At 39.0% G+C, this 144,179-nt stretch overlaps 6 protein-coding genes across 7 annotated transcripts in view; 3 read left to right on the forward strand and 3 right to left on the reverse strand.

Moving 5' to 3' along the window:
• Positions 1-11,905: 11,905 nt before the first annotated feature.
• Positions 11,906-40,697, reverse strand: LOC310909783 (putative RNA-binding protein 46; the record flags this gene model as incomplete). Its single annotated transcript, XM_083861964.1, has 7 exons — positions 11,906-11,996; positions 12,711-12,770; positions 16,810-17,592; positions 18,577-19,044; positions 22,643-22,804; positions 39,731-39,818; positions 40,155-40,697. The coding sequence occupies 7 exons, from the start codon at positions 40,695-40,697 to the stop codon at positions 11,971-11,973; spliced, it is 2,130 nt and encodes a 709-aa protein (XP_083718090.1). The 3' UTR covers positions 11,906-11,970.
• Positions 40,698-46,406: 5,709 nt separating this feature from the next.
• On the reverse strand, positions 46,407-100,859 carry LOC310909353 (uncharacterized protein; the record flags this gene model as incomplete). The annotated part of the gene is made up of 20 exons (XM_083861081.1): positions 46,407-46,484; positions 47,362-47,452; positions 52,350-52,473; positions 53,997-54,080; positions 58,804-58,921; positions 65,144-65,195; positions 66,200-66,239; positions 77,096-77,195; positions 80,368-80,479; positions 81,886-81,992; positions 82,264-82,328; positions 84,569-84,765; positions 93,427-93,504; positions 94,658-94,701; positions 96,031-96,130; positions 97,284-97,372; positions 98,823-98,953; positions 99,849-99,918; positions 100,194-100,294; positions 100,517-100,859. The coding sequence occupies 20 exons, from the start codon at positions 100,857-100,859 to the stop codon at positions 46,410-46,412; spliced, it is 2,121 nt and encodes a 706-aa protein (XP_083717207.1). The 3' UTR covers positions 46,407-46,409.
• An 8,722-nt stretch (positions 100,860-109,581) lies between these two features.
• Positions 109,582-114,863, forward strand: FGG (fibrinogen gamma chain). Of its 2 annotated transcripts, none has more exons than XM_083861101.1 (10): positions 109,582-109,737; positions 109,829-109,873; positions 110,305-110,488; positions 110,593-110,686; positions 111,640-111,770; positions 112,407-112,540; positions 112,675-112,859; positions 113,499-113,776; positions 114,110-114,279; positions 114,651-114,863. In XM_083861101.1, the coding sequence occupies exons 1-10, from the start codon at positions 109,663-109,665 to the stop codon at positions 114,663-114,665; spliced, it is 1,311 nt and encodes a 436-aa protein (XP_083717227.1). In that variant the 5' UTR covers positions 109,582-109,662; the 3' UTR covers positions 114,666-114,863. The 2 variants fall into 2 exon arrangements, with proteins under 2 accessions (XP_083717227.1, XP_083717228.1); XM_083861102.1 differs by having other exon boundaries at positions 109,659-109,737; positions 110,310-110,488.
• A 4,223-nt stretch (positions 114,864-119,086) lies between these two features.
• On the forward strand, positions 119,087-125,725 carry FGA (fibrinogen alpha chain). Its single transcript, XM_083862283.1, has 6 exons — positions 119,087-119,158; positions 120,951-121,079; positions 121,943-122,126; positions 122,417-122,562; positions 123,488-124,526; positions 124,887-125,725. Exons 1-6 carry the CDS (start codon positions 119,108-119,110, stop codon positions 125,594-125,596), a joined length of 2,259 nt encoding a protein of 752 aa, XP_083718409.1. The 5' UTR covers positions 119,087-119,107; the 3' UTR covers positions 125,597-125,725.
• Positions 125,726-127,463: 1,738 nt separating this feature from the next.
• FGB (fibrinogen beta chain) lies at positions 127,464-134,375 on the reverse strand. The gene is made up of 8 exons (XM_083862384.1): positions 134,234-134,375; positions 132,447-132,668; positions 131,494-131,677; positions 130,685-130,912; positions 129,958-130,071; positions 129,295-129,417; positions 128,822-129,107; positions 127,464-127,953 (listed from the first exon to the last, which is right to left on the reverse strand). The coding sequence occupies exons 1-8, from the start codon at positions 134,306-134,308 to the stop codon at positions 127,725-127,727; spliced, it is 1,461 nt and encodes a 486-aa protein (XP_083718510.1). The 5' UTR covers positions 134,309-134,375; the 3' UTR covers positions 127,464-127,724.
• A 5,268-nt stretch (positions 134,376-139,643) lies between these two features.
• Positions 139,644-144,179, forward strand: part of PLRG1 (pleiotropic regulator 1) — a 14,404-nt gene continuing 9,868 nt past the window's right edge. Inside the window, exons 1-6 of the mRNA XM_083861663.1 lie at positions 139,644-139,713; positions 141,188-141,294; positions 141,518-141,660; positions 142,748-142,801; positions 143,505-143,598; positions 143,998-144,088. Of these exons, the coding sequence (XP_083717789.1) occupies positions 139,705-139,713; positions 141,188-141,294; positions 141,518-141,660; positions 142,748-142,801; positions 143,505-143,598; positions 143,998-144,088 (498 nt within the window). The 5' untranslated portion in view covers positions 139,644-139,704. The remainder of the gene's footprint in view (positions 139,714-141,187; positions 141,295-141,517; positions 141,661-142,747; positions 142,802-143,504; positions 143,599-143,997; positions 144,089-144,179) is intronic.

The following is a 144,179-nucleotide window of genomic DNA, read 5'->3' on the forward strand; positions in this document are numbered from 1 at the left end:
TGAAATCCTTCCCTGAGACACAATAATGTCTTCCTCCATCTTTTAGCCTATTTCAATTACCTATATGATCTGAGATTATGCAAATGTAGTATCAGAGAAACACCTCCACAGTGGCAATATTACTGAGACTATAGACACTTCCATTAGTAAACATGGCTGTCACCACTGGGATGGTTCCATCAGGTTGGCAGGATCTTTTCCAATTCCCTTAACGAGTTAGAGGGGAGTGTCTGGAGATAGAGAAGTACTGCAGGATGGATCCTGCCACAGGAAGCAATCTTATTCCCCTTTCCCTGTTGTTTCCACCTCATGAGTGAACTCCTCCATGCTGTAGTAGTGGCTGTCTTCTTCCATAACTGGATGGACTTCAAGCCTGAGGGGAGGGGACTGAGAAATACAACAGCTTGAGTAAGTCTTTGGTAACCTATTTACAGCAGACTACACATTTAGTAGGTAAATTATTAAGGGCACAGAGCTACAACTAGCCAAGATTATTTACATCTAAAGGCTGAATTTGCAGTATCTGTGCTAAAACCTATCAATCAAACCCTTTTGGCTTGGGTAAGTATTCCTGATGAAATCTGAGGGGCAAGAGACACAGGAGATGGTGGTGATGCTGTAGGGCTATCCCTTGGGAGTTGCTTCCTGCCCCTGACTAGAATAAGCTGGCAATCTGAGTACAATGGTGTCTTGTTTTTCACATCCCAGGCTACTGCAAAATTATAATTCATCTGTTGGGCTCAATTAAGTCTGATATTTAGAATGGCTTTTTTTGTTGTTGTTTTCTTGGTCAGATGAAACTCTTAGCCAAAGAGTTAGAATTACTACTTTTCATATTAATCTTTTAAAAGTTCATTTTCTATGCCTTTGTGTTGAGACATTGGTTCAAAGCAACTGCAGTGTAATAAGTTGTTCCTGCTGGAAAGCAGCCAGGGGAGTTATTCAAAATGTAGTGAGAACTGATAGAATCTGTCTGCCTTAGTGCCTTGAAAGGCAGTCTTAATCTCTTTTAAAACTGGAAGTTAACCAAATACCTACTAAGACATAAATTTAAAAAATTCCAGCTAATTTTTTATAGTAGATTTAAGAACATATATTGTATTTTAGAAAGTATTCTAAATAGTACTTTAGAATATATAAGATTGCATTTTAGAAGACATTTAGTAAACACTGAATACTGTGTCTGTTGCACTGTCACATATATCTGAGCACCACAAGTATAAGAAACCTTCAGCATACTCAGAAAAAGAACTTTAAAAAACTAGCCTAAACAGCAAAAAAACAAAACTAGAAGCGCAAATAAAAAATGAACATAAACTCTAAAATACTATGTTCCCTTGAAAACATGCCAAGAAAGCCAAAGCACACATGGGAGAGATAAAGGTAAAAAAGTGAACATCAAAAAACCACTACCATGACCTGAAAACCACCACCACTAAAAACTAACCATGCCTAGAAAAGCGTAGAGTAATTACCATACCAAGCACAGATGAGTTGAGTCAAAAAATTAATATGTATTAAAAAAACCCACAAAATGTCATGCATATGTAAAACCTCCAAAAAATAATAAAGAGAACAAGTTCCCTAGTGAGTATGCATGTCTTTAATAAAATTATTCCCCACGCATCTCAACATCAATAAATACATACAGCTCTAACAACTACTATTAGTTGTGGAGTTCTTTCTGCAGTGTTTCACCTACCTTTTGAGCATTCATTGTGCACTTGTGAGGTTTTTCATATTTATTATCCCCTGGGGTTCCTACTAAGGCAGGTATTTCCATGGAGCTGGCAATGGCAGCATCCTCAGACCCCCTTCTCTGTGCCCTGGGTTTTACCTGTGTAGGTCAGGATATTGCTGGCACAGTTCTGTCCCTTGGCTTATGCCACTAAACTTGTCTTCAACAGAAAAAAAAAAAAATAATAAATAACTAAAAAATCTTCGAAGCCTTGCTTCTATGCCCTTTGCCTGGATATTTCAGAGTATGGAAATATAAGCATATATCTGAGGTTTATTATTTTATATCTGAGGTTTATTATTATTTATTATTATGAGGTTTATTATTGTGCACATTTTTCAGCACATTTTATCCTGATTGAAACTAGAAGATGGGCTTTTCCCCTGTCAGGCTTGCACTCACGTTTTTCTCAGATGTTATTTAAACATTTGACATTGAATTTTGGCTCTGGAAATGTTCTACTGCACGCAGGCTCTGGTCCATCACAGACAAACAAAGCCATGGCAGACTCGAGACTGATTTTTGTCATCCTGTAGGTTTAGTGAATGATAGGCATTCACTTGCTAAAATGGATGAATTAGTTGCAGAACAGGAGCTTTGTTCAGTGAAAATCTATTCTGAAATGTTGTCACAGTGAGTGTCTTTGATTATGATAGTATAAGTACTTTGTGGAAAAAAAAAAAATCATGTTCACATGAGAGTCTGGATAAAAGTAGCCAACATTAAAAAAAAATAGATATCTTTCATTTCATAAAGCTATATGTTAATTCAATAATAAGAACTTTCATCGTCTCCCTAATTTAAATTACCATTTGTCATCCTGTCTTTGTTGGTTGATATGAGCAATGACTGTTACATATTGCTCTCAGTCTGGTACCTTGCACATACAAGGATTCATTAGGATACCATGTTTCATCTCTCATATATCTGCTGCTTTTAGTCCTGTCACTGAGCTCAGCTACCTTCAAAGCCCAGCTTGAGCTACTGGCTTTTTTCTCATTGTTTCCATCAGGATTTTTTGATAGGAATAGTGTGGTCATATCAGAAATACAGTTTAATGGTAACAAGGTTTTGAAAGCTATGGTGATTGAAACTAGAAGATGGGCTTTTCCCCTGTCAGGCTTGCACTCACATTCTTCCCAGCTGAGGTCTAATGTGCTTTTTTGGCACAAGTCAGCACTAGTTCCAAAAAACAATCCAGTAGAAATTTCTGGAAGAACCTAAAACAGAAGCAAGCAACCCTATTTTCTTGAGGTTTTTTTTTCTTTTTTCCATGTCATAAGATAATTGCTCAAGATTTTAGGATCTGATTCAGATAAGACTTAAGAACTGGTTTCATGTTTTGATGGGATATGTAAGAAATCAGTGTCTTCATTTTGCTCTCCAAAATTTTGACGTGTATCTACTGAAAAGAATAGTTGTAGAATTATCTCTTTATTTCTTACAAATTAGTGCTTAGCCAAATATTCATACTTAGTTTTCATAATCTTTTCTCTAGTCCCTCTAGAAATACAATTCCTTTGACACTTTTCTCTAAGCTATATATGAATGTCTTTGTTTTGGATTATTTTTCCTCAGAGGTAACATTTTTCATATTTTCAAGGCATCGTGTTACTGTCTGTCCTGCAACCTTAAATTTTTTCTCATTGATGACTGGAACATTTCCAGGTTGAGGAAACTTTGTAGCCCTAAAAATGCATCTATTTTCTCATTTAAGTCAGGATTTTAGATATGTGTTACAAATAAATGTACCAAATATTTCTAGTTTGGGTTTGTGTTTGCTTTAAATCTTGCTTGTTTACAACCTTTTTGGTTCTCCACTGCTCAGCAGAACAATTACAGAAGCTGATCTACCTTGAGTGCTGGCAAGGGCTTTGCAGGCCCTCTGTTATCTCTTTCAGCAGAGGTTCTGGAATTATCCCCACTCCTTGACACCCTGTCTTTCCTGCAGTCAGATATTTGAAACCTCTCTCCCCCTTTCTCTGAACTCTGCTGCATCCAGGACTGTGCTTAGCCAGGTCTGGGTAGGCTAATGCCTCTGGGCATCAGGAAGCATCAGGCATGTCCAAGAAGACTAAAAAGAAGCTTAAAAAGAATGAAAATGCAGAGGCAAGAAGAATCATGTTTTAATGTGTATTGAATTCTCAATTGTACATTAGAAATAAAATCCGACTCTGACTAATTGGACATAATGCAGGAATGGATGTGAAATAGCATGGAGATATAGAGTGTTGCTGCTCTCGCCGGGGCTAAGCAAGGGACCAGCAGAGGCATTTACATTGTGGTGGGGACAGCTCAGGCAGGTGAAGCCCTGCAGGATTAGAAGGGAAGTTTGCAGAGAAGGAAAGGAAATCACCACTAAGCTTCCCCTCTTCCATAACCAGAAAAGATCTTGCCCTACTCTTCTAGCCCTGCATCTCTTTTTGAAAAGCTTCAATTGACTACTGCTTATATAAAACTAAATGGCCAGTTCTTCCTGTTACAAATTCTTTAAAGTTTGACAGCCCTTCATCAAACTGGTTCTCTGGAGAAGGGATTTCTGTTGTGCAGCAAGAGCTTTTTAGTGAGAGCAGCTAACCTGAACATTGTGGAAAACTGTGCATCCTGGGTTAGGGAATGCAGCCAGGGACTGTTAGCAGTGAACTGGACTTGCATGATCTGTGTCTTTCTGCTTAAAATCTCATTTCAGAAAGCTGTTCTTCACTTTGAGGATTTTTACTCAATATACCTGTCACCTGGAGACCAGTTTAACAATGAACTTTCATGTACTTCCTCTATAATTTGATTCTAACTCCTTGCAATCCCCTACTTAATTTTCAGTAAAGACTTTGGCTGCCTTTGAGCTGAGTTTGTTTTATACATTCCTCCATCCATCCCTTGTATCTTCCAGAACTGGCCAGATAATGAACACTAAAAGTTCATCAGGTGCTTAATCAATTTTGTTTGTACATTTAAAATAGTCCTACAGACACTGTACTGCCACAGTACCTCTTTATAACACACACTAATACAAAATATCTGCAAAGATCATGTGGGACAATTTTTCCACTTGCCAAACACTTAAGAGAATTGGTAGATGCATTAAACTCTCCATTTGTAAACCAACATCTGTAAAAGATTACTCACCATGAAAAGAACAAGATTGCATCTGATATTTTGCAGAAATTTGTAATGTAAGCTTCCAACAGCACTTTGTTGCAGGCTCTCAAGAATATGAGAAAACATAACAAGCGACAGGCACAGCAGAACTGGCAGGGGGGCCATGTGCTAGTAATGCTGAATTCATATTCAAAGTGATATTCTGGTACCTTATCTCAAAAGCACTCTTAGAGATGGACATAGTCTGTTTGAATTAGTCTGGAAACACATGAGAGAATATTTTGATATGAAACAGTGTAATTAAGAGAAGTTGGCACTGATTTGAGTTAAAGATTCAGAATAAATATGCTTGAGGACTGTGCTGGGGTTTGGTTTTCTTTTTAAAGAAAAAAATGTCACTTGACAAGGAAAAACTATCAAAGAGTTTTCACTTAAATACAGTAGTAGACAAGCCTATTGTGAAAGAATAATTATCAAGGTTAGGCTGGATGGGATCAGGAGCAACCTGATCTAAGTGATGTTCCTACTCATTACAGGGCAGGGTGGACTAGATGACCTTTAAAAGGTCCCTTCTGACCCCAAGTATTCAATGAATTGATGACACAGAAAAATATCTGAGGGAGGAAAAATGCTGAGAAAGAGACACAACATTATTAATAGCAATGAGGAGAGGAGAATTTAGAGACAGCTGATGAGAAAGGCTGTTTGAGATTTCAGCTTGTTGAACTGTCTTGGAAATCAGGCCAGAAAGAGAAAATGTGCAATATAGTGAAAAAGCTGATCATAGTTCAATTTCAGAAGATGCAATATATCCAAGTCTTATCTACACTGATACTTGGATTGTTTGGGTAGGATATTCTCATTTATAGTCAAACATCTGCTTATCCTAGTGTTATGAATCCTAATAATCCAACAGGTTTTCAAATGTTATGAAATAGTTATCCATGTAATGCAATTAAAAATGCCTACTGGTACTCAAGATCTTTATCCCTACTCTTCTCACAATCTCTGCAACTCTCTCCCATGCAACATAATTAAACTGCCTTTTTTTTTTTAATTAACTGTTAATCTATCAAGAATATGAGTAAACTTTAATTGAAGTGTAATTTTAAAAACTTTTCCCAAAAATCATTCATAAAGTTTTTAACACCATACTGACATGAAGTTTTCTTTAGTTATGTTGGTTGTCCTCTTTAGGCTGCTAGTACATATATTTTTCCTTCACTAGATGCCTCTCCTATCTCTTCTGACTCCTGTTTGACAAACAGTACACTAGGATATGAAGACATAAAAAAAGAAATCTTTCCACTCTGGTTGGCAAAAAAAAAAAAAAAAAAAAAAAAGGTTTTAAATTACTGTAGCTTGTAATAATGAAATAATGAGGCTGTTAAAACCTCGTGGGGTGTTCGATTGGGTTGTCCCTCTGAAGACTTTCCCTATCCATACTTGTCTGACATCTCTATCTCAGTGGGTTCCTGAAAACTTAGAGAATAGCTTAGAAAAAATGAAATAATACCTTATACGGGAGAATAACTTTATTTCATTACAAAATACTGGTATATCATGCAGTTGAAATGTATTTAACAAGCACAAATTCAGCATGAAATGGAACAACATATTTTTCTGCCAGAGAATTCTAGGATAGGACAGCAAAATTCAGCAGACTCTCTACTGCAGCAGGAATCTTTTGCTCACCTTACACCAGCTCTAAAAGCAGCCATGCCTGCTTGATTTTATCAGGGTTTGTAATATGGGTGAATAACACTGGAAGCTGAGCTTCCCGAAGACTGTAGCATTAACCCGTTGAGCAGCTGTGTACAGAAGCATTTGAGGGTTCACTAAAATGCCTGCCCTAAGTGGTAGAGCATGCACTACACCTTCCTTACTCCCTAGCATTAGAAGAGCTTAAATAAGAATTCTTTACACAAATGACAATATTTGAGCTCCTAAAGAATTCCTCTTCTGCATTAGGATGAAAATATTTCATATTCTTAGACCTTTTATACAAGTATTTGTCCAGGTGACTTTCTCAGCCAGAGAGACATATTGTCCTTTGAATGCCTATATCCACATTTATCCTAGGAAATATTCTCTGAATGCTGGAGAAATCAAGTATTTTTGCAGTAAAGTACTGTGCCTGTTTAAAGTTAGGACACCCTGATGCAATTTATATTGCAAGAGTCAACTCCTTGTGGACTGATGCTTTTCTGGAAGATAGGCTTTCATTGGCTGTTAATGGGCTTGCTCCTGGGCCATATGTGAAATGGGATGATGTATTTGGATTGCTGGACAAAACTCAGTGATGTAAATGCTTCTTCTGGCATTAATCTACTGCTTCCATAGCTTAGATTCTTGACTAGGATGAATGGATAAAATAGATATGATTTCATGGTAGCTGAAAACTGTATGATTTTTTTAAGGAAAAATACGTTGTGAAAGTTTCATCAAAATATGCACCTTAAAGAATATTCAGGTAGTTTTCTCTCATGAATGTTGCTTTAGATAGCAGAGAGAAGCTTTTAGAGGATGGGAGGGGTTGCCTTTTTTATATTTTTGTCTAGTTTAAAGAAAAAATCTAACCTTTTCATCAGTGTTCCTATGATCATTGTTTTCACCCTAAGACATTGAAAGCTGCTCAGCACCCCTCCTTAAAAAGCTAGTGCTACAAACCAGCTGTTAACCATTTTCTCACTTACCTTTATCTCTGGCATAAAACCAGCACATTAAAAATCAAACATTTTGGATTCCATGAACAATATGACCTTCAGTTTTCAGGAAGAGATAACAGGTATTTGGCACTTAGACTTTTTTTGTGTGGCCCTCCAAATCTGTTGTCATCCTGTAGGGATCCTGAGTTGCTGTTTTTTGCTTGTACACAAGCTCTTCTTCACTACTTCTGAAGCATCTCCTCCTCAATCAGAACTACTTAATTCATGAAAGATTGATTGTGACAGCTTCCTGCTCCCAGGCCAGATACAGTTCCACAAGAGATGCTATTCTTCCTTAATTATGCTGAAGTTGCCAATGCTAAATTAGGTACCTACAAACAACATAGTGCTCCTCATCATGTAAGAAAACAAAAAAAAAAAGGGCAAATAGGGAAGAGTCAAAGGTCTCTTCCTTCATGTGTCTGAATCCAACCTCCTACTCTTGTCTTCCCTAGGAATGTGTTGCTAATACTAAATTCAGCCTGTGAAAAGGTATTGGGAAATAGGAAGAACTGTTCTTCCCTTCCCTTGCTGTCAAATCTGTAGAACAGACAGAAAGGCCAGGCTGCTGCAGGGACTAGTATTTGCATGAATTTTGTTTTCATATACTAGCAAATAAATACTTCCCTCTGCAGGAAGCTTTCCATAGCAGCCACAGCTTCTGGCAGTGTAGAAAAAAATAGTCAAAGCCTGAAGTGGGATCTTCAAGCAATACAAAAGATTTTCTTTCCATTCCCATGAACAGCTATTTGCATTCTAGAATTCTAAAAATTTGACCTTGTTTGACAGTGGTTGCATTGTTAAATGATGCTCCATGGTAGTTGTGCAGCAGCTCTGTTTTTGGAAAAGACCTGTTCCATTCCTGATAGCAGGTGCAATCCTGGCGGCTTGAGCACTGCTTTCATGGCGACATGGGCCTGGCTCCTGAGGAGGTTAAGGGTTACTCATGCAGTGTGTGATTAAGCCATTTTACTCTTTCTCTTAAAGCTTAGCCCCAGACAACTTGGAACGATTTCTAGCCATGGGGGCTCCTTGTTAGTATGGAGAACTGGGTGGTAGAGAAAGGAGCTTTCAATGTCTGCTTCAAGCCTTCCCTTTCTTCTGGCTGTCTGGGGCCTGCCCAGGCTCTAACTGCAGGAAAGCTCTATTTAAGACTGCTGCATCATTACCTGTTTTCTTTCCTCTGGTCGTCCACTAAACAGTGTGAAGAGATGATAAACTGATCATTCTTTGTTATAAACAGCAACTGCTGTAAAGAAATTTGCTTAAAGAGAGGACTTAGAACTCTGGCTTCTTGGGGATTGCTTTTACTTCAAGAGTGTGCATTAAACCCAGTATCTTCCAGGTGAGTTGATCTTTAATGCTCTTTCATATTTAATAGAAATTTCCATTAATTTACTAACTCTTGTTCATTGTTATATAGGATGCTAACTTTGAGTGACAAGTAGTCTTCGTTCCCCGATCCCAATTTACTGTTTCTTTCCCATGAAAACATGTGGTAGTAATAATACTAGAGGGATAAAGGAAAAAAAAAAAGGCAAATATATGAAAATGGTAACTGTAAGAATAAGGATTTCTTTTTCTTACTTAGGGCAAGTTTTTGACACAGTGGGTGTAGTTCAAACTAACAGAACTTTGCTTCACTAAAGTCAGTGACCTCTACTTTCAAAGGGAGATTTAGTTTCTACATCAGTTACAGAACAGGGTCATAGACCAACTTACTTTTTACATTATACAAAAGTAATTAGAAAAAAAACCCAAAACATCAACAAAACAAAACAAAAAAGCAACACTGGGTTCTGTCACAATCTTTTTTGAAGAAATATATGGTGGTTTATTTTCTAAAGGTTAATAAGCTCCAGTGAGGTTTTTATAAGCATGAAAAGTGTTTGCAATTTGGCACACTGATTAGAGATTTCTAATGATGTATTCTGAATAAACTGCAAAAAGCCTGAATTACAGCAACAGCAGGGTACTGCTGCTTCAGCTGCTTATTCCTTACACTACTGTTCTTAGCTGTAGAACAAAGACAAACTCTGCCTGTATTTGGCTGGCATCAGCCTAGTACTCACTACACTCAAATATTTAATAATGGTTTAGCAGTCACACATGTTGAGAATACTGAAAATAATTGCCAAGATACATGCTCATGTTAATAATGATGGGATTTGCTAGTTTGTAGCAAAACGGGGGGGGGGGGTGTGTCTCAGTTGGAAATCTGATCAAGGATGTTACACACCTGAAAAATGCAATCCCCTGGCTTTCTACAGTACCGGCACTACCTCCTTTTGTCTCCTGAGGAGGTACTTCTGTTTGCAGCCCTTTTTCTAGTATTCACTGTAATACGATGCAATCTTAAGGGAACTGTGCACAATTAGCTAACAATACCAATGTTACCTAGGTTTGCTTGGTCCAGATTTCCAACAGAAATGCAAAAAACTAAGTCTTCATCAAGACACTTGAAAAATAAAATGAAGCTTATTTCAGCAGTCTGTAGACTAGAATTCTCAGGCTGCCAGGAAAATACTTTTAAATTACCAAGCCCCTGTCTCAGCAGCATTATACTGTATCATTCTGTCTCAAACACTGATTTTTGTCTTGGACTTAGAACCCACTTGGTTTAAACATGGATTAAACGAGTTCTCTGTTCCCCTTACACCTGAGTTTTCTAGGAAATCCTAACCTTTTAACAACTTTCACATGCAATAAAAGCTAATCAACGAACTTGCTTTTCAAGAATTACTTTTCTTTTTTCCAATCTTCACTCAGCCAGTTAATTACCCTTCCTTTTGTTCAGTAAAGCACTGGAGCCTCTGGCCAAAGCTTGTTATTATAGAAAGTGAAGTGAATCCTCCAGAGTAAGGTTGTGAAGGTGCTGTGTCTAAAATAATAATTTATTTCTCTTTTACACACACCAAATATGAACAGCATAAATTTAATATAAATGTTAATTGGTGTACAGAAGTCAAACACATTATTTCAACATTAGAAATTGCAACATGTAAAAGAATTATTATGTAGCTAATACCAAATAAAATGAAACTGCTATAACTGCACCTAAATTAACAGCAAAAAGGACAATTTAATATGGTGATGAAATACACTGAACTGAAATACATATTGGACCACAACAGTTGATTGCTTTTAAGAAAAATTATTCAACTTGAAATCTTTCCATTGCATTGTTTTCTGTCTACATAATATTCCTTTCTGACAAACAATTTTCAGATACAACAGCTTACAAACAATAGTTGCATAGGTGAGGCCCTTAGATATTTTAACCACCTGGCCCATTCCTTGTAAATGAACTGAAACTATGTATAAAATTCCATAAATAAGAAGTTATTCGTTTCAGATTGTTAAAAAGGTAAAAAAAAAGGTTGTTATTCTTTTGTCATTCAATAAATAAAGCACTTGACCAAGAAATGCAAAATAGTCACAATAAAAATAAAGATGGCTCACTTAAAATGAATTACATGTATCTAATTTTGAAAATCAAAAACTATTTTCAGTTTAATGCTCAACAACGTTTTTTAAGAAGAACGTGGCCTGATTAGAAAGTGAGCAAGCTGCTGTTCCACATGGCTACCACAGGCAAGCACAGGTGCTAGTTTCAAGGGAGAGCCTGGACAAAAGTAAAGCCTCTATGAATATGAAAGCACATGTGTGTCCCAACAAAGAGGCGCTAACAACAGGAAAAACAACCGACTGAGTTGCACATAAAAATACATGTATAATCTGCATCTGTCAAGATTTTCTTTTGCCTGTTTTTGCCTCCAAGAATTACTAAGGTATTGAACCTCAGTGTTATGACTACAGCAATGTAGCCTGATGGTACACTGATGTAAAGTCCTTCAAAATACCAGGTTTCCATTGATGTACTGCTATATCAGAAGCAAAGATTTTATTGGACATATTCTTACTATAAAATTTTGCATCAAGTTAATGGAAGCAAACTTGAGGATGGTATTGATGTTTCATATTGTGCATGTTTATGTATGAAAAGGCAAGGGTGCCAGAATGGTGTTTATTGTTTTGTTGGTGGGTTTTCTTAACATTTGTTTAAGATTTATTACACACAATAGAAGGTGTAAAGATTCTGTGTGAAAATATAAGAGTAGGAATTGTGGCAAATTGTTTCAACACTAAATATAAATTACTGCTGTATAGACTATCACAGGTAATAAAAATCTTTTAAACAAATTATCTTTTAAAACCCAAATTTAATTAAACTAACCAAAACAATTTAACATTCAATTTCACTAATCTTTAAATCGAAATGCTTAATACACATGCATTGAAGAATTATTCATCAATAAACATGGAATGTGAATTTCCAGTAATTTTGTATCAGCGGGGTGTTCTTTTTCCTTTCATGACAAGATCCAAAGCAATAAATTCCAAACTTCTCTTCTTCAGGGAAATTCAAACCAAGTAGGGTGTACAGTTCACTGTAGAAAGAGAAAGGGAAGGGGGATGAAAGAGTTTGATTTCAGCAAACATACTGCATTATCCATTTCAAGATGTTAACTTAACTGTTAAGTTCTTAAGACAATGGTGTAATTAAAGCATCTAATGCTGTGTTCTTCCCTTTCCTCTGCAGCATTAACACTACCTCAAAATAATTAAGAAACTGTTTAGTCAACTGCGCAAATGGATTTTTTTCCTAAGAGCCTTACAGTTTTAAGAGACCCCCATTCTTTGGTACTGAACACATTTTCTCATATATATAATCACACAATTTTAACTGAATTTCAAAATAATAACCCTTTGTTTCACTTTCACTGAATGCAAAATATTAATGCAGACAACTTTCAGGTGCATATTAGATCATTGTTAGATTATTAGATAATTAGATCATTGGAAAGGCAAATAATTAATAACTGCCTGAAAAATGACTGTCATTTTAGGTGTGACCTGTAACCTTCCTTTGTGCTGCACAACCAACAAAAACATCAGACTGTGTGATCCATTCAGCACGTACAGTGCAGTAGAGGTATGGTCTCCTTTAGAAAAAAGCAACAGAGAACCTCTACAAGCCTTCTTAGAGCTCTGTCTGTGGGGAAAGCACAACTTCTCTAACAAACAGTACAAACAGTGCAGCTAAGACAATGTTTTTGAGAGGGCAAAAATGAACAATGAACAATCCTGAGAGGCTTACTCACCTTTACTATCCCACCATGCTGCATTCAGAGACAGCAATGTTATATATGCTTGCTCAGGGGCTGCAAGAAAAACCATTACGTGTAACTCATCTAATAAATATTTCAGACTTCTAAATTCATACTGCTAAAAAACTTCTTATACATTCAGAGCCTTTCTAAAGATCACTAAAACCCCCCAAACCATGAATTACCACTTATCATCTCTATTTTCTAAACAATGGCAGCAACTTCTGTATTTTTTCAAACATCTTACAATTTGTGGGTGTTAATTGTTCCAAGTGCAATATAATTAATTTTGATAAAGCAAACCAAGGCAATGTTTAAGTAAAGCAAATTCCTACAACAAAACATGAAAACCATCTCACTTGACCTTTAGTTTTGATGTCCAAAATCTAAAAGAGCAATCTGCAGATACATTTGTTCTGAGACACAGATGCTAAATACAGACTCTTGAACTAGGTTTAAAAGTTTTATCTGTGACTTATAAATTGCTGCTGCATGCAGTATTCAAGATGTTTAAACAAGTGAATTCATAGTAATAAGATACAATGTCCACCTATTTAAGGACCATTTACTATAAAACTTATATGTGGGGAACTGGAAGGAAACTATTATTTATGTGTTATAGTTAGTTATTAAAAGGCTTCTTCTTGAAGATTTAACAGTATATTTTTCTTATAAATACTTTAAAATATTCCCTTCTGCCTAGAAAAATAATTTCATAAAACGTGTCTCAGGGAGATGTAACATGAAATACCACATGTGAAATGCAAATACCCTATAGTGGAATACCTGTTTAAAACCTGGCAGATCTCTGAAACAGGAAACTTTACTGAAACTTCTCTCATTTTCCCCCATCACCTCTAAGCTGAACTCAGTAGGGAGAGAATTTCCCAGGACTCAGCCTTTGCTGTAACAGTGTTATCTTAAGGACTAGAAATAGGTTCTGACATGTTCTGGTATTTCCTTAAACCAGTGGAATTCCACCAGAAACAAGTGAAAACAAACCAACCAACCAACCGTTTTCAAAAGAAGGCTCTGCTTTTCCAGGCTTCAGATGTTTATTCTTACTAAAGAAAGGGAGGTGGGAGTTCTCCAACAATTCCCATCTATGCAATTTCACATTTTCCTCTGTCTGTACTTTGAAGACGTGTGGATGAGCCAGTTTGATTGCATAAGCTATAAACCTGTGTTACCAATGCAAAGGACCCAAATCATAACAACACCTCCAATTTTGGGATTGACTCTGCACTCAGATTGCCCTGGACCACAGGTGGAACATCAAGAGTGTGCAAAGTACACAACTACAGTCTCAGAACTGAAGCTGCCTCACATTTAGCCAGCCTCCAGCACAGGCAGGAGTAAGAAGCCTTACATGTTTTTCCAACTGGATGCCACATTTAACAGCCAAGCACCATTTTGCAATTGACATTAAGGTGTTGTGTAACTTCTAAGGCACAGACTTATTTGTGCTGAAATGCAATTCAAATTAATGGTAGCAGTATTAATTCTTATACAGGACATTCAGGTTTCCCTATTCCGTTCCCTATCCTCCTGCTCTTCCCTGACAACATTCACCTGAAATTTCAACAGGCAGCTCGGCTCCCTTCTCACAAATGGACACCCAGACATGGCATTTTCACACCTTTAGCCAAGCCTGAATGTTTTCACTCCCTTGATCTGCTGGAAATTTATCTAGTAACATTAAAATATTTCTCAATTAATCTTTCCCTGACAGCATACTTCTGTGTTTTCTAAGAACCATCACTTTCAAAATATTCAGGTGACACCAAGTGGTTAGTTGTTGTACTGCTGCCTGCTCAGGACTGCTGTGTACCAGTACTATATAAACTTGTGTAAAAACCAAGTATTCTGTAATGTGTGAAGAAATACAAAAAAAGGAAAAAAGGCAGAATGCCTTGAGATTATTAATCAAAGCAGCCTTTTCTCATTTACTTACCTTAGACTAGTTATATGCTTTAAAAAGAAAAAAACAGCAGAACTCAACCTGTACACATCATCAAAAATTAAGCGACCAAAAAAAATAGGTTCCTGTAAGAGAAGTTACTTACCAGAAAGAATTAGTCCCTATGTCACCTTTGTACACTCATGTTTATAGGAAGTTTGTTCCAACAAACACACTCAGACTTTTCTCAAATCACTGCTAATTATCAAAAAAAAAACAAAAAAAAAAACCAAAAAAAAACCCAGACAGACCCCCAAACCCCAAAGAAAAACCACAGCCCATACATCCATCAGCAGCACCAGCTTTACTCAACACGTCAAGCCACACAACACCTCCATGAGAAGGAAGGATTCTGTCACATCTAGCAACTCTTCTTTACCTGTAGATATTTCTTTCAACACAGAATATACATTAAACTGGAACAGAAACAACTTCTTTAGATTAGACAGGGAAAAGAAATTGTACTTTTAGACTCCTTGGGGCTATGTTTCAGCATCACAACAATGCCAGCATCAAAAAGTGGGTTTTTAATCAATATGAAAGATGTGTATCTTTCAAGCCAGCCTTGTATGTTTGCTTCAAATCAGGGCTCTGTATGCTCTTTGCAGGCCCAAATCCTCACAAACCAGAATGCACAGTGGCCATGAAAAGAAAAAAAAAAAGTGTTATTCAAAGATAAAAAGACAGCATTACTAGCACTAGGCCATTAGGCAGACAGCTGTCAAAAAACAAACCTGGTGTTTCGGAATTCTGCTAAATACCAATTCACATTAACTGTGATTACATGGCACAATCAAATGCTAAAAAGCTTTAGAACACTATTAATTTAAATCCACTTTAAAACCTTTTCCCTATAGCACTTGTAATTATAACTGAGAAGACAAAAATCTCAACGTACTTTCTTCATTTTTTTTCAGTCTTCATTCAGGATTTGCCCACAGCTGTGAATAATCACTCTTAATCTAACTTTAATTATTCCCTTGATTCTTTCCCAGAGAAGTACAGGAGAGAAAATAACTTTAGGTAATGAAAGAAGCAGGTATATATGGTCAAGCACAAGACCTGCAACTGTCTTTATTCTTCTTTTTAAGGAGAGCCTCACACCACTGTTTTGAGCTTAGTACCATTTTATCTTTTGTGTTCAGGATTACATGGATTATAAAGGTGTGCCCCTAATTTTCCTAGCCAGAAAAATATGGAAATAGACACTCAACTAGTCAAATGCTTTGTGTACAAAACCAGACACAGATACTTAGCCATTTATTATTCAAAATCACTTTGGCCATCTGAAAGCACCACCTCCTGAAGCACCGCTGAAGTGGAGACAATGTATAAGGCTTTGTGCTTCAGAGGTTCTTCCTCTAAGACCTTCTGGCCAGGCCAAATCCAAACCACAGGAGAAGAAAGAACACGAGCAAGGAGAAAAAGCTCGTTTACATTTTAGTCATGCACTGCAAAAAGTCATCATGGTCAAGCCTGAAATAAGTCTGCTATGAACTCATCCAAAGGAGAAATCTCACCATCTCAAGAGACCTGCAGAACAAGTGCTAAGTAGCAGTATCAGGAAGAGAAGAATGGCAACACTGCTATAAGAGTGTACTGCAACCACTTTTCCAATTTACCAAAAACCAGAACAAGTGAGGGAAAGAACTCAACCAACAAAAAAAAAAAAAAAAAAAAAAAAAAAAAAAAAAAAAAAAAAAAAAATCCCAACGTCCCCATCCTCCCCCACCCCAATTTTATAATATAAAAACTTTCCTCTTCTAGTAGTTGTATTCTGATGTTAAAAACTGCAACATGTATAAAGGAAATGCTAGAACACAGACTTTCAAATAGATTTCCAGCACCATAATCCTCTCAGAGGACCTCAAACCTAATCTACTTACCTGTCATCTAATTCTTCCTTATACATCACTCCAGTAGATAAATGTAAGCAAAAATGATCCTGGCATTGGACTGACTTTGATATTTACAGTGTTTCCTCAGTACTCTTATCTAATGGTCAGACTCAATTTCTGCAGACTACTTTATAGAAAATACACACATGCACCAAGATATGTATACCAAGAACAATTTAAAAGTAACTTTTCTAGCTTCAGTTCTTCATATATAATCAAAAATGTTTATGCTTACCTAGATGTAAAAGTGTGAACTGTGCTGCCAATTCCTTTGCATCTTCTACTGTTGTACAGAGTTTTTCTGGCATGAAGTAACTCTGGGAATCATCTGCAATACTAGAAATAAGCACCTTGTACACCAAGAGTACCTTCCCATCCTGACTCGTGGTTGAATACAAGCAGTATTCTGGTGGTGCCCAGCTATTTTTATGGCAAAAATAATCCAGATGCATTACTGCAGAACTGAAGTGACTCAGCTTTAAAGAATACATGCTAATTGGAGTAAGCTTTATTCCTGGAAAAATGGGGTACGTACTTCTTTCCACTTCAGGGGGGGCTGGACTGTGCTGACCATTAAGACGAACTGAAAGACTTGCTGGTTTCCCCAAGGGTTTTTGAGTACCATCTTCTTTGTTAGGAAACCCTAAAAGATTTTCAGAACTGGGACTTATCTGACCATTAAAATGTTGCTTCCAAGAACTTTCTTTGTTAACTGGCTTTGCCAGCGTTACCTCAATACTGGCTCCATCAATGCACTTTCCATTCATTACGGACATAGCAGCAACTGCATCTTCACGGTGGAAAAAATGAACAAAAGCATAGTCCCTCAACTTCTTTACACGTTCAACCACTCCTGGTTTGAACTTGTTGAATTCAGCTTTAATTTTGTCCTCTGTAGTAGATATCATTAGATTTCTCACGTACAATACTTTAACTCTCTGCATAGTTTCTTCATCAACTACTTTCTCAGGATCTGCCCAGTCTACTTGAATAGTATGACCCCAGGGCTGGAACGTTCCTACAGCAAAGAAGAATTATATAATAAGAAACATGCAATGGAAAGCAGAATCATTCTTATCACCTAGCTCTACAAAAAGGAAACGTGATGCACACCACAAGAAACTGGGTTTTGTTGCCTGCATCTACTTAAGTTATTTAAAATTGTTAAAGTAAATGAGACTCTGTAAAAATGACAAGTGTTCAGTCACCTTTGGGTTCATTAAGCACCGTAAGCTGTCAAAACAAAGACTTTGTGACATGCACATATACACAGACACAAAAGGAGACTGAAAGTAATGTATTTAACTTATTACCACTTTTAAAAGCATGGGCAACACCTGGAAATAGCAATCTAAATGTCTATCTCTAGCACAACCCTTACTCTATGTTGCAGCAGATGCCAGAACCAAAACTAAAAGAAATTACAGAACTCAACCTGCTTTGTTACTCATGACAACCCATCGTACACTTTTGCTTATTTATTTTCTTCATTTTTCAAAATTATTTTCTAGTAAAATACTAAAGACCTACCTTTTGGTATCTTTTAAATATGAAACATTCACATATTCCCCAGTGATGAAAATAACATCACTCATGACAACCCACAGAAAATACAGGGTACATTCAAGGCATTATCCTTTCTAAGCTCACTTTTAAGAGAATTTGAGTGCAAAGCCTTGTGCATGTAAATGAAAACTGAATGGGTGGCCATGCAAATACATATTGGTGTAAATAGCTAAATTACATAAAACTGATGTCTATTTTTTAATTGTCAGAACTACTTAAAATACAGCTTCTTTAAAAACAAGTTAAAAAACCCACAACAACAGAATATAAAAAAAATAAAATCATCCTTAGGCAAAAGGCAACACTGCAGTTTTGTTTTTTAAGTCTCAAAACATCTTAAAGAATAAAAAACAGGGATGATCCACCATCTCAGCTCCTCGCAATATGGAAACAGATCCTCCCCATAAAAATTAAGTTTAATTACAAACAGTTTTACCTGGGATTAGTCGTCTTCTAGCCATTGCAGCTGCTCTGTGAGATTCATATTCTACAAAGGCAAAGCCACGATTCTTAGTTTTGTCAGTGGCATTTGGATAGACAATGACATCCACCACTCCTTCTGTAACTTTTTTCATTTCATTCAGGATTTCTTCTTTCTTCTTATCTTTAGGAATTGCTCCAATAAACAGTCTGCAGTTGTCCAAGCTTACGCAGACACCGATAAACTTCCCTGGACGAATTTCATAATTATTAAGAATCTTGATAGCCAGCTGGGCTTCCTCTTTAGTGGTGTACATCACAAAAGCATAGCCTCGGTTCTCACCACTGAATTCCATCATCAGTCTGAGCTCATAGATCTTCCCAGCTCTCTCGAAAACAGGAACTAGTTCATCTTCATACATATCACGAGGAATCTTACCCACAAAAACTTCACATCCACGAGGTGGTGGAGGACCTTCCCAACCTTGAAATAAATTGTCCAACAGCAATCTTAGTACAAATGCACGTTTCCCTCACACACAGTTCAAATGTTGCAGTTATTTTATTTTTGGTCTCAACTGAAAGCTAGTACATTCTCACCTATTGCATCTTATTTCTTTTATGTTTAAACAAAAATAAAAATAATTTTAAAAAAGCCAGAAACACCCTTTGCATTTCTGTACACCGAACCTGTTTATCAAAAACACTGACAGGTTTACCAAGAGTCTCTATGCCAATCATTTTATGCCCCTTACAATTTTATTTCAGTTATTAATAAAACTGATATACCTAAGAAAGATACCTAGGTAAGAATTTCAGTTTTATTTTCTACTACAATGCTTTAAAGTTACAAAATGTTTCTCTGCAATTCTTGGCCGTATTTTTATAAATTTTGTTAAGGGTCCCCAGTGCAGCACATTTTTTTTCTTCCTTGATATCATTCAAAAAGTCCAAACATTTTGCTTCCACCTTCATTCATCCAATAAAACAAGACTCCCTAAGGAAAGTAGATACAGAGCCAAACTTTCTGCAACAGCCAAAAAGATGCAACATTTTTACTCTAAAAACAGACCAGAGTTTTCACAAGCAGTAGTGGATGGTAGGAAAAAAAAGAAGGAAAAAAAAAATCCACAGAACAAGTCAGTCTTTGGTTGACATCTGAAAGCTGCAGAACATCTATGCTTCTCTCCTTAAGCCAAGGACATTCAAACATTCTTTTCTATCTCTGCCATATATACTGCAAGATGCGTTCAACAGATAATGGAAAGCTGCTGTATTTATGCATTTTAACATTATTTTGTTATGGTCTTCAAATATGGCACTCCATTTTCCCAAAATAATAATAATAAAAATTTTAAAAATGTTTGTTTGGGTTTGTTTCTTTTTGAAAATTAGACAAACAACTCAGGTAGAATGTTCAAAGGCAGACACTCAAGTCATAACTAAAAGCTTATTCTTAAGTTTTTGACAAGAAAGGTTTTCTACAGGAGAAAAAGCAACGAGTACAAAATGGCAGAAAAAAAACAACGCAAAACTTAGTAAACGTTAGTATGAAATGACAAAGCATAACAAGGCAAGGTGAAAAGATAATTACTCTTGACAAGTAAAGACAAAAAGATAATTAAATAATGTACTTTGGTCTGAAGTTCAGAATAAATGGTATTTAGATGATTTTGTAATTAGCACTTTTTTCTTAATGTATTGTCAGAGAGCCTGTAATTTACTTGTGAAAAAAATTAACAGCATTGAGAGATTTTTGCCTTCTCACAGAATCAGTTTTCATCTATAAACTGTACAGAAAGAACTACATGGCACACAGGGAAGCTAAGGAGGCATCAGAATTGACATGCATTTGGAGTCACACTGCCATGACTTTACCAGGAAAAAGCTTGCCTCTGTTCCGTTCAGCATTCCACATTTTTATCATTTTCACCTTTATAAACATCTCTGACCACTTCAGCTGAGGTCTGACTGGACATAGCAGCTAACAACATTTGCAGGGTAGTTCTGCCATCACTCACATCGTGCCAAGGCCTTCCCATGTAAAAACAATAAACCAACTGTATACTATTTAGGAGCTCCAAAGACAAAGGCAACTGCACACCTCAATCGAGAAAAAATTGAGCAGGAGTCATGAAATTAAATAACCTTTATTTATTTATTAACTAGACAAACTTTTACCGTCTTTCTCAGCCCAGTAACTGCTTGAACAGTGATTCTCAGTAAGTAAAAGCCATCTACCACAAAAAAAAACCCCAAAAAACTTCTAATTTTAAAGCTTCATAGTAACTCAGCAGTAAAACACATTACTGCCAGCTGGAATCAGCCTCTGACTTAAAGAAAACTGGTCTTTGCCACATTTGCCAAGGTGGGACATGTACTTAGCAGAGCAAACATGGAAAATTAGTCAAAATCATTCCACAAGTAACTGACCAGATTGGGTACTTGATTAATTGCTGGACAATAGAAAACGAGACTCCTATTTTTGCAGCTATTTCTGCAGTTCAATCAACATCAGTGATAATCCTCCCACTGTTAGTGTCCATGCCATCTTCAACTTCCATGTCATTCTAATGGCTCACATGCCTAGTAACATCACTGACCCCACTGCTTAGATGGCAGCAGACATAAAACTATGAAAATTCACTTTCATCTTTTTTCTTTAAACACTCTACAGACACGTTTTTCACAAGTGGCATACACTAAACAAGAACTGTGCCAGATAAAAACCTGTAATTTTTAGGGCAATTCTCAGCCACATCTGCAGAGAACAGAGCTGGCACTGAGACTATCCTTTGACAGAAACAAAAGCTTATACAAATCACATCTGAAGCAAAATTCACAGTGATACCCTTCATTTAAAAAGATATTGTAATTTCCTACAAGTCATCTCAAACATTTAAGTCTCATCTGGCTTAGAGCCATTTATAGCAACTTAGGGTAACTTCCAGCCTAAAAAAAAAAAAGTATTTTCAATGTTCTATGAAAATACATGAAGATTTGAAGGAAAGATATATACCTGATGTCAATCAACAGACTGATGGAAGAGACACCTTGTCAAACCTATCTAGTTTCAGAAAATATTAATAAAACTAGCTTTGCTAAACAAACACACTTAATACCATCTAATGTTCTAACTAAAATAAATTATTCCGTAAAAGATGTACAATAATTTAAGAAAAAGCTGAAGTTAGTAATGCCCTGCAGTTCTTTCTCCAGTGCCATTTTTAAAACAGTTTCACAGGGTTTCCTTTTGCTATTTTACATAGGCTTAGGGAAAGTACAGACAAAATTTAAGACAGAAAAAATTCCAGAGAAATAATTTTGATGCAGCTCTAACTTCAACTACATCTAGCAATATGTAAATAAAGCTCATGCTTATGAGCATAACTTATAAAGCCAGAGGATCACAGACCACAAGTGAGAATGAAGGGAAAGAGCAGCACAAAGAATATTCCTTCTTTCTGTCTAAGTGCATAATCTGATTCAGAAAGAAGAGTTACTGTATTCCATGTCATACAACAGGGCTTAGTAGCAAAATTCTTGTACACTGCTGATGCCAACAACACTGGAAAATTATTCCAAATAAAAGAAATATTTTATCATCAACTCTGAAAACAAAATGAGTTAATCTTCACTGGTGCTCTCACAGAGAACAAAAGTTTATTTAAAAAAAAAAAAAAAAATGCTTTGGCCGATGCAAGTGTAAGGGGTAAGAGAAGACACGAGCTAGGTTATGCCACTACCACCAACTTGTTTTTCCCTTCTGTGTCCCTAAGGGTGTTCTTAGCCATATGGAACACACTTGGCTTTGTGACCTCCACATTTGTTCTGCTACCTGTCAATTTTAGGTGGTTTTAAAGCTGTGACTTTTTAAGTCCACCAAAAGCAAATGTTCAACACAGTGTAGCTCAAGAGATCTTAATTTGCTGGAAACTGTAAAACACAGCAGGACCCTCCCCATATGTGTTGTGCTTCTTACACTGTTTCCTTAGGCTTCTACTAGTGGTCGTTGTCAAGATACACAACATAAAGTTACACCAATTTTCAGTCTCAAAAGAAATCTCAAAAGAAACGCTTACCTGGTGGAGGACCACCAAATTTTCTCTGCCCATTTTGCTGAACCATGCTGTATCCAGTCTTCTCCATCAGGGCAAGTAAAGCAGCCCCATTTTGAGCACCCCTTCGGATTTTGCTGCATCCATTAGCCGCAGCTTTATTCTCCTCGTGCATATCTGCGACAGCTTGAACAGAACATCGTAAATATTCTCATTCAGCAAATTTTAAGTTGTTACATGCAGACAGAAACTACTCAGGCTATACTGGCCTATTTTCTGCAACTTTTTGCAAAATTGTATTTTAGTACTAAAATACTGAAGAAACACCTTAAGTCCATGCCCAGTTATTATAAAGAACTCAAAGAATGCATGAACATTAATAATTTAATTAATACCAATATAAAATAAAATTAGGCAGAACTGTCTGGCAAAACTAAGGGTTTGGAATAATCCCACCTCTGGGATCCCGATTTTCATGGCTTTATCCATGTTCACAATTTCAAAAACTAAACTTTATCAATATGGTTGCTGCTGCCCTAGCTCCTATTTCTCTGGCATGCCAAGATCTCAAAAAAAATCTCAAGATGCTTCTTTCATGGCTTCCTTTTCCTTCTCCAACTCATTTATTCTTTTCCCAATATTTTCTGCCCTAAGGTCTACTTAGGCAAGCAATCTTTTTTCATCGCTTCAATCCTTTGTCCAAATGCCATGTCCAAGTGCTGTGCCACTTCTTCTCAAGAAACGCTGCCCAAAAAGTCATCACCAGAAAAATAAAGGTGCCCCTTATATTTTCAGCTTTGTCTTCAGGCTTAGACTCCAAAGACAATGTCCTGAGACATCACCAGTTAAGTTTTTATAAGAAGAACATTTTAAAACAGCTTAAAGATCACACGAGCATTTCTTGACAACCCACTATTAGTTGCTGAACAAAACAGAAGCTTTAAAATATATTATAGACTAAATTTATGGAGTGATGAAGTGCCTGTTCCCCTACTACATTTATGGATGTTATGCAATGATATTATTATCCAGAGGTGGGGCTTATTCTCCCACTCCTGCCCCAGCTTTGTCATTTCAAATGTACTTTGAATCAATGTAATTACTGTTTCTAAGCCCATTTTTCTCCACAACAGCCTATACATGACTTTCTAACAGACTCCACAAATCCTTTAATTAGAATACTGTTAAGAGTAATTTTTCTCACTTTAGGGAAAAGACTTTTGGTGGAGGTGTTTTTTTGTTTTGTTGGGTTTTTTTGTCTTTTCATCAACCCAGTATTCATTTTGGGACAGGAATCCATGCAAGCAACCACTCTTGAGAAGTTTAAATTACATGTGTCACAAGGCACTTAAAAAAGACAAATATTTAACAAAACTCCTGGCTTCATCAAAAGGAGATTCCGGAAAAGCGGGGCAGAGCACAAAAGAAAAAAAAAAAAAAAAAAAAAAAAAAAAAAAAAAAAAAAAAAAAGCGCCTGTCAGGCATGAGCAGTAATAGTGCGGCTCCCATCTGCTAGAAATGGTGTCCCATCTCCTTTCAGCAAGTTATTACACTTACTGTGCTGCACAACCTACCAGCCGCACAGAGATCCTCTAATTAGGAAATCTTTTGACAGCTTCAAGCCAAACAAAGTATAGAGATGACAACGCAGCTGGAGCGAGGGAGGGGCAAACCGGTTTTCCCTTTGTCCCGGTGAGTTTAAACACCGGGGCAGAAGGTCGTTACCTGCACGGGCAGCAGGCGGACACCAGACGGGCACCGCGGGCGGCCCTGAGGAGCTACGAGAGGCCCATGCAGGCAAGTAATGCTCCCCGAGCACAAACGCCACAGACGCTAAGAGGGACGACTGCATGTGGGGACAGTAAAGCAAGAGAATAAACTCAAGACCCCCCGGAATCTCCCTGCGCTTCTCCCGCCGACTCGCACATCAAGGCCCCTTTCTTTCTCCACACCGCTTCATCCCTCATAGCGCTGCCTCGGCTTTTCCCCACGGCACGGCGAGGACCCCGAACGCACCACTATCCCCAGGCAGGCGAGGCCACGGCATGACTCCCCGCTGTTCCGTCGGGAGCCGGACGCCACCGAGCGGTGCCCAGCCGCCGGCGCTCTCAGCGCCTCATGCGCCCGGCCGGCCCCGCGGCCACAGCTTTCCCTCGCTCTCAACCCGCCCGGCCAATCAGCGGGCGCGGAGGGCGGGCGCGGACACAATTGACAGGCCGTGCTGGCCAATCGCGGCGGGGTGAGCGTGCCCGGCACGCGAGCCCCCTTTAAAGCGGGCGACGGTTGGGTGAGGGACGTGCCCGGCGCGCGCGCGGCGCGGCTGCCGCTGGAGCCGTTGGGGCGGGCGCGCGCTGCTCCTGCCCTCAGGGCGGGCGCGCGGCGCTGCCTGAGCCCTCAGGCGCTCCTTGAGCCCTCCGTTCCTAACTGCTGCCAGCTCCTTCACCGCTTTCACAACCTAGCTGCTGTATTTTTTGCATCCTTAGGCTTTTATCTCCTCCGAAATGGCATATTTGGGCTTTTGGGATGTGCTCTGGCGTGTACTCGAGCTTTAAGGGAGTGTTTAGTTCCTTGTGGAGGACTGCGTTGGCCTGTAATATAAAAGGGAAATATCACTGAATCAATGACGTTGGAAAAGACCTCTGAAAAAGTCACATCCAGCCTACAACCCAACACCATCATGTCCACTAGACTGTGGCACTGAGTGCTGCCTCCTGTCTTACACAGCGATGGTGACTTGACCACCTCCCCAGGCAGTCCATTCCAATATTTAATCATCCCTTCTGTAAGGGAATCCTTCCTAATGTCCGACACAAACCTCCCCTGGGTGCAACTCAAGGCTACGTCCTCTTGTCCTGTCGCTGGTTGTCTGGGAGAAGATATGTCTAGTTTCAATCCCTGTTAATATTTCAGTCTCTTAGAAATGAACCCCAGAGGCTTCACAACAACTACATCCACTTGCCAAACGAGTTGGGTTGGAGTTCTGTCACCATTCCCATCACAGGGAGCCCATCCTTAGGGCTCATGTAGCAAGGCACATATTGGATGTATCAGGGTTAATAGGGAATGTGGGATTAGCTTGCAAGTTCTTCAAGTTGTTATCATAATGTTGAGGCCTGTTTCCCCCATCTAGCAAATTAAAGTCTTTCAAAACCAGTATACATTCACCAAAAACTCCTCCCTCTCCCTTTTCCTCAGGTTTACATGCTCAACTGCACTTATTACTAAAGCAGAAAATCCCTGAAATTTTACCTTCAGGACATGCAAATTCATCTTTATTATGAATATGTTCCAGAGCTTTTAGTAATCTCACTTTAAGTCTGTACTTCCACAGAATTGCCACATCGTCATTTTAGACATTTGGTCATTTGAGTTTGCTTATTTTTCAAAAAGAATGCAGGTTGTGCTTTTATTAATAATGGCACGTTACAGTCATCGTGTAATTTACAGATAATATGTCTCCATTTTAAAGTTTTGAATGGCCAGCATACCAAAGTTATTGCCTTCAAAATTAAATTTCATCACCTTTTCATTTCAGGTGGTGCCTGTTTGATTTTTTTTTTCCTTCACATCTAAATCAGCCACGAAGCCTCTCCTAGGAATCAGTTTGGGGTATATTAAGTCAAATAAAGTTTGTGACATTTTGACTGCAGCTGTGTGTTCCTGTTGCATTAGAGACTACTCACTCCCTGGTAGAAAACTCCATGTGCATCTGTTGTTACCGGTGGTGGGAAATACTGAAGGAATGCAGGCAATCTCTTTTAAATGGAGAAAAAAAAAACCCAAAAAACAAACAAACCACTCAAACCCACAATTCCTCAGCATTTCTTTTGTATTTCATGTGAGTGACACCTTACTGGATAGGTTGCCATGTACAGCCATTCCTGGAGTATAGCAGAAAGTCTCAAGGAAAACATATAAATTTGCAATCAGGTTTTTCACTTTATGGCATGCATAAAAGATAATACAAAAATGACCAAAAAGTAATCAGTGTTTATAATCTCTTATTAAACATCAAAGGCAAACAGAGGAGCTAAACACCCCTGCCTTTCTAAAAGAAATTAATGATCCTTTTCTTCCTTTGTTCCCTCCATGTGCTAATTGGGTATCAGAGTTCTCAGTGCACCCTTGCCCACAGGTGTAAGCTGCTTTTCTTTGATAATTTGACTATTCACTATAATTAGGCTTTACTAAGAACAACTGTTTATAACCTGTATTTTTCTTCGATTTTGCTGTGACTCATAATAAAATCTGAGCTGAATATTTGATTTTTTTTCCTAGTAAGATATGATTTACAGAGGAATGTAATATTTTTTTTAATTAAATTAAGAACCATATTGGATAACTTCAGGACTTCGGAAGAGATCTTACACACCTGAAAGTGTTTACACTCTGAAAGTTTTATTCGCTTGTTTTTCATGAACTTTTATGAAAGAATGGGGAAAAAGAACCTGGCCCAAAACATGTTTTGGTATTTATCACAGCTTTTTTTTTTTTTTTTTTTTTTGCTCTATTGAATCAGTACCTTAGGACATAGCTGTTTAACTGTCAAACCTGATAAACAGAAACTTATTTTAGGATTATTTTACAAGAATTACAGCATAATTTACTAAAAAGCATTTGGCACCAATTCCAGTTAGAAAATTACCTTAAATTGCAAATAATATTCTATTTGCCCTAAAGCTTTATACAGTTCCTATTAACATTGAGTCAGTTTCCTCACTAATGTCTAGTTGAAACTCTCACAAATCTGATGGATGAGGAATGAGGACAGTGTCTTGCCAAGATTATGACATAGATTCCTTTGGCTAGATTTGAAAATGTGAAAGAGGTCTTTTTCTTACACATTTTATTTTATAGCACTGCACCAGACAGTGCTTTTCCTTCTAAGTTATTTTAGGTAGCTGTAACACAGAAGCCCTTGATATTTAACTTCTGTTTTATTGGAATGCTAGCAAGTCCCACCATATATATTCCTGGAGTGGGCTATTACTGCAGTTGTAATCTACTTTAATAGAAGCATTAGGGGTTTTTAGTAAATTTTACTATGGCCTGCAGGAGGAAAAGAGGGTATGTAGTATTTCTCTGCACTCTGACAGGTTTGATATGTAGGTAGTAGAAATACTTTAAAAGGAAGCAGACATCCTTTGAAGTTTAGACAAAGGTCTCTGTAGAAAACCTAGTCATAATATGATTGTAAATCTAATTATAGTTAGCTGTCTGGAAAGACTTAATTTCAGTCAATCAGCCCATTTTATTTTGGGTTTCACTTTATCAAGCACTGCAATGCTTTTTTATTGGGATCGTCCTAACAAGGCATCTTAGTGCCTAAAGGGTCTTTTTTCTTGAAAACCACAGTTTGTTCTCGTTCAGCTTTCTGCCTTAAAAAGTTGGAATCTTTTTAAATTATAAAACTACAAGATCTAATATTGCTGAAATGAGCATTTTGGGGAACAGAATATTAATTGTAGAAAAAACATAATACAGACTTCCTTTTTTGTTAAACCACTTTGAGACACATGCCACATAATTTTAACATGCAATGTTAAAAGATATGCAATGAAGATGAAAAAATGGATCCTGGAGCAAGTTCTGTCTCCATTTCAATGAGTACAAATGTCAACAATTGCACTGATGTAACTTGAATTAAATCAACTTTAAGCCAGTATTTCCGAGTGTGGAGTGATGTAAAATGTGCACTAACAAAGTGTATAAAATGTCTTTTCTTGGTTTTCCCCCCATTACATCCAGAACTATTGCTTTCTGTTCTTTCTAAAAACCTGGGCCCTTCATGACAAAGCCATGCCTTTTATCACTGAGCAAAATGGCAGTTTTCTGGCAGTATAACTAAGCCTGAGAGGGAAGAAGCAGAAGGGAACTTCTGAAAAAGTAACACCACAGAGGGTTGGTGGAAGAAGTGGTGAATGTCAGGAAAGAGAAGTGAGGAAAGGAGAGGAAGGAGGAAAGGGCCAAGGGAGACATAGACAATCCTGTCCTACACCACTGCAGTCTTTTGATGTTCAGCCATCACAGAATGCTTTCCCGTCTGCTTTTTAGGCAGATGTTTCAAAAGCATTCTGAAACAGAGATATATCCTCTTCACATCAGTGGAGGAGGAATTGAAGAGGATTGACAAGAAAATGGCTACTGCTGCAACAAGCCTGAAACCAGAGTTTTCTTCACAGAAAGACGTGACACACAAAGAAAATAAAGCAGACTTCCTTCCTCACAACGTTGCTGTCTCAGTCCTCACAGAAGGGCTTGGAAAGATCAGACACAGTCTCTGCTCAGTTTTTTATTTCTCTGCAAATATTGCCAAAAATATTTGAATTTATGGTAGTTTCTGTGAAAATCTTAGAACATATCTCAGCATTGAAACCAAATAGGTGTTAAACTGTAAATTCTTTGGTTGTACCGGATCTGACCTAGACATTAAGTGGAAGTTTACTGGGAAGTCTGAAGACTTTTATATCACATTAGCTTTTGAATATTAAATAATTCTGGAAATAAATTACATTGAGTACAGCAGTGGACAACAAGATTTCATTCTACTTTTCCTAAATTTAAATATTTAAAATACCTTTTGAGGAATTTGAAAAGTGAAAAGAATCCAGTCTTTCTTTAGGTTGCTCATACTTGGCTTTGAATTCCTGCTTATACTGAGAATCCTAAAAGGCATCGATCCAGTTCACATCCTCTTAATTTGCAATCCAGTTGCAGTAAGCTGCTAGCTAGCTTTTAAGTCAAGAAACTCTGGACTGTCAATACCAATTGTAAGTGACCAATGTACAGTGCTTCTGTGTAATTTTCTTTATTAGGGATATAGTGGTCTGCTTGGAGACACAATTAAGAAAGCCTGAAGCAATGTTGCCTGTAATTTTGGGTGTTTCATTTATATATACACACACATTTTTGTATATTTGTCACTTATACACACATAGAATCCCACAATTTCTCTTAAAGGTTTCTTATGTATTAAGAAAAGCTAACAGAATGGTTTTTAAATGTTTTTCTGTATCTAGATGTTGTCTTTCCTATGAAGCCTAGTAACAAAACCAGAACCGTGGTGAAAAACTAAACTAAGAATCACTAATTACATCATGGGCAACTATATACTATAGTAATAACTGTAGTACTAACTATAACAGCAGTGTTATGCAGCTTAACTGTTCATTCTGTTTCTGGTTAGATGTTACAGCAGTGAAACAGGAATTCAAAATCAACATTTCAAGACCTACTGAGCAGTTATATCGACTTAGTAAATACCTGAATTACTTGTTCTTTAAATGCATTTTGGGTTTTGTGGTTTTTTTTTTTTTTTTTTTTTTTTTTTTTTTTTTTTTTTTTTTTTTAATTTAAATTTAAATTCCATGGTTAACTTCACAATTTGCTAGAGACGGTGCATTTTCCTGACTCTAAGAGAGCCACTAGGTGGGAGTATGTTATCTTAAAAGGCGCCTGGTTAGCCACGGCAGCTGACATTTTGGAGGAGCTCCACTCCTCTCTTTTCCTGGCAGCCAGGAGATGCTGCAACTCTCTTCACACCATGTCGAGTTGGTGGTGATCGATTTGGGATTTTTCGACGCTCTTCTCCACACTGAACCACTGGGGAGACACTGCCTCACTGCACTTCTGGCCCAGGAAGACGTGCGCTGCGTCAAGCAAAGGCAAAGACTTGATAGAATCACATGTGGGTCCCTTCCAACTCAGGAAGGGATCATTGATTCCAACTCCTGGCCCTGCACAGGACACTCCAAGAGTCACACCCTGTGCTTGAGAGCATTGTCCAAATGTTTCTTGAACTCTGTCGGGATTGGGGCTGTGACCACTTCCCTGGGGAGCCTGTTCCAGTGCCCAGCCACCCTCTGAGAAGAACCTTTTCCTAATAGCCAGTCTAAACCTCCCCTGACACAGCTTCAGGCCTTTCCCTCAGGTCCTGTCACTGGTCACCACAGAGGAGAGATCAGTGTCTGCCCCTCCTTGTCCACTCACAATGAAGCTGAGATCACAATGAGGTCTCCCCTCAGTCTCTTCCCTAGGCCAAACTAAGTGACCTCAGTTGCTCCTCATGCACCTTCCCCTCCACACTCTTCACCATCTTCCTGACCCTTCTTTAGTCACTCTCTAATAAGACAAGTGCCACCCTTCAAGAAGTTTATCTCATGTTCAGACAAGGAACACAAGCTAATTACGTAGGAAGCCCCGAGGGCCCAGGTGAAAAAAGACTCAGAAAATTACCTTTCTAACATAAAAGCTAAGAATAACTTTTTTTTTTAAGGCTTGTTAAAATATATTAAAAAGCCAGGCATTTGCCAGAGAGGGAACTGGAAGGAGATTAAGAAAGAATATATAGGGAAAAAAGAAAAAAAAAAGTTGTAGCAATATTCAGCACAAAAGTGATAGAGCAGTTTTCAAAGTAAGCTATATTTTTTAAAAAGGAACAGAGCCTCACATTAGTCCTAAAATGAGAATACAATAAAAGGCATTTTAGCACAGATGAGTAAATTCCAAGTAATGACTGAAAGATGTGTGTGTTCAGCTCTAAAGATCCAGGATGATGCTGTTGGACTGGGAAGTGTAATGTGTAGTAAATTTTGGAGGGAAGCCATGATACTGGAAAGATGGTGCCAAATGAGCTGTTTCCCAAAGTACAACTTTGTGGAAACAGCAAAAACCTCTGATTTTCACATCAGGAATATCTGAGCTGTAAGGCCATAAGTGGAAAAAAAGTAATGCAAATTATTATTTATTGTTCCTTGTAGTACAAGAAGGGGAGGGACAGCTAATGTAAGGAAAACAATTTTTTTAAAAGTGCTTTTTCATATATCATAATTTATCTTGCCATAGAGCCTGTCAAAGGTCAGGCTGACAAACTAAAAATGGAGTAAGATAAGTTCACGCAGTATTAAATGTGATGAAATGAATGCTCTAAAGCTGGAAGTTTGCAAATTGTAAACTTCTGAGAATATGTCAAGAATCCATTTGCACCTGTACCCTGTCCTCAAGTTTTCACTGTTGCTCATCAGTGGAGAATGATACTTTGCTAAACTGACTGTCAGATATTGCCAAGGTCATTCCCTCTTTCCTCTGATGGTAAAAATTTGGCACTCATCTATAAGCTCAAGGTGCTCAAAGGTAGTAAGGTTGTTAACAGTGTTTGGTTATCCTGCTGCAGCTCTGGATTGAGAGTCCCGTTTTCCTAAATAATAATGGGAGTAGCTTTGTTCACAGAAAATATCTCAGAAGCCACCTCAAGGGTGCATTACCTAGGCCAACAAAAAAATTGGTAGAAACAATGGTGGCAGTGCAAAACCATTTGTAGATAGCTTCCTGAAAAGATTTGAAAAACTACAAAGAAAAAAAAAAAGCTGCAGAGTTTTTTTACATGTAGGATTCTTTGTATCATAATTCTGTGTAAAGTTCATTATTACTGAGGGTTCATTTCTGAACATCATTATTAAATTTTCACAGGTACAAGATTTTTGAGAAGTCAGAAAATGGATGGCAATATTTCATATTTAATTTTGCTCTCTGTGAAGACAAAGCTATTGTTGGTTTTAGCTGGAAGAAACATAACCCAGTGATGCTGTTGCAATAAAGAAGCCTGGAGTACTCCTTAATTATAGATGTAATAGTATAACTTTTAACTGTGCAGTCCTAATTATGCAACTTTTTTAAAAGGAATTTCTCTTACTATTTATTTAATTAAGGTCAAGTGTTTTTTATATAAATAGATACCTGGCTCTCACCCCATATTCCCTTCCTGCTCAGTTATACACTGAGCTCACAATTAGTGTAACAAATCCACTGTCTTTCCCATAAGAACAGACTGTTGTTGCAAGCACAGATTTTTATTTAATTGCAGCATTCAGTACTGTCTGTTAGAGAGCTTTTAATGCAAATTCCCCAAAATAAAAAATGCAAACTAAAAAATTACTGAAGGGAAAGTAACTTCTATAACTGGTTTGGGTGGATATTTTCAGCTTGCTAGTAAAAATCTCTTTGCAAGTCATAAAAACCTCATTATAATTTTGCAACACATTCATGACTATGCATCAGCTCTACTGCTTGTGCAGTTCCCAGTGCTTTAACAGTATTAGTTACTGGAATTGCTCAGACATCAGAAATAGAAACACTCTGTTCCTTGCTGGAATTTCAGTTCATCGGCCAAGCAGAATTACTGCTTTCTCCACGCAAGTTTTTGAAAAGACATTATTCCGAGCCTACACCCTGTCTGTCAATACATGATGAAATTGTCATTCTAAAATAGTTACTTGTAGAGTGGAGTGGTTCTTTCTTGCTTACAGTGCAACCAAACCTACTTGCTGACGGAAATTGGGAGTAGTAACTAAAAGAATACAAACATCTGTCTTTACCACGCAATCATCCATGATAAATGGCTGATGTACTGGATGAAGAAATGTTATCTTTACCTATTTGTCAAGGCCATGTCCTAGTTTATTAGGAGGAGCTGAGGTTTGTCTACATCCCAAGGTTGATGAAAAGATGAGTAATGGGATGTGGTAACATGACTGGGGATATCACGGGCTACATCTTCATGTATACTTCAGGGTAACCTTACACACTTGACACTCTGAGATGATTTGCAGCCCTAAGTGAGACCTTCAGGCTCCTCTTCCAAAATTTGAAATACCTTGGAAGGGACTCCTGAGATACTGTCAGAGCTGCAACCTCTATAATTCAGCCATGAATAAAATGAGGCTTGGGATGGAATTGAAACAGTCTCGAGTGTATCTGCACGATGCAGGTCTCTTGCTTCAGATGAGCAGGTATGACTGCAATACAGGACAGGGTCATGAGATGTTGTCTGTTCAGGCTCCAAAAGAGACAGAGCTGGTACAGATGGTGCTGAACTGAACAGCTGCCTCCCCCTAGGGCTAAATGCACTGCTCCATTTTTCACAGCCATACTGTTTCTGGTTCTGGAGGCAACCAAGTCATCCTTGGCTCCAGGCTAGTTACAAAGTGCAGAATCACATCATTTAGACACTAAATGAAGTGCTTGAAACCAGGTGCCTCCCTTCTCCTGAATATTCACTTGGAGCTACCTACAATCCCGTCTGCAAATATAAATGGCAAAAGTTACTCTGTTTAATATCTAACTCTAGTATTTCCTGCAGGAGTGTGGCAAACTCCTCATTTTCTTCACATCCACATCTCTTCATGTGAGATTTATTAATTACTAACTTTTCCCTACTGTGTGGGAGTAGCAGACCCACCCCTCCATCTGTTTATGTGTAGTACTAAATGGAAACGTGAGGGTACTTTCTGCAAAACTGCAAGGAACACGGGTGCAAATCTAAGTTAGGTCTCATCCTATGCACAAACAGAAGATAAGGTGGCTTGGCAAGTTTAGCAGAGCACAACCTTTCATTTTAATGTATTCTTAACCACATACTATAGTAGGCCTTCTTAGCCTCACAGAACTCTGGTTTCACAGGCACAGAAAATGCCTTCTGGGGAGGAACATGTATTTTATTTTTGGGGTATGTCCAATGCAAAAAACCCTACAACCTTATGCAAATATAACCAGGTCCTGGAGGAAGCCAGAAATCAGAGAGATTATTATTGTCCTGGTTATAGAAATGGGAAAGAGTTAAAAAGGCAACACTGTAGCCAATAGCTTGGGAGGTACAGCAAGTTATCTGCTTTAACTAAGAGGATTTGTTATAATGAAAGCAACAGTGCAGTAAGGAAGCAGACCTCTGATCAAACCTAATAGTCTCTCTTATTTCTACCTGAAAATTTTATTAATGACTTCCACAAATTTCCCAGTCTTTGCAGTTTCTGATTGCATCTAGAGATCTGTTTCCCATTCTGAACATCACTGAGGCCAATAGACCATGAGAAGTGACACCCTCCTTTGGAGATCCCAAACAGAGCCTGTTCCAACACAGAGTGGACAGAGAGGCATTTTGCCCTTCTAACTCAAAGCCACAGGAGTTGCCTGACTGGATTAAAAAAAAAAAAAAAAAAAAAAAAAAATCACTGTCCTAACCATGAGACTAAAACCAGAAAACCAGAAAAGGTGAGCTGTAGCAACTCCATAGCCTTATCCAAAGTCTCATGAACTCCTAGAGGATGGACTAAGAAGATCCTAGGAACAGGCCTTCCAAATCCCCAGAAATGCTGTAACCATCACATTTTTTTCCACTCTTTGTAAATTGATATTGCTGTTTCCATTCAAAGTGGTGCTCAGTCAGGAAGGCGCTCAAGGGTTTGGGTAACAAATGGGGATGTCTACCTTAAAATTCTGGCCAGGGTTATCAGCTAAACAAAGTCACAGAATAGGTTTGCACATTTGTACATGGTCCATGTTTGCATGATTCCAGTTGCAGCACCTGGCAACTGGTGGCTTGGTTCAAGGCAGGCCAGGGTGGGCTACATTGAGCCATTAGAGATGAAACAGTGGGGTAGTTCAGCTAGACACACGAGTCACAGTGCACCACCACATAGTCAGAAGATGGACCACCACCTATTTGATTTACTAGGTTAGATTGCAGCCTGTGGCATTGATGGCATACTTCAATTTAAGGGAAGGCAAGATAATCCTTTGAATCTCGCTGCTAACATGCAACCCCCACTGCAAGCCTCCTAAACTCCAGCTGGGCACAGGAAGGCAGACACAATAATGTGCCCTGCATACCCAACTAAGTAGCATAAGTAGCATCTGAGTCTTCAGGCACACACTGCTGCATTCACTGGCTAGTCCTCTACCACACTTAATATGCCCTGTCCTTGCAAGTAAAATAAACCTGCATTATCTGCCTGTCACATTCCCACTGCTTTGTTCAGACCGAGCACCAAGTTGTAGGTGTTGTGATGTAGTTGTAGGGGACTGTGCAGCTGATTTGCTCCAAATCACACTATCACAGAGCAGCCACTGACAGTTTTGCACAATATAGAAAAGGCAACTTCTGAAAAAAAGCCACATAGCTAAACAAAGTTTTCTTATAAACGGGGGAAACATAAAAAAGTTACAGAAAATCTTAGAGAAAGTTTTCTGCCCTGTGAGACACAGAAACAGTAACTTCAAATCCCCAGTTGTGTGACAGACAGAACTGTGTTACTGCAATCAATGAAATTCTGACTTAAGCCTCCTAAAGGTCTCTCCACTTGCCCCTGTCTCCCATAGTCTCTGGACACTCAGGACCATATCCTAAATGTTCTCTTGACTTCAGAACTGAAGCTACGTCACAGAACACACACCAGAATAATTTTTTTTAAGAAATTATGCCAAAAAAAAGCCTTCAAATACTTTTAGTGTTCCATTCCTACAGCAGAGGACATTGTTTATTCTACCAGCACAATGCTCTGAAAGATTTTTGTAAGGCTGACAAAGAACTGGAATGCATTACACCAAAGAGCCTCAAGACTACTAAGCTCTTCTATCTTCACTTCCCATCAGAAAGCTCATTCATGACAGTTAAGTGCTCAGATGAATCAGGTCCACAGCTATTACAAAGCATAATGAGGAAATGCTCCGAGTCACCCGAGAACTTTAATTTCAGTGAATAAAAGGAGATGCTAACTAATGACTGTCTAACACAGTTCTCTATCATCCAGTGGTGTGTGATGCCTTATTTAATGTGAGAACATGCAACAAATAATACAGCACCATGTAATTTCTAGAGATCACAGTTCTAATTTCATCTTGCTGCCGTATGCATTCTAAAACTTGTCTGGACGATGTCAAGTCACACACAAGTTTAATTCTCTCTTCCCTACCCCCTCAGACTTTAACAAGTATTACTATGATTTTGCTTTCATTAAAAGCCTCAACGGTATTTATATGTAGCATTCTCCTTTAGCACAGGAGAATGCAGAGTGAAATCCAGCAGCAGATGACTGTTCACAGCAGAATGAGTAATCACTTGTGTTCCAAGCTAAAATAAATGCAAACATAACATCAGAAAGCACACTGTTCTAATGTCTTCATTTAGTAACTTACCTTTTTTGTTAATTCCTTTTAAACAAGGATTTTCTAAAAGCATTTTGAACCTTACTCATTTTATTTTTGTTTTCCTTGGAAAGCCTGAAGTGAAACATCTATCCTTTAAATTTGATGTCTTCACTACTTGCCTTTTCCAGTGGCATGGGGTGATGGTTATACTCCTTCATGACGTATTCTGGTTTAACCACACAGCTTTTCAAAACAGCCCCCACTAAATTGAGCTGTGGCTCTGGATTTACACTCTCCATCACCATCACTTACAGTTACCGATGAACAATTTCACTTCTAAGCACACACATTTCCCCAACAGCTGAATTGCTCCACAGTTTTCTGTTTTTCTTATTACAACTAGCTCCTTCATTTCAATGGCATCACAGTTGAGCTCAAGTCTGAAATGCAATGCTCCAGCTAGTGCTTATTTTTACTCGAGTAATTACAGAAGAAAAAGTTGACACTGACATTTACCAAAATATTGCAGAGCACAAACACCACCCGCTGAGCTGAACATGAAAATTCATGCCTGCTAGTCTTGTTTTTCTCCTCAGAGTATGACTGATTTGACTCATGCCTGACTTTAACAAAATTTCCAGATCTTTGCTAGACCTGTAGTTGGTAGGAAAAATGCCTAAATATGCAGCTGAATTTCTGCTCCTATGCCCACATAATTACTCGTCTTTGATAAAAGGATACAGCAAGTCATTCTAGACCATTCCATAGCAAATTTTAAGTTTAAAACTTTATATACTGAAAGAAAACTCTCTACTAATATATCTGAAAGAAAACTGTGCAAGGAACTGCTTTCATTTGTTTTGTAGACACCTATGAAAATCCCAATTTAGTCAATCAGGATGCTTTTTGCTCAACAGTGTTAGCAGTGCAGGAGCACTGGTCCTTTGATACTGAAGCTAGAGCACAAACATTTTCTCTGCCTTCCAAGAGTCCCACGTGTGATTCGGTTACTGGTCATGACCCCGTTGTTTATTGTATATGTGGATCATAAGAATTACTGGAATTCTTATAAATCCCAATTAAATAAAGGGTAAAAGAAAAGCCCACCTGTAATCAGACACCATGTAACTGCATGTTAATGGCCTGTTCAGTGCCCTACTGGGATACCTTAGAGTAATACTACAGCATTATACTCAATTTCAAGAGGTCAGTAGACATTTTTAAATGAATAAAATCTATTTATATAATTACAGTTATGACTACAGCTCATGCCTTATTCACAGCAAGTAAAAAAACCACACTGGAGTTTATGTAAATATTACTAATGCATACACTACAAAAAAGTAACTCATGTTAATTAAAAAACACCTTAATTTCAAAAGTTTACCAGAAACAGTTACATGAAGCATTGCAATCTTTCAAAGCAGAAATTGTTTACAAGGATCCAGCAGTAATTAATATCCAGCTGCTCAGAGCTGGGCTGCCAGTTGAACATGTAGTGAAAGCTGGGCTGAAATCCCTTCTTATTTGATGGCAGCAGGAGTCATGCTGCTCTTTCCTGTGAGCTGGAATTTCACCCCAGTCTTTCCATTCTTTGTCGGTTATGATGGAGCAGCCAGAAGATGACAGAAAGTAGCCAAGTAGACTCTCAGTTCTAAAAATCCAACCTTCAAGGTCTAGGGGATAGGAGGAGGTCTAGGAGGAGGGGGTTTATAGCACAGTTAAAAGGAGTCTTTCTAAAAATGGGCAAATAGCCATTTCAGCAGCAGAGCTGATGGCAGGACACTGCACACCATTAATAGAAGTAAATCTGAGGTTGAGTCCTTGGTGAAGACACCATCATATTAGCCTTCAACTAGAAAGGAAGGCAAGCACAACATGTGAACAAGTAAGCACATGTATACACAAGGCATTCCAGGAGCTGAACAATTTCTCTGCATACAAAAAAGACCTTGCTAAGGAAAAAAATAGCCAAGGCTTTTAGCATTTAAATGATTGCCTACATGAACTTGATTTCAAATCCAACTGTATACATTCTTGATAAACTGAAAGGCCTCAGCATTGAAGATAAAACATTTCTAGCACCAGCTACTGGCTGAAAGTGAATACTTACAAGAGATGAGTATAGGAAGACATGTTGTCTTTCACTGAGAAAGTGTTTTAAGGCAATATCCAAAATCACAATATAGCCACCACAGAAACTGCTCCAATGATCTCTGGTACTTTACAGCACCTATGCAGGTTCCACACCTGAGGAGTGGTAGGAACTAAATTTGTGTCTGTAATCCTCCTCCCTGCTGGGAATGCTGGAAATGTCCCAACATCTGTGCATTGCTAGATGACATAAAGCAAGCAAATTTCTTCCTATTTGCTCCTAAATCCCTCTGTAGCCATTTATATTAGCCATATTAGCCACTATCACTGGCAAGGAAATTGGTGAGGAATTGCCATCTTTCCTTATCACTAACCCAATTAAAAAGCTGTTCAATAAGGTAGCAAGTGTTTACACAGTTAATACAAATGACAGATTCCTGAACATTTCCCAAAAAGGAAACAACTTTAACTGGTCTGGCCAGATCAGATGTGCTCCTGCAACACCCAGCTCAGGGTTGGTTTTCCTTTTTTTCTCTCTCAAAAAAGAGGAAATTTACTAGCATTTCCACCAAGGAGTATTTTAGGAACGGAGACAGTAATTTCTGAATATACACTATATCTATAAAACGGAGAGGTAAGGAGTTTGTTCTCCATTTCCATCACTTTGTGGAACTCCATCACCCATTTTTATTAATAGTTATGGCACCCAGGTATGCAGCTAAGAAACTGAAGAACACGAAGGATGTTATTAGAATCATTTTGGCTAAAGACAAGGAGCAGAACTGCATCGCAACCCTACTTTTTCCATGATTTAAAGGTGTGTTAAAATATACCAAGATTTTCAGGAAATCTGTTATTTAGCTTACACAGTAAGCTATGCCTTGTGCACTGTGTTTCTAGACAAAGTTGCATTTTAAAATGCTGCACAAAGTTAAGAAACTTTACATGGTGCCAGTGAGTAACGTGTGCTTTCATAAATACAGTAGTATACATCCTATATACAGACACTGCATGGAAGCCTCCAGGAGGGCTGTCAGCCGGCCATCCACAGGAAGAAGGGAATGAAGATGGTGGGGAGTGTGGTGGAGGGTGCCACACCGAGGCACACTATTGACGCTAGTCCCACAAGCACCGACGCGAGCACGCTCCTCTGGTCCCGAATTATCATCTTCAGAGTCTCACAGAACTGGAAAAACAAAAACAAACAAAAAGAACAAGTGCGAAAGATGAGATTTAAACAGGAAAAGTTTTGTCTGCAGAGCTGGCTCTGGGGACAGAGAGGTGCTGCCGCAGCTCTCGCACGGAGGGAAGAGCTGGGCTGGCACCGCATCACCCCCAGCATCACCCCCGGTACTGCCTGTGGCTCTGGATACAACCTGTAGCTTCACGGCATTTTAGAAGCGTGTTAATTGTTTGGCTTTCCTGGCCGCTCGGAGCCAGCCGGGGCCGGGCAGTGCCCGCTGCGGGAGAGCGGCCCCGGGGCCCGCGGGGGAAGGGCAGCGCCGCCCCGGCCGGGCCCTACCTTGTCGGTCTGGAAGCTGACGGCGGCTCCGTATCGGCAGTAGGTGACGAAGTGCTCGCAATTGTTCCAGAGCAGGCTGTAGGCCGTGGCGCCCACCAGCTTCTCCGCCCGGCGCGCCGACTCCTCGCTGCTCAGCACCTGGCCCTCGAAGAGCCGGTCCATGTGGTTGACCAGGATGCTGCCGCCGTAGGCGAAGTCCTCCACCGTGTCCACCCGCACGCTGGCCGCCCTGGCGATGACGCCCAGGATGAGCCGCTTGTTGGTCACCACCTGCTGGATCTGCCGGCTGTCGGCGGTGACGGAGGGCAGGATGTCGGGCATCAGGTGGGCCACGCGGTTCTCGCCCAGGTAGATGCCGAAGTGCACGAAGAGTGTGCGGGGCACCTCCAGCAGGTCTCCCCGCTTGAAGCAGCTGGTGTCGTAGTAGCCGGGCGCGGGCGGCGGCGTCTCCCCGCCGGAGCCCGCGGGCAGCGGCCGGATGTGGACGAGCAGCATCAGCTTCTCCAGCAGCAGCGACGCCGCCTGCGGCACCGGGTTCTTCATGCTCGGCGGGGAAACCCTCGGTGCCTCCGAGCCGCTCCTGGCCCCCGGCACGGCTTTTCTATGCTGCGGGCGGGGCGGGGCGGGCACCGGGGCCGGCCCACGGGTGAGGGGCGTGCGGGAACTCCCGCCCCGGGACCGGCCCGGCTGTCCCGGGGAGCGGCGGGCACCCCCAGCCCGCCCGGGGCCCTCGCTCCGGCCGCTCTGCCCTGCGGATGGCGCGGTGCCCGCAGCCCGGAGACACTGCCAGCTCCGCCCCGTCTGCCCAGGTGGAAGCGCACGAAAAAGTGCGGGCAAAGCCCTTCACCCGGCCCGGAGAAACCAGCCAGGGCTCTGGGGCCGCTCCGTGCGCCTTCCCCGCCGGTGGGACATGAGGGGCTCCCGCTTCCCGCCCTGGACAAGCGGAGACCCGACCGGATCGGGCGGGACAGGCGAGGGAGCGTCTGTCTGTCTTCCCTCAGAGAAAACAGGTCTCCGAGGGAGAGCGAGAAGTCGCATTTATAAATTAATTCCCCCCCAAAGGTCCGCCGGCTAAGGAGGAGTGGGAAACGGCGGAGCGGCATTCCCGTGCCTGCAGTTTCATGCTAATCCATTATGCAAATAGCGAAATCCTGGCAACGGAGCCCACAAAAGAGCAGCCCTGTCAGGCCAACAATGCCGCCGCGATGGAGGCTCGGAAGCTTCAGGAACCAAGCAGGCTTCCGCCCCCTCGGGATGGCGGGATGATGGATGGGACAGACATTCATCTTACCTGGGAGATGACGGGGCGCGGAGGGTGGCAGGGGAGGTGGCCGTGGCCGCAGCCTTTCCCCCAGTCCCCGCCGCCCTGGATCTTTGTTCGTGCCGCTGAGAAACGCGGGGCGGGCGGAGGGAGGGGGAAGGAGGAAGGGATACGCGTGGAAGAATGCTGGACAAGTCTGCTGGAGCATCTTTCTTTAAACCCTGCAGTCTCATGATGCCAAATACGAAACGGGAAAGCGGGAAGAGGAGGCTGGTGTGTAACAGCCTTGGCTGCTCTCCACAGGCAAACTGCGTTGAAACAGTAGCTTATTTTTCTCTCCTCAGTCACTTAAAACTCTGTGGAACAGGAATGAGGTCTCTAGACCACCCCAGAGCTGTGGGATCCCTTTGGTCACACCACCAAAAAAGAAAATGTTCGTTATCCCTTTTCTTCCCGTTAGCAAACAACTCTGGTATGATTCAAAAGCCAAAGGGGATGCAAAGGACCAAGCAGGTAAGAGCCTTCTACCACCGCAGCTTCAGGATCTTGTAAACCTGAAAGCTTATTGATGAACCAAAAGTAAGTTTTCTCACTTTCCCAATAAAGAAAATATTTCAGGGGAGGGGGTTACCTCACTACTCATCAACAAAAAACAATTGTTGGTAGCCTTCTGTTTCGTCCTGCTTGGAGCAGAGAGCAGCTTCCTGGGAAGTGAAGACTATCCTCACCTTGCTCCATCTGCAAAGAAAGAGGCCCTCAGAACCTCTTGTTCACTTGCTGGTTACAGGCCAGAGCCCCAGCACGACTAACAGAGTGATCAGGCCTTTGGGATTTCCTCTGGAGTCTCAGCCAAATTTTTATGCAACAGAGGCTTACCCCTCTCAAGTCCCCTACTTCACTTACAATAGAGAAAAATACTTTTTAGATGTAGCTTATGATGCTGATACAGGAACCCTGTGGATTAGCCACCAGCCACATGTAATTATATAATTAAACCAGTGTATTTTCAAATCCAGATGTTAAAAAATGAATTTCCAAGGTTTGAAGCTTTTTCTCTTAGTAAATAAAAATGGGGGGGGGGGGGGGGGGGGTGGCAGGAAGGAGCAAGGTCTCATTTTTAGTTAGTGCATTTTTTTAAATGGATGAGGGGGAAAAAATTATAACACTTCATCCTCAAAAAGTGTCTCATGCATTTCGTGATGGTCACAGCAGCTGGTCCAAAGCTGGAGCCACAGGTTGTCAGAGACTCCATAGGAAGTCCTGGCACAGAAAAGTTCCTTTCTCCCTCCTGTGTGGATAAATTCCTGCTATCTCAAGATTCCCCCTCTCCCCTGCCATAAAGCTGTCTAGGGAGTGTCTGAATGGTCTTTGCTGAAATAGGTGGTAGAGATGCTTCAGTCCTACAGTTCAGGTTCTTCCTTGTCCAAAGGAAGGTAGAGGACTTCAGCTGAAGTCCCTGGCAAATACAGACACTTCCCAATGGGATCTTTCATATGGACACACCCTTTGTTTGCTTTCTTCATGCCAGTTAGCTTTAATCCCAAAATCAGCAGGGTCCATTTCAAGTAAATCCGGAAAGAAAACCAGGATGAAACTGAAGAAGAGAAATTTCCATGAGAAGGAGACTCAAAGTCTTACTGCATGGTATGGTTTCAAAGCGGTAAGTTGAAAGGTGTGACACTTCTGCAGTGTAATTTCCTCATACCTGGGGCACTGAAAAGCTTCCTCTCTCCCTCTCCCCCAACCACTCACTCAGTCTCAAGCCCAGAAACCCTAATGAACGAGCCTGAAAGGCATTACAGAGCAGACGGGTCTGTGGAATCCACCCAGGTAATGTTTACTAATACCTTGCAATAGTCGTGAGCATTACTGTGTCCAAAGCACTTAATACAACATATCCTGAATGAAACCATTCAAATTCTTGAAAAGCAACCTGTAACCCAACATTTTCTGATTTCAAATCCAAGGGGCTGCATTTCTATTATTGTCAAACTTCCACAGTGCAATGTAAGGTACACTTACCATAATATTTCATCTGAAAGGGGTAGGAAAACATGTACTTTAGAGTGGAAAAACATCACTACTGAGATGCCGAAACTAAAAGTATGCATTGTGCATCAAACACTGGCACATCCTCTTGGCTGACTTTTGTATAATAGCTTTTGTACCTTTAGTACACAAATTTAAATGGGAAAATCACTTTGGAATATTAAATATAAACCCGAAAACACTGAGGAAGTATTTGTTTGGACTATTAACTGCTGTAGAATAATTTAATGATAAAAACCATGCTTTGAGAGTTAGGCTGAGATGCAGTAAGAAAGCTGTGAGAGGTAAGAATGCAGCCTTTGTTTAGTAGTGCAGATGAGCCAAAGTACAAAACCTTAAGTAAGAGGTGTAAGCCAGTTTCCATTACACTGAAACTCCTGCATTAGAAGGAACCTTATTTTATGCACTAGACATTACTATTTCCATCCTGCTCTCACAGCTAACGCAGTAGGGAAAAGGCAGGAAAAGCAGAGAATTGGAAGGGTATGTTCTTGCCTATATGAGGAACAGACCTGTTTTAACAAGCAGGCAAAATGAATTTTTTAACTGACTGAAGTTAAACCAATGCTGACTGCATACATGCTCACCTTTGTGTATAATTTATATTTTACCAAACCTCTCTCAATTACTCAAGCTTTACTTTCAGATCATTTGGGACTGCTGAAGCATAGTTTCATGAATTCAAAACACGTTAAGGCATTCAACATCTTTGGATAGAGATTTTTGGAGGGTGTAATTTGACAGGAAAGTATCTGAAAAGCAATGCCATTTGGTTTAAGCTAGTGTCTTCAAAGAAATAACAGACAGAAAACACATTGGTGAAGAATGGTTTAATAGCATCCAAAAGGGCTACTCCAGAGATAAAAAATAACACCTTTGTATTCCCATGTCCAATCCATCTGAACACTGTACCATTCCTTTCAGCAAATTACAGTTTCCATTACAGAGCTGTAAGTGACCAGCTCTCCAGCAAACAGTACAATTTACTTTTTTGGTTTTTGTACTAAACAAAGGCTAGGGACAGAACAGACAAAATCTGAACAAAGAAGGGAACCGGCATGACAATGCATCAAATTACAGGCAAGTGAAACAACCCCAACAAAAGAACATCAACTAAGGATCCCTCTCTTCCAGTAGAAGAAACCACATAAATGACTAAAACAAATTTATATTTTATAAATGTTCACTTTTATTCAGAAATTGCATATACATTTCCAGAGTCACTTAAGCAGCATACTGAGTGAACTGCAAATATTTATTGTAGCCTTTTTATCCTTGTAGGTTTGCTACTGATGTCTATCACTTTTTCTTTTTTACTTCCTATCAACAGGCTTCCAAATTATTAAGGAGAGTTTTCTAACAAACACTGACTGTAAACATAATAAAACCTGTGTCCCATTTTCCCTTTGAAGTTATTAACTTGGCTATTTTTCTGCAATAAAGTAATGACTCATTTTTTACAACCTGATGATCATGTTGTACACATGGATAGTACCTATGACTTGCTCAGGCAATAATTGTTTAGATGGATAAAGCATTCACTTATGATACCTTCAATTCAAATAAACAAAACCACAGAAAAGGTGGGAACAATCCATAGCATAGTCCTTATTAGCAAGCAAGCAAGAGGCTAGGAAGTCAGTAACAGTGATAGACAGCACTGGAAATTTAAGAACTAACATATAGGTTTGGTGACAATTAAAAAACTATTTTTTTCCATAATTTTGTCTGGTATTAGTAATGTCTCATTTTGTCAGTACTAAACAATTAATGCAATTGGCCCAAAATAAACAAGATTAATTTCTGAATATAAAGTGCCTGAACATGTGGAGTAATATTTTTATGGCTTCTGCAGAGAAAACAGTTATCAGAATTTCCACCTTGCTATTGTCCCAGGAAGTGCGATACAGATTTTTAAGTCTTTTCTTAATGAGCTGAAGAAGTTCAGAAGTATCCCAATGTGAACATGCTAATTATATTGTGGAAGAAGGGAGATGGAGAGGTGGTAACTCTGAGTCAGAAGAAAGAGAGTACACTGCATTCAACATGGTTTTCCTTCACAGCAGAAGACCCTTTTTCTGGGAAGGGCAATGCAAGTGACAGTCAAATAAACTTAACCCAGGCATGACTCTGCTGCACAAATCAAGGATTTAATAGCCCTGGAACAAAACCACCCAGCCCTGCTTCATCCCTGCAAGGACTGTACCACCACAAGGAGGAGTGAGCAGGCAGACTCCCCTTTCCTCATCTTCAAATTTATTACCACATTAAGATCTGCAATCTACTACTACTCAGTGCTTTCAACTCTAGTATTAATTAGTAAAAGATACTGGAAAATGTAATAACAAAGTCTGTCATTAACCAGACAAAGTGCTGGAAGTTTGGTGGATCACCACCAAAGGTCAGCATTTACGACCAGTCACTGTATAACAGTACCAATTATGACTTTCCTTTATTGCCCAGCAGGGAAAACTGTTCCCCAGTACCAGACAGTGCTGAGCTCCCAGCAGTGCAGAGCAGGTTACCCAGCCTCACTCACTGCACAGGACAGACACAGCTGACAGGACAGCAGTCCAGTTGATTTTCAAATAAAGGATGAGAGAAGGAAAAGAGAGATGGACCCAATAGGAGGTAATTTCCATCTTGAAACAATTATCTTGTCTCACAGTTAAATGTTACATTGCAATTTGATTATTTCTATTCTGTGGGAAATAAATTGATTCTTCACTGTATTATCTAGACAGGAAGTGCTATCAGGCACAGACAAAAATATTAGTTTGGTATTACTCAAAACATTTGTTAATCTGTGCCATAAAGGTAAGCCTCTGGGAAATAACTGTCAAGTTTCTATTCTTTAACCTTAAAAAAATCTTCAAGAAGCCAATTCTTGTTTATAACATATTTTTATACAACTTAGTGTTAAAAGCACATATATTAAACACCTGTTATTCTATCAGTGATTTTAAATCAGGAACATTTTTAATCTGGAAATCCAACAGCATCTGTCCAAGCGCTTTACCCTGTAAGAAAAAAACCCCAACATTTTATTTTACTATCTAAATATACTATCTTTTTAAAATAAGGCTTTTTAAAAAGGTTTCATATGAGTGTTTTTCCTATTATCACTGTGAGAATTCAGTCTAAGTTTCTTGAGTTTTCAAGCACTCAAATCTGAATAGACCGATTTATTTGGTACCTAGTGCTAAAATCAATTTATTTGGGGTTCAATTCTATCTATTCATACATAGCATTACCTTACTTTGTGAGCAGTCTTTTGACTACCCTGAGATTATTTGCACATGAGCATTTCTGAGCCTATGAGCACAGCTGTGTGACCCATGGCATTGCTCAGGATCTCATCTTCAGGTTTAGATTTAATATTCAGATTGTACACTTGCAAAATAAATTACTTCCAGATTCACATAACATCATCAACACCAAAGACCTCCTATCCATCTGTTTTTCATGTGTATATTATTTATCAGTATTTTAACTATTAAAGGCATAGGCTAAATGATGAGTTGTCCTACAGTGGGTGGTTCCTGTATATACTTGGAAATAATCAGATTTGTCCAGTAAGTCTGCATTTTTCAAAATGTGACAGCCTTTCCGATAAATTAATTTTGCAAGTGCATCAAAAAGCTGGTAGTCTTCAAATTAGTTATGCCCTTTATGATGCACTATCTTATTAGTACACTTATTTTTCACCAAATATTCTAAATCTACTTTCTACTTTCCTATGTTTGTTTTCAAACCTTAGAAAATTAAACAGACAATGTCTATCAACAGGAAATTAAAAGGAACTAGAGTCAAACCTCAAACCTCACAATTCCGAAAGCTGGTTATAAAGAGACCCATAAAAGATGACTACATTAAAATTATTGCCTTGATACATGCCTGTGGGTCACTTCTTAGAGATGCTATACCGCCACCACCAAGGGAATTCTTCAGAACAAAATTTAATCCATGGATTCCTGGCAACTCATATCTGTAAAATAAAAACTGCACATTATTTCTCAGGGGATTTTGGAAGAAATACCTGTGGAGAACATCAAGCAAAAACTGACATGCAAAATTTCCATGCTTTTGATCACATCCCACTGCTGAGTCAAGTCTAAAAGGTAACAAGATTAAGACAAGGCCCTACCTGCCTTCTTGTTCCTTCCTCTTACTCCAAATTAACAGCCCTTACAAGTTTTAAAGTTGGACCATAAAGTAATCATTCTCCTCTATTCAAAACTCATCCATTTCTAATAAGGTTGTTTCTAGAGTTCTTTCTTTCTATGAGTTTAAGTCCATATCTGTAACCCAGAGGTTCAAGATCCAATACGAACTCGGACAACATGATGGGCAAAAAAAAAGCATTTTTATTAGCTCCTAGTTGTGGTACTGAAAAATACAATCACTTAATTCCTGGAACTCACTTTTGCTAACAAATGCTGCCAGGTAATTGGAAAGACACCCTTCTCCATTACTGAGAAACATCTATGAGTCACTACATCAACTCTTCTGACTAACAGATAACTTTCAATTCAGAGCTTTCCTGGAGCCATGTACTTTGTTCAGATAAAATTTTATTTTAGTGTGACAGACCTATGTTTCTGTTCCATCACCCCTGTAAGCATTTTTCCATCCTTGCTTTTGACTGGTGCAGTTCCAATTTGGAAACTTCTGCAGCAGTTTGGCAAATGGCTCTGTGGTTTCCTATTATTTCAAATTCCATAAATAGTATATTTCCATTTGCCTCTCCTTGCAGTTTTTCAGTGTTTTGTCATCTTCCTTCTATTGTTGGTTTTCTTTGGTTTTGCTTTCTTCCAATATTTTCTTCACCTAAGTACCTGGTATCTTTGCTTTAATTCCATAGGAAAGGATTTAAATCAGAACATCATCAAGCCATGAGGAATTAACAGAGAAAGATGACATCCAATTCTCCCTCTGTCTCCAGATGTTTGACTGCTGCAATTTAAATCCTGCTTCCTCCAACATCACTTATTTTTCTTTAGTCACCTACTGATCTTCATCTGTTTGGGACAGATTCTTTAAACCTTTCCCCTAATATAGGTGTAGTATCTTGCAATGCTCTTATACTGCTGATTTTGTTACTTTGAGGTTTATCTCTTTCAGCTCCTTTAGAGCACTGCGAAAACCATGGCTGTTGCTGGTGCTCACAGCCCTGTCTGCCCTTTTATCTTGGGCATATGACCCAGATCTCTTATGGAGGGAGATGATTCTGCTGAGCAGTCTGGCAGTCACTTCAGTTCTTGTCCTAGAAAGCAAGTAGTCATGGAGTGTCCGTGCATCTGTCTCCCAGGCAAAAAGTTCCTTCTACTTTTTCATTACCACACTCTACTTTGTTATTAGTATTATTAGTTGTTATTAAGAAAAAAAATTGGTGTCAGGGTTCTGTTGCCCTTTCTTAAAAACTGGCTGACAGGCAACATTATCATGCTTAAAGGCATGAAAGTAGATTAATCCACCAGTGCTCTATTAGACAACACAAATATGAAGAATAAAGCAATCCTACAATAAATTACCAACTTAATTTACTAAATTTAACACCACAATCAACTACACAGCACAACCAGATGACCCTGCAAAATTTTCTAAAAAACTAAATAAAAATTTCCAATCACCACATACCATGAAAGCCAGAGATCTACCAAAGCAAAGCACTACACTATAAATTTTACTCTGAAAAGCTGGCAAAGATTTCCAGGCAGCAAAGAATTTCACAGCTAGAGATTGTCTCCTCAAGAACTAGACTGATGGAATATCAATTCCTAATATCGCATCTCTCAAAGTAAGTGTCATGAAAATCAATCAGGAAAAACAAATCAGGAGAGAAACTGAAGAGCATATAAAAGCAGAAACAAATAAGTGGAAGATTTTCATTTCACTTTTTGCTGTAATTTTTGCAGAGGAAATATGTAATACGAGCAATAGACCTTAATTTGGAACACTATAACATGGCACATTTATTTTATTTACTTTGAGAAAATATTTACAGTGGGATAATGTAGCTAAAATGAGGATTACAAAATAATATATGAAGACCAGCATCTTCACTATTTTAAGGCTTGTCTGAAGCATCTGAGCATCCAAAATAAATCCACACAGAAAATAAACTTGCACAATAAAAAGAAGAAAAACCACTATGACCATTATAATAGTCTTAAGCAGTAACAATACATTGACCAGAATGCTGGCAGGCATTTACTCAGCATAATTAGACAATTTAAGCTTAATTAACTGAGATCTAAAGGGAAAAAAAATCTAATTATACAATTTGATTAAATGTTTTAAGAGCTGCTTTTAAAAAACACAGAAAACAAAGAAACCCTTCAAAGAATACTCTATCTGTGACAGAAACCAGTAAGACAAGGAATATTCACTGTTCTAGCTGAATTCCTATGCTTATCCACAATGGGGTGCCTGCCTAACTACTTCATTTAAAGTACTGTCCCTAATATTCAGAAGTCAGGTTTCCTGGTGCATTTCCCATTAAAATGCATGCAAATAATAATGATATAAAATTATTTAGTGCATTTAAATAAAGGAAAATTCAGGATTCTTTTCATCACAGGAAAGCAGGAACCAAGTCCATAGGTTTATAGAAGTGTTTGCATATGAGATATACCATAGAAAGATACTTATTTTTCCTCTCCAATAAATGTATGTACAAAAACACCATCTAGAAGCATCAGCATCCACATTTCTTATTCTTCAGCTCTTGGTGAAAACATTGCATAGGAAGAAGTAACTTTTTTAATATTGCTGAGCATATTGACATGTTCTCAAAACATTACATATACCACATTTCAGAAGATGAAAGTAGCATAATCTCATAGGATAGTTTTACTGTCCTTCTTAGATGACTGACCTAGTAGCACTACACAAAAAGTTTCTTATTCTTTATCTTAAGATACTCAGATCTGTTACGAATGTACTCTAGCACTCTACCATGGGAAGCAAACACCTGGGGATTGAAAGACTATCTTCTACTGTTATTTTACCTGCAGATCAGGAAGTTTTTGTGTTTTGGTGTAAATTCCACCTTTTCTCTGTTTACTACACCTATTAAATGCCTCTAGTGAAAAAGCACAAAAGGCAACAGGTTAACAGAGACTGTTCTGCAGTGAGGTAGAGCCATGGTTGGTATGTTTATAGTAGCAAAACTAATACACAGTTTTTAACTGCTCACCATTTAAATAAAGGGAATGAAGGAAAATCAGACAGTAAGACAGCTCTTTTTTATGACAGTTAAAACTAAATAGTAAACAAGCAATTTAAAAAGAAACTACACAATCTGAAGCACATGAGCATAATCCTTATAATCCTAAATATTTCCACAAAAGGTTTTATTCTTTTTCCCCAGTAGCTTTCCAATTCTCTCACAGAGCTCCATTATCACGCCATTAAAGGAAGCCAAAACCACAAAAAGATAATCTAATTAATAAAATTAATTTGGCTTCATCCACACAGAGTAAATTTCTACTTTTATTTATGAACATAAATACTATTAAGGAATGACAATTAATCAATTTCTAGGAGTATTATTAGGAGGCATGACATTGTTTATTTCTTCCCTTCTCTGCTCTGTTTCCAAGGAAATTCACAATTTATTAGACACATAGATTTGTTAGCACTTACAAAACAGTGGGTGAGATCTGCACTGAGCTGCTTATGAAGACAAAACCAGCACTTACAATTCAAAGATCAGGGGTTAAAATAATTCCAAGCTCTCTCGGAGCTTTGAGGTTTCCCTTTCTGACTCAAGCTCTTTGAAAAACAAAAATACAGTTAACAGTTTACCCACTACCCATAGAAATACATACAGGATTTTGGCAAAATCTCCTTATGTACGGCATAACTGACTTTGTATCAAAACAATATTTTAGAAGACTCAATGGTTTGTAGCAGTATTCAGCTTTTACTTGTTTTCAAAGAGATAAAAATGTTTAAAATATGTTGACTATTTTACTGGACATCCTTAAGAGAGCAAGCTTCATTACCTCATGCTACAACAAGAACAGTGTATGTTCCATTCAGTCCCCAGGAAGAGCCCTAAGCATCAGCCATACCACAAAAATAAGAATATTACACATGTTGCCTGATGGCAGAGGATATTCTTTAGTAAATGGGTATCACATAAAAGTGTCCCGTTTAAGATGTTTTCTTTTTCAGATTTTAAGAGAAATTAGGTGTGTTTTTTCTTTAAATTCTGGCTTGGTATATACCATATGGTATATCTGTGGCACAAAAGTGGGTGAGAGTGGGGTACTAGAAGGAATACATTCTCTAAAGTGAGTGCATGACATAAATATTAAAATGCTTTGCAGAAACAGGTTCAGTATGAGACCCATTTCTGATGATCATCAGGTAAGTTTGGGCTCCAGACTACACTGGCTGTGCAAATGTCTTCCAGGTAGTGTTTCACAGATTTCTCTAACTCTCACTTTAGCAGGGGCTCAGGGGCTTCGGAAGCTCCAGTTACTAAAGTTCCTGCAGTTTCCAAATGGTTCAAAACCAGTGGAAACATAAATTTCTCAAAGGGCATTGGAAGCTATTTCTGGTTGGTAAAGACATTCTGTACTGGAACAAAACAAAGGAACAGCCCTAACACCACTATGCTAATTCTGAGAATTTAAATGCCTTCACTAAACGGATTCACGGCCTTTGTCCAGCTTCAAGAGAGGCCAAAGTTTATGTTCTTTCTCAGTGACTATGTTCAAGTTGTTATTTAAAAAGGCAAAGGAAGATAAATAAAGAAACCCTAAAGAAAATACAAATAAGTTTGCAATATTTATGTTAACATATTTTAAGATAACTTCTGATACCATCATGTATCTACCATACAGCTGTGGGCTGTGCAGCAAGCTACTCACCTTGTTACTAGTTCTTCTTCTGGTTTCTTATGCTCTAAAAGGTGTTGAAAGTAATTCTCCAGAGCTTGAGCAGTTAAAGTTTTCTTTAGGTATGGATAGTAGAGGGGATGCCGTGCTATCACACCTGTTAGGCATGAACTGACATTAGTTGAAATAGGAACTGTTAAAACCAGTTTGTGTTTATTCCTTTCAAAATCTTAAGTGGACATCCTCCACTTAACTGAAACTGTATATATGGATCCCCTTAATGAGCTCCTGGAAAACACAACAGTATGACAGCTCTCCCTCTGTCAGCAGAGATGTAGGGTGGAGCATGACACCAAAGAATGCTAAGTGACCACTAAGTGATCACTGGATTTTTTCTGCTGCAAACAGTCCCTGCCACTGAGAGACACCTAAAGAACAACAACATCACAACAAACAACCCACAGGCAATTCTCTTCCCTTAAATGCTTTGCAAGACTTAGTTATTTAAGTAATCACAATTAACCACAACAAGGCATGATCAGTGCCCAAAGGTTTGGTGCTTGCCCCACCTCTTGCACGGGATTCTGACGTAAGTGTGACAAATCACAATTACATTTTTATTGCTGTAAATATGCTTTATAAGCTTCAGCTAATTTTATGCTGAAGCTGAGGTTCCAGAGCAGGATCAGGAAAACAGCTTTGTGTCACAGTGGCCTTTCTATCTGGACTTAAATTAGAGGTCAAGTTTGTTGTTATTAAGTGTTGTTCTTCAGAAAAGCAGAAGTGGCTTTATATCTGAAGCAGTCTATTATGTATACATCATTCATGACTTGGCAATGCTACAGTGTAACAGTGGTCAATCATGGAGAAAGAGAAAAGGAAAAAGAAGAAAAACCCAACATTGCTTCATTCTTCAACCCCAAAAACTTTTCACAAACAAGGACAAGAAAACTATTCTCCTGAATACAAATGAACAAAATTCATCAGTTTTAGCATGACAGCTAATAGCAAATCAAATCCCAAACGCACCTTTAATTCATACTGAGCTTTGAACAGCACACGCTCTCATCTTCCAACAAGTAAGAGAGCCAATTGTTGCATGCAGAAGTAAGGAATAGAAGGAATTATTAAACAATGCAAGAAGCAGCACAATCAATGCAAAGAGACTGCATACTGAAATACACCATTTGCATTAGCAATATAATAAAAACATTCTTGTACGTATGAGAACAACTTTAGTGTTTCCTAACATAGTCAATGTTTTAGCCATAGATGTGTTACAAAATTATTGTATGAAAATATTATACGTGATCAGACAATCAAGCAATTATATTACATAACATACACACACAAAGGAGTAGTAACTGATGTGTAAAAGAAACCTTAAAAAGGCATTTCTTAATTTCTGGGAGCTCAACATTCCAACCCTAAACAGAAACTTTTTTAGTATGACATGCTAGTATTTTTTCTTAGTACCTCAGATAACCATAGCTGCTTATCAGAAGACTACAGATATTTCACTAGTAAAATCCATATTCAGTAAGTATTCTCTTTTGTTTCAGCACAACTATAAAAAAATAAAGGTCAAGTGATGTTTAAAAAATTTAAGACTAGCACTTGATATACAATTCTTACATGAAAATGTTACATCACTTCAGAAAGCAAAAGAAAGAAAAATACCTATGTTTGCAGAACTGCCTTTGTCTCCACTTCTAGTATAGGCAAGATCTTCTAAGCGGTAAGTATGTGGACCACTTGGCAGATCTGTACAAAATAAAAATTAGTTCATTTTAATGATGCTACGAATAATTGTGTATTTTAAACAAGTAACTGTCAGTTTAAGTGCATGCATTCTGCATTGTTTGCAATACTCTGAAAACATTTCCAATCCTTCTTCTCACAGGAGCACCTAGAGAAAAAGATTTGAGATTGGGGACCAAAATGAGGAAGTTGATCCATCCTGCTCCATCTCCCAAATCTCTTTTATTTTTTTACAGCCAATGCTCTACTAGGCATCCCCTCTTCCATCACCCTTCAATATGACTTCTATCTTGGCCTTAGCAACGCGGTACCTCTGAAGAAGGCACAGCAGCTGCTTGTCTTTTCTTGCCTAGACAGTAACTTTTGTCCCTTTAACACACAGATCTCTGCTTCCAGTGCAGGTGGAAAATACCTGCAGTTGCTACTGTCCTGATAATTCTGTAGCATCTGTTTAATCTGCTAATGCCTGCAGAAAACAGTAACAACTTGAATTCCTTTTCAATATGATGCATCTCTCACTTGCATTTGCACTATACAGCTTCTTATCCAGCTGCATAGAAGAAACCTAAGATTTCTTTTTCAAGTTACTCTTCTTGTAAATATCTTAGTATTATATAAGAAAATGTATGCTTTCTAGAAAGTCAATCTTGATTTTTTAACTTGGCTGAATACTGGATGTTGAAGGAACATGGAGGTTGCTGATTTCACCAAACAAATTTCATATGAAATATTTTTATCCATCTATGTATCAAAAAGCAAACCTACTCCTGTCCTAATCCAGAAATTCAGTATTGTGCAATTCACACAGTATATACCTGAGGTTTGATGGCTAAGTTACACAGTACAGACCTCTTGCAATTGTTGACTACTAAGAGTAGTAGGCTGTCACCATCTAGCTCCTGTTCTCTAAAGTGAGAGAGGAAGCAAGCACCCACTTTGCTACTGAGTTTGAGTTATTCACTGATCACATCACCATAACACAAACCTGAAGCATGGGCTATATCCAAGCTTTTATGCAGTGAGAATTGAGTAATTTTCAGTCAGTTTTGCTTCTGATCCAACTTTCCTATGGCCGTATTTCCTGGCCTCCTTGGCTTTTCAGTCTCACCATCAATAACAGACTGACATCCACATCCACTCCTGACTCACAGTAAACTTCTCATACCTCAGTCCTTCTCTCCTCTGTCCCCTTCCTGTCTTTTTTTTCATCCTTTTGGACACAGGTAAGTTCTCCCCCTGTCTCTGCTCCTTGGACACTAGTAGGGGGAATACGCAGAGCAGGGAAGCAACAGCCTTTCTGCTTTGTGGCAGCTTCTGGTGCAACTGCTCCTGATGGCAGCCAGAAGAAGAAATAAGTAAAAAATGTCTCAAATTTAAAGGAATTGAATATACAGGGTCTTGTACATCAATTCTGCTGGACTAACTTCATGTTGCAAGGCACAATGCAATTTGAAAATACATCAGTCTGTCCTTCTTGTACTATTATTGCTTCTGCTGAAAATACCAAACTATTTGGGTTTTCTTTTTCCTTTTTAAATTCTGTTTTAATTTTATGGAGTAGGAGACCCAGTATTCAAGATCTTACGGTCCAAATACTGTCTAGGGGCATCACTAAGAGCACAGTGCACCTACTATGCAGGCATGAGTAGACATATGTGCTCTGTGAACTGCATCAGGTAATCAGGTAAACTCAGCACTAGCCTCATCATCCTTACTTTCAACTCCTTCCTGCCCACAGAAAATGCTGACAGACATAAGCCAGGCTGACCTGGGTAAGACAGAAACTATGCCCAAATCCTACTTGCTGCAGTTTTCACTGATCCTGTCTGTGGCAGTGGCAGCTGGACAGATCCCCCAAGGCCATTTGGGTATGGGGTGAGAGATGTATTGGAGATCAAAAACGCCTTAGTATGACAGGACACATAATTTGTACAGTGTATCTGTCACTCACAAGAGGAGCTCTGCTGGCACACATCAGTGGCAGTAACAAAGGAAACAATAATAAAGAACTAGGAGCTTACCACAGCAACCTCTTCTACTGGCACACCTGGATCAGAAAATCTTCCCACAATCTACCCAAACAACAACTTATCAGCATTGAATTGCTTTAATTAAGACCTAAAGTTTTATAATATATATTTGGTCACTGTGAAAGGTGAGCTGAAAGAGTGATTATAGTTTAGTCTGGCACAATGGCTCCTCAGTGGCAGAAAGTCACATTAACATGAAATTTGAAGAGGATAAAGTATAAAATGAAAAAGAGGAACACAGGAAGTTTGTTTTGAGTTTGAAGCTCACTATCTTTTCCACATTCACTTGCAAGCAGAAATGTGCCATGAAGTGTGGCAGAAAATATTTAAGGGTGTATTTATTTAATTGGGGAGAATTATTTTTGATTAAACATCTCCACTGAGAATGGATCTGAAAGTCCAGCTAAAGCTCATTGCTCATTTTGGACAAGACTACCACACTTCATGCACTAAAGAAATCACATTAATTTTAATAATTTCATTCTATATACAGTTCAAGACAAAATGTAGTGCTTTTTCAATGGCTGAAAATTGACAATATCTAAATTGCATAAGCTGTAGAAATCTTTTCTCCATCAGACATTTTACACAGTCAGTTTCTGACAATCTCCCTTTAAACGAAACCAGTTCAAGTCAGTGTTCTGGTGTTCTCATTTATTATTACCCTAATTGATTTATCTTTCATGATCTGTTCATCAGGAAATTGTTTTCATTTAATAAACATCTTAAACAAATCTATGAAAGAATTCCCTTCAAAGCTAGGGAAAATGGTAAATTCAAATTCCACCCTTCCAGAAGCACATCTAGCAGCATATTTTAAATCCATTTTCACATATTTCTCTTATCTATTTAATGACAACAATCCCTCACACTTGAGATAACCATGAAACTAAGAAAAATACTTTCCTCCTTTTCTAAATGCTGACAGAAAATGCTTTAGCAGAAGCTATTCCTTTTACAGTCTAACCCATTTGTCTTTCTCATCCATGCTGTCCTACATTAAGCCACAGAAGTAGGTAAGTATTTAGTCACATACAGAAAACATTTCTATTTACAACCAAGGGCAAAAGTTTAGAGATCCTTCTCAGAGGAAACAACCAGAAAGGTTCTGCTGTCTCTCTAAAGGGGGGTTTTGCCTGAAAAAAGGCCTGAAGAATTTCAGTAGTTAAATGCTGGTGTCAGCCACCTCAGAAACTTTTCTCAAGTTATAAAAAGGCAGTAGGGAGTCCAATAGCTTTTTGCTTCTCCAATATTTAGCACTGTAGTCACCTTGGAAAAAAACCCCAAACCCAGGACCTTTGCTAACCCTTTCATTAAGCAGAACAATGACTTCCTATTCCTTAACGTGCCCAGTCTGATGGTGCAAATACCTCACTGCCCTCCTGAGAACTCCCAGGGAGCTGAGAAATGCTGGTGTAACATCAGATTTCCAACGGACATAAGAGCTGAAACCATACTTAAGAGTTTAACTTGTTTTTGCACAGCACAAATCATTGTATTGAAGAGATGTTTGAATAGATGAGGAAAATGAACACATGCATGGCAATCAGGCATCCACTATTAGTGGCTCTCAGATGGCAATAAACAGTCATGTGTGTATTGCAAAATGTCTCTATGTGATACAAACATTCCCTGCTAACTCGTATTAGTTGTTACTGTGTTCTGTTACTAGTTTTGAGAAACACTACTCACCTTTATGTGAAAGCCAGAGTAAATCTTAACATGTAAATGCCTTAACAGCATTAATTTTTTAAATATAAACAGACTTTAATACCTGAATTACTCTTTCACCATCATATTCTTTTTAGAAATTTTTCAAACTTGTAATTTTTAGGCAGAGTCAACCTGATTCAGATTTTCAAACACCTTTAAGTTAATTCTCTCAGTTCTCTGGTAAACAGAAGTAAAATAATAAAGACTGTTTGGACCAAAAGAGAATTATGGAACATGCTATACTTTAAGAAATAGTGTATATAGTTCAGCCATTAGAAATAACAGAGATTTTCAGGTGTTCAGCACTTTTAATAATTGCTTGTATGAGCAACTCTGATTTAACACTTCCTTTTCATTGCAGACATCCTGACGTGCTCCATTCAACTCACTGGTTAGCCCTTCTCAAGGTTCTTTTCTTTCTCTGAGAATTTGTTCAGACAAGTTTAGCAGCAACACAGGAATTATCATGCTGGATTATTAACCCAGTATGGTTTCTTTTAAAGTCACCAGTTCCAGGTTGATCCCTTTGTTGGTAATTTTGTGAAGGCTGACATATGGAACAGGAGTGAATTTTAATTATTTAAGTGCTGTAAGTCCACAAGTCATTCTGTTCGTCTGTCCTCTATTCTGAACACTATTTTGATGTAAGATAAACCAAACTATTCCCAGGACTCACCAAAAGTAAGATTACAGTATACTTTGAAACCACGTTTTAATTTCAAGCCAGCTTTATATGTTCTTCACTTGTGTTTAAGGCTTAGGAGTTTTTAATAAAAAAATTACTTCCACACTTGTTATAGTCTCAAATACATGTTATACGGCATGACACTAACACCGTTCAAGAGAAAACATCTTGTGTTTTGCAAAAACCATAAAAATGTATCACATAAGGAGGCAAAATGCATTTCATGGACAAAATCTAACACAATTTACCAGGGCGAGGATAGCAAATGATGCATTCACAAGTACAAAGATGAACATACCTTTCAATTCACTGCTAATCTTGGCACTGGGTAGATCTAATGAAACCACATCATCTGACGTAAATGTGAGATCCTCCTCAAATATCTCAACATGCTGCCCATTTAAAAATAGGTTGATCTGTAGAAAGAACACATATTTTCAAACAGTCAAATCACAAATCCACTGCAATGTGAATAAATAAAGCATATTCCTAATTAAGTACTGATCTAGTAGACTTCCAGTAATAGCTTTACAGATAAGGCTCTGGTGCTCCCTTTTAAAAGGTCACAATACAAAAACAATTCATTATAAACCTAAAAGAAATCTTTGTTTAGGGAAAAAAAATGTATTAAAAACCCCAGAGAAATGCTCCATCCAGTCTGGTATTTTTTAAAGAAGACAAATCTCTTTCCATCTCACTCTATATACTACAACACTGCACGGAATTCTGTGTCACAGTTAAATTCTAAAACTTGAACATTTCCATCTTTTCCACGATGCAACCCCCTTTTCTTCTTAATGTTGCTGTCTGTAATCAAGACAAACTTCTCTTTGCACTCTGTGTTCATCTTCAAATACATTTTGTGAAAGCTGCTAAAAAAATAGATCAAGACAGGAATTTTGGGCTTGACTGTTGCTCAGTAGCAACACTTAAGAGTAGACTCTAAGTCAAGGACCTTTCAGTTTCCCATGCTCAGCCAGCAAGCTCAGGGAGCTGGGAGGGAGCATGGCCAGGACAGCTGACCTGAACTGGCCAAAGAGCATCCTGCCCAGTATATAAATGGGGAGAGTGAGGAGTTGGCTGGGAGCTGCTGATCACTGCCAGAGGACAGGCTGGACATTGGGCAGTGGGTGGAAAGACACTCTATGGTGCATCACTTGTCTTTCTTGGGTTTTACTCCTCTCTTACTTTTTCATCACCTCCCTTCTTAATAATACCAACAACTGCCTTGTTTCAACTGTTAAACTGTTCTTATCTCAACTTGTGTGGTTTATTTTTTACCATTTTTCCAATTCTTCTCTGTATTCCAGGGGGGAGGGGGAGCTGAGAGAGTGGCTGAGTGGCATTTAGTTGCCAACTGGGAATAAACATTGACAGGCCTTTTTCATGCCCAACATGGGGCTTAATGTGTTGAGATAACAACAGATCTGACTAGAATATGATAGAACAAATTTCTTATAAGCATTCACTGTATTAGTTTAATAGCCACAGGTCACAATGACTTATTTGCTCTTAAAGTTGACATGTTTGTTCCTCAAGTTCAATTATGTACCGCCTTACTTGCAGTATGTGTTCTCTGTTATGATGTTTATCACCCATGGAAACTGGGCTGAGGTTATAAAGCTGTACTTTGTAACACTGGCTGATGATATGACATAATTGCTGGTTGTGAAACTAATCTGGTATTTGCACTCAGCATTGCTGTCACCCCTGTACTTGGGAGTCATCTATCATAAACTATTGCTAATTATACCTTTTACCTTTTCTCTTTGGAAACTCAGACCATGGAGGGGACACACTTTCCTTTCTCTTCCCCTTATCCTCCAGGCTAATTACAATAGATTTTGAGAATTTTTAATATCCTGGGATGCTCAACTTAGCATGTTCCTATCATTATGTCTCCACAGAATCAATTAGATTGGAAAAGACCTCTGAGATCATCAAGCCCAACCTATGATGCAACACCACCATGTCAACGAGACCTAAGAGCCACATTCAGTCTGTCCTTAAAAACCTCCAGGTATGGTGATTCCACCTCCTCTCAGATAGTTGTAGTGTGTGAACCTCCTTTTCCCCAGCCTAAACAACCACAGCTCCCTCAGTTGCTCCTCTTGAGACCTGTGCTCTAGACCCTTTACTAGCTTTGTCACCTTCTCTGGATGTGCTCCAGCACCTCGAAGTCCCTCCTAAACTGAGGGGCCCAGAACTGGACACATGACTCGAGATGTGGCCTCACCAGTGCTGAGTACAGGAGGATGATCACTACCCTGGGTCCTGCCAGCCACACTATTGCTGACACAGGCCAGGATGCCATTGGCCTTCCTGGCCACCTGGGCACACTGTTGGCTCACATCTTGTGAATGTGTCTTGTTTGAGGTTTAGGCAACTACTTAAGACTACTTCTCAGAGATCCACCCTGCAGAGAAAGACCTGGAGGTGATGACTGATGGAAAATTCAACATGACCCATCAGTGTATCAGCCCAGAAAGGCAATCAAATGTTGAGCTGCATCAAAAGGAGTGTGGCCAGCCAGTCACAGGAGGTGATTCTCCCCCTCTACTCTGCTCTTGTGACACCCTACCTGGAGCATTGTGTACAGTGCTGGTCCCCAAAACATGAAGGACATGGACCTGCTGAGCAAGTCCAGAGGAGACCATGGAATTCAGAAAAGGACTTGAGCACTTTCCCTACAAAGACAGACTGAGGGAGCTGGGGCTATTCAGCCTGGAGAAGCTTGTGTGGAGACCTCATAGCAAGTTACCAGTGTCTGAAGGGGCCTGCATGGAAGATGGAGAGGTACTCTTTGTTAGGAACTGTAGTGACAGGACAAGGGTAATGGGTACAAATTGAAAAAGGGGAAACTTAGGTTAGATATTAGGAGGAAATTTTTCACTGTGAGGGTGGTGAGACACTGGAACAAGCTGCCCAGAGAAGTTAGGGATGCCCCATTCCTGGAGGTACTCAAAGCCAGGCTGGTCAAGGCCTTGAACAACCTGGTGTAGTGGGAGGTATCCCTGCCCATGGCAGTGAAGGCTGGGACTAAATGATATTTAAGGTGTATTCCAACCCCTTAACATTTTATGATCATCTGATGTTTATGATCTGCCCTGAGGCTGGATCATTAAGAGTGGCAAGGTGCATGGGGTGGTACGGGCAAGTGCACAGGACTGCGCACAGCCTGCATTTTGGAACTTCACCCTTGAACAAGTGCAGAATCCAGAAAAACTAGTAAAATATTGGAAGAAGTATGCTGTCACCTTGGCAATTCCAGAGAGACACAAATCACTGCAATGTGCTGGCCCAGGCCTACCAAGCTCTGTTTGACACTATTCTTCTCAAGGGGAAAAGAAGGCCTTTGGATCTGATGATAAAACAAAAACCCTGCAGCTATTCCAATCCCAGTAACAGACGCTGCAGAGGAATGAGAGAACTAACCCCTCCTAATTATCAGTCATTCCTATACACAAGAAATGGACAGGAAAATCAGCTTGTAAAGGAGGATGAAGCAGGGCCATCACAAGAACAGGAGAAAGAGGCAGAACAAGATACCTATATTTGAATCAGATGTGGGATATGCAAAAATATTTCACGTGTCTTCCAGGTCAGCACATTATCACCTGGCTGCTATGATGCTGGGATAATGGAGCTAGTAGCCTGTAATTAAGAGGGTAGGGAAGTCAAGTAGCTATGATCACTTTGTACAGAAGGGGACATTGACAACTGGATTTGAAAAAGGGGCCTAAGTCCTCAGCCTCTGAAGATGACCCCTGTTAAGTCTGAAGGAAAGGTATCCCTTCAAGGAAAATGCTGTATGTCACTCAGATAAGAGGACCACAATGCAGGGAGGTATCCAGTTCTTGAAAGAATTAGCCATGCTAGAAATGATTTATTATGATCTGATTAGTGTACAGCTACCCACAGATCCAGATGAAGCCCAATTCCCATGACCCACAGGACAGCAATTTGTGTGAATCAACACTGTATCCCAACTGACTGGCAGTAATGACCCGGAGAGAAAAAGAGGCACCAGCCATGGATCAAGTGGCTCAACACCTCCAGTAATATGGGGGGGTGGGGGGGAAGTCTTGCTCCCTGATTTACGTATGGACCAGTATCTCAGCTTTTAACAGTAAGCATTCCTTTTGATCAAGAGGAAGGATGTAGAAAGTACACACACAGCAAGCTACCCTTCAGTTTTACCTGTGGGACCACTGACAGGACATGAGGAAGTGGGATGGAAGAGAGTGGCATCCATTTCATCTGTATTGGAGGACTCCCAGTATGAAAGATTCAGACACAATCAGGTTAAACTTCCAGAACAAAACAATACAACCGAACTTAGCTGCAGCAGTTATCAGTGCTCAGCTGTCACCAAATGCTAAATAACTCTACTCAGCACTTTCTTAAGATTGTCCTTAAAGAATAACTAACAGTGACTTGCCTTCAATAGGTTTGCTGCAATTTCTCCCTACATAAAAGTTTTAGGTTTCCTTCGAAGCACACACGGAAAGGAAGTACTATTTGAACTGTAAAACCACTGGTGATGTATGACAAAATCAGTACAATTGCATAAAAGCAGTGAAAACAACAATCAAGACATTGAATCCAAACTGACACCCAGAAAGGTGTTACCAAACACAAAAGAAAAGAACCCACTGTGGCAATGTTAACATAACTCATAATCTTCTTATGGAATTTTTTTAGTATTAGGTCAAATGTTGACCTAGAGCAACTAGACTTTTTGTAACTGAACTTCTAATTTAGAAAAATCAGTTAATTCATACCTTATTCATTCTGTAATCTTTTACTGGACAATAGTTTTTAAAACATGGCTAAAATTTTGAATCAAGGACTTGAATCACACCACATTTTAACCCTCAACATTACTGCAGGTCAGCAGTGATAGGACACACAGTATTTTGCTGACAGCATTATCAGTGCCCCTATCACATTAGTTACACAGAGCAAGGACTTTGATTTTCTGTACTGAAAAGAATAAATGAGACACTGTTTTGTTTCCTTGTTAAATTAGGTTACTGTTTAATCTCAACATCATTTTGCCAAGTCTGGAACACACTGCTAATTAAGTAAGCTAATACTGAATTTGAACAACATAGTGGTAGGCTAAACTTCCATAAAGATAATAATTTCACACTAAACTTGGCAAAGACAAGCCATTTGTATAAGGCAAAATGTAAGTGACAATAAAAGCAAGTACTTCAACTTTAGACAACAAGAAAGGTGTTTTTTTTTTTTAATTCTTTTCCATTGTGAAGTTTGCAATTAACATAGATTTAATAACTAAATGGCATCTTCTCTGTAAAGTTGTGAAATTAAAATATTTTCCTTTAATGAAGAATATTACTTAAAAGAATAGGGCTTGGTTGTGGTAAGCACTATATGAATTTTAAAGAACAAAACCAAAACAGTCCCTTTCTGATTAAGGTGTTTTGTTTGTTCCCCCTTGTCCAATTTTTCACTTGCTGCCTGTGCTCCCAAAGCTTCCCTGAGCCACCCTAAGCAGGAGCCTGTCACAATACCTGTGGCCTAACAAAGACCAACATTCCAGCTTTTGGCCACTTCCTTTGATGGTGGATGGTTGAGAAGGCCCTTACTGAGTATTAGGATGCCTTGGCATGGGAGAGATGCAGTAGTTACAAGTTACTTGAAAAAGAAGGGCATATATGCAGTTTTGTCTGCAGTTTCCAAAGGATAAATTCAGTATCTGATGGCACCCAGAAGAGCAGAGACAATGTTCATAAATCCAAACAACTTTACGGTTTTAGCAAAACCAGTTTCTTCAAGTTTATCTTGAAAACTTTGAACTAGACAGGGACACATGCATCACAGAAAAGAAGTAGCCTCTAGATGAACATCTTGCACTGTAATTTCTCCCCTAGGGCTGCCTAGACATCTGAACTGTCAATTCTTGGACTGAAAGAAACAACTGCTATGAACTGATTAGGGCCACAGAGTCACAGTCACCATGATAGCACAATAGTTACACAGGCTTTCATAAATTGACAGTTTTTGTAATACAGGCAAGAACAGAAATTACTGCTTCTATTTTTATAGATAAGGTATATGGAAGGAAAAAGCCCAACTCTCTATTAAGGTAAAACCTGTTGAATGAGAGGAAATTTAATGATTTTAGTATTTATTCCCAGTAGTATACACAAAATACACCATTCCCCAAACACTCAGAAGACATATCCAAGTTCACAAGATTAATGTTCCCACTCTCTAAACACCCAACTGCCTACTCTTTAAAGAGACTCCATTAACCTTCAAAGAAGTCTACAATTTTCTTAAGCACTCTTTGCAAATGCAGTAAAAATAATTCAAACCTACAATTCCAGGAACCTGAAAAGAGAAGCTCAGTTTTGATGTAAGATATTTCAAAATTAGCAGTAATTAAAATGGAAGGCTGGCAATTTCAACTGCTGCAAAACATTCTGGGTGAATAACATTAGTCTCTCAGGTCATTTTGTTGGTTTTTTTTTAATCTTTATTTTTTGAAGTCACCAGACTACTTTGCAGTTTTGTTACTGGAAGTCACCAAAAAATGCCAGAATCAGCAGGATTTTTCAAATACCCCCAAGAAAATGGAACTCAGACTTTTAAGCAGTAGATCTTACCTGAATATTGCTTTTGGGATAATAGAAGAAAAATGGCTTCAAAACTGGAGACCTAGACACACAAAACAACAAGCATAAATGTATTTACCTAGAAATTAATGAAACTGGCAGATTATACACCTTTGGACTATTCATACACCAAACGTTTGGGAAATAAAAACCATTCAACCATGACTAGCAATGGTTTTTCAGTCAAATTTGGAAAGCTCTCATGAGGAGTGTAAAAACTCCTTAAATTCCACTAAGAATATAAGATTTTGTTTAAAAACCTGAAGAAAATTTTACTGAGGGAAGGTAAAACAGGAAGCCAAAACAGGAACAAAAAATTCTTTACCAAGGATGTGCTTCTTGACACTGAAGTCTACTACACTGTCAGCAGCCCCACATTGATATCTAGGCCAGGTACACAGAGCTACTGGAAATACAGCCACAGCTGTAAAGTTTTAGATGAATAAGCATGAAAAGGTGAGGATATAAATCACCACCGTGATTTTAGCCATATCTAGAAAAAAACTTAGTCAAGGTCAGGTTTATTGCTTTTTTTTTTTTTTTTTTTAACATGCTCAACATTGCTATGTTTAGCTCAGTCATAAAATGGTTTCATACTAAAATTTTGTGAGATCTTCTGGTATTTGATCTTATGTTTCTAGGCGAAGTGAGCTCATACAGATGTAAATTTGGTGGGCCCATATTCCAAACTAACAGCTACAAGAGAAAATTGGTCCAGAAGTTTGCATCTATAAATGTGGTCAAGCTACTGCCTTGCTATGAAGTCACATTTCAAGTTTTCTCAACAGTTCATTAGGCAAAGATGTTTTTATGAGCTGATCAGAAACCTACATAACTCACATTTAATTCAAAAAAGAATTTTACTTTCTGCATGTATATTGTATAGCTCTCGCTATTATCTTGGTATCAGTTATTAAGCACAGAGTGACCTAGGAAGATTTAGATGCTTCTGTGGTTGCTGTCCCAAGCTGGGAAAGCTTGTGATGGTGACTGGTAGGAACATTGTCATCATACATTACAAGTTAATGATCAAGAGAGTTAACTCACACTTTGGGGCGCCCTCCAACAATTCCAGTGAGGCCAGGGGCTGGAAAAGGAAATTAAATTCACAAAAGAATGGTTAAAGCCTTCTTCAAAACATCAGAGCTTGCAGCTTATCATAACTTGAATTGATCTATTTTTAGTAAATGCAGGGAAATACCTAGAAAATTACATACATTCTCATAAATTAACAAAATTGAACATTTTATACAAGTTAAAGGGCAAAACATGTAACTATGCACATTTAAATTTTGTTAGAATTCAAAATGTGAACTAAATCTTTAGAATTTTCTTCCAAATACTTTGTATATGAATGCCAGTGAGGTAATAACATTCAACAGAAAAAGAACTTTGCTTTAGTTTTTTTGTCATTCTTGTTTTATGTACTTTTAAAGAGTGCAGAGAAACAATTGTGATGGACCATGTCTTCTCTTAATATTTGTTTAATATGACTTTGCTTGTTTAGATTAACTGTTTAATTTGAACCATTCCCTCTAGCCTTTAAATTAACTTTGCTTTTTTAAGGTGGTGGGTACTGCAGATCTCATTCCCTCACTGTGATACAGAGGCAATTCAGGGGATTAAGGCAGTACCATGAGCCCAGACCTGTGGTAAGTCAGCACTGTATTATCATGCTGCCAGGCTCTACTATCATTAAACCCATCTGCCCACCTCAGTATTTCTGAAAGAAACAGTTCTGCTCTCCTCATCCTGAGCTTAGCTTCTCTCCCTTCTGTCTGGCATGGACAGCAGGAAGACATGATGCATCAGAGCTCCAAACAGTATTGGAGAAGAAACTAACAGTAAAACGCACACATTACATCAGCCTAGGAATTAATTAACAACTGTGTTAACCAGTCCCTTGTAAAAATATGTGCTGTGGAAAGCTGCCCACATGGTCTACTTGGCCAAATTAATCCTCAAAAGGGCTAAAAAGGACTCCATGCTTTCAGCAGGTGTGAATTCCTGCAGTTCGTGCTCCAAGCAAACTAAAAGCCAGGTAACTGTGCTGTTGTGATACTAAAGCTAACAGTGATGAGCTCTACTCCACAGCAGGCTGTTCTAGCTCAGATACAGTGCCTTGTCAATGTGGACACATACCAGCAGCAGCAGAGGTTAAACAGCCTTGCTGTATTCCTGCTTATCAGAAATGACTTCCCCCAAAAATATCTATGACGTTTTATAGTACATGGAAAAAAAAAATCTTCAAAAGAAAGAGCATCACAAGTAACTACCTCCCTACTCACTACATACTGCTAAAAAATGTGGGGGTGGATTGAATACAAAAGAATCTCTTACATAAGTATTACACAATTTTAAATGATCCAGAGAGGTTTCAGCCCTATACATCTTACTTGTGCACTCATTCAAACAGAACTGCCACTCAGCAAAAAAACTAGCTGCAGTGATTTTACTGAATTATGTGGCTAGTTTGTTTATTTAGGTTGCTGGGAAGGAGGGTGGATATAGTAAGGTCATGTTGAAAATACAGGTCCATAAAGCCAGTTAAATTATCTATGGATTGTCATATGGGCCACTTCCTGCTAGGCAGCTGAACTGCTCATTAAGGACACCAGATTTTGCTCCAACATCAATTTCAACTTCCTGAAAGCTTTTAAAAAAAGCTCTTCATTCACTTGCTTTCACACAAGGGACGTTGACTACCACAACGAAGTAGTTCTCATCATACACAAGAAAACAATCTAGGTAAGAGCAACAATTGCTCACACCTTGAGGCTAAGATAACCTTCTTCTGCTGGTCTTTGAGAAGTTCATGAGCACAAGCTACTGTAACTGCAGATCTGTCTTTGGAGGTACTACAGCTATCCCTGCAAAGCTACACCAATATCCCAGCTGCAACACTATTGAGTTCTAGGCTATGATTATTGTTTATATGAATATAAATACTATGGAAGGAATTTTAAGTCCGATTTACTTTTATCTCTATGAAATTCCTAGTTAGGCTTCAAGAAGTTAAGACAAAGCAAATCTTAAATTACTGATTGTAAGCCACCAGTTTGTTAACAAACCAGTTTGTTAATTCTGTAAACAGTACAAGAGCACTACACCTCACCTCAACCCAGGGCTCAGATTTCTATCACATTTCTCCAGTAAACCAAAAGAAGGCAATGGAAGGTGCAGTACAACCAAGTAATAATGAACTTGCCACTGTGGCCAGATCTACTTTCTGCTAATTAAATTATGATCTTCTTGGATCAACCACTGTCCCAAGAAAACTTCTTATAAAACTTTATACTTTATGTACTTTATGCTTACATTGCATTCCTTGCTTAAGTATCTGTACAGATGCTCTCCCTCCCTTCCAGAAGGCTTATCTTTATCTACAATGACACAAACAATTTGTCATACTTGCAGAGAGTATCAATCAGGCTGTAGTCTCAAATCACTAAGATTCTCAGCTAAATTGAAGCTCTTGATCTACTTTCCCAGAAACTTCACATGACCATTTTTTGTCAGGGCTCCATTCCTTAGTGCCTTCAAGGAAGATAAACATTATCTCATCTGCTACCACTGAATCTCTTGAACAAGTTGCTTCACTTCAAGCTAATGAACTCACCGCCACTCTCAGCCAGCTTCTGTGCCTCAGAAGGGCATAAAACTGATGCACTGCAAAATGGAGTGATTACCTTTAGATAGGAGATCCTCCTTTCAATGTATTTATATCCTGTTCTTCTGTAGGTACGGTATTTGTTTGGTGTCAAACTGAATTGTCATGACACTTATTTTGATTCAAGTGTTTGATCCAAAAGCCTTCCATTTCCTCACAGTGGCTGGGGAACAGGCTGAGAACTACTGGGCACTTTAAACCAAGGAGCACTGGAGATTACACCACTGGGATTCCACTGTTAACTCCCAAATATATGACATGCTTGGAAAACTTCAGGCACTGAAGAATGGTAAATCTACTCCTTTCTAGGTGATTAAGCTCTAGTATGGGACTCTTCCTTCGGAAGCTGTGTTTAAAGGTTTAAATCTACACTGAATCTATTAAATAAATAAACAGTTAGTTAGAAAGTGCTTTTCTTTCATAATTCTTCATACAGTCTTATCCTGTCTTTTCATTTTATGACTCCTTCCTCTAGCCTACTTGAAGTCCTTTTCAGCCCAAGTATCTTACGAAAAACAAACCATCACCTTCTGTGTATACACATGTGAATAATTAATTATTTGTCAGGTTTTCTTCCTTTGTGTCCATGATTCTTCCAGCACACCTGCAGACTCCCAAATTTTGGGTCCAATGGCAAATTTCATCCAAATCTGAAGGATGGAGAAGAATCTCAAGAATACCAAAGTACACTAACACCCCATGACTGGTATTCCCCTATGAGCAGAGATGTAGGAACAGATATCCATGTAAATAACACAAGGTGAAGCCCAATCAGGACACACTACAACAGCATGACCATTTCTAGTTTCCCATGTATGTTTTATCTCTCCAGTTGCCTCTTGACCTCTTTTATTTTCTCACCCTGTAAAACCCATCTGTGGATGGACCTGCAAATACAAATTCTTCTAAAAATCAGGTATGATACACTGGCAAACATAGCAGGCTTCTGATAAATTTCATGAGCAGAGGTAGCAAGTAAACTAAAAACTATTTGGGAAAAGCAATGTTGCTCTCAGCTGGGGCAATTCAGGGAATTTCAATATGCAGAACCACCATGTTCTAATACATTATAATCTATGTCATATATACCACACCCTGTAAAATGCCCCACAGCAGAAAAAACCCTGGCTGGAACCTCTAATGAACCTATGTGATGCAAATTTCCAGCAAAACAAGCCTCATTCTTTTCAGCTCTCATTATTCCCCACTGGATTTACAGATGGTAGAAAAGCCTGATGGTTTGCATCCTTGTTCCCTCTATCCTACACCAATCCTCCTTGAATGGTCACACCTAATTTTAGATTATTGTTTCTTATTCTTTAATCTACCTTTGTCAAAAAAAACCCAAACCCTTTTGTACAATTCTGTATATTTTTCAACAGAATAAACCATTATGCAATATATGAAGGATGCTCAACTGCATGAGGCATTTTGTAAAATGTTTTGAAGTAAAAAAGCATGAAAGTGTTCCAACTACTTGAAATCTAAAAAGCTTTAAGCACTTTAATAAAACTTAAGGGTTTTTCTTGAAGTTTCAAAGAATTTCAAGATACATTGATGTCTCTTTCTGAAGAGCTTTCAGCTTTTGACCATTTTATTTCTAGTGATTGAATTAACTCAGCCAATAGGCTATTAATGTATTTACTGCATGTTTTAAGGAATGATACATGTTTTTATATACAAAACCAGACAAAGTAGTCCATTTGTCAAGGATCATTTTTTTAAGTGATCAAACTAGAGAAAACTGAAATCTCAGCTTTTATACTCAGCAGTTCTTAGAATATGTTTGAGCACCAGTACAAAATGCATAAAACCTTTTTTTACAGGGGTCAATTGCATGCTCTTAATTATTCCATCTATGTCCTCTGAAAACAGCAGATAGTTTATCTTCTGCAGTATTATTCTCAAAAAAATGGGGACTGCAGTGAACGGCTACAACAAGGACATTTCTAAAAGTATCTTCCAACACACTTAGGACATCAGTCAAAATATTTACATATACTCAAGCACTTTAAAATCTCAAGTTGTATTAACCAGCTGTCATCTTAGTGTCAAACTCCGGTCATTTTAATGTGAAATAAGGGTCAGCACATGATTTCAGCTATTAGTAAAGCATTTCTTAGCTACTGAACCTCCCGTCAAACTATAAATGCCAGATTCCCACAGTATGGCTCTTCTTGAGCCTCTTCTATTCTGCAGTTCATTCAGAATAAAGTATCTGAAGTAAAGAAGACAACAAAGATATTAAATCAACACAGATTATTTAAATTCTAACCATTTGGCTGACAGTACTGTACATAATGAAGATATTTTCACTGAGTAATAGAAACCAGGTCTGTGTTTGCTAGCTTTTATGAAGTGAGGGTGAACTTCTATGGACTGAACATTGCAGAACTGCACTGAACTCCCATAGGCTACTACAGATTTAAAAATCTGAGTCTGTGTGTCCACGATTCTCCACTGCCAAGCAAAGGAATCTCACTTTACAGAACAGGATAACAGCTGGGAAGACCCCACTATTAGGACCAAACAGTACAGACAGATTGAAAGTTTTTGGTTTTTTTTCAGGAAACCAACATGCAAAAAGCCATGCAAACTCATTGCTTGCTGTTAAAAAAAAAAAATCTGGCTATTATCAACTTTCAGACTATTGAGGAATAAACAGAAAGAATAACTTTATCAATTAAAGGGTTAAACTCAAGTATTAATTATAAAAAAATATTAAGAGATGGGATAAGAGGTGTTTGGCCTTTTCTTTTTTAATAGTATGTATCCCTTTAAGTTCATCAGAGCAGCATAATCCAAATAAAAACTGAGTAAGCGCTTGAACTTGTGAACTAAATACCATACTCAACAGAAGTTTACAGTAAGTGTTTTCCATTCCAAACAGAAAATAAATAACAAATCACTCTCTGACACAGCATGTCTATATACAGTAACTTCAAATTCTTCTCTGGGCTTAAGAGTCTCATCTGCAGTTTTAATAATACTTAAAAACAATTTCTATGGAAGTACGCTAATGTGTCCTGCTGGGCTTTCAACAAAAAACAATGGAAATTTAAAAAGCATTAGGAAGGAAAGTCAGGGAATAACTATGAAAATCTCAGTCATTGTTGACTATGGAAGCTTCTTAAAAAATGCAACATCTCAAAATTCTCTCCTGCAGGTCTAACTCCTTGCATATTGCGGAGCACAAACACACACAGGCTTCAGCCCATTTCAACATATAGACAGCATTCCTTCTTTTTATGCAGAGGATGCGATTTCATAAGAAATTGGGAATTTCACATCAACACAATGCCTTTAGATAGTTGTGCTACTGATACGGAGGGGAGGAGGGAGGACTCAGTGCACTCAAACTGATCAGAAGCTACACAATGCTCTCCTTTTATGAGACCCAAGTCTTATTATCCTTGACATATATAAATGCCCAAAAATTTTATCATATCCAAAAATCATAAGCTTCAAAGTAAGTCAGAAGTTATTAAATACTGACATTAAGACTCTAAATTTGCTAAAAGCATGTCTGATACTCAAGACCTAACAGCTAAAGATTTAAGTCTCTGAAGTGAAGCATTATGAAGATTCCCTCCTCAACAAATGTGATTTTTAATCACAAGAAGGAAAATGAGTTATTTTCATTTTACTGCTGTTCCCTGTGAATTCTGAAAATCCACAACTGAAAACTCCCTCACAAAAGGTTATCAGGCAAATAGGTAAAACATTTTGACTCAAGTGTTTTAAATTCAGCCTAAGCGAAAAACACCAAAACTAGGCTTTCAATACTGATTATTAAAGAAATTATTACCTATTTTAATTTGTAATTTTCATATTATGATATTGCCAAAATAAAACTACCAACCAACTCCAGCTGACAGCTCCACAAGTAGTGACTTGCAGGTTAAAACCATCTGATGAAACACCAGAAGTGACAGTGCTTCTGGATTTCACTACAAAAAATGCAGCAGAAGCTCTTGTGACTCTCCATCCTTATTCTGAATCATTAAATCTCTTTTCTCAATCTCTCTTTTCCTCTACCCCCCATTCCTAAATTTCAGCCAGCTTGGTCCCCCCTTAAATTTGATGGAGTTGCTCTTCAGTCTTTCTTACAGGGAAAGCAGAACCAAGGACTCTTGATTCACATTCTTTTGTGGTTATCCTTTCTTTCACTATCTCAGGAAACAATCTGTAAAGCAGATACAGTACTTTCCAATGCTACTAGATGTTAGAAAGCTTAGCTGATCATCTTTACATAGCTTGCTAAAGGTTCTTAGATGAAAGATGCTATATATTATTATCTGTACAACTACCTACACATCACTTAAGAGCAACAAGAGCCAGACTGCTACTGATGGGAAAGAAGCACATAGTTAAAAACAATACTCCTCAACACTAAATGCAGCTCAAGCAGAAGAGACAATATTTCCCTTTTTGTCTTTTTTTTTTTTTTTTCCAGTACAGATCTAAAAGTGCCCTTTTTTTAATAAAGGTCACTCTTAAATATCCAAAAATAACGGAATGAAGCATTTCAGTTTAGGTGACATCACCCTGCGAGTCAATAACTTCTTCTTCCTCCCTGGTGTCTATTATGAAAGATTTGTAACTTGTTCCTGCTTTTCCTCTGTTCTTCATTAAAAGGATATGCAGAACAAGAAAGAAGGGTTATTTGCAATGACTGTCATAGTCACTATCTCACCTCCTGGAAGTGAGCTAACATAGGAGGAGGACTAAGTCGGGAGGGGTGTGACCAAGCTAGCCATCTCCTGAGACACAGGACTTCATTGTTTAAAGGATTTTTTCATCAAAAAAAGCCACTCATGCTTAAAATCTCACTTGGTGTGTAACCCTACAACTACCGCCCTTTGGGCAGAACAAAGCCACGTGTAGTTACATCACACAGATCCACGTGTGAAGTACAGAGCCACATTTGATAGGCATGCTCTATCTGTATAAGAGACAGCAGCCATAGCTATATTTATTCAAAGCCCAGGGAGAAAAAGTGGTGCAGCACTGTACAGAATGGGACCTCAGGTGCTCACCGCCCAGAACACAGGGCACACAAGGCTCAGGTTCTCAGTTCTCTGCCTGCGGACACTGTGACCCTCCCACAAGGGTGACCACACTGCCATGGGGCATGCTCTGCCTCTCACTGAAGTGTGACACTCTGGAAAATTGTAATCATTTGCAAAAATGTCCCAGTGAAATGGAGGGGAGGGAAAAAGCTCAGGGAAAAGGGGGAGGGAAATAAACACCAGCTGCTGTTACTAGAGAATTCACCTAGGACAACTATCTCAACAGTCTTAGTTCTGGCTTCTGTTCCCAAGATCACTTACCCATCTCTACCCACCTACTGCCTGTGGAGATGCCTGTTTTAACACAATTAAGCATCAAGAATTCCTTGTTCTGCCCATCATAGCAAGGTCGTGAATTCTACACTACTGTCAGAAACTAATCATCTTTAAGCTGATGACGTTATTAATACACCACTAATTATTTTTTGGCAGTGTTGCAAAATTCTAAATCTCATTGAAGGAAGAAAATTAAAAACATTCTTCTTAATCACTGCTTTAAACATATTCCACATCAACAAGTAGCTTACTAAGCATTCAGTTCTCTGCTTATGTAAGAGTTTATGGGCACGGGCAGTAATACAGAAATTTACCACACAACAGCAACTGAAAGAAGTGAATGTATTAAGCAGTCCCAGTATATCTTCCACAAATTAAAAAAAAAAAGAAGAATGATTATGTGGTTGTTCAAGCACTTGGAAGCATGTCAGTAAACAGCCCTGATAGCCTTTGACAGCAGTAATAAAGTCATGGAGGCCAAAAATCTTTTTGCAGTTCTGTACCTGGCAAGGAAAAGTGCTATTAATCACCAGATACCTCAGATTATTCCAGAAATAGCCTTTCCCATTGCTGCTCATTAGCAACAGCCCTACGAATTGAAACAGATTCAGGTTTTTTGACAAGAACTTGTACAGGATGTTCTAAATTGCTTAAACTGTTCCTTTAGGAAACAAACCCAGCACCTCAACCACTGTCCACACAGACTGCCTAATCCTATTCCACATAGGAATGCATTTGTTTCATCACTGAAAGCCCTGAAAACAAGAACTGAAAGTTTGCCAGCCACCTCAAGGCACAGATGTGTTACAGTAACTCAATTTCAATTCTACACATACTCCACCCAACCCATCTAGAGCAGATTTTTCACTTTTTCATTCTACAAAGATCAGTGGTAAAAGGAGAAAATTGAACCCCTAATAAAACCAACACTTTCATACTACAAACGTGGTTCATATACACAGCAATTGCTTTATAAAAGAAGCACACATTAAGAATGGAGAGACAACCCTAGAGACAACCCATTAGTTTTGGATCTTGCAAATAAGCAATGATTTCAAAATACACTCAGCTTCCTTTAATTCAGAAGGATGTTTTCTAGGACATTGTCTATGCATGCATAGAATAAATAGTAAGAATAGATTTTTACTTTCTTAGTCTGCTATGGACAAATAACTATGAAAAAGAGAAACTACTTCAATTGTGATTCCCTAACTAGTTGCAGAAATGATAGTTTGGTCCAACTGAAAATACTATCCTTCACACATAAGGAAAACTCCAAGTCTTTAGAAGCAACTTACATCTATGGTAAATGCTGACCACTGATCAGCCTTCAGAATTGCAAAATTTTAAAGTATTATCTCAATGAATATTTACACTTAGTTCTAAATGATCATATTTATATTGTAGGGACAAAAGAAAAATAAAATGATGACCAAGCGCTGACCTTGTCTCTATAAATACAACTTTAAAGAAAAAAAAACCCAGCCTGCATTAAACTGTTCTCTGCAAATACTGTAAAAACTATAACACATAACACAGAACGCAAGAATGTGCACACTTCTACACAATTTTTAACCCACCGGAAAAAAATCAGTTCCTTAATTTTAAGGCAACACCTAACTATTCCTCCCTTAATCAGGATTTTAGATTTGCTATGGAACTTCAGAGTTTCAGGTTAAGCCTATGGAATTTAATTTTGAAGATCTAAGTAAATCCTAGATCTAGTCTTCATTAAGGTATGCAAAACCCACTGCAAAATATCTAAGCTCTAGTCCAGTCCTCAAATTAGGCTGTCAAAATTTAAATTAATTTAGAATGGATAATAGAAGTGGGATGAGTACTCATGATTTATGCACAAAACACATGAATGGGCTTAGAACTCAGATAGTTATAGTGGTGATACCTAAGGGACGTGGGAGTAGAACAGAAAAAAAAAATTGCTCAAAGTAATTAAACAGTAGGCCCACTAGAAAATTTAGAGAAACCAATGACATTTACAAAAAACAAATGTGCTTATTTTTGGAACAAACATTTGGCAAGTAGTAGATGCACAGATCATTTCACATTACATGACCTTTAAGCAAATACTTAAAAATATACCCTCAAAACTAAGATGGACTTAATTAAGTTCCAGTGGTTTGATTTTACCTCACACATCAGTTAAAACCTAAGTCTTGCAACAGTTGCAATACATGACAAAATCAAATGCTGAGGACAGAATAATTTGAGGTTAGACTTAATACTGCAGGATGAGAACTTAAGTTGGGTACTTAACACACGCTGTGAATTAAGATGCAGATTGTCAGCATCATCACTGCAGCATTCAATTTTTTAAATTACACCTGAACACGTTGATTACTTCTACAAACAGCTATACATTAAACAGTTAGAAGTACAGTAGCATCAATAAAAATCCTTTGCAGCAACACCAGATAATGAACTATGAAGAGAACCTTCAAAACTCTCAAACTGCATATCTCTTCATAAACTGCAGTGTTATAGTGGGACTCTGAGGTGTATTTCTGCCAGCTGAGTAACGCTTGGTGTTTACTGCCAATGAAGTCCAACAGCATTACTAAGTTTTAGGAGCATGGTAAAAAAGTAAATCACTGCTGCACATCAGTGACATGTAGGAAAACAGACAGATGAGGAAAAGGAGAAAAAAAAAAAAAAAACAACGGGAAGAACAGTAGCAGCAAGGGAAGAATAAAGAATCTAAAAGAAATACAATGGTGAACTTCCAGGACTTTCATTCTATCATTCTGATAATGTCTGTCACATTTCTACACCAAGCTCATATACCTTTAAAAATTATTATTTCACTATGAACAACATAAGGAAGCTTAACATGACTAAGTTTTTCGGTGCTAGTCATGCTCAGAGAATAAAAAGTAACTTTAAAATTCTTGGAAGATGAATAATTACCCATGCCAGTTCCAGCTGGTGCAATCTCTTTGGAGAAGATTTCTACAGCTTCTCTTTGTTTATGGTGTACAGCAAGCCAAAGAACAGCTTCCCGAGGACCCTGCTTCAGAAAGACTGCAATTAGATTAGCTTAGATGCAGAACATTGATTAAATTTACAAAACTGAAAAATAACTGCAGCACAGCATTCAGATCTAATCATTCCATGCCTTTTTATGCACTGTCACTATAATTTGCTGTTAACTTCTCATGATCTTTATTTTGGAATACTATGGAATCAACTATTGGGTATTTCAAGTCACTAGGGCACTGTGCCTTTTCTCCAGCATTCTCCAAGAATCAAGTGCTGTAACTAACAATACCAAACACTTGGTTTCACTGTCAGTGGAACTGGCAAACAAACTTTGGTCTTATTCTAATTGCACTTTCAGAGAGAAGAGCAGATACTCCCTCGAAAGGTAAACCAAATCAGTACTGTGCTCCCTACTCTAAACAAAACACCTGTCCTTGCAGATAAGCACTGTCTCTCACTTCAAATTTGATTTCCCCAAAAATTCTATTTCCAGCCACTGAAGGATCTACCATTGGAATCAATACATAAAAAATATGCAGCCATACAATAAAGCCAACAAATGCACAATTTTAACCTTCAGTGTTCTCAAAGCTATCACAAGATTCATTAAATTACTACAAATGGTCATCAACCGGAAACATTCTGGCAAAACAACATATTCATTCATTCACATCTGCTTCCTGGTTCTAAACTGTACCATATAATCAACATTCCATTTAAACTTCCATGTTTACCTCCTTGCCTGCAAATGCAAGATACAGTGGTCTATGAAAATAAGCTGAATCCTGTTTTGAGTGGATGAACCCAGTATTAAAACTGGGTCTATAGGCTGAAGCCATTAATTTTACAGTATCAGAATTAAAACAAAAAAAAACAAAACAGCAAAAAAAGGTCTTAATGTCTTGGACAAAGGGTTACCAGAAAACTAACAGAGCACATACAGTTTTTATGTAGCAAACTCAAGTGTCTGATGTACTATTAATAAATAGCTTTTACATGAAACATATCCCGGATTTCCAAACCACGAACTCACTGACTGAAGGAGTCACTGTCATAACTCCTTCCTCCCCAACAGAACAGGAGATACTAAAAATCAAACACCACTAAAAATACTCAGTGCTGATTCAGGTCCCTTTCTAGCTCACACTGGGCTGGTGCTGACAAAGCAAGCTATCAGAGCGACAAGCAGCAACCATGTCAATAGGCAGAGAAGTCTGAGAAAAAGAAATGTTTGCCACTCTCCTATTTTTCAAGGATATTTTGTGTTGTCAGGAACAGTCAATAGTCAGCAGCTCAGACTACAGTATACAAGCTTACCTAAGACTGGGAGACACTGTGATTTCACAATTGCAAAGGCTAACCATTGCACCAGTTTGACAGATGTGCATGGGAAGTAGTCCAGTCACACCATGGATTCCACACTGAGCTCTAGAGATTGTTCAACTTATCCTGTCTTGGTATTCACTTACTTGCTTCAAATTTAGGTGGTAGAACTTTCAAAGCACAAACTGTTTTCCTGATGTGTTCATATATTGTCTAGCATAGCACGGCTCTGGTGTTGACCACTATGATTTGTAACCCAAATAACCAGGTCTAATTTTGCATGGAAAGACAAGGTAGGAAAGAGTGTTTAAGGGATTACATTGTCCTTACCTGAAGCCCCAAGGAGTAAATGTTTTCCTTCGAATTCTATGACTTTGTATTTTAAATGGAAAAAAACAAGCTCCACTCCCCAGCCCTTTTTCTCAAGCTACCACGGCTGCTTTCCAGATGAAAGCTCCCCTGGCTAGTTTCTTCTAAAATGCTGGAGGAAGTATGAAGGGGAAAGGCAATAGAGTGATTTCCTGTATTCCAGCCTCAGCTCTCACATCCTGTTTCAGGCATGTATGAGAAGCACATACAGCGGCGATAACACTGTTTACTTTTAATCTAAGACCTGGGAACTGAGGCTGGAAATACAAAAAGTACTACAAATACTCTTTCATTTTAAAAAAAATCTTAAATGTACTATATGCAAGGAAAACTGAACAATTGGGAGGGAGTGCTTTTGCTCTCTTCATGGGAAGTGCAGTGCTCTTCTTCAACTCACTATTCGCTTTTGTACAATGAGACAGAAAGCCTCCTATGTAACAATTCAACTAAAGAATATATTACAATGTGTAATAAGGAGTTGGTACAAACAGAACAAAGAAATTTGAACATCTGGAACATCTGTTACTATGTTTCAGAATTTTGATTCTGCACTCTTAGTAAGACACTTAAAATTGCAAGTTTTATGGTCCTAAAATGAAAAAGAACACATTATAAAGCTCAGTCTTCAGGAAGCAACTCTTGCTGCTTTGCTGAAGGAAATTGAAACTCAAGCACTGAAATGAATAGCTGCAGATATAAACTGACCAACTTCTAAGAACACTCAATTTCATTAGTAACAAGTTCACCGTCCTCTACATCACATTCTCATTTCCTTTAGATACAAACTGTTGGCTATTAAATGTCGGCACTCGTAAGAACAAATTCAGAGTTGAGTTCTGCCACATGTACCGTAAGAGTTTTGCAAGATTGCCACTGACAAAGAAGAATTAAATGCTACTGTTTTGGAACAAACTAAATTGTCTAAATATTTAAACTGTGTCTAAGTGAGGATATGATTTACAGTCTTTTTCCTTGAAAAAGGACTTACTTTCTCTAGATTAGGAAACCAGACCATGGATATCACAGCTGCAGTGGTTATGGCCATCATTCATACTCTTACATATGCAGTCACAGTGAAGAATTACATAGCTGAAGATTATTTCTCAAGTAGTACTCACAGACAATTTTTAAGTTGTACAGGCAACATTAATGCTGAGATTTCCCAATTACAATATTTACAATGTGCTCTTTTAGCATTACATCTAATGCAATTTAAGTCTATGCCACAGAAGTTATTATAATAAGGTATTTCTTTAGAAGAATATCAGAACAGAGTACAACGACATTTTTGTAATATTTCATATCAGTGCTTCTGGAAGATTCAATATTGCAAAGACCTTGTCAGTGTTAATTTTATACATTAAGTAGTGACAGTGAGTTCTCTTCAACATGAAGGAGTGAAATTCCCAAGATGATAGTGACTTCCTTTAAAGTTGTGGAAAAGATAACAATATGGAAAGATTAAAAGAGGTCAGTAAAAGTTTAAGAACACTCCACCGCATACTTACACCATCTATACTCCTTCTAGCATGGGGTCCATATGTATCTTCAGACCCCAAAACCTGGATGTTAACTGCACTGTAATCTTCATACCCAAGCTGACTGAAAATAAGACGAGTCCTGCAACGAATGATATTTTTTTTTTTTATTAGTAAACTGTCTTGAAATGATTATCTGAAGTAGCCCTGTGTGGTCCACAGAGGTTAACTCTGTCATAGTTGTATGAAAGATTTTATCAGTTGAAAAACTGGAATTCTGTTAGGATATATATTCTGGTTGGTGGAACAGGCAACATTTTTTGCTTTGGTGGAACATTTTGAAGACACTGCTAATGTATCATTGTTGTCATAAATATAACTACAGCACTTTCCCCTGACTCAAGAGAGCACAATAAACAGGCTGAAATAATTTCTCCTGTCACAGAGACAGGAGCAGCACCACAATCTGTTTCAATCAGACAAAGATTACCATAGCCCAGCCTGAAATAATGTCCAAGAGCAAACATGAAATGGAAAACATACCATTCTACTTTTTTTTCCTGAAATAATGACTTAGCTTCCAGAAAAATGGCTTCTCAGAGGTTCTGAGTCTCCAAGTCTTTGTATTTATCACTTTCTTGATTTTCTCAATAGCTCTTGGACACAAGCTTTTGGTATTTGCAATTACACAGCCCCTATCAGCCTGCTCTCATCTGTTGTATCTCTTGAGGGAAGTCAGACAACTCCTCCTTCACCAGAGTGCTGCACACAGGCATGTGAACAACCACTCCAAGTTCACAGTAAACCTTGGATTTCTGACTTCCCAAGTGTTGTTTCTGCATGGGTCTACAACAGGATGGGGAGGAAGCTTTATACAATATATGGCACAAGGAAACAGATCTCTTAACTAGAAAGAGAACTTAACTGGAACTACTGGAGTAAACACTGAAAGATTCCCGATATGGAGTTATATTTAACAGGAACATACTGCCAAAATATACTGTCATGACAAGACAACTGAAAGTTTATCACTCTGCCCTGGAACTGTAACTCTGTTCGAGCAAAAAACAAACAAAAAAAAAAGATCACTGGGTCATATTTTAGAAGGTAGTAAAATAAGTGTTTCAAACACAAATTCAGTAAACTTTCTACATTTTGCATCAGTAAGACTTTTCATAAAAAAGTTCTGTGAAAGTTGCTGAAAACTAGTTTCACATGGGTCTATCTCTGGCATTTAATAAAATTTAATCTCAATCACAGCTTGTTCCTCACTAACTTGAGTTTCTCTCCAGTCATCTATTTTCAAATATATTTGGATACATATATCTCAATCTGTCAAATGTAACTGAAGTGCAGTTATATACTGAAAACGGGTTTATTGAAAATGCTACTTAAGTCTTGAAATGTCATCCCAATAGCAAAACTATAATAATCTAGGGCTTTTAAAAGGTTAGTAATGTTGCCATCATGTGTCACTGTTCTATTTTCATCACTTCTGGAAAGAAGAAAAAAGAAAGCCAGAACCCCTCCCAAGACTCAAATACCAACCTTTGCAGAATACTGTCTGCAGTGCGTTTTGCTTTTTGTACTGCCTTTGGGCCTCCCACTGGACAGACAGCAGTAGCTCTGAAGCCATCAAGATAAGTGCCATTTACCTAATGATAAAGGGATTATGAAGTTACATGGAATTCAGTACCGACAGGCTATAAATGCCCTCTGGCAATCATTATCTATACAAATATGCACGTTTTAAACAAAGCAACAGGTTTTTATGCATCAAATAAGGTTTGCCTTTCAAATTTTCCACCTCTTTCTTTTACTCTTGGGACAGAGAAGATGAGGATAGTGCTAAGTTTTAACATTTTCTCCAAAATTTAGGATTTTATAAATCAAAATATATTTTCACATCACAAAATGAGGCAATACCTTATAAAATGTTGAAGGAGGCAATCCTTTTGCTCCACAAACTTTCACTGCTCCACCATCAAAACCTATAGTGGTTAAGAATCAATATTTAAGCTTCCTCAATATAACTTCAAAGACATTCTTTTGTGATACATACTAATCAAATGCACTTAATTAAAAAGCAAATCTGTACTGCTGCAGAAGAGAGAACCTTCCAGAGAACAGTCCTTCCTGCCTCAGAAAGAACAGCAGCAAACTAGTGACTGAATTTATGACTTCCAGCAGCTTTCTAAAAGGGCGATTGAAACGTTTATTCATGCACTTAAAAAATACTTAACAAAGAAAGCAGCCTTAGGACATTAGACTCAATAGTTATTTTCCTCTTAATATCCAGTTACTGCACACACACACACAGAGCATACAATTTACTGCAGCTGGCTGGAGTGGACCTCACTTGGTGAAGAATCAGAAGAAGGTGAGAAACCAGTGAGAGCTATTGGCTGAGAGCTTAGTAAGCAAAGGCTAACTTAACTTTAGCTTGACAATAACAGAAACATTCTGAATGTATGTTCCAGGGTAACAACCATGTCCAGTATTAGGAATATTAATGCAAAAACAAATAGAGAAAATTGCTGTGATGGCATCGGGTTCAAGGTTGAGCTGGAGAAAATCAGTAGGTGCTACTGTTGACAATCAGCAGTGCAGGATTGGCACCTCATGTTTGAGAGACAGAATTATAGTGTAGTTCACCTGTGCCTAACCTGTGTTTGCAAATATTTAAGAAGCAGTTCAAAGCTTTACACAAACACTCTGAAAAGATCAGATCAGAATGGATCTAAGAAAGTAAATGTCACTAGTACAGTTTTTACACACCCCTCAAATAACATCATCACTCTCTCCCAAGACATGAGGTTAATTTAACTCTCTCAATACAGAACTATATCCCTTCATTCAGGGTGAAGATCTGCACGAGTTTTTATGTTCCAGGTGAAAGCACAATACAAAGAAAAAAATACCACAAAACCAAATGCATAACATCCACTGACAAAAAGAAAACAAGCACCTCCCAGCTCAAACACTGCAAGTAATCCAGCAGGACAATAAAACTGGCAACATAAACAGCAAACTTAGATAGCTTGCCTGTTTTTACTGGTGTACGTGTCAAAGCACTTTAAACTAAAATATTTAAGCAATCTGCCCATTTTCCATCTGTTATATTTCTAAGAGGACTAACTGAAAGTTCATGTGAAAGTTCATTTTAAGTTCAAACATGTCATATCAGGTCATTTGCAAGCTAAAAGTTCATAGGAAGGTTAAGGTTTCTTTTTTTAAAAAGAAAAGTCTAGGGGCTAAGAGCAGCAAGCTGGCCTTATCAGACTGCTGTTTGGTTATGTTGTATGAGCAGAAGATTCACTGTACCATGCTATGGTACTTTATTACTCAAGCAAAATATTTTTTATTTTACCATATTTTCAGTTTTATCCCACTAAATTTTTAATTTGAGATTTTGATTGTTCTAAGCTTTAGAGAGACACTTGGCATCCTGTCACAAGTAAGATCCATTAGAAGGAAAAAATATAATATAGATGCAGTAAAAAAAGCAAACTTTAGATGACTGTAGATTAATTTTTTTTCAAGCTGTCTTACTCAAATTACAGCTCTTCCAATCTGTTAAGCCTAGTGGTTTTTTGTTTTCCTTTTTGAAGCAAAATCCTCAACATACATTATATTCACCTTTAGTCTATAGGCTGTTAAGTGTTTTGAGGATTGCAAATGGGCTTTTTAAAAAAAGATTCTCTGGTGGAAATCCTGTACCTAATCATGCTTCTACTACTTATTATGATCCACCTAAATGTCTAAAAAAAAACACCATTAAGAAGTAGTACTTTGAAAGACACAGCCTTTCATTGTTACCAACACTCCAAATGCCCTAAGTAAAAAGATGTACAAAACAATTTTTGAGAAAAAGAATTAAGCTGCAGTTTAAAAAAAACCACTGAAATCACAGTGAAGCTGTCTCAATGTTGTTCACACTGAATACATAGTTTAAGGACTTGACAGGTGCAAGACATACATTAAAAAGTAAAGCAAAAGGAGTAGTGATTGAAAATATAAATTAGTCAGCCAGCAAGATAAGTAAGATTATGTTTAAAATTTTTAAAGCAATTTCTAGCAGAAGTCCTTGAAAGTATCAGTTTAATACAGCATGACTCTAAGGAACTGACTCAACAAGAAATATGCAGAGACTACAGGAAATTAAAGTAACTGCTTCTTTTTGGTAACATACTTCATTGACACAGATATCTTTACATGAAAGAGGACTAACCTGGAATTTCGGTGATGGAAACCTGGGAAAAGTCACATGTAACATCTGGTAAAAGATAGCGCTGAGGATTGCCCAATTCATACACCAACTGTTCAGCTACAGTGCCAAAAGAGATTAGTCCCCCTGTGTCTGGTGGTTTGGAAAGAATAAAGTCTCCTTCAGAGGAACATTCTACAATGGGAAAGCCTATGTTGTGCCTAGAATGTGAAAAACATTAAGAAAAAAAACCAAAACTATAAATACAAAGGAAAAGTGAAAAGAAATATTAACAACACACCAGAATTTTATAGTAATGGCCAATTAAGTAATACCTGTCAAGAATTATGATGTTATGATTTACCTGGTTGTTTCTACAGAAACAAACACTTAAAAAAAAAAAAAAAAAAAGCCCTGAACAAACTGCTCAACTGAAATAGTGCAAGTCTATTAGTAGTCTACTGTCTGGCAAACACAGATGTAACGAGTGACATACCACCAGCAAACATGGATGTAGGGAAGGGAATGGAGGAGGACACTTAACAGGAACAGTTCAAGTAAAAAGAAGCTGGAAGAGTTAGAGGACTATAATTAAAGATGTAAATTTGGAGTAAAACAAACAATGGTTGATTCCAGCCCTATTTGGCTACAGCAGCACACACAGCATGACAGTGAAGACATCTAAGTACATCTTGAACTCTGGATTTGTAAAAAGGCAGTCAAAGCAGGAAGAACAAAATATGCCGGGAACCTCAGGGATGAAGGGAAGTAGGAAACAGGAATCCTCACACATACAAAGGATAACTTCATATGTTAATAAATTATACACAGGAAAGTCATAATCTGAAAACAGATAGACATATGAAAGTTAAGATCTCCAGCACACAGAAGACAGAACTAATAGATAATTATAAGGCACAACAAAAAGAAAAGCAGTGAAATTATGGACATGTTCGTAAATTAAAATATTCTTCTTCCTCCTCACATTCTCACAAGCAAAATAAACAAAAAGTGATCAAATAACTCATAATAAGAGGCACATACTGGTCATTACAGCAGCAGGCCAGAATTTTCAGGATTATGTGGACAAGATCCAGGCATCTTCTTTTCTAGCTAAAAGGCTTTCATTTATTTACATAGAATTTGAGCAAAATTAAGAACTTTAAAAACTTTCCAGAAGTACTGAGAATGAAGAGTGCAAAGATTCTTCTAAAAAGGCTACCTGGCTCCCTTCCCTCTCAAAGGAAGTCTGAAATTTGTACAAGTGACCCACAGACATAAAATGGATACAAAAAGAGGAGTTAAAGAGATATAGTTCCTTGCAAAAGCTAAACAGTTCTAAAAAGGTCCTAATAATCAAAGGTGGTGAACTTTACCACACTCATTAAAGCCAATGACCTTCAGGTCTTTCATACAAACTGAAACCAGTCTATCCCTCAATTTAATTATTTTTGGGTGGTAGTGGTAACAATGTGCTGAACATACAACTGAACTGGTTATCAGCAAAGGTTACACGAACACAGTTTGTATAACATAAATCCACAAAGTCTGGAAGAAAGTAAGCAAAAATACCAGTGAACTCTTAAGGGACATTTGTAAAAGTTCATGGGAGTTTGAGCAGATTCCTTATCATCGAGAATATTCAAACATAACTCCATTATTTTAAAAAAGGATTAAGACACAAGATCTGTTACCAGAGATCAGCAACTTTTAACACTTATAACAGACAAACTTGAGAAGTATGGTAGCTGGTGGGCACCTGGAAAAACCCACATCAAATTAGTAAAGATAATACTTCATTTGACTGGTCTTTGAAACTATTTACAGCACTAAACACATATAAGAAACAAAAAAAAAACCCGCCTACCCTGGTGAATGCAAATAAATGAATGGAATCAAAAATTTTATATACAGGCTATTCTAGTGGGCAGGGAGGGGGTTGATGGGAAGAGGAGAGAGAAAAGATGGTAGTAGGAAGTATTTATTATCCAAAATTTTAAAGTGTGACATAGAAAAAAACAACACCCAAAAAACCCCCTCAGTTCTTGGTATGGTAACAGAGTAACATGTAATTATCCAGATTTTAGATGCAAGGAGACACACAGAGAAAGCGTCATGATTTGGCCAGTGTAACAGAGCAGGACCAGTGACTGAACAAGGCTAGAATTAAGAAGCTTTTGCCCTCTCAGTGCCATGTTTGTGAGCTTGACCCTACCAACTATCTGTCCTAAGGCAACAGCACCAAGTGCCCTGCTAGAGGCTCAATGTGGCTTGTTCAGATCACATACCCAGAAGAGGTGCCACTCCCAGGAAGACAGATCACCCAGAGCAGTCCATCTCCCTCCACTGACACCCAGTGTCCCTGCTGCACCCACTCTGATCTCAGTCATCAGCACATGTAACTCTTACAGTACTCCCCAGACATCTTTGTTTTGAAGGAAGAAGTAAACTTAAGACACTCAACTTCCTATTCTGAACCACTGAGTCTACTAACATTGATTCAGCTTCATTTCGCCCAACTTCCGCTCTCAAAACCCTCAAACCATTAAAAACCAAAACCTACATACAACAGGGAGACAAAGTGAGAAATTTCATCCCTAATACGGTCAAAATACGGCAAATATCATTCCCCTCTCAGAGTACACCATCACCCAATTAACTTTTCTGTATGGTCAGTTAGTTGCAGAAGATGTGTGTTTTCCAAAGTTATGCCAGCTCTGAAAGCTTCCCTCACTTTTTTAACAATTCATAGAGATGGAATGGTCTGGGTAAGAAGCCCCTGGACTCTACCTGTACTGCAACTGGATGACTGGGAAAATACAATACCCAGTACTGTCTTGTAGCAGATGGCAGTAATAACCCACATTAACATACACACACTTAAGACAATAATGCATTTTGTAAATTGCTAAAAGATATTATCTAAAATTATTTTTTACCTTGGAAATAAAACTGGTCTGTCACTCCCATAATATGGTCAAATGACAGCTACTTAAATCTGGCATAAAAAGCTCTTTAGCACCACCTGCCTGACTCAGGTGTACCACAGGTAGTATAGTCACACCATCACCTTGACCAGCACTTGCACTTTTAAAACAGTGACTCTTCACCTGATTCACCTGTAGGTTTTGCTAAATGACTACACACCATAGGGAACATGCCACCTTTAGGCTGCCCATAACCCATAGCCAAGCTGTATTTTTGTATAGTGTAGCAAGGGAGTAACCATAGAACTATGAACTTTAGCATCAACTTTGGTCATGGCATCCAAAGGTACCATGGCTCAATGGCATCCTTCATCAATAAAATAATTGCATCAGTTTAGTGACAAAATCCCTATGTAGGATGAGGCAGTAGCAAGCAATGGAAACAATTCCGAAAGGGAATTAATATAATTAATTCTAAGTAAATCATACAAATTAATAAAATATAGTACTAGAGATAAATATCAAGTACTATTTTTTAAAATATTAAAACAATTCTTTTAGCACAGGGTCAATATACACAAGTAATACACGTCAATTTGTGAGGGGAGGTGACAACTACTATACTTTAATCCAAAAGGTCCATTTGAGGTTGCTTGTTTGCTGCTTAGCAAGTAAATCTATTATACTATATTATATATAATTGTATATCTAATATACACATTAATAAACCAGAGCACTGAATGAGACCAAACTAAGATTAAGACCTCAGAAAAACCCTCCAAGCTGGGCCTACATGGGAGTTAACAATTAAAGCAGGTCTTAGTGAAGACCTACAGCACAGGAGTAACCAAGTTACAAAACTTGAAGCCATCATCTCATCAACCTACACTTAAAGCAATCAAGAATCTGAGTCCCCAGTCAAGTTCTCTGCCTGCCAAAAACTTACTCTTGGATTAATTTTTTTCCATGTAAAATGTTGTTTTTTCTTCAGCTTTGACTTTCGGAAATGTTAAGAGTTTATGGGCATGTCCCAGGTGATAAATTGAGCTGTCTAATCTCCTCCCTGTCTACTCTGGGACACTATTCAGAAACCTTTGAGGAGCCATCAAGATAAACTTCCTTCTTCTTTCGCCATACTTCTTACGCCATTTCAATTACAAGAAAAGTCAAATCCATGACCAGTGCTTTGGCTCAGGGCAAGAGACATTACTTGAGTATTTCTCCCCTCCAAAGTGTCAAATCCCTCAAGTACCTCATTCCAGCCACTACTGCTCAATTAAGATTATTGGCAATGGAAAATGGGACAGTGAGTCTAGTGCATTTACTTGCAGAGGAAGTTGCTGCAAGAATGAAAACAAAACCCCACAGCAATGCATGTGACCCAGGAAGTGACCCAGGATCCAAGTAAGCTGTGGTATGAACTTTTAGCTTTACAGTTAATGCAGTTTCATGGGACATGACTTGGTGAATGACACACCAAGCAGAGCTCTAAGCCAAGCCTCTCAGCTCCTTAGGTATTTTAATCAGAATGCTATTAGGCAAAAAGCAGAAGCTCCTACCACTTCTAGCAGTGTTTTGACAACAGGTCCAAAACTGATAATACATCAGGCAAGATCAGCACAAACTTAAAAAGTAAAGGTATAAACATCTCTTTACATGTAGGTACCAAAATGTTTCCTAACATGCAATTCTGCTTTAGGCAAGACTTGCTGATTGCATCACTTATCCCCTCTGACTAGGGAATTTCAGACTATATCTTGTACCTCAACTTGTAATGGCCAGGCAATTTCAGGCTAAACAGACCAGCTGCCTGGCATTTTCAGCTGCCTGGAATAGATAGTGCTACAGAGAAAAAAACATTCCAGGCTGCTGAATGGGACTTGCATGCTGGATTTTTTCTAGCCCCAAATGAAGAAATCTGAATCCAGCTCTTAAGAGACTACAGCTATTGACTTACCCTTTTGGTCATCCCAGGCCAGAGGATTATGCAGTCTCAACCATTGTACACTCTTGGCTTAGGGCAAAATGTCAGTGTTTAGCATCTCCTCAAAATGATTACTCTACTGATCAGCCTTAGTTTATTCTCTCCTGCATTTCAAAACAAAACAAAACAATGTACTATCACCTACTGGCACTAAATAATAGCAAGAGACAGCAATGTCTGGGGACAAATAAAATCAAATAGAGAGCTGTGAATTATCAATGTAGTTCCGGCAATACAGTTCATTTTCATACATGGCATGAATTCCCCACTGGAAGCTGTGCAATAGACATTAAATAGGGAGCAGTGATGTATCATCACTTCTGCTAAACATCTGCTGATGTTTATTACTATACAAAAAAAACAGAAAAGGAGTAAGTGCCTTTTTTGATAACGCTAACTTAAAATCAGCATTTAGGAATGCACCTTACTCTTCTACAGACTATGAACTAATGGTTTCTTGCACTTTCTCTGTTAAACAGCAGAGAATCCACACAAGAGAAGAGTCAAGCAGCCACCTTCTCACTGGAAAAATAAACAGCACCTATCCCCTCTACCTGTCTCTCTGTCTTCATGAAAACTAGATAAAACCTTACAGCTTCAAGATGCCCACCTTTAAGTCAAATGCATCAAGGAGATACAGCCAGCACAAATCCCAGTGCCTCAGGCCAATACACAGAAAGCAAGTAAGTTTGGCTTCTATCAGTTAAAATAACTTGGAGAGTCACAAGCTGGAACATGCACTTCACTTGTTTTACATTAAAAACTTCCTTTAAGGAGATAACAAAGAAAATTAAAGAATAGCTTAGGTTTTAATAATTAACCATTAAATGGCCACAATATAGCCACACAAATATTCCTGAGATTTAAAACACCCTTTTGCAGTGGAATTAAGTTCCCAGAAGTATCTGCATCAAACATTTCAAGAAAATTAAAAATGAATAAACAACCGTCCCCCCACAAAACACCAAAAACCCACCAACTAAACTATGCTGGATGAATGAACTGGATTCAATCCAGTCCCTCAATACTCACTGAGACATGATCATATATACACAGAATGTGAGCTCTAACTTACCTGACTTCATTTAGAGTAATTAAAGTACTCTTGTTTACAGAGTAAATTCTTTTTGCTTAGGCATAAACAATAGACAGATAAGATTTATAAACCTGAAGTGTAGCAAATTCTTTGGGTTTTGTTTACAAGTTAGAAAAAATCATACCCATCAGTTCTTCTCAGACAGAAGAGCCACGTGGACTACTGTTCTTGAGGAAGGAAAAAGACTCCAAAGACAATCAAAAAAATGACCCCAGTCTAAGACTAACCAAGCTCACCCTCTGCAGTAAGGTGTGAGGAGAGAGGCTGCCCTCCAGTGTTCAGATACCAGACATCACTAAGTGCAAGGGATAGGTTTTCTGCTCTTGACTGCACAAATGCACTCTCGGAATGGGAAACTCATATGTGAAAGGCACATTAATGATAATTACAGATTTAACTTGGCTTCTTCCCCCTCCTATTTACTAATTTAGTTGGGTTGATTAAGATTTAACATTAGGTACCACAGACATAATGATTTACTGAGATCTAAATTATTCACTTAATTTCAGGAGATTGCTAAAAATGTAGTTTTTCCTACATGAGGGAGAAATCATTAACAGACACAGTCAAGTAACTTCTGCCAACTCTGTCAGAGCTCTGTTGACCTATTTACAATATAGCTTGTGTCACTGGCTGCAGGTATGGCATGTTTTGGTCACTGCTGAGACTGAAGTACAATGTTATTACTGTGCATTATTATGAATGCATTATCTGCACCCATTGAAAACAGATTCAGACTGTTTAAACAATGAAAACCCCATGGCACCAAGTTTCTTTAAACCAAGGAGAGAACAGGTTACTACTAAACTATTAAATGGAAAACACATTTCTCTGCATCCCAAGAGCTTTCATAGTATTTGCCCTCCACGCTTTTGGGCTTAAATACAGCAAACTACTATTTATCAGGAAACCAAAATGTAACAAATAATCTTCTCCCTGTGTTCCTTCCCCCCATATCCTAAATGGATGTGCTGGATCACAACTTCAGTTAGTGAAGTGGATCTCCACTTTGTATCTCAAAACTTAAAACCAAAGCTCAAACATTATACTGGTTTTAGCAGCTTATCATACAGGCTGATGTGTCACATTATTTTATTTCAAGGATTTGATCAATTACATGTCTAAGACTCAAACTTTGCAAACAACCTCACTAGTTTTAAGGCACCATGATCAATTCTTTAGCAGACTTAAACTGAAGGTAAATAAAAACTGTTAAATTAGCACAAATACAGTCATGTATGGTTCCAGGGTATGTACACATATCAATGGGGACAAGGCAACAGAGCAGTATCAGGTGTTAAACTTCTATGTCCTTTAACAGAGATTCAACTGAGCATCATTCACCTCTAAGCCACAAATTACTACGATTTTAGACAAAATTCTGTGATTTTACAGATTCAAAACTACTAGATACGTATATTTGTGTACATAAACTCATGTGTAAAATGAAGTATTCCCACTCCAACAGCTCACAACTTAATATATTCAAGCTTCCTTTCTTTTTTTTAAAGCCAGATTGACACTCCTCACAGAAAAATCCTTAAAAATAAAGATGTGCCAAACATTTTAATAAGAGAATTAGTATTCTTTTTTAGCTTTAATTCTTTATAAAGCAGGGTCATCTGGAGTCACAGTTACAGAAGATTATAAAAAGTTTCATGACACAGCATCATTAAATTAGGAGAGACATGAGAATAGAAATTATATATTTCCAAACCAAATAGAGTGACTTGTTACTATAAACTCACTCCTCTGATTTCCCATAGAATACAACAGTGATGAGTGAGTGCAGTTTGTTCAGTAGACTTCCAGTAGGTGAGAATAAATGTCTGATCCTGTTTGTTTCGATGCCATACATGCATTTACCTTTAATCAACAATGCTCAGGAACCCAGAAAAGCAGCACATATCTTTTGGCATCACACTCTGAATCAGAAGCAGTCACTACAAGGAGAAGAAAAAAATCCAGGCAGCCCTATGGCTCTTCAGACAGCAGGGCACAGTCCTGCTGGTTCATCCACCTGGACCAGAGTCAGCTTGGGAGCAGGAACATGCTGTGTTAAAACTCTTCTCCCCTCCATCTCCCCTGCTGCTCTTCAGCCCTTTCCTCCATCACATAAAACAAGAGCTGCCTTTCTCATGATACAGCACAAGACAAGATTCCTCCCTCTCATCCCACAAAACACAGAAGTAAGTGCAACCAGAGCTACACAAAAATAAAAAGGTGCTCCCCAACTACTTTTAAACTACTCTTAAAAACAGGCTGGTAAAAAGCAGCCTCCCTCAGCAGAATGACACACCTACAGGTAACTCTAATTCAATAGCTCTGAACACAAGATACACACAGAGCTTTTTAGAAGGACTGACATCCAACACATTTGTGTTCATCAGGTTATTCAGCAGGACAGAACTACTGTATATATTCATCCTTACCGAAGCAAATTATGTGAAATTTTTGACTGACCCCCTAGCATCCCTGATCTAATGGAAGACTATTGTAACAGCATCCAAAATATCAATATTGTCTTTTCCACTACAATCATACATGAAAGTCAATAATAAATCTTTTCAAAAAGCAGAGGATACTGAAGGAAACAGGAAAAATATAATTTAGAAGAGAAAAAAAAATCAAAGAGCTTATTTTTTTTCAAAATCTGCTGAAGTTAACAAAATAAAGACTGTGTCTGACGAAAAAGGAAGACTTCAAAAGGGAAAACAGAGCTGACAGAAAAGTAACGTTGAGGTAGCAAAATATCAAGAGGAACATATGTCCCCAAAAAGAGAAATCAAGAAGCAGTTTTCACAACACAGATTGAAGCAGAAAACCTCATCTTTCATCCTCTACAAACATGCACGCTGGTATCAAGTTTACCTACCAGTCTGGTACTGTGTGCCAATCAGTGAATATTCCACCTGTACACTGAGCACCACATTCAATGAGATGACCTGCAAGACTAGGAAAATGGCATTAAAGCAAATAAGTAAAATGCAAAACTATTTTTCACAATCCACTTTAAACTGGAAATAGAGCTAAATAACAAAACATTTTCCTCCACAAGTACATAACACAATTATGAATTATATATTAAGCATAACAAGGGATCCTGAAAGATGAATAGAGTGTTTAATGGACTAACTCTTACAAAAAGTATTTTCCTACAAAAAATGAATACCTAGAAGACTGCCTCATGCCTAAACCCAAGTTTCCTTAGTCATTTCAAATCTTAGTCTAAATTCAGTATCTTAGTAGTCTGCACTGTGTGTAACTTAATAGACAAAGACCATTTTTAAATGAAGAGGTAGAAAATTTCACCTCCAATGTAAAGGACACAATGTATTATGATTATGTATTATTATTTTAAAATTTCTACAGTCCATAAATATTCAACAGAATTATAGGGAATATCTTCAGAAACCCAGAAAAGCAACATCTCTTATCATCCCCAACTCAGTGGAGCCAAAATGAATTTCTCTCCACATTTTTTCTTAAGCAGAGGTTCAATAACACTAACACTAGAGCGTGCTCAGGCTAAGTAATCACTCTTTTATGAGGACTTCAATTCAGATACACAATGCACAATGTTAAATTAGGTGGCATAATTCTAGCCCTCTCTGATTCCTAACCTCAGGACTACAACAAGGATTTATAAATGGGAGCACTAACACTGAGCTTCAACCAAACCAGACCAGGTTTGGTCTGACTGAACCTGCTTTTGTGCATCTTTCAGAGTAAGCCCTGCTACCACCCCAACTATCAACAGTGGCAGCCAAACAGAAAAAAAAATGGGAATCAGTGGCTCGTACTGCAAGATTTCATCTCTTGACAAAAAAAAAAATAACATGAAAAAGTTGTTAAGCTGTTAGATAAAATCTTTCAACCCTTTCTTCCTTTTCTTATTTTAAGCTGGTTCCAAAATGAAGTTTCTATAATTTCAATTCCAAGTGAGAGTAGTAAATGAGTCATGAAAAAAACTCAAAACCTAACAAAAACATGAAAATAAATTAATGCAACAATAATATGAAAAATCAGTATGTGCTGAAAAAGTTGATATCTTGACATTATGATATGAAAGATAGATTTACCCCATTTCTTCTTATATTATTTACCTTCCCGCAGCTAGCAAGTCATAGTCATCCCTATTCCAGCCAAACTAGAAGAAAAACACAAATATTTTAAACACATAGAAGTCTCATACAAAAAAAACTGCACACAGTATGTTCTTTGCTTTGAATAATAATGCATTGCATATATTTTAAATCTAAATAACAATAATTGGCAGGCACTGTACATGGATTTCAGCTCCTCTATAGCAAATTAGCAAAAAAACCTCTGACACATTTCAGTTTTCCTCCTATTGATACACCCCAACAAATTTAATCTCTTAAAATCAAACCCTCTTCAAAAAAGCTCTAAGTGCAACATCCATATAACTTAAAACCTGCACAAATATGTAAGTATAATATCTATCTTGTGTCACCTGGACAAACCACTATGTGTCTTCAACTTTGGAAAATTATCAGTTCCTGGAGTACTACCAGTCACCCTCAGAAAGTGGAAGTATGCTTCCTGTTCAACTGGAAATTTTAACTAGAATCTTTTCCTCGAGTTCAACCTGCAAGCAATACAGTAATTGTTTCTTATTTAGCACTTTTCAGAAATCTTAATCTTTCCTAAATGAATTAAATAAGGTCTCTGGAGAAGGTAGTACACACTGACAGTTGTTATTTTGAGAACTTAAGGAACTAGGAATAAAATAAGAAGTCATAATGGAAGTTATAAATGGAAAATTAATTAGGCAGCATCTGACATGCACAAAGTCAAAAGTGTATGATGTCTCAAAGCACATTTTTAATCCGTTGCACAGCCTATTTTTTTTAACATGCGACAAAATAAAGCTTCTATATTTCACCAGTGTGATCCTTCATAAAGCAAAAACTGATTAAAAGTACTTCAGAAAACTACATACTATGCTCATATAAGTTTTTGAATTTCAAGGAATTTCAGAAATGCTGCATTGAAACTTGACTACTTTAAACAGAACTGCTTACCCACTGAACAAAAAAAGCCCAGTGTTTTAAACCACCTCCCATGCTACACTCCCAACCAGAGTGAGCTCTACTATCAACACCTTCTGGTGAAGAAAAATATACTTGCACACCAAATTTTGCAGAAAGGCAAGGGCAAAAACCCCAAAACAATGGTAAGAGTGAAATATTGCTGAAAGAGCCTAAGACTTCCTAAACGTCACCTGTGCTTTCCAGCTTAATGGTAAATAAGTTAACAAATATCCCTGCTATCAGTTTAGGAGAAGTGGAAACTGACAACTTTTCATGCATGTGAGCAAAAAAAAAAATACAGATGCCTCATTATTTTTAATTTAGAATCTACATTTTTATAAGGAACAAAAATTGTCTGACAATGACTGCTGAATATTCACTCACATATATTCACTACCATTTGGAAATTAACTTGTACTTACAGAATGAATGAGTGGTCCTAATACAATCCCACTGTCGACACATCTGCCCGTCACAACAATATCAGCTCCAAGGTCTAGAGCTCTGCTTATCGGTCTTGCACTAAAAATGACAAAACACAGCAGTAAGTACTTTTATCTTTTAAAGCATCATTTTAAAAACAGTTCCCTGACACATACAGGTTAAAAATTACTTTTAGATTTCCTATAAAATCAGTAAAATCTACTTTAACAACCAACTTGTCGTTAGGTATGTACATCAAGAGTATTTTAAAAAGCAGTCATCAGGGTACTATCAAATTCAGGTACCTAAATAACATAACTGAAACACTTCTCTTAATATCTATGGAAACTTTTTTGAGCTAAGTGCACAGAGGGACACTTCTATCATCAACTACAGAAAAGAGTGTTTTTCAGAGATTCACTAACCATTTAATTTGTAGGTAAGTGTATAAAGATGAACATTCTTCATGGATAAAGTCTGGTGACTTAGCCTTCCAATTTTAAACCTTTCAGGTCAACTACCTAAGTGATTTAAGAGCTCACAATATTGTCCAACTTCAAGAGCACTGTGCAAGAATAGGATCACCAGGATCATCAACTGGAAGAGATGCATGTGACCATTGTTACATTTCTCAGCCCTTCCCCTTTACCAGACCTGATTAACATTGATTCCTCTGAAATGGATGGTGACAACAAAAATGTGACTTCACAAAGAGATAGCTAGAATATCTGCATTCAGAGATTTTTTTGGAAACCCTATGAATTATAAAAGAGGGAAGGGAGATCTTTCAGAACAAGTGACAACCCTGAAAAACCAGCTTCCAAAATTTCAAAAGTACAAAGTCTGACACAGTTCAGTGCAACATAATGGAATCTCCTATGGCACTCTGACTACATCCCAGTACCTGAATTCCCTGCTTGAACTTCTCTAGTGACAACACAGTAAACTACTCCATTCTGCAACATATCACTCAGTATATGAAAAAGCATTTTTGCAATGATTGTGATTGAACTAACACTGTTTTGGCTTGAACTAAAACCTGATGATTCACAGATGGTGTATTGCTAAGGAGTCATAAATTAAGGTTATAACTAAAACTTATTTAAGTTACAAATTTTTTTCTGGTTGCCTGAATAATTCAAAGGTGAACCTCATATTCTAAGTGGTTCTAACTACGAAGCAAAACAAATTCCTGTATTTGATGTGTTAAATTTAGCTGTTCATATGAATACAACTTGTTAAAATAACTCACCCAAGATACACATTCATGCTGTGAATATTCTCTGGAAATTGTTTGCCACTTTCTAAGTCGGTGATGCCAGCTCCTTTTAAGTTCTCTTTCTGTTAGAAAACAAGAAGAACACCCAAGCTATGAGTATTTTGAAGTTTCTACTGAATTTGAATTTCTACTGTAAGCCTCTCATTAGTATTAAACAATAGATCCATTTCACAGCAGCTCTAAGCCAAGTATAATTATTAAAAGCATTAACAGTAGCGATCAGCTGAATGGCTGAAAGCCTTAGATACACTTTTAACCACAACTTTTCTAGCACATAGAAAATTGAGGCAGTCCTTAAAAATGTAATGTTCATTTATATATGATCAACAACTATGAACTGGTGTATTTTCTAGGCTTTAAGCTGTCTTTAATTGCTGTAGGACTGAATAAATCAAACCCTACAAACAGAAATGTATCTGCCATATCAGTTATGGTGTCATGGCCAGAGAACAAGGCAAATCCTGTAGCTTCATATGGTACTTAGAATGTTGTGTTTCCAGGAAAGTAGGTGGAGGGGGGGAAGGGTGTGGTTTTGACCATGAATTAGGCATCCTGACAATCCAGTGGATTGAGGGGACAGCAACTCCATAGACACAAAGTACACGTAAACTGTAAATACTGATTTACAGGTGGGATCTGTAGTGGGGGGAAAAAAACCCCCAAACTTCCACTCTGAACTAATTTGGTACTCTGTGTAATGACTGAAATCCTCCAAACCACAGGTAACATTTAGCATGTTTCATGTATCAACAGTAGAACTTGTCTGTAGACCATAAAAGCTCTGTCTTTTTTGTTCCTGTAAGCTACATACTGACAAGAGCATAGAAAACAATGCAGCTCAGATCAGGCATGTCCATAACCAGCTCAAATAGCAACCACTTTACTGTTGTACCAGTAGTGAAATTCTGGCCCACAGACAGTAAAGTAATTTCAGTAGGGCAGAAGGTTCTTAAAAGGAAGTCCAAGCACAACACATAACTTGCAAATAAAGAATCTTACTTGATGATCTTCCACATTCAAGAGCATGCAAGGAGTAACAGATCCTATGCAGATAAATAATTTTCCAAGTTACAGGCAGAGATTTAACCACAATGCAAACCTCACCTCTCAACTACTATTGTGTTATACTCTTCTTGCAGTAGCTTTTCAGGTATGGCCAACATTTTTTTGCAAATTTCATAGATAAAGTGTAATTCTTTAAGTAAAAATAATCCCATATATTTGATCTTTCAATTTTTACTTTTTTTAATATTTAAACTTCAATCCTCTCACTTAACATTACCTTACCGGCTGTAAACTAATTACTTAAAACCAGAAAACCAGCTATCTATAAACATTTGAATTTGTGGCAGCTACACCATATTCAGAAGAAAACTAAAAGATAGTGAAGAACAACACTTCTAATAGCAGAAGGCTACTGCATAAAGACACACAAAGCTCCTATGGGACAGCAAGTGCCACCTTCATGCTGCTACAGACTCGTGCTACTAAGGCTTAAACAAAGTGAAATACCTCACTCATCAGATCATCTCCAGCAACAACAGCTATTTTCAAATCAACATCTGCTTTCTTTGCCACCTCCTGAAGGGCAGCTGCACAAGCAAGTGGATTAATTCCACCAGCATTACTGATGACACGAACACCTAACAGGAAAAAAAAAGGCAAATAAAAATAAAGTTCAGCAGCATCAATAATTAATCACCTGTACTTTAAAAAGTGTGCTGACACACAAGCAAGGGATCACCTACACAAGGTAACAGACATTCAATCAAGCAAAATATGAAAACCCCATTAAAATATGAACCACATTTAACCTGCAAAAGGATCAGAATAGGCTAATAGAAAACTGCTTAGAGAAAAATAACTGCTATAGATACTTCTCATCTACCCTTTATGAATGGAAGGAGAAAGTGACCAGAAAGACAAACATGAGGCAGACAAACAGCACCAAACATCTCCAACAGTAACAGACACTGTGAAGCTTTACTAATGTAAACAAAACACAAGTGAATGGAAAATCATAATGTAGAACTACGTGGGAATTTTGAAAAACTTAAATTACCTTGAAAGCATCTCACATTTAAAAAAAGATCTGTAAAGCAATCTGCCATTCACAAATTAAAGCTATAGTAAGAAATGCATGGAAATATACGGGTATATTTAGAATTATAACAAATATCTTAAGTCAACCTGATTTCACCATCAGGCCATTCAGGGCTCCAGCCATCCTGGCCCTGCACACTTCCAGGGACAGGGCATTCACAACTTCTCCAGACAACCTGTGCCAGTGCCTCATCACCCTCACAGTAAAGAATTTCCTCCTAGCACCCAATCTAAATCTACCACAGCTTATGGCCATTCCCCCTTCTTCTATCACTTCTATCACCTCCCTGTAAAAAGTCCAGCTCTCTTGCAAGCACTCTTTAAGTACTGGCCATCTCTTCTCCAGACTGAACAGCCCCAGCCCACTCTGCCAGCCTGCCTTCATAAGCAGCTGTACTGAACTGACATACAAAACTCATGCAAGGAGTAACATACCTTTCCTGTGAATATCCTTTATATAGGGAGCCATGGCAGTGGAGACAAAATCCGGAGTGTAACCTAAAACCTGAAATAATTAAGAACTGTAACCATTCTTATATACGTAAGTCATCCCAACCCTTTTCCTCGGTTAACACAGGAAGAACAGAGATCTCTCAAAATGTTTGGGCAATACGATAGGAAATAATATGTAATTACATGAAACTGAATGGATGCAAATAGAAAGCACACTTAAGGAACAGTGTCCCCGGAACCAGGCATGTGTTAAACACGGTTCGGGCGCTGGAGGAGAGCTCGGGAGGTGGGAAAGCACCGCTGTGGCCGAACATCGCCTTTACTCACGGGAGAGCGGGCCTTGGCGGCCGTCAGCAGCGACATGGTGATTTCGGAGAGGTAATCGAAGACAAGGAAATCCAGCTTCCCTCCGTACAGCAGCTGCGGCACTGGCGGGGCAGGCAGGAAGGCACCATCAGCACGGCGGCACCCTCACCCCGGTGCCGGCCCGCCCTCACCCCGGTGCCGGCCCGCCCCACCCGGCTCGGCCGCTTGCGCAACGGGGCCGCCTCTGGTGCTGCGGCCGTGCCCCCGCGCCCCGTGCCCCGGCCCCCAGCCCCGCCGGGTCTCCCCGCCGCCCTCCGGGCAGCCTCTGCCGCCCCCCCGCCCACCTGCGGCCGCCGTGTCCCCCCAGAAGCCCGAGGCACAGCCGATGCGCACGGCGGCGCCGGCCGGGGGCTCGCAGCCCGCGCTGCGCCCGCGGCTCCAGCGGGGCGGGCGGGCGGCGGCCCTGAGGAGGCGCGGGCCCCGCGGCGCCAGCAGCGCCCAGCAGCTCATGGCGGTGCCGGCGGCGGGCGGGAGCGCGGGCACCGCCCCGGCCCAACACGGCGCTGGGGAGGAGCTGGGGCCTGCGGAGGCGGTTGGGAAAAGGGGCGGGAGAGAGTTTATAAACGCGGGGTGAGCGGGGCAGAGCGTTGGGAGGTGTGCGAGTGTGGGGTGCGCGAATAGCGCCATCAGCTCTGGGACACCGATGGGTCCAGCCCGAGGCCTGCCCGAGCGGGGCTCTCTGGTCCGGGCCGTGCCGGGCTCCAGGCTGGGGGCGGCTTGGGGGCGGCGGTGCGGGGTTGTCCCGTCCCCAGGAGCTGCGGGCTCGGCCAGCGCACTGTGTCGCCCTCAGGGCTCTCTGGCCCGGGCCGTGCTGGGCTCCAGGCTGGAGGGGCTCAGGGCGGCGGTGCGGGGCTGTCCCATCCTGCGAGCTGCTGCCTCGGCCTGTGCAACCCTGTCACCCCCGCGGCCTGCGGCCCTGTGCCGGGGCAAAACCTCCCCAGCGGAAAGAAACCCCTCCATTCGGCTCGGGATCATGTCAGAAGCGTGTCAGATAGTCCGCTTATGGAGTCCTTATGAAACCTTTTTTCCTCCTCTCCTAAATACAGAATGTGCTTGTGAAGCATTGATTTAGAAGAATTAAAGACTTCAGTCAAAATAGATAGTGCTGAGATAATGTAGCTAGGACTTCCCTTTTTGCTAACAGAAGCCAGACTGAAGGAACTGATAAATCATGGAAGGAACTGATAAATCATGGGAGCTGTCAAACTAGGCTTTTGCATCCTGAATAATCAATAGACCCCATGAATACAATATAATCATAAATCAAACAGTCCTGGAAAAAACAGGATTCAGCTGTCAAAGGTTAAAAAGTCAAAGAGAGGAAGACCCATCTTACTTCATCATTTTGGGACCCCACCCTATAAAAAAGACCACCGACCCATTTCAAAGAACAAACTACGGATGCTTAATGGCTTTTTGGGCTAATTACCATACGGAGCGGGGAATGGGATGTACCAGAGTTAGGAATATGCATTTGTATTTTGGGTATTCAATACTCCTGTACATAAAAGCCCCTGTGACCATCTGTAAATTGTGGTGTGTATTTGGGAGCGATCCCGGCGTTGTAATAAACATACACTTTCTGACTTTAAACTGTTGGAGAGTCTTTGTCCATCATAGTTGGATATTGGTATTAGATCAATATCCATAGTTTTTTAATAAATCACTTGTTTAGGAATAAGGCTTTCTGTGTGGAAGTGCGCGTCTGCCTTCTGAGAGAAAGCGTTTCTCTGGGCCCAGGCTGAATTTCTAGTTTGTGGACGTGAGGAAAATGTCACCGAGCCAGGAAATGCCCTCATGTAGGAGGAGGAGTGTTGTAAATGCAATGGCAAAAATCGGATTAATAAAGAAATAATTTATTAATAAAACAATCCCAATCACCGACAAAGAGAAAAACCACAAATAGGACGGGCAGCGCAGCACTGGGTGGACAGGGGTCCGCACCCTAAGGTACAGATTTCCCAAATCCACACGGAGCGGACTGCGGCTTGGGGTTTTATAGGGTTTTTTGTGTTCCGAGGCAAAACAGGTGCATGGAATAGTCTGGCAAATAGTCCAAATACATCTTTGGATGGGTTTCCCAGATTTGTCAAACTTGGCAAATTGTATTCTGGGAAGGTTCCTTTCACATGTGGATGGGGCCTGCGGTCCATGATTATTCCGATGTGTATTTGACAAAATAACAGATTGGCCTTCCTTAACAATTACGCATCTATTCCAAGTGGATTTGAATTATATCTTGCAAATGATAGAATAATAAAATCGGGAGTCTTTGCGGGAGTGATGAAAAATAAAACATGTAACAGTGTTTGGCGTAACACTGACAGTGATAAGTATGTGGTGATGATGAGAGGGGGTTTTACTGATTTAAAAAGTTGAAAATAAATAGTTCTGGAAATTGTTGATGAGACTTCCAGTTAGATTATTTTCAAATTGTGATTAGAAATAATGCAGTTGAGAGAAGATAGGAAATAGTCATGCTGTGATCTCAGAATTTGGTTCTTTATTTAGGGAGGTATAATGTTTTCTTGTTGCAAAGAACAGCTATAAAGTACCATTATATGTTCTCAGTGCCTGAGTGATGAACCATTCCTGTCCTAATCTATTAAACAGGCAGAGGCAAGGAGGTCATAAAAAAGAAAATTGGGTTCCCTGTACAGATTTTTATTATTACACTATGAAAGTACTTCATTATTATTATTGAAAATTTGCAGCTTTTGAGTCCCTATAAACTAGTAAACATCCCACCAGGGAATGTATGCATAGTTGGCTCCAGAGAACTTTGTCCAAAATATATATTTATTGTAGCTCCTTAAAGTCAACTTCGAAGCAAGAATCAGAAAGAGCACTGTCTGGTACAAAATGCATGGCTATCCATATAGACACAAAGACAGATGCTTTCTGTAAATATATTTTAAAGTGTCTTCGACATGTGTTTCAATACAGAATACATTGCAGTCAGATGCCAACACATTGCAGCATGGCAGGAAACATGGCTAATCCTCTGCAAGCCATGCAATCCTCTCAAATCCCGGCGTGAAATTCAAGTGAAGTTCGCCTTGGCTGAGACACTATTACCAGCGTGCTGCAGTCTTCCCTTCTGTGCTTGAGCACATCCAAAATAAATGCCAATCACTGATAAATAGAATCATTGATAACCCATGGACATAAGTAAAAGTTCCACTGGAATGGGTTAGGCCACGTTTTCATGCCGCAAAACCGAACTTCTGGGCATGAGAAGAGCTGGCTGCTGAGGCCAGAGGACCCAGGGGCCGGTAGGTGGCTGTGTTTCACCGCTGTCTGCACCCTCCTCGCCTGCAAAACAAGCCCTGGCCCCAAAAACAGCCACCTGCTCCCAGCAGCATCCTCTGTGCATTTCTTTCTCTTTCCAGATGAACCGGGCATTTTATCTATATTAAGGAATAAGTATTCACATGCACATGTGTACGTTGGTGAAACAATTTTTGAATCTAGAAGGTGCTTTATTCTTTTCACTCCTCTCAAGTATTTTCATAGCATGGATTTTGACAGCCACTGCTCATGGTTTGGGGGGAAAGACTGGATCTTGCTTTGTCAGAAACCATTTCAAGATCCTTATGGAACCTTAAATGCAGTTTTCGCAAATTTGCATATAGATGTTGACAGCTGTGTGAGACTATTAGTATCCAACGTATATTTAATACTGACACACCCATTAGTTGATCTGCCAAAAATGCAAGAAAAGGATTTAGAATATTTTCCATTATTTGCAATGGTGCAGTGAAGTGATGAAGGGATCAAAGCCTGTATTTTGTTGGTTCCCACAGTGAATTTGTTTCTTACTCAATTCATACTCGTCCATAAATAAGTAGACTTGTTAATAAGCTTATTGAGATTGCAGCAAAACCATCCATTTTTCTGACAGAGTAATTTATTCACTACCTCTATCCCATCCACTTCAAAAATTATTTTCTTAAAATAGACTGAATTTTCATTACCATCATCATTCCATCCTGGGCAGTAATGATTAGCTCAGAGCCCATTATTTTATGCATGAAGTTAGGATTGTTTTAATGAAAACACAGGCAAATTTTATGCTGGTTCTTTTCCAGTAGGCTTGGGGAAGCAATGCTCTGCGATGGTCAAGTCTTAATTTTGAGATTTTTGAGATGATTTAAGAGATTTTAGGAACAGTTTATTGCTGTTTGAGGACATCAGATGGCGCTGTGTGGTTGTCAGCGAAGCCTAAAGAAACTACAATCGGTAACAAGCCTGTGTGAAATTCGTACACAGAAGGTGCTAGTAAAGACTTGACTGTATTTGCAACCTGTGTAGGGAATATGGGTCAACAATAAAAGCTGTCACAACTCACTCATGTGATAGGAACCTATTGCTTAATGTAAAATTTTTAAGCATAAGCCAGAATTCCTCTCATAATTCATGAGAAGAAAGTTGAGGAAAGAAAAATCTTCTGGCTTTATTTTTTATGCCAGAGAAAGATAAAGACTACAGATTAAAAAAAAAGTAATAAGCCTTTTTTTTTTTTCTGCTCATGGTTTACATGTAGCTAAATCTGAGCTTTTTTTTCCTTCAGTGACCCTAAATTATTGTATTTATGTTTAATTGGCTAGTGCTATTAATGTTTCAAACTTAAGCCTGTGCTTCTCTTCCTGTAAACAGATTCATGCACCAGCAAGGAGAACAGATAATGTGTAAAAGAACTGTGGAGTTCATTCTACTTCCATCACCCTGAATTAATGGTGTTCAGTCCTAATCCTGGAAGTCAAGGAGAACAACACAGAGTACATTTTTTCCAAAACAAATACACTTTCCGTTATATTTCTAGGATTTCTCTGACAGTCAGACTTCTTCTGATTGCTTAAAAGGTACAAGCGAAGTATTTCACAGGCCAGGGGTTTATTGAGAAATACATTGCATTTTTTGCTGTATTTCTTTTAATGTTATTGTCAGTAAGTTCCTGTCCAAACCAATAACATCAGCCTATATGTTCAATTATTGAAGTAGGCTCTGTTTAGTTTATTGAGGCTCTGTCCTCTCAACTAATTACAAAATACTCAGCAAATATTTGAATTTACTACTTATCTCATTCCCACAAAATAGTGCACCTCTTTGTTTAACAAATAAGTTCACTGTTCTTGCCCTCAAGGTAAAGTATACACTGCAATCTCTCTTCTGCAGACAGTCTGAATACCAACCTTTTCTAAGTGAATCAACAATTGAAAATGGTTTCTGTGGATCAGTAAAGGCAAAGAATTTATGTGTTGCATTGAATACCCCTATAAAAGGCACAAAAACCTTAAAGCTCAATAATGATGTTTCACTGAACATGGTTTAGGGCTTTTTAGTATTTTAGTAGATTTTAGAATTTCAAGATATAATGTCCTATGCTCCAGGATTCAGAAAAATCTCAGCTATGATGAAAGAACAGAGTGAGTTATCCTCTGAATCATCCTGACTTCATTCCTTTATATCACATTCCTTTTTTTGAGACATAAGTTCACTCTTTTATGTTATTAAAAGTGCTGACATGAAAAGTCATGAATCAATGTAACTTCCATGTTTTGATTTAAGAAAATACATTAGCCTATAATTATAAAAGAATACACTCTGAAGTATGTATTCACAGTGTGGAGGCAGCAAAATATCCCATAATTTTTTTGCAAAATTAAAGGTTCTGGCTGACATGAAATACATACATTTCTTACTGTTCTTCATTCAGTTTTCAAAGAAACAACTATTTCCAGTCAGTATTTGACCAGAAGCACAGTAAGTACGTGTACTGGTGTCACAAGTATAAAGAAATTAAAGGCTTTCCCTTGCACAGCAACTGATTTTTGTTCACTCATTTCACTTGAGAAAGGGTGAGGAAGAGATGTGCTGCACAGACTGGATTATCCAATTGGAAAAAAATGTTGTGATTTACCTTTTGCCCACATTTTGAAAATTGAAAGAGAAAGATAAGTTACAAAACTTCTTTTTTTTTTCCATTTTCACTTTAGTGCACTTTGCTTTCTTGCCCACCACTGACATAACTTCACTACTAGACAGCTTTTTAGTTGTCTCTATTTCTCATCCGAATTATCGCTCACTCATTGATTAACTGAGCAAAGGGGATTTTACCCACTAATCTGTTCAGTAATGCAAGCAGGGTGATACATATTGGCATATTAGGGATGTTTTTTCAGCATTTACCATTTGTTATTTTTCAATGTTTCTTTTTAAATAGGAAAATTATCTTACACAGCATCTAAAAAAATGCATGTTCATGTCAAGTCCACTGAACGCTTTCAGTTAAACAGTAATAAAAGCCCATTGGAAATCTTAAAACTCATCACTAAAGCATTTCTAAAATATTGTGGACTGATTTTTCAGGTTAGATTCTTAAGGCAGCCATAAGAATATTGTGATATTCAGGAACTAATTTACAGACACAAACCTGTTTCTTCTGGTTTGTTTTTCTGAGGAAAGGTTTTCTATGAATGATGGGAAGGTGTTGGATAGTGTCCCAGCAGCTGACAAAAAATACTAATCAATACTGAGTTGAAGAAACCTCTTTCAAACAAATAATGATTCACCTTTACTCTCTCCTCAAAAATAGATTGCAGGAAAAGACTACACTGAGTTTGAGAACTCTTCCTTCCACCAGTACTACACGATTTGTTCCTCATTTGTTACCAAACCAGCAAACAGAATTCCCGGAAAGAAAACACGGGCCAGGAAATCAACACAGCTAAATTAGGCTGGACATGTCTGAGGGTACAATTAGGTCTCTAGCACACTTGTTTGGTAAGTGGGTCAGCTGTTTTGCAACCAAGACCTACCAAGACAAATTGGCATGTCAGGGAGGAAAAATACCACTTTTCCTTAGTCATTTCAGTCTTAGCAGTCATTCCAATAAGAATTTGTATTGCGCTCAACTTAATTAAAAGTAGGAATAAGATCTTTCTAAATAATGGAAGGTGAAATAACAGAAGACAAGAAAAAAGAAGCAAATACCTGAAATGATTAATTATTTATGACCATATAATCAGTAAAGCAAATAAAAATTTCCTGAGGTTTAAATATTTACATCTTCTGCTAAAAAGTACCATAGTTGTGACCACAAATACAGCTAAGCAACACTTATAGTTGCAGTGTGCAAATATTTGGTAATCATTAAGGCAATGTCAAAAATTGACTCCTTCATGAATGTAAATATATACAGTGATAATTTTGTGTAACAAGCATCTGACTGAAAATTCAGGTTTCTTATTCCTAACCCATTTGTAGGGATAATGATCCTTTTGTTTTTCCCACCAATTAGACATTTACCTTGAACGTTGAAAATCTATTTGTACATTGTTATTATGTCATTATAGCTATTCTTATCTTGAATTATAAAATCTTAGGGTTTTTAACTCAAGATTAACTAGGCGTTTACTGCCAGAATTCACTGTTGTCATCTTCTCTGACTCCTGAAATACTTGCCTAGGAACACAAGAATTTTTTTTGTTTGTTTTCTGCTACCAAATAGTCTTCTGACAGAGTTTCAAGCCTATATGTACTACTTCTAGTGACAAAAGGGAAAGATGTGTTTTTTATTCTGTCAGAGGATGAGGGATGCCTGAATTGTGCTACATGGTTCACCTATTGCATCATGAACAGTACATGCCCATCTGTACTCTGCAGTGTACATCTGTGTTAAAGCTGTTACTTTACAAAGTTCATACCAGCAGTCTACTCGTGCTATCTTGTCATATCTAAGAGAATCCTGCTGGTGCACGGCCTCTGGAACAGTATCTCTAGGACCTTGTGTCATGAGCTGCAAGGAAGAAGCGAAGCAAGCTCAGTGTATGAGCAGCAGTGACAAGGAGCATTAGCAGCAGTTTCTTCAGTCCATGTTAACAGCACTAGTGAAGCAACAGTAAAAAACACAACAGCAGGTGGACTTCTATGCAGTTCTGTTTACTTTATTGTCACACTTTAGGAAACAGAAGTTACTCTGTAAAAAGTGGAACCATGTCCTATTTGTATCACTGAAGTCACCAAGAGCACATTCTGCACATGGCTCTTGAAGGTAATCAATACCAGATTTGGAAAGACAAACTTTTAGCATCGGTTATCCTTTGGAAAAGACTTTTGGCGGCCTGGCAACTTACTCACTGGTCATCAGTACAGTTACTGGAAAGCTGACTCTCCCAGGAACAATGCTTCAGCCTTAAGTGTCATGTCAGACTGAGTTTTAGCATCTTAAATGCTCACATTTCCTTCTGGCAATATGTGGTGGATTTTCTCCATGTTTCAGGGTATAATTATAGCTAATTTTCTAATAATCTGGTTCCTATAGAATGCTTTTTTCCCGTGTTTTAAGTACCTATTAAGCCAAGTTGAAACATTGATCCTGCTGTACAGAGATGAAGTCATTTGCCTGAAATCACAGAGCTGACCCCAGTAACAACAGATCTATCTGTGAGCCCCATTCTCACCATTCTTCTCATCAAACACGTAACGGAGTCAAAAGCCTCATTCAACATTGTCTTATCACACATTGTGCTGTACAGGCACTAAATCAGGCTTTCTCTGAAGAAGCCATAGTTCAGAGACCAGGTCTAGGTCATGAATGGAAAGGTGTTAATGCTGCCAATACAGATAGCATGCAAAACGGCACGCAGAAGTGATTTGCTGGAACAAAGCCCACGGTAGAAGATGGGGCTTGTCAGCACTCTTGCAGCAGTGTTGATTAAGGCAAATACTGAGAACATTAGTTCCCCAGCAAGGAAGCATTGACCAAAGTCATTGGAATGGACTCACTGTGTTGAAGGGCAGGGAACATTTATACTTTCATTGCCCATGAGAAGTACCACAAACTTTTTTTCCAGATATGCCACTGCCCAATGGCTTCATACCTTTCTCTGCCTCAGTTTTGTCATCCACAGAATAGGGAAAATGATGTTGAGTCTCTTTGCATAACATGTAGAGATCTGTGGCGGGAAACGCCTACGTAATCCCAAAATATCATTTATTGTTAGGGAATTGATGGTTGGTACAGATAATTCAGATTGCTACAGTGGCTTTTCCCTGTGCTATTAGAGTGAAACTTCTGCCAGCCCCCATTATGAAGCGATGTGTGAGTTTGATTACACTTGTGACTAGGTGTAGCATCTCAGTGCCTTCCTTGTCTCACCTTCCTGCCTCCCCTGAGACCCTGAGGCTGGAGCAGAGATCAAGCGACTAAGTGCAAAGCGTGTTCTGAAAATGGGAGGAGTGTATGTGCAAATTCTGGGAATCCACCTCAAATCCCTACCCCACCTCTTCCCACCACCTCCCAGTGCCCGCCTCCAGCTCCAGCCTGCTGCCTTAAACTGCTGCCACGCTGTGCTAGGTTGAACATTCTTGCCTGCTGACTGCACAACTGCACGGGCAGCAGTCGGCAGCACCTGGTGGGACAGACATGATGGGGCTGAGGTTGTGCAGCTGGGCTCCCCTGGGGTCTCTCCTCTCCCTGCTCTTTTCTACCAGCATGGCGGTAAGTGAAGAGACAGCATTAAGAAATGTGCTAGTGCAGAAAGTGGTGTTGGAGAAAATCCACTAAAAATGGCCCTCTTTCTTCTCTTCAGTACATTGCTACCAGAGAAAACTGCTGCATATTGGATGACAGATTTGTAAGTACCTGAACAATTTTCTTTTATCTTAAGAATGTTACTGAAGCTTTCCTATGCTGATTATTAACTAATGTTATCACTTGTACCTCATTGTTTTCTGTACTTATTAGGTGTGCTTTGCTTAAACCTGTCATTTATTGATATCAGTATATGCTTGGTAAAAGTGTATGGGAGGCTGCACTGGATGAGAGTGCATATCCAGCAGATGCTACAATAATGGCATGCCCTGTTTTCTTAGTATGCGTGTACATAGTGTGAAAGTAAACTGTCTCTGAAAATTCAAATACAGCAGACAAAGTCTGCTGCAAATGCCTGCCCCTTTTTATCCTTTATAATTTCTATTAGCAATGTCTGGAAGTTCCTCTGTCCAAATACTCTGCTCTGCTTTCTTTGCCCCAAAACATTGCCAACTATTTCTCTTTACTCCTTAGGGTAGCTTCTGCCCAACAACTTGTGGCATTGCAGATTTCATTGATAAATATCATCCCGCTGTGGATAGTGACCTTCAGGAAATGGAGAGAATTTTGCAGCGGATTTCTAATGCCTCAGTAACAGCAGACCATCTGATTCAACACATCCAAGGCCTCTATCCTTCAGACAAGCAGATATTACCAAGTGAGCATATAAAAATAAGTACACAACTGAAAAATATTCTTTACGTGGTTTTCTTTTTTTAATTCACCTAACTACCATTATTTTGTACCTTTTCTGTTTTACAGATTCAATTGATGATTTCACTCAGAAGTCCAGGAAAATAATTGAAGAAATTATCAGATATGAAAGCACTATATTGTCTCATGAATCTACTATACAGTAGGTATCTTCCACTTCTTTTATGACTGGCAATACAAATTGTTTTCTTTCCGTTCCTTTGTGAAGTGCCAAAAAGCCTCTCTCAGAAAGGTATTTTGTGCTCTTGTGGACAGTTCTGCCCACACTGCCATTAGTAGCTGCCTAGCAAGACACAGAAGGATCATGAGGGTCTGCTAATGAATTCTCTGCTCACCTGGATGAACTGTTAATTGTGCAAGAAGTGCAAGATAAGAATGTCATGATGCCTGGCAATATTTTTATTTATGTTTCTCCTGCTGTGCCAGCTATCCCTAAATATTTTTCCGTGACCTTTGGAGGTCATGAGTTTTTGCTGTAAAGCAGAGTATTTGGAATGTTTGTGCAATCATTAACTCTGGCCAATTTCGCTGCATATATCCATGAAAATTAGCTCAGTTACCTAGTTTTAAATCATAACTATAAACTCAGTGATAGTCTTTTATAGGTTGACATTGGAAATAAAATTGAAAACATCATTAATGTTTCTAAGTCTTAACGATATGTTTTTTGACAGATCTCCACTTCTATGACATTATGTCAAAGATTATTTAGGCATTCTGACACTTAGAGCAGCTTATTTAGAACACTTTTGTTTTACAAATACATCCATAATTGAAGAGGAGTTTATCATTTACTTCAGGAGAGCAAATTAAAACTTTCCATACAGTTAGATTCATACTTTAATTACTGGTTAGAGTTTTGCTGATTAGAGTCAAGATTTGGAAATGGTTATTTTTTGCATGAGGTTAAGCATGTGCTCTCCTATTTTGCCTGTCCTTAACTCTAAATGCCAGTGCTAATAGAGGCATCCCTTTTTACAGGGGTGCATGGAGCAGCACGTTAGATACATGAGGCATGTGTCCAGGGAAATAAATGTGTATTACACATTCTCAAACAGCAGCTACAACAACCCATTATTATGTCTCTCTGTCCAGACAGTTGACAGATACACATATAATGAACAGCAACAGGATCACAGAGCTGAAAGAGAAGATTGCCCAGCTTGAGATACTCTGTCAGGAGCCGTGCAAGGACAGGGCTGAAATTCAGGAGACAACTGGAAGAGGTGTGCAAAATGCTTCTTGTATGGTGGAGGGTTAATTCACCTACAAGTCCTGCCACTTGGCATCACAGCAATGATTTACTTTTAATCTTATGGGTCACAGACTTCTGCAAAGATATGTAAAATTGCAAATTATAAAACCAGTCAGTACAAGTTAGATGCTCTGCAGGCAAAGATTCAGATGGAATATGGTTCTTGCTTTTGGCCTTTTTGGCCAAGATATTATCCCAAAATATGTGCTAGACATGAGGGACATGACTAGTTTCCATGGACCTGGGACAAAGAGAAGATAACTCATTATCACATTTCTACTAAGCCACATGGAAAAACAAATTAATTTTTCCATAAGGTCCAGAAGTATCTTTTTTTATTCCTGTAGAAATCAATACAATGACTATGTTTTACACTGCTTAAACTCTATGTGAGACTAAATTCATCTTCATCTTACACAAGTCTTGTGACCCTTGGTAGGATTTTTTATCGTAATGCCATTGAATTATGTGGACTAAATAGCTAACTTTGCAATAATGGTATCAAATAAATTGCATTTCTTGCACTAAGAAAGTTACAATATAAAATAAATGTGAGGAAAGAATTGTAACTAGAATGAAAATTATCTTTGGAATATCTTTACTTCAGATTGTCAAGACATTGCAAATAAAGGTGCAAGGAGAAGTGGTCTGTACTTTATCAAGCCCCAAAGAGCCAAGCAGTCATTCCTAGTCTACTGTGAGATTGATTCATACGGCAATGGCTGGACAGTACTACAAAGGGTATGCCACTTATGTCTTATTGCTATAAAAAAGTTTATTGCATCAGCACTGGTTTTATGTACCTACATATGATATATATCTTTTTGACTGAGGTTTTTATTTTTGGTTTTGGTGTTCTTGGCTTTTTCCCCCAGAGACTGGATGGGAGCGAAGACTTCAGTAGAAATTGGGTTCAGTACAAGGAAGGATTTGGACATCTGTCTCCAGATGACACCACTGAGTTCTGGCTGGGCAATGAAAAAATTCATTTAATAACTACACAGTCCACTCTGCCATACACCTTACGAATAGAGCTGGAGGACTGGGCTGGCAGAAAAGGGTATTTGCTTATGATGCATCTGAAAATGACAGCTTAAAACCTTCTGGTCCCACTGCTGTATCAGTTTGTAATGATAAAAGTTCACTCCTAAAAAATTATGAGCTGTTAGACCAGCTAACATGTACATGGAACTTGCTTTGGCTCCTGAACTTACAGATGTGACAGCAGTCACTGGGTATGACTTGTTGCCAGGCACATGTGCCTGTCATAAGGCCACATGCTGTCAGCACTCATTTATTAGGCAGGAGGCATCTGTTTCTTCTCTTCAAGTTTCTTTGTCTTACATATCGTATGGACTACATGGTCATTATAAGACCCTTCTATTCTGTTATTTTATTTTTTAATTTCTATTTCTGTTATGAACCTGGGAGAATATGTATCTGTATGTGTGCATGTGCGTGTTGATAGTGTAGATATTTCATACATCACTAAAGACCAGTAGTCAGAAAATATGTCTGATACTGGAGCGCAGAAGTTGATTGGATGTTTGTCACTGAACTGAGGCCCACAGTCACATAAAAGCAATTCCTTTTAATATGCTAGGATGCCATAGATGCCTTTTCTGCAGTTTTAACACTGATGCTGTACATGTGCTGGGAATGCAGCATGCTCACATTCAGCATTGCCCTCTCTCCACAGCACTGCTGACTACGCTGTATTCAGAGTGGGAAGTGAAGAAGACAAGTATCGACTGACGTATGCCTACTTCATCGGGGGTGATGCTGGAGATGCCTTTGATGGATATGACTTTGGAGATGACCCAAGTGATAAATCCTACACCTTCCACAATGGCATGCAGTTCAGTACACATGATAGTGACAACGATAAGTATGAAGGCAACTGTGCTGAGCAAGACGGATCTGGCTGGTGGATGAATAGATGCCATGCTGGCCACCTCAATGGGAAATATTATGTAGGTAAGGTGTCTTCTGAGTGCTTATAATCCAGGACACCGTGTTTCAGTGACAAAGGAAAATGAGTCATGTTTATAAAGTACACTTTGCCTTCTGGATTTTCCAAAGCTGGCATAGCCTATTCTTTGCTATAATTGTTAACACCAGTAGTAGGAATTTATGACTGCTCTCCATTCTGAAGTGGGAGAATCAATACTGAGAGAAGCAAAACGGGGGGAAAAGGCAGTGAACAGGTTTTTCTAGGATACCTATGGGTGCTATGGAGGTGTCAGGACCAGAAAAATGTAACTATTTTAGAAAGCAACCAACTATTTTGCTTCAACTGATGTTTCCTAGGTGGTGTGTACACATCAGAAGATGCTGGTCCATCTGGATTTGACAATGGCATTATCTGGGCAACCTGGCGTGACCGGTGGTACTCCATGAAGAAGTCTGCAATGAAAATCATCCCATTCAACAGAGTGTCAGTAGATGGACAGCAGCACAACTTAGGCAATGTCAAACAGGTGCGACCACAGGGCAGAGGAAATATTTTAAATGAACACAGAACATTGTTATGATTTCAAACACCGAGCATGGACAGCTGAAGATAAGCCCGCTGCATCTTAGAAAAGTTGGCTTTGTTTACCATTTTGTCACACAAGTATTTGTACTTGATTTTAGTGTACCTTCTACATTACTGTTTCTTTAATGGATAGATAAATGGATTGTCTCATGATCAGGAATAATCCCTTGCCTTTGTGTATTTTAAATGCTACATTTTTAATTCCCAATTAATATAACTATGCATGAACACTATCAATATGTCATCATAGCCTTATTTACTTCTTTCATTAGAAGAACATTAAAATACTCTTTTTTTTTTTTTCTGTTTTAGGTTGGAGACGCATAAAGGATGATTTGACAACTACCAGTCTGAACAGAAAAAGCAAATCTTTTCTGTCTTAGACACTGAACTTAGCAAACATTACACGGTTCAGTTTTGACAACAAAACAACATTGACTGTAAGATACCAAACCTCTTCCCTGAGCAGTGCATACCTCTGTAGACAGTTATTTTTTCTGTACACATTCTCAATAAATTTTTGATTATTACAAAAATGTCTGAGCTTGTTATCTGTGGTCTACAGCTGGCCAAACATGACAAAGAAAACTTTTGATAGTTGGATCAAACCTGCTTGATTCAGTTATTCCTGAATTTCACACCAGCAATTCCTGCTCCTTGTTTAGAGGCATGTGTTTGACCTGTTTCTCCATAAATGTGACTAGTATCCATATGTTTCAAAGTTTTCTAATGAAGTTGTTGGTGACATAGATCAAAGTATAAAGCAACTTGAAAGTAGCCTATTTTACTGCTGAAAACTATTTAGCTTACCACAAAGTAATGAACACCTTTTCAGTTGGGGTGTGCTAGGTAATATCAATGAACAAGAGCATTTTACTCCAGACCATATATATTAACAAGTTTCTCAAATTCTACTCAGAATAAGTTTCATTTGCTATATGACACATAGTAGTACACTGTACAGCTATTATTCCCACATACCCCTCTTATTTTCCTTTTTCCCCACAAATATTTAAAAATTACTTCAACATATTCAGTGCCCCATGCAACCAAAAAAAAAAAAAAAAAAAGAAGTTCAAATTTGCAGCAGATTACTTGCATTTCCTTTCTCTGGATCTGATAATAATTTCCCATGTGATCCACATAAGCAAATCCACAGCACAGATCAAGACCAGCAAAGAGTTTGGAATGCTGTCTGAATATATCTCCTCAAAATCTGATGAGTGCATTTGAGGGGTGTGTTAGCAAACCAAGTCAGGTTTGTGGATAAATTGCTGAACAAAAGATACACTCAGAACTAGAAAGTATCACTATCTCAAGCTGATGCATTAAGAAGTGAAATAGGAAGTGTATCCTGGTCTTTATTTTTAGCTACCTGTGAAAGACCAGAAGTGTGTCTGGTATCTCTAAATAGCACATTCAAGTGCTTTATTTTAGAGACAAAAGGACATTGCAGTGATAAAAGAGACCTTACAGTCAGTTCATACTGCCTCAACAGTTTTCCAGTTTTGATGGCCAGATGTCTTGTGAGGCTGGTGCTGAGCATCTTCCCTCGATCTGAGTCTCCACATCATGATAAACTTCCAACTCCCTCTCATTTTTATTAAGATTTTGGCACAGTTGAATTTTTGCTCTTGGACCAAAATCTAAGAGGAAGACAGATTTCTCAGGAGAGAGGAAGGCATCATTAGCTAGGGTCGGATAAGGTTACCAAAAGATTGAGAGGAGGGATTACCCCTCCACACCACTGAACTGCTATATCTGCACAACTCTGTTGCACCTGTGCAACCAGCCATGATGCACAGCTCACTGCCAGCCTTGATGCTCAATTCCTTACCAAGCAAAGCAGTTTTCCTGAACATTTTGTGCTATGAGGCCTCTCCCATGTCTCCATGGAGCTGAAGCATTATGTGTAGAGAGGCTGGAGAGAAGGATGCAAGGGAAGGGTTGGCAAGCCCAGTCTCCTTCTGCTTGTGCAAACAGCCACTTGAGTAGCTTTGAATCCCTTCCACTCTCTGTTTTCAATTTATGCCACCTATGACATGACTTTAGGTTGATATCATTTATATATTTGCAACATGGGTTTAAAAAATATTCTTTTCACCTCTGTCACTTTGATATCTGTATTTACACTCAGCTAGGTGAGAATTCTTATTGTCTCTCCTGGTTTAGATTTTTGGTTGCAATTTGATGACAATCTGCTGTAATTGCACACATTTCATGGATGTGAGCTGACATTTTATTGATTGCGCACCAGAACTAAGATTGGCTTATTCTTTTAGATGATTTGATGATGGGGATCTTTAAGTTTTCACAAATCATTTTAATCTCTACAAAGGAGCATTTGCTCCAGTGGGCAGAAGGGTCAGTGAGCAAATCCAAGAAGCCTGATCTTCCAATGAAGTTCCCTGCCAGAGTTAATCAGCGAGTCTTCAGGATCCCAGCCCACTCTTGTGTTCTCTAAGCCCTGAAAGAAATCTGGCAAGACTCATGCCTCTGGAAGCTCCTTCCTATGGCATCCAATCCCCTATCTATCTGAAAGAGGCTGGAAAAGACCTCCTTTTTCTTCTAACTCTTGAAAATAAAAATAATACTCTTAAAAATAAAATAAAGTATTTTTTGCAAGCAAGTGCATTACAGCTGAACTTACTGCTTCTATTTTGTATACTGAGAGCTGAGTATATTTCTCTTCTCTAAATCATTTTTTTACCATACATGACCGTAGCCTAGAGTAAAAGTTACCTGTATTTAGAAACATCTGTACCTCTTACTTTATAAAAGTTTATTAAAGAATTTGGTGGCCTTTCTTTCACACCTTGAGCTTGCAGTGACTCTTCCAAAGACCCCTGTAGCACAAAACAGAAGAATCTCACTCCAAAGGCAAGGGAAAAAAAAAGTGGAAAAAAAATTAATTAGGAAGGCATAGAGGAAGAAAGGATCAAATAAAGTGGATGGACTGCAGGACTTCTGGGTTCCTCAGTTCTGGAATATTGCATGGGGAAAATGTGGGACAAAGTGCTGGGATTGACTACTAATGACTTCAGAAGGGTTCGGTAGTTTGAGGAGCATATGAAGAGAAAGTGAAGATGAGAGGAGAATGGAGTCTGAGACAAAGCATCCAGAGAAGAATCCTGAATGAGAAAGTAAGAGGAGCAGAAGGCACCACTTGGAAACTGGTGGTAGGGCAGGAGATTCAGACAGCACTGGGAAAACAAGGTGCAATTCACATCCAGGGTGCACAAACCACATCTAAATCCCAGACTCCCTGACTGTTACTCTGGCATTCAACCAAGAGCAGGGCAGATGAAGTAGTGAACTACACTTCTGTCCTTTGATCCTGAATTAAAGTTAAATCCAAAGTTTATCTAGCTCTTGGCCTCCAGCCTTTCAAACAAACGCTGTCAGGAGTGACTGATTGCAACATGAAAGCAGAGGTACAGGCTGAAGGTCAGGCACAGATTCAGCCCCTAACTGTAAAGCAAGAGAAGCTCCTCCTTCACCTCAGCTTCCCCCAGCAGTTCCCTTTGCAGCAAGCAGGAAACCCCTCTTAGCTCACCTAATGTTTATGCTCAGATATCAATTTTTTTCCAGTTCCTCTAGTCTTGATGGCCGAGTTTTACTTGGGCAAGAGTTAAGTTAACTGTGTTTATGTGTCACCAGAGAGCTGTGCCACCCCTCAGGGTCAGAAGAGGTCTGGTACATGCTATTTGCCATGTCCTCTGTTACCCTGGTGAGAAGTGCCTGGAACACCACCTAGGAAATTGTCACATCCTCTGTCAGCATGGTTGAAAAGGCAGAAATTCTTGTGCGTTATGTGCTCTCACTACTATTGATTTTTAAGGCCTATTCAATTACAAATGTTATTATTGATGATCACAAAATCAAGCATCGAAAAACTGGGAGAAGTTAGAACCAAAGTGACATATCCCATCTGCATTAGGAAGGATGCTTTAGTTGAGGCACAGATTGTAACACATACAGTTAGCAAGACAGGGTGGGGCACAGTGGTCCCTTACTTACAGCTGATGCCCTGCAGAATTAGGTGCTATTCCTGCCCTGATCACCCAGTTCCTGTGGGACTGGAGGCAAGACACCCACGTGTCCCAGAGCTGACTGCCATCTGTTCCCCCTGAGCTGTGGTGCCAGCACAGAGAGGCAGCTACCAGCAATGGGATGTGTACATAGCGTGTACTCTGTAGACTTCAGACTATCAAAATGGATCCCAAAAATTAATAGCTACTTTTTGACTTAACCTTCTCACCTGGTTTCTACAACTGTGAAAAGGGGAACGTCATGGCCAGGGAATGAACATAATGTCCCATAGGAAAATCCTTGAAGCTTTAAGCAGTCTGCAGAGCATCATCCACTCTTATCCGGAAATATCAGCTCTTTGTTTATGCAGCTAAATGTCCATCACACTGAGTGTGTGTTTCCCAGCAGGTGAGCACTGCTGGATCCCACTAGTGCTCACACACGTCTTCATTGACTGCCCAGTTACAAGAAACAGTTTTAGACAGGATTTTTTCCTGGAATTCTTGGTGTTGCCCGCATGTCGGTGTTGAACAAACTTATCTGGAGCAAATAACACCAGAAACTTGTGCAAGAGACCTTAAGTAATCACCAAAGGGGGAGGGGGGCATTTGGCATGTTTTTTCTACAAATAGAAGGGAGCATAATGATTAACCTCATCTTTGCATTCAGGTTTAAATTGCATCAAAAGAGTGGCAAAGAGCATCCTTTCAGTCAGAGTTCTTGCTCTTCTCCTGAAGATGATACCTGTGAGGATCCTCTGTGTGTTCCTGTGCCTTAGCATAGCCTGGGTATGAATTTGCTTACTTGATTCTTATTGTGTTCTGTTTTGAATAGTAACCGTTTATTTAATTTAATGTTATTAATTTATTCATTTAATATTCATTCATGAAATTGATAGTTTTTTCTATCACCTAGCTTGTAAAATTCAATGCACACACAACACAGATATGCAGCAGCTTAGTGTAATCACTTCACTGATGAAGTTTCATCAGTACTTTTGGAGTATCCAGTTCTCTATAGTTTTGCTTAACTCAGTGTTGCTGAATCTGCCTGGCTTCAGGAGCAACAAAGCAAATCCATTAACATGAATCCAAACATTCATAGGTGATGCTCTAAGTCTTAAACATAACTGGCTGGATGCTAGTGACTCCAGCCATTCAGGGATGTTCATGTTTATTGGGATGAATTGTGCTTTCCTTTGTACAGTATTTCAGCAGGATTTTCTATCTACAAATGACACACAATACCTCTATTATGAAAGACACATTTAAAAACAAGGATTCTTGTAGCAGCAACATCAGCTTAAACAAGAGCTAAGTAAGAATCAAAATTTTGGTAAGGAAGGAAATAAACTTGATTTTCAACTGTGCTAATATAACCTTTTTTTTTTTTTCTATTGAGGACCCAGTCCATAATCTTATGTTATATTCTTTACATTTTTCTTTGTGAATTTTTTTTTTAAAGAAAATGCCTGTTTTAACAAATGACAGAAATTATAGGAAGCAATTGGGACAAAATAGAAACAAAGGGGAATTTTTGGATATATGTGCTACTTTTAGGAGCCAGATCAAATCATTAATTCATAAAACTACTGAATTTGAATCTGATGACTTTAATAAAGACATTTCAGTTCTTCAGAGCGGTTCTGACCCTGAAGGCTAGAATTAGGATCACTTTCTTAGCTTCAGAATTAATAATCAATCGTAATAAGAAGTAGTCATTAATATTTTCAAGTATTGATTATAATGTTTGAAAAAGCACAAAAGGTGCACAGAGGATTCCAGTCGGACCTAATTATATCTTAAGCCCTAAAGCATGGCTTTCTTTAATGCAAAAGAAAAAAAATTACTAAGTGATAACACTGTAGGAATCTTTATAATTTTTTGGCCTAGAATTAGCATTTATGTATCACTTTTTCTTCTCAGGTTTGAAGAAAACCTCAGCGTATTTATTTCTCTTCTTTCCATTAGCACAGTGAAATCCATCCATCATTGAAATTGGTTTTTAAACTGTGTTAGTATCTTTCTTGTTCTTTTTGTCAGGCAAAACCATGCTATGAGCTTCCAGTTAGCAACTGTGATTAAATTCACAAACACTAATGGAAAAACTCACGTATCTGTGAGCTACTTTTTGTAGACTGAAGGTGGTGAAGCTGAGTATTGCAGCTAATGGGAATAGTATTTTTAAAGTATTTACTTTTACTTTTCCAGTTTCAGTCTAATTTCAACTTAATTTTATGTTTACATGCAGGACAAAATATTTCTGTGGAATTATATTATCATAATATATATGATTATATTATCATAATATCTATTATCATAATAAAGAACATCAGTAGCTCTCTACACAAAAGCATTAATTTTAAGAGGTGTGCAACTTTATTCTTACAAAACAAAGACATATCTTACAAGAAAGGTTGGAATAAAATCCTTGCACTGCTGGGTGTGATGCTTAGCAGATGGTTGTGATTGCCACCCACCAGCTGAGTGTCTGAGAGCATCAGCATTGTGTTTCTGCTCTCTCCCTCAACAGCTGTTCACTTAACCTTGGCTTTACTTTTCCCCTTTTTCCTCCTGGCAGGCACAAGATGGAGAGAGTTCCTTTGAACGGTTGGGTGCAGGAGTGCGTGGTCCCAGGCTTGTGGAGCACAAGTCCCCCTCCAGCTGCCAGTCTGAGAAGAGCTGGCCCATGTGTGCCGATGACGACTGGGTGAGCCATTAACCCTGGGATGAAGGTGGGGCTCCTCCCTAGGGCACCCCTGGGCCTCAGCTGGATCCACAGCTGGATCACTACACCAGTGATGTGCCACAGGCCAGCACGGGGCTCAGTGTTAGGGCTGGGGTAATGCTTTGGGTCAGGGCAGCCTGCACAGATTCCCTGTGGGAAACAGGAAGAAGGGAAAAAGTGAAGGCAAAAGAAACAGGGAGATGTTTGCAATGGTGCAGAATGAGAGGAGAAAGTAAGTCTGATAAAGAAGGATTAAATAAATGAAGGCTAACCCTAGAAAAATATACAAACTAGTTCTTCTCAGAATTTTGGTATTGGTACTTTTGGAGTTCATAAAAGAAAGGCACTAGAAAGAGAGTTGTGAGGAAAAGAAGTAGCTAGAAATCACATACACTTACTAATTAATTTTTAGGAAGTCAGATTAGAAGATACTCAAAGTTTCATAATAATTGACTAGATGTCTTTGTATATAAACTATTAATGTCTCTCTTGCCTCTTGCATCTCAGTCCTTTCCTATGCTACTTGTATTTGATGACTTCTTGGCAAAGAGCTTAAGTCTGTCAGATCATTAAGCTTTTCTGAGGAAAATTTTGCTTAAAAATGTTGGCCTCTAACATCCTCCCTCAAACTGGATGACAGACTTCTTATAGCAGACCTTTAGGAAATATATATATGTATAAAAAATCTGACCCATGAGGAAAAGAGGAGAGGGGAAACTAAAGGTTTGCTTGTTCCTCACCCCACAGTAACAGCAGGTTTCTGAGGATGTGCTTCATTGATTCCAATATACAAGATATTTACTCTTGAGGATTTTAGCACAATTATTTCCCTCTTTGAATTCTAGGGTACCAAATGTCCATCAGGATGCAGAATGCAAGGACTGATTGATGAAAAGGACCGGGAGTTCAGTCGCAGAATAGATAAAATCAAGAAGCTGCTCTCAGATGGTCAAAGCAACTATAAGAGGTCCAATCAGATCATTGAGGAAACTGTAAATGTGCTAAAACCAAACCTGGACAGTGCTCAGGGTGAGTATCTTGCACCCAGTTTTATTATCCATTACTGAATTACTACTTTCTTGTGAATAAGCTATATGTAGTGAAAGTATCGGCTGCACTGGATATTATTATCAAGAAACAGAACAATCATAATAATAGACTCTTAACTAGTTAGAAAAAATTAATTTAATTTTAATCTGCTCATTTCTATGAGAAATATATTCTAAATGATGTGTCTAATTACATATTTTAAAATATGATACATATTTAGGAAAGAAAAGCACATGGGCATAGCTGACTGTGAGGCACTTTTGTTTCAGAGCTTGATGAGACTTACGGTCGCCTGTCAGGAGAACTGAGACGGAGAATTGTGACATTAAAGCAGAGAGTTGTCACTCAAGTGAACAGAATTAAAGCTCTGCAGAGCAGCATCCAGGAACAAGTGGTGGAGATGAAGCGCTTAGAGGTAGGTGTCTGCTATGCACTTCCCATTCTTTCCAGGGCTTAGCTACAGAAAGGGGATCTGTCCTTTATGGTGAGCAGTGCTGTGACCAGGAGAAAACATGGTACAACTCTCACAGGATCTGACTTGCTGAGACAAATCCCCAAATGAATTGCTTTCTGTCCATCCTGGGTTTTTTCTACTTCTGCTCTCTAGGAACCCAACATGAGTTCCGTGACTTCCTAGTTCCATCTGCTGCTTCTCTCTCAGGCCACAAGGATGCTCCATCTGCTGATAACTGCTTATGTATGAGGTGTTTCTCCTCCTGTAAGGAGTTGCTGAGTAATTAGAAAGAGGACATGCTCTGTCCATCCCCACTGCTCTCCACAGCTAAGGTTGGCATTGGAACCTGTGTTCCCAGATTGCAGCCAGTTCTTCTGATGGTAGTGCAAGGAAAAGTCTGGGCACAAACAGCGGTTTTGTTCAAAGGCTCATTTTGATTCCTAGAACAGAAATCCATCATTTGAGAAAGCAATGGTAACCCCAAGGTGTCAGACCTCCCAGCAAGGCCATGACAGAATCTTCCCCTCTCTTTGGAGGGTCCATTTCTGCCCCAGTCCTCATGGACCATGTTCAACTCTGCTTCCAACACTCCTTCCAAAACCATGAAGACACCTCTAAACCCTATAAAGGTGGCAGAGACTGGGAACTTTCTACAATGTTCTTTTTCATGGAACTCATGTGCACGGTGCTATTGCACATGTTGCATTTACAACAGAAATAAACCTATGATGACATCAAAACTGAACTTTGGAAAAGCTCAGCTGCAGGTGGGAGGTACTAAGGAAGTAGTTCCTCCTCTCATCTTTCCCCTGTTCAGTAGAATATATCCTTGTTTGAGAAGGTCGGGAAAGCTCCCTAACCAAATTACTTCTCTCTGGCTCTATAGGTGGACATTGATATTAAGATACGAGCTTGCAAAGGAACATGTGCTAGAAGTTTTGATTACAAGGTGGACAAAGAAAGCTACGACAACATCCAGAAGCAGCTTGCCCAAGCCAACTCCATCAACTTGCACCCAGAGCTTCAAACAACCACCATGAGCATACTGAAAATGAGGCCACTTAAGGACTCTAATGTTCCTGATCATTTTAAGCATAAGCATCTGCCAGAAATGCATGCTCTGAACATAATTAATGACATCAAGCAGATGGAAGTGGTATTAGAAAGATCAGAAACAGATAAGAAACTCCCCCGAGGCGACAGCTTGTATCACACAGCAGAATCAAGGGGGGATGAACCTTTACACACCAGCAAATTAGTTCTTCCTAGTCATGGGAAAGAAACCCCTAGTCTGGGAGACAAAACCTCCTCCACAGTTCGTAGATGCACCAAAACTACCACCAAAAAAATTGTCTCTGGGCCTGATGGCCCTAGAGAGGAAGTAGTCGAGAAAACAGTTTCTTCTGATGGCTCAGACTGCTCCTATTTAGCTGGAAATGTTGGAGGGGAAGGGACCAGCTACCATTTTAGTGGTGCAGATGGCTTGCACAAGCTAGAGACTTTATTCCCTGAGCTAGAGTCATTTTTTACCCCTGACTCTCCATCCACTGCTACTAAGCACGTTGGTGGATCTAGCAGCTTCACAACCAGCAGACACACAGCTGGCACAACCAGTAGCCACATAGGTACAGGGACTTCCGGGGTAAAAGACAAATTTGGAGACTTAGGAGAGGAGGAGGAAGATGACTTTGGAAGACTTCAGCCATCTGGATTCCCATCTGGCAGTGCAAGTCACTCCAAGACTGTAGTGGCCAGCTCTTCTAGTTTCAAGAGCAAGGGAGGCTCTACTTTTGAAACCAAATCAGTAAAGATGCGTGACATAGGTGGGTTGGAACATGATCAAAGTGCAGAGGATACCCCAGACTTTCAGGCACGCAGCTTCAGACCATCAGGAGGGAAGCGAAGGACACCCAGCACTGGGAAAGGTAGTTATTGAGGTAATGGAGCCAAACTCCATCCATGACCAACCTGACACATTGATTTTAGATACTGTAGTACAACAGTGTGATGATTAAAAGCAAACACTGTATATTTGTTACCACCTCGGAAACAAAAGGGAAAATACGTCATTAATACTTGGGTATTACATAGACAATTCACAATTTAAGAAATATGTAAAATTTTCTTTCCTGAATTCTCTTTAATGTTGCCTGTCACTATACCTAGCATAAGTCCAAGACATGACTAACAATTTTCCTCTGAGCTATTGGTATTTGGATTCCTCTGAACCTTTTATTAAACTTTGCTGATAACTTCTGTCAAACCAGATCAACTTTTTTTTTTAGACTGTGATGATATCCTCCAGAAACACACTTCTGGTGCCAAAAGTGGCATTTTCAAAATCAAGCCAGCGGGATCCAATAAGCTTTTGTCAGTTTATTGCGACCAAGAGACCACTTTGGGAGGATGGCTATTGATCCAACAGAGAATGGATGGATCAGTGAATTTTAACCGGACCTGGCAAGACTACAAGAAAGGTTTCGGCAGCGTGGATGGCAGGGGGCAAGGAGAGTTTTGGCTGGGCAATGAAAACCTACACTTGCTGACTCAGAATGATACTCTCCTTCGGGTCGAGTTAGAGGACTGGGATGGGAATGCTGTGTTTGCAGAATATCTCATGCAGGTAGGGTCTGAAGCTGAAGGGTACACCCTTGCCGTGTCTTCCTACGAGGGCACAGCTGGTGATGCCCTGATCGCAGGCTGGCTGGAAGAGGGCACTGAGTACACGTCCCATGCCCAGATGAAGTTCAGCACCTTCGACCGGGACCAGGACCACTGGGAGGAGAACTGTGCTGAGATGTATGGGGGGGGCTGGTGGTACAACAGCTGCCAGGCTGCCAACCTCAATGGCATTTACTACCCGGGGGGCCACTACGACCCCAGGTATAATGTCCCCTACGAGATCGAAAATGGCGTAGTCTGGCTGCCATTTAAAGCCTCTGACTATTCCCTAAAAACTGTTAGAATGAAAATCAGGCCCATAGAAACCCTGTAGAAAGGCCTTTAATGCGTGTTATAACCACAAGTTGAAAAGATTTTTTTATGTATGTATGTATGATGTACCTTTACCCTGTGAACATGAAGGCAACTGAGCACATTTGGCGATTAAAAAATAAACAATGATTAATTATCAACAAGACTTTTTTGATCTTATTTTTAACTGACAAGGAAATATTGATTTAAAAACCCTTTTTATATGAACTTTGTCTATGACTTTGGCAGCTCACACCTTGAGATAATTTTTTTTGATTTGAATTATTTATTTTGTTTTAGGAGTGTTAAAGAAGTAAAAGTATTTATAAGTATGTTCGCAATGAAATCCTTCCTCCACTGAGAGGGACTGTGAAAGTCTAACCAAGTTCAACATTCACACTCTCAATTCCATTTCAAGGGGAGCACAACAGCAGTGGGAGTCAGCTCTCAGGACTAAGGGTGGTATGGGTTCTCACTTTTGCCACACACCTAAAAGGGAGCACACTTTGATAAAGAATGTATTTTAGGACTCAGTTTTAAGAATCTCCTAAACTTTGATTTTATAAATATGGACATAGACCTTCCATCCCACTGATGACTCATAGATAGCTTACCATGCATACTTGTACCTTCAAGATAAGACAACTCCATGATAACTCATCAAAATGCAACTCCCCAAACAGGCTATTGTTTTCTAGTAACCACTAAAAGGTTATGATTCTAACCAAAACAAGCAAGATGAGGAGCTACCTGAATGTTTCTCAGCACGTGCCAAGCAAAGAATTTTGCTAAGGATAAGGGGTTAAAATCAGCATGCTGACAGTTTTAGAGGACCTTTTAGACAAAAGCTAGCCACATGGAATAACAGTTATATTGGTCACACAATTACAGAAGACCAGAGAAGACCTTTATACCTTATGGCATAAAGTTACACAAGTATTTACACTGTTTAATATTTCTCTGCTTCTAGAAAGAAGCATGAGCAAACTTCCTTATCTCTAATCTCACTGATGTGTTGCATTCCATTTAACAAGATCATCAAATACTGGCAAAGCAGCTCATTTTAGCCTTTTTTTCAGTGTTTCTCAAATACAGCACTGTCTAAGCTTTTCAGAAATATTGCTGAAGAGCAAAGACATGCTTGCACTCATGTGAGGTGTCTGTGCTTTTGGAAAACTTGCACATTATTTTTGCTCCTTAGCCTGAGTGGAAGCCTGCCTGTGTGGATGCTGAACATTTTCACTCCTTTAGTGAGAAGCTGCCATTATGTATCCTGTTTTCCTTCTGGGCTTCACAGATTAAATAAATACTGGTTTTAGGTGGGATCCATCCACTCCTAGTGATCTGGGTCCCCTCCTTTGTGGAGGAAGGCAGATGTCTTTGGGAGATGTTCATCCTGTTTACCAGGGTTGGGAAGTCTTGTCTTTGCTCAAGGGAGCATAAACTACTAGGTTTGATGAAATACTCAACTTCCACTACTCTATGACTGGAGACATTAATTACTCTAGTCCCATGATAGGGATTGTGTGAAAAACATATTTGTGGGAAAGCAATTATGTGAACCAGGTCCCAGAAAAGGACATATTTTATCCAACAACAGGATTTGAGCTAAGGGATTGGTGACCTACTCATTTGTTCAACACTCTTCTCACTTTTATTCCTTCTCAATTTCTTACACAAGTAGTTACTGTTACTTTTATAATATAAAAGAAAATAGCTGTCTCTTATTTAGTGGAATGCATTTCCTTCTCCCCAGATTATTCACAGATACTTAGGAATAATATGAAGAATAATTTAGTTTTAAGACTTTGTTGGCTTTTAGAAAACATTTAGAAATAATCCTGTCCCTCTTTAAAAGAGATACAAAAGACCTTTGTAAAAGAGTGAAACAAGTTGTTTTTATTTTATCAGTGTTATTCTATAATTCTGTCTTGTGCACAAATGAAAAATGGAAAAAATACACTTGTGAGTTATTTTCATCAGACAGATTTACATTTACATTTGACACAGCTTTTCACTTTAGTTCACAATATGGTTTTACATACAGATTTGGTTCTCATATGTAAAGATAAGACTGAGTACCATGCTAAAAAGATAACCATGTACAAATACTAAAAGAAAATCCCTGAATCTGTACATTCTGGTAATGGTTACTGTGGAAAGTATGGCCGGATTTTCATGCTCATCTTCTTCATTGAATACCATGACCCTTTCCAGTTCATCCATACAATACCATCATCTGTCCCATGTTTTGCCATGTCCCAGCTGTAGGTCCCTCCCCAGTAGTATCTGCCATTGGGGTTGGCTGAGTGGCAGCGGTTGTACCACCATCCACCACCATCTTGTTTGGAGCACTGTTTTTTTGCATCTGAAGTTGACCTGATGAGGGGGAAAAAAAAAAAGGTGTTGAAAGTGACATCTCTAATATAGGCTAACAGATCAAAAGAGTACATATACCTGCCCATGTACTGAAATTTTCAAACCACAATAATCAATTTAAGTCTTCTCTGAACTTTCTATAAAGGATTGAGCATCACAAGTGTGTGCTACATGGTGCACTCAGAAGGTAAAGAAAGGAAAGAAAAACAAATCCTATTTTAGTTGGACCTCTTTGGGAATGTTTTACTGATTGATAACTATAGTTTCTTGAAGTTCATAATGATAATTACAATATCAATGAAATTTAAAGTTAGAAAGCAATAAGAAATGCATGTCTTCTCCTACCTAAACAATTCCTTCATTCATGAATATGTAATCAGGCATTAAGCACAGATTAGAGATACGGTGCCCTATTATGTATTTTACAACTGAGCTCCTGTCTTCTGAGTAGGCAGAACATTGCTGTTTAAATTGACATGCTACCTGCCTCTTTCTTCAGCACCCATTATGTTTTACTAGAGTGAGTACCAATATTCCTACTTAGTGTCCTCAGCACTGATGCTGTCAGTCTCTTACTATGAATACATTGCATCCAGATTTGCTGCTTTGTCTGTAGTAAGTCATTCATTGAATCAATAAAATTCAGCATGCTTGCTTTTTACTTGGTTTTAGACTGTCACTAACATAATAGATAGTTTTACCTTTCCCTGTCTATGCCAAGCAGACTGCATAGACATTTAGCTGGTAACTTGCAGGGACATAACATGCTTTGACATGCTACAAAATGCTGTGAAAACTAATGGCAAATTACATAAATCATCTATATGCAGCTCTATTTTTATTTTAAATATCTAGTGCAAGTACATACCATCCATCATTGTCTCTGTCATAAGTACTGAAGTACATGCCATTGTGAATTGTCATTGTCCTGTTTTCTCCATACAGTTGGGAAGCTCCTTCCATCAGTGCGTTGCCTGCAGTGCCTTTGTAGTTACTAACTGAGAGCTGATACTTGTTTCCTTCATTCTGTATGGTGAAACCTCCATAATGAGATGATACTTTATTACCATCCCAGTCTTCCATTTCAATTAAAACTTCAGTGGGCCCTATTTTGGTAAGCTGGCTGATCTTGTCATTTCCAAGCCAATATTCACCTGAGAAACAAGTGAGAGGTCTGTGAGACAGACTTTGCAATATATTTCAAGGCAACTTTATTATTTGCCTATAGATCTGCTGGAATGGATTAGTTAATTAAAAAAAAAAAAAATCTAAGAGCTTAAAAAAACAGGAGAAAACGGTTTCAGTGAGAACAGCTCTTTGCATTTTATGCTGGTGTTTTACCTGGTGTATCACAGTAGTTCTTCCCTCCACTCTTTGCAATATTTCCAAATCCTTTTTTATATTGATCCCATACTCTTCCGAAATTAACGCTGCCGTCCTGGCGGTTCTGTATCAAAGTCCAGCCTGCAGGAGCAAGAGTACTTACATTAAATTACCAGTACAAAAGGAGCATCAAATATTAAGATACAGCCTTTTTAACGTCACCTCAGGACCAGAGAAGCATATGGCTTCCTTGCAGCAGGTCCTCCGCTGCTTTTGAGCTCAGCTTTGCCCTTTTTGCTCACACTTAAGTAGAACCTTGCTTCATAAGGAAAGGTGGAAAAAGCAGAACCTGAAGGATGGCCCTGGTCTTTTGTCAAGTGCATTGGAGCAGGGTAAGAAATAAGCCAAGCTCTCCTTGTCTGCCCACCTATGCAGCTTCCATGATGGTCATAATAATTTATTTCCATAGACAATTTATTTCCAGTTTCACTACAGAAGTATCCTATTCTGCATCAGCAGATGACCTCAACAAGACTTCGCCAAATGAGTGAAACAGATTTAATAATCAAGTAATTGCAAAAGGTGTAATTTCATATTTCTTTGTATAAAACACAAATTACTAATATGATTTTTTGGTAGCATTGATAAATTAGTATTATAACAGCATAGTTTCACACTAACCTCCATTATCTGTTTCCATGTCACAGTATACTCTGTATGGCTTGACAAAAGGATCTGGCTGGATGAGGTACATTTCGGATATTTCGCCTCCCTTTCTGATGATATCCTCACATTCTGCAAGAATAAAACAGAGACTATTATTGAAAGGTCTGTGAACTTCAATAGTCTTCTTATCCCTTGGTTTGCTGTTATATAGGAACAGTTTTAAATATCTAGAGAGAGTATTTTACTTTCATTTTGGTTTCTGTAATACATCAAGTGAAAGAATCATGGAAGAAAGAATACTGCACTGTGTAGCTTTTCCAAAGAGGAAATTCTGAAACTTCAAACTAAGTGATGCAACACTTAGTTGCATAGTACATGTATACCATACAATGACTTCTTGAACTAAAGCTTGTGAAAGAAGAACCTTTCTTGACTGAAAAAAATCCACAGTACAACTATAATAGTCACAAATGTATCACCTCCACCTAGCAAAGACCCTGAAGCACATATTTCTTTAAAATGTTACTGGTCACTAATGAAGATTGATATTGGATGAAAGAATCTCCTGTCTAACCAATATAGTGATCCAGGAGAGATTTTTTTTTTTTTTTCATCTAGGATCACTTTCTATCTTTCCTAATACCCTGATCAATTGTACAGGCTTCAGATGCATCCATCAATTTGCACATAAATGGGAGTGACATAAATGGGAGAAAAGATGTCATTATAGTTGAATGAGTACCTTTGCCTGAAACCACAGGAATATTACAGGAAACAGAACATGGGGCACCACAGTAGTCCACCTGGGTTGCAATGGCATTTTCCAATTTTTGTATCTTTTTATGTAAAGAATCCACAACTGCACGAAGGACCCTGAGGCTCGATGGGATGTTATTGTCCAGATTATCCTTTATATAATTATACTGCAATTCCACTTCTGTGTTGTACTCAGAAAGTAAATCATCATTGTCTAGAAAAGCAATGAGATGAAAAGCAGATTAGTTTTCAACACACTTCTCAGTTAGGAAATGATGAAGAGCAATTTGTCCGTACAGTTTAAGATGCCACTAGGAAGGAAGGCAGGAAGGGCATTTCTTTTTGCTTACTTTTTTACAGTGTGCAAAAACTATGCAGATACTCTCAGAGAAGTGTCACATGTGTACTGTTGTTTCTTTGCTAGCTAATAGATTTATCAGTGGTGGTTTATTCTGCCAAAGAGCAGCAATTCTCTTCTTTCTGCGGAGCCATGGTGCCAATCCAGAGGCTGGTCATAAATGGATTGGATGGACATAGGAAAACAGGTAAGGGGAACACATGAGTGACATACATTCAGAGGCCTCATATGAATCTTGCCTTAGTATGAGATCCATTCCTTTGCCTCTCTCAAAGGATGTTTTTTAAGATTTAAAAGGTCACGGTCACAGAACCCTGCTTTGCTAGACATTCCACAGTATTTTTAATTTTTTTAAGAAGTCCCATTAAAAAGTAACTGCAGGAATGCAAATAAAACTTCAATACTATTTACACTAGTAGTTCATGGAAATAGCATACCTTTTCTTTGTTTTTGCCTCTTTGCCAATTTATCTTCTAGAACAGTCACGTATTCGTAGAAAGTTGAGGAGCTCTCCGAAAGTGTGTTCACTTTAACTTTTAGATCATTAACAACTCCTTTCACAGATTTTTCCTGTTTTAACAGTGTAGTTCTCAACTCACATCCAGTTGGACACAGCACTCCCTTAAAATAAAGAAAAAGGGCTGTAAATAAATGTAAAGAAGTTCTATTCCCATCAGTGAACAACCATACCTTTGAACACCTTTGAACACAGTGAAGAGTTTGTAATGTGAGAACAGAAATTTAAGCATCTAGATAAGCTTTAACAAACTTCATTTAGTGGCAACTTTCACACTCAAAATTGTGCTCAGTCACTAAGATGCCTCTCAGCATTGCTACAGGTTGCATTTTCCAGCAGGCTTCATGGCAGACACAGTGTGATAGACTGCTACAAAGCAGCAAAGGGTGTGCTGGATGTCAGCATGCTGGTATGCTGTCCTGTAAGAGCGGTGACTGAGGGTAGACTAGAATTACATTTTAAAACTAATTTTAAAAAATACATGGGAGGTTGGGGTTGTTTTGGTCCCAAGGATTCCTTAAGATTGTCTGAAATTGAATCCAGCACTTCTGCAGAGGTTTTTCCTTCCCTTAATAGTTACCTACGCAAAGCCAGGCAGAAGGCACAGGCTGACCCATAGATACTTCCTTTCCTGGTTTGTGGTTCAACTCTCACCTCCCCATCTTTGCTGCACGCTGACTCTGCCACTAATCCCATGGACTCTGACACATTACCCTTTTGAATGCAGTCCTAGCAAAGCCAACCAAAGTGAGGAAAAGCTGGACTGCTTTAAATGAATGACCGTCCTTTATTTGGCAAGGAAAACTCTAGTTTTGGGTGTACCAGAAGGAAAGGATGGTATGTCACCAGCTGTCTCAACAGCCAGACACCTACCCACTCCTCCCGACCATCCTTGCAGCCTCCAGCGTCAGGATAGACAATCTGTTCCTTCTTGTCCTGTGTCTTGCCCCGCTTTGGGGGCCGGGGCCGGTATCCAGCCCCGCTGATGGGAGGTGCCACAGGCCGGACCGTGGGCACCATGTCATTCCTTTTGTCCAGAGGTCGGTGGCCCCGGGGGTCAAGTGCAGGCGCAGGCGCAGGCGCAGGGCTCTCATCCTGCATAGCCAAGAGGAGATGAAACTCTCTGAATCTGGGGTTTTGCTATTGCAAAATGAGGTGCACAGGGTGAAGGCATCCGTTCAGCACACTTTAGTATTTTAAACAGCAAGGAAAACCAGGGAATGGAATGCAAAAGCCATAACGGAAATATTATACTGACATGTAAAAGTCATTCCTATCGCCTCCCTTGTAAGCCTAGTCCACTCTCCATACCTAGGTATAGATAAACTAGAAAGTCTTCAAACCATAGTAAAGCAATATTTCAATAGCCAATTTTGACCAAGGAGTAAGTCTTACATAGTCCAGAACTACTAAGCACCATGAAACTTCAATTAGTAGGCTACAAAAAAAAAAGTAATTAGACATCCTTGGGGCTAAGAGGCATATTCAGCAGCACATTTTCAGTGTCCTGGATTTTTTATTGGGCTACAGGAATATTTGTAAGGTCTCAGAAAATCAGACCACAGTCAAACAAATTATCACACCTCAGGCCAATTTCACCAGCTGTTAACTGGTGAAATTAAGAAAACCATTTAATAACATCTCTCAGAGTAGGTTTGTACAGCTCTCTCTGATGCATATATTCCCCATATCTGCCAGAAACAGCAGTCTAAGAGGCTGAGCAAGGAAAGCAGGCCTGGAGCATTTTTTCAAACAAAAAATTCCAATTAATAGTTGCTTGAGCTACTGAATCAAAACCTACAGCCATTTCCAATCCACCTCAGACTTAGCTCCAAATAACAAACATTTGAAAGGATCCAGCATCAAAGGCTTCAAGTAGTTTCAAAAATAAGCAGCATACAAAGCACAGAATTGCTGAAAATTATTTAACATGTTAGTGTTAAAGTATTATCAGTAATAAATGTGCAGACAGACACATGTCCTTAGATGTCAGAAAGTAGGACTATCCAAACCAATTTAATTTTTACAGAGATTTTCAAACTATAAAAAATTGTACCAAAATTTTAAATTGTGTTTCCCACTAAAATATTTTACTTACACAAAAATAAAGATATATTAAACCATTATTTTTTATTGATTCTCATTGGTTTTTGTTATATTTAGCAGTTGTTACCTCTTAATTTTCAATGTTAAGCTGTACGAACTGGTACTTTGTTTGGTTTTGGTTTTTTTTAATGTCTACTGACTCTACGGAAAAGTTTTTACTGTCTCTGAGACAGGTCATGATTAATTACACATTTCTACTCCGTTATACCTAATGCTAATTGTCTGTAACATCATATGTCAACATTGCTAAATTAGTATCCTTATTAAATTCAGCTAAATAACTAATCTTACCATCATGCTTCATTCCCTACAGAAAAGGAAATAGGAAGAAAATATTTCCGAACTCAAAATAACTTGTGGAGTTACATACAAAAAGTTAATTTTTTGAACAATTCAGAAGAGGAAATAGAACATGCACTGGATTATCTTTTCCCACAACTTCTAATTTAGCTAACTCACATAAGCTGAATAGGCTATGCATGCAATTAAATTAAATTAAATTAAATTAAATTAATTATTAATGACAAATTATTAATCAATATCAGCACTACAACCTCGTCCTCATAGTCAAGAAAGCCCTGGGATTGAACGGAGGAAACACAGAGCAGGAACAGCAGGAGCAGTTTCATGGTGCTGGCTTGCTTGAGCTGCTCAGTGATCTTCTCTTTTCATCAGCTCTGATAAGGAGAGGTCACCTCTGTTCTTTTATATATATGCAGCAGCACTAACTTCCAGCTTCACAGTGATAGGATAAATCCTTCTGAGCAATCAGAGTTTCTCTGTTAATATTCAACTCTTCACTCTGTGCCTGAATTCACCAGTTGTTGAGCAATTCCCCTGGACAACTCTTATCTATATGTCCCGGAGACCTCTGTTGGTGCTGGCATCAAATATATGTTCAGATCCTCCTGCTCAGATTACACAAGGTTACCATTTTCTCAAAAATCACAAGTGTTTTAAAACAGCTGAAAAGGTGAATGGCCAAAGGAAAAAAACTTAGTAGATGTAATGTTGGGAGGGCTCCTTTTTTTTCCTCTGCTGAAAATGTGAACATTTTGGAAAGAGCGCATTAAATGTGAAGACAACTCACACCATACAGGTTTCTGCATTTTTCTAAATATTCAATGGTGCCTGAGAGGAATGAAAATCTTTGAGTCTTTTAACATAAAAGTGAAAAAACCCACAAGGTATATTTTATTCATTACATTCTAATTTTGAATAAAAACAATGTTTTTGATTTATTAAAGATTAGATGAATACTGTAAGCATAAGACAATATTATTCCATTAATACAGCCTTTTGATATTGTATATTAACTAAAATAATTGAATATTACATATTAATTTGCTGGTTTCCTTTTCTAATGCAAAAATTACATCTTTCAAATATTATTTAAATATTTTTAATAACCTTTAAAGAGAAGTTACTTGAAAGTTGCTTGAAATCATAGTGAAATACTCAAACATGCTTTCTAATGTTTTATAGCAAGTTGCATATCACTGCTCTCATATTAGCAGACTTTTAACCTTTCAGTGTGTTTATATCCTTTGATTTTCTCAGACATTATAAATTGCCATAATGTACTGAATTAAATTAAATGTGCCAAGTGAGAGCCAGTGCACTTTTCTGAGGTCATTCATATTCATGTCTGTACCAATAAAGGGATGTAAACTGTGGTCTGAGATTCCATTTCAAAGACTAATTTGATGGAGGGAAGGATTTTACAGGAAGCAAAGATAAGAACAGCTAAAATTGCTTGGTTTAGACCTTTTTCCTGTATTCGTGCTGTTGTCAGAATTCTAGTAATCTTTGGAGATTTACAAAATATGAAAACTGTTTAACCTAACTGGTTTAATTATTAAACAGTTTGGCCCCAAATCAGCCATGGCTCAAGGAGCTAAAACTCCACTGTGTTGGGTCTCCTGCATGAGGACATCACCAACACTATTAAATTTAGAAGAACACAAACTTCTCCCTACAGACATTAAAGAAATCGGTCTAAGGCCAAAACTGATACCATTAACAAGCTATTTCCACCTATGGATGCTAGCCAAGATGTTATCCTTGATTTTGGGAATATCCTAACTTTTAATTCACTTTTCCCTCTATGTACCTCTGAAGGAGGTTCGGCCACCCTCATCTTACATATGGAAGGGACATAGTAATTTTGAACCTTTGCCCAGGGCTTACAAGTAGCTTGTGGTAGAATGGAACTAAAACAGGTCTCAGTATTCCTGAGCTAGAAACTCAAATTATCCCAGCTCTGTTCACACAAATACTAATTAAATTTTAATAATATCAAGTGATACTTGTGCTAGATCTGTTTTGAAACCATCAGGAGGTTCTGCAGTAATTTATGGTCTCCTCCTTCAGGCATTAAGTTCTCTTTAGCTCCTGATGAAGAGCCCTGGTTGTGTCTGTGTGGAGGCCATCGGAGACTGGACAGCAAGGGTTGGCACAGGAGCCACCAAACCAACTGCAGAGTCCCAGCATGGGAAACCCACAGGCTTATTCTGCCTTCAGATGGGATTTCCCCTTTGAAACTCAGCCTTTGACCCTCCCAGCTCCAGTCCTTTTGGCTTCCACGGGAGAGTTGGGTAGTTGTGTCTCCCTGAGGATTCTCCATGAGCAACACGTGTATGTCACATCCCAGCAGGCTGGTGGCTACCTGCCAAATGACCAGAGGCCTCGGGGCAGGGATCATGTGACTGTCCATCTCTAAGTAAGGGCCTTGTCTGCACTGCAGAGGTTGTGCCTGGAGACTTTTATCAACAAAAATGATCCAAATTTGGAATGTCATACAGAGGAGTTTGTCCTGGCGACCATACGCATACACAGAAAAGCATTTTGGCAGCAGAAGTTGATCTCCATTAGCATCTTGGTTATGAGATGTGATTTTACTCTCATGCTTGCAACCATTACAGTCAGGCTGAGACTTTATAAGGATTGAATAAAGCCTTACAAAGAATCAAAACTATAGCTTAAATTTCTTCTAAAAATGGTATAAAAATAAGCTCTCTCTTCAAAACAGAACAATCTATCTCTCTTTCTTCATACTTCCTCCCCTAACTCATGTGGCTAATGAGGTGTTCCCGGAGCTAATGTGGTGGTGATCCCACAGTATGCCTGCTAGAAACTGCAATAATACTCCATGGACCTGTTGGTGTTCCAGGACACACCTCTGTACAGTATTTTTTGTACTAAAAAGGCACTTACTGGCAGAGGCATACGTGTGTTTTGAGGAAAGACTGTTTGATCACTGCCCTGGTGTTTGTTGCACCGACCAGTGATGCAACACTCTTTACACAAACTCCCCGTTCCCAGGTGGATTGCTATCACCAGATCTTGGCTCTTCAGAGCTGGATGTATTCCCAAAAGAGGTCTTGGAGAACAGAACCTTCTTAGGTTAGTGTTTCAATTTAAAAATAGCTGTTGATTTAGAAATGTCCTTCTAAACCAATAGTGTTGTAATAGTACCATCCTATGAAAAGAATATTGTAAACTTAAATGTTCATCTCTGCTAAGATGATCATCCCTTTTTCTTATTTGCTTTTACTGGTAGCAAATATTACTTCAAAGGTTTCTTGTAAATGATGTTTAAATCTATCTCCACGTTCTGGGAGCAACATCAATGTTCACTTTGGCTTTAATATAACACTAAAAGTTCATCCAATTTGCTAGTCAACTTCTATGAAACAATGTTTATAAAAAATACATAGTTAGCTATTTCCAGAATTGCAGCTGTAGCTGACATGCAAGAACACATCAAGAAGCCATATGTAACAAAGAAAATCAATGAAGTGCATATTCTTATTAATATTATTGACATGATTTGTTGATGTTCCAGGACTAAATTTCACCTTAGACTAAACTTTCTAGGAAAAAAATAAAAATATTAAATTTGTCCTCCAACCAGATTCTGAAACCTCTGAAGAGATCAATCTGTCTTCTGAATTTCCAAAGCATTACAAGGATAACAGTAAACAAGTTCAGATTATAAATTTCTGAGGGGAATGCTTATGTGTAATAATTTTAGAAAACTACAGCAACTCCAGGGCCATGTGAATAATACTAATAATAGTAATAACAAGCACAGACAAGTTTTCTTGTTAAATATATATATATATATATTTTGCCACCAGAGTGCACATTTCAAATTTGGTTTCCCTTTAAAAGGCAGTGGAAATAAGTGTGATATGTTTTAACAGAAAATAGGAAGGAAACAACTCTATAGACAGCCAGAGACTAGCCTTTAAACCATTTCCACATGTAGAATCCACCAGTCAACTGAGTGATCAAGCAGGCACATGCTACTCTGTGTGCAACCTTAAAAAAGAAAGATAAGCCTGTTTGAAATTCCTAACCCTCTCCAAGTTTCCCTTCAAATATTGTGTGTCTTCAGTCTAACCTCATCAGCCCAAGAGGATGTAAGACACTTGCCCCATTTTGACACACTGCCCTGTGGAGTTTGCACTCTGAGTTGCACTTTAGGCAAGGACAGACAATGCTCCCCCTCATTGAGGTGTTGTGCTGGTTTTTACAGGAAGCTCTGAAATCCAACAGGGATTGTTAGCCTCACCAGAGGGAATACCAAAATAGGTTGATAAGTCAAACATGAAACCTGGCTGCCTTGGCTTGAAACTGAGCTGGCAATAGTTCTCCACCGTTACTGAGACAATGTAATTGTGCATTGCATTGCAATTGTGTAATTGCATCTCTTCCCCACTGCTACTTAGAATGGCAGCTGGGGCTCCAAGCTGCTTCAAGCAGGTTTCCATCACTGTATCCTAAATTACTAAATACAAACCACCAGTGCAGCCACCAGAAGTGACCCACCAGCTGCAGAAAAAGGCACAATATTTATGTCAAGCAGGCAAGCTGCGTGCCAGAAATAATCCCAAGCTAACGCTGTCCTGTATCTAATAAAGACAGCAGGTTTGAACCAACTGTGTCGCACTGAATTACTTCTAGCTCAGATGGTTTTGTAAATTGTTCGCAGCTCAGGCACACAGGCAAGCAGACAGAGTGAGTGGCTAAGGAGTAAAGAAGAGCATCATGATGGGGTGGCTGCAAAAGATGAGCGTGACAAATCAGGAGGACACGACTTGCTGGAATTAAGAGCAGATGAATATACGTGGCGAAAATAGGTGCCTGTTTGGAATTCGCACAGATGCATTTTGTTATTCTGCTCAAGAAAGGAAGCGAAACACCAGGCGGAGTACCAGGGTACACTTGGAAGAGAATTACAACCTCTGCCCTATCACAACCAACACTTTGCCATGAAAGCGCAGGAGCTGCCAGCTCGTTCACTCCATCCACACGAGGCTCCGTGGAGCCAAACTAAAGACACTTCTCCCAAAAGATCAGCTTTAATAGCTAACATCCAATATCACCGCAGTGATTCCAAATTGTGCGGCTTTGAGAACTCAGGAGGAAGGCAACACCCGAAGGCTGTATCTGCAGGGCCCTGGGCAGCTGCAGGGGCTGACACGAGGCCCAAGAGGGCAGGGCCAGCTCCCGCTCAGTCCCTCAGCCCGGGGAGCGGGGCCACAGCGCCCTCTGCCGCCCGCCGGGGACACGCGGGGCGGGCATCGCGTCCCACCTGCCGGATCAGAGCAGAGCATGGACAGGGTTGTGTCCACTAGGTTCTTGAATATCCCCAGTGAGGGAGACTCCACAACTTCTCTGTTGTGGCACCCTGTGCCGGTGCACCATCATCGGCACAGTTCCTGTACATCAGTTTTTGCCCATTGCCTCTTGTCCTGTTGGTTGGCACCACCGGGCAGACCCTGGCTCCGTTCTCTTATCGCCGCCCCTTTATATATTTTTACACATTGATGAAGTGACTAGCAGCGCCAGCGGGGCTCGAACCTGCAACCCCCAGAACGCCGAGGGCAGGGGTTGCCCCTCCACTTTTGCCTCTCCGCCCGTTTCCCCTCTGTATGCATCACTTCCGGTGCGGCGCGGGAAGGCGCCGGAAGTGGCTCCATAGCGGCGGCGGCGGCGGAAGGAGTTCGGTGGCGCCATGGCGGAGGTGAGGGATGGGGCAGCGGTCCCGCAAATCCACTCTGTCGCGTCCTTGAGGCGCCCCGGGCGAGACCAGGGAGCGCGGCCGGGTCAGTGGGGCGAGTTGGGTCGGGGCCGGGCGGGAGAAGCGCCCGCCACCCTCGCTGTGCCCCGCGCGGGAAAGGCCGCTCTGGGGATGGACCGCGGCCGCCCCTCCATCTCTGCAGCCCCCGCCTGGCTCGGCCCGGGCACAGCGAGCTGCCCGCAGGACGCCGCGGGTGCGGGCCATCGCAGTGTGCAGCGGGTTTGCTTTGCCAGACTTGTGCTGGATGCTGAATTTCTGGGGGGCGTTCGGCAGAGCAGCGCCAGCCCGTCAGGAGAGGGGGTTGTCCCGCTCTGCTCTGCTGCGGCCTCAGCTCGAGGGCTGGGTATTGTTTTGGGTACCACAGTATCAGAAAAAAATATAAAGGGTATGGAGATGATTGGTCTAGAGGAAAAACCTTATGAGGAATGCATGAAGTCGCTTGCCATGTTCGGCTTGGAGAAGAGAGTGAAGGGAAACCTCATTTCAGTTTACAGCTTCCTCACGAGGGGGAAGTGGAGTAGCGGGTTCTGATCTGATCTCTGGTGACCAGTGACAGGATCCGAGTGAACGGCTTGAGGTTATGTCAGGGGATGTTTGGGTTGGATATCAGAAAAAGGTTCTTCACCCAGAGGGTGGCTGGGTGCTGGAACAGGCTCCCCACAGGAGTGGTCACAGCAGCAAGGCTGACAGAGTTTAATGAACGTTTGGACAATGCTCTTGGGCACAGTGTGACTCTTGGGGTGTCCCGTGCAGGGCCAGGAGTTGGGCTCGATGGTCCTTGTGGATCCCTTCCAACTCAGCACGTTCTGTGTCTGTGGAGAAGTGATGCTGTGGTGTTTGACCACCAGAGAGCTACTGACTCTGTCAACCCAGAAGGGAAACCTCAACTTTTTTTGTGAGGGCTTGGAGGTACAGCTGTGGAGAAGGCCACTGGTTTTATAGGTTGTAGAACCTTTACTGTGGGTGAATGTCATGCACTTCTGAGAGCATGTGGGGCTGTCAGGGATAGAGAAGAAGATGCAATGACTGCTGCCCCATGAGCTACACCATAAGCTGGTTTTTCACAGAAAAGCATCTGTCAAAAAATTATTTGCAGAAGCTTCTTCCCTGTTGGGGAGATGTGATGTTCCACCTCCTTTTGTGCTGTCAACAGCTGCTGTCATTGAGCAGTAATTAGCCATGTTAACATGAAGTGGTACCACGCACAGAAATTCATGATTGCCCCTGCTCTTTTTACAGTGGTAATGAAGGAAAATCTACAGGTTGTGTTTTGTTTGTTGTTTTTTTCCTTCAGAATTGACTTCTTTATTGCCTACATAAAGAAACCAAACTGGGAAGGACGTGGGATAAATGCTTTTTCAGTATTCAGTTTTTCATTTCAATCTGTTCAAACGTATTCAAATGCTCTTTTTTTTAGGAAGTCCAAAAGCATTCTGTGCACACACTTGTGTTCAGGTCTTTGAAGAGAACCCATGATATGTTTGTAGCAGATAATGCCAAGCCTATCCCATTGGATGAAGAAAGGTAAGTGCTGCTGCACTCAGTGAAGTTTTAAACTCTGACAATGATTGCTCCACCCAAGTCAGAAATTCAGATGTTTCTGTACTGTTAACAGAGTAATCTTAAGGAGAGAGAAATATTAGAGTTGTAAAGTAAGTTTTATGACATCCTCTCTAAAATATCTCAAAGCTTGCTGACAGTTCAGAAGCTGGGGTTTACTGAGGGTTTTGCTTTACTCTTCCCACAGCCACAAGGTGAAAATGGCAGTGAAGCTGCGCACGGAGTACGGCTCGGTGCTGCACATGCCCACCCTCAAAGAGAACCTGAGGGAGAAGGGGGGCCCCAACACCGGGGATCCCTATGGACACAAACAGTATTCTGGAAATCAAGGTTAGTTTGCCTTTAGTGGTGTATTTCTCCTTTCTTTTGTAGCAGTCTCACTGATGTAAAATCTTCAGAATGCAGTCCAGTGTTAATCCACTGGAGATAAATACAGAAATCAAAGACACGTTTTTTGATTGGTATTTTTCTTGCTAGAGTCCACATGAGGTAAGTGATTCAGAAAAAGAGGAAAGCTTGTTTTAACAGAGGAGTTGTTGGGTGCTGTGGATTTTTTATAGTGATTAATTGGTATAAAGAATGATTTTTGGTAACATTAGTGTGTGATGTACTTAGGTTTAGAGTTGAGTAATGTATTTCTTATGTTGGCAAGTTCATGATGATTAAGGAGACATGATCTTTTGTTGACTTCTGTTTGTTTTGGCATTTATGTGGTTTTTTTTTGTTTGGGGAGGTTTTTTGTTATTTTAGTTTTGTTTCATGGTATATTTACAGTCTGTTACCTGTGCAATTTTTAAACCAGGAAACTATTTCAAATCTGTAGAGTTTTTTCAGTATATGTTTTGTGATGTATAAAAGGTGTATGTATTAGGTAGACCCCATATAAAAATTCTCTTCTAAAAATGCTGCCTCGTTTTAGTTGAGGTAGTTGATACTGAGTTGGTATTGAGAATTTGCCCAGGATGCTTTATTTGGAAGTATTGTGAAAGTGAAACACGTTGAGAGAGAATGAAAAATCTTTTAAGAAGAAAACGACCCTTTTCAATTCTGACAGCACTGGCAACCAGCTGACTAGCTTACATTTCAGACACCCATGCTCTTGGTATGCTTGAATCCTTTTCCATGATATCTACTTCAAAGGCAGTATAAAGATTTTTCTCTTGAGTCCTCTTGATAACAAGTAGCTTCACCATTCAAGTTAGTTATTTTTTACAACTGAGTTTTCTAAAATGGAGATAACCAGAAAAAATTAAATTAATGAAAATGAGAAATGTCTAAGTATATTGGAGGTGGTTATTGGTTTCTTCTGCTGTGTATGATCTGCTCTCTTTTCCACTATTTGCTGTTTGAGTGCATTGTTTGCAGTGCAGTAGAGAATGTAATTATTAATACATTAAATTATTCTCTTGCTCTTTAGGACAAGAGGTGGAGTATATGGTAACTGGTACACACCCATACCCATCTGGGCCTGGTAAGTAAAATTTTCTAAGTGTTTGCATGGATTTTTTGGGTTTCTGTATGAACAAGATATCCTTCATCCTAGCAGGAGCAGGCTTCCTCTTGATATGACTCCCTACTTAATAGTAGTGGAATGTTGCTTGCTTTTCATCAGCAGAGCAGAAAGCTGCAGGTTTCACCACCTTGCTCTGGAGAAGAGACTCGAGGGTGTAATAATTTTAGTGTCATTTGCTTTTGTCTGTAAGGGTTGTATTTCTGTGTTGTTACACTGGCCATTGCTAATTGTCCCCTTCCTAAACAGATTTCTGGGCAGAGTCGGTGGGTCGATTATCTTTTCCAGGAAAGCTGCATTTGGGAGGGTCCAGTTGTTGGGTCTTACCTGGTTCTGCTCCTCCTTGATTAGTCATTGTCAATGGCCCATCTCCAGTGCCAGGAACTTCCTTGGTGTTGATTTCCATTATTGTCTTGCTGGAGACACCCAAACTGAATACAAGCCTAGTTTTCCCAGAATGGGTGCTTATCCATTAATTTATTTATATTTTATTTCAGCATGAATTATTAAATGCAGTATATTCCCTATAACATTGCAGGTGTGTCAGGCCCTTGTTTGCAGGTGTATGTGTATACCTTTATATGTTTGTATAAGACACTTTTGAGTTCCTGTTTAAAGGAATTGTCTTTGTTTCTGATATGTGGGGTTGTTTTTTTTTTCCAAGGTGTGGCTTTGACAGCAGATACTAAGGTCCAGAGGATGCCAAGTGAATCTGCAGCACAGTCCTTAGCTGTAGCACTTCCTGCTTCCCAGTCCAGGTACTGCTGTGTTATCTCATTAACACTTATCTATGGGAATTTCAAGGCAAATCACAGAAGCTGGGATAAGGGCTACTCAGAGTAATTCAGATATTCTTAAAAAACCTGCTTTTAGTGTGGACAGGCATTGTTTTTCTGTACACTTTTTTTTTGTTGTTGTTAAGAGGGGCAGTGACTGGAAGTTGGACCAAGGGAAATTTTGTTTAGTTAGGAGAGAAAAGTGTGAGGCTTTGTGTTTGTACCTTGGGGTAGTCAAGCCATGGACAGGGTGCCAAGAGAGGTTGTGAACTCCCCATCCTGAGAGGTGTACAGCTTTCAGCTGGGTGCAGCCCTGTGATGCTTTATCACTCAGCAGGAGGTTGTCAATTGCAATTGATGAACCATTTTCCCTCACTCTAGGCTGGATGCAAACCGGACAGCTGCTGGTGTGGGTGACATTTACAGGCATGCTGGAATATCTGAGCGTTCACAACCCCCTGGGATGTCCGTGGTGAGTCTGTTGCACATCTAACGTGAGCAGTGGTGTTGACCAGACTGCTTCTGGATCCGTGTGTGTGTTGTGTGGAGATCTCCTGACTGAG

This window comes from Zosterops lateralis, assembly GCF_965231275.1.
Source record: "Zosterops lateralis genome assembly, chromosome: 5".
Lineage (NCBI taxonomy): Eukaryota > Metazoa > Chordata > Aves > Passeriformes > Zosteropidae > Zosterops > Zosterops lateralis.

Bases quoted from the DNA above. Each gene is read 5' to 3' on its own strand.
- FGG (XM_083861101.1), top strand. From the start codon at position 109,663: ATGATGGGGCTGAGGTTGTGCAGCTGGGCTCCCCTGGGGTCTCTCCTC. The intron at 110,687-111,639 runs GTAGGTATCTTC...CTCTCTGTCCAG, and splicing joins TCTCATGAATCTACTATACA to ACAGTTGACAGATACACATA. The intron at 112,541-112,674 runs GTATGCCACTTA...TTTTTCCCCCAG, and splicing joins GCTGGACAGTACTACAAAGG to AGACTGGATGGGAGCGAAGA.
- FGA (XM_083862283.1), top strand. From the start codon at position 119,108: ATGATACCTGTGAGGATCCTCTGTGTGTTCCTGTGCCTTAGCATAGCC. The intron at 119,159-120,950 runs GTATGAATTTGC...TCCTCCTGGCAG, and splicing joins TGTGCCTTAGCATAGCCTGG to GCACAAGATGGAGAGAGTTC. The intron at 122,127-122,416 runs GTGAGTATCTTG...CTTTTGTTTCAG, and splicing joins AAACCTGGACAGTGCTCAGG to AGCTTGATGAGACTTACGGT.
- FGB (XM_083862384.1), bottom strand. From the start codon at position 134,308: ATGAAACTGCTCCTGCTGTTCCTGCTCTGTGTTTCCTCCGTTCAATCC. The intron at 132,669-134,233 runs GTTGTAGTGCTG...TTGGCTATGCAG, and splicing joins TTCTTGACTATGAGGACGAG to GATGAGAGCCCTGCGCCTGC. The intron at 129,418-129,957 runs GTTAGTGTGAAA...TTGCTCCTGCAG, and splicing joins CATGGAAACAGATAATGGAG to GCTGGACTTTGATACAGAAC.